At 50.2% G+C, this 129,768-nt stretch overlaps 1 protein-coding gene across 3 annotated transcripts; it reads left to right on the forward strand.

Annotated features, from left to right (window-relative positions):
* The first annotated feature begins 2,417 nt into the window (after window positions 1-2,417).
* On the forward strand, window positions 2,418-107,984 carry ITPKB (inositol-trisphosphate 3-kinase B). 3 transcript variants are annotated; one of them, XM_081486949.1, is made up of 8 exons: window positions 2,418-2,666; window positions 4,023-6,156; window positions 93,409-93,508; window positions 94,748-94,961; window positions 99,693-99,897; window positions 101,998-102,099; window positions 103,671-103,742; window positions 104,839-107,984. In XM_081486949.1, the coding sequence occupies exons 2-8, from the start codon at window positions 4,237-4,239 to the stop codon at window positions 105,052-105,054; spliced, it is 2,829 nt and encodes a 942-aa protein (XP_081343075.1). In that variant the 5' UTR covers window positions 2,418-2,666; window positions 4,023-4,236; the 3' UTR covers window positions 105,055-107,984. The 3 variants fall into 3 exon arrangements, 2 of the variants coding, with proteins under 2 accessions (XP_081343075.1, XP_081343076.1); XR_014052891.1 differs by lacking the exons at window positions 93,409-93,508; window positions 94,748-94,961; XM_081486950.1 differs by lacking the exons at window positions 93,409-93,508; window positions 94,748-94,961; window positions 99,693-99,897; ... (1 more) ...; window positions 103,671-103,742; window positions 104,839-107,984 and adding an exon at window positions 8,180-10,287.
* The last annotated feature ends 21,784 nt before the right edge of the window (window positions 107,985-129,768 follow it).

Here is a 129,768-nt window from a genome sequence, read left to right on the forward strand (position 1 = left end):
TGCTTACCACTTTGTGTTTTAATTTCTTCATATATAAAATGAGGATAATAATAGTATGTATCTCATAGGATTGTTATAAGGATTGAAATGTGTAAATATATATAATTTCCTTAAAACAGTGCCTGGATAATAATAAGTACTAAGTGCTATATAACTTTTTTTCTTTGTTCATGTAAAATCAAGGGAAGCTACTAGATTCTGCTTCAAGATGCAAGCCAACCATGCTGGCTTCCAGATACGGGTTTTGTTCCATCTTTCCCTAATCTCTGTCATCCTTAGTAACACAGTTAGAATTTCAGACTCGTAGAACTATCATTTAGTTCTACTGCCAGCCCAAGGCAGGAATTCCTTCAGCATGCCACACCTAACCAGTTGCTGGCTACGTTTTAAGCAAGAACTCTTCAGGCTCACTGAACATTCAGGAAGCCCAAATTTCTCAGTTCTAGGGAAGGCCAGTGATATCTGGTGTGTGAAGTGACAGTGAGAGTTCCCAGAGGTTGGAAAGCTAAGATTCTGTGTTCACTGTATGCATCGTTAGGTCCTCCAGCTGTTTCCACCATAACACCTGACATGGGTGTTGGCATCTCCTATGATAGAAATAAACTCCATGGAGTGGGTCTCCTGAAAACTGGCAGCTCCTGTTTCTTGCCACTAGGGAAGCGAATTAGGGACAAGGGTAGGGCCGACTTCTATGCCTTAGCAACTGCCCAAGTCCTGAGTCAACACCTGAATAAACTCTGAGATCTTTTTATTTAGCTCCGTAGGGGATGGGACCTGGAGAGGGAAAAGGCTACCCACTCCAGTATTATGGCCTGGAGAATTCCATGGACTGTATAGTCCCTGGAGTTGCAAAGAGTCAGACAGGACTGAGTGACTTTCACTTCACTTCACTTCACTTCACATAGGGGATGGGCGAGGACTCAGGCTGTCTTCTCAACATGGCACGTTAAAAAACAAGTGGACTCGGACTTCCCTGGTGGTCTAGTGGTTAAGAATCTGCCTTCCAATGCAGGTGACACAAGTTCATTCCCTGGTCTGGGAAGATTTTACATGCTCCTGGGCAACTAAACCCCTATGCCACCATTATTGAAGCTCACTTGCCCTGGAGACCACACTCTGCAACAAGAGAAGCCACTGCAATAAGAAGCCTGCACACTGCAACTGGAGAAAGCCTGCTTGCAGCCACTAAGACCCAGCACAGCAAAAAATAAATAAATCAATAAATTTAACCAAAAACAAGTAGGACTCAACATTGTCTCATTCCTGGGAATTCTTAGCTAGAAGATCTCTTGGTTTCAGATTTAAGATGAGTCTTTTCCTGATGGAGCAGCAGGCTGCTTTTGTCACTTACACAGTATTGTTACATAAACAATCAAGAGACAGGTTTGCCACAAGCAAAGTCAAAATTTCTATCTAAATTATAACTAATAGGGATATTAGGACTGATTCAGGCTTTAGTATTTTACATTTCCTGAGCCTGGCAGCCGGGTTTTTCCTCTTTCCTCTAAATGTTGTAGTTTAGGATTTATGGAATTATGCAAAATACACCAGAATTATGCAAAACAGCACCAGAGCTTAAATGGGTAATATCCCTGCCGGGTAGTATTTGCTGATGATGGGGGAAAATGTCTCTGGAAAGTGATCCAGTTGCAGGAGACTGAGCAAGGGGTCCCAGGCCTTCTTAGTTCTAGGACTATCCTTCTTAAAATAAGTTTGAGAATGAAGTGCAAAAAATATGCCAGTGTCACATTTGCTTAGTGCATTTAATAACAGAAAAATGTGCAATGCAAAGGCAATTGCACTGCAAAACCATCAACAGCTCACAGCCCAACCAGCCTTCCAAAATACAACTGTGATGCATCTAAAATCTGCAACTCTGCAACGAGGTGCCCACAAAGTACCTTCTTCGAATTTGCATATTTGTGTACAAGAACACAAACCGTTTGCGTGAGGCTTTAGCCCATTTAAAATGCTTAAAAAGGTCCTATGATTTGCTCTGCTTAAAATGCACACTCAAACTTTATTAAAAACATTTTTCAAAAAAAAAAGTTTCATAAAGCTAGCCATCAGTGAGGCTCGATATAGGGGGTGGAAAATGGATCGTATATCTTTAACCCGCAGAAGTTAAAAGGTTTTTTTGTTGTTGTTGTTAGCTAACAATGGAAACTTTTTTTTTTTAAGTGTTTCCCTCCCTCGGTCTTGCCAAGCAATAGAAAAAAAAAAAAAAGAAGAAAAGAAAAACTTGTTCCGCTGAGTTCAACCCCAGACAGGCTCACAACTTCCTTCCTGCTTTCCTCCCCCAAGCCCCCGCCTTTCTCCCTCCTCCCTCCTCCACCCCCAATCCCCTACCCCCCCGCCCCAACCTTTTTTTTTTTTAATCGCATATTGAACAAACACTGAAGTAGCCGGGAACAGACACTGACAGGGTAGTATCTCCACGGCCCAGAAGGGCGTGCAGGGCCGGCTGGCGTCGCCACTGCCCGGATCTCCCGCCCCTGCCGACCGGTTTCTCTTCTTTCCCACTCCCCCTTTTTTTGTCTTCCAAACGAAGTGAGGAAATCGTTTCTGAGCTTTTTAAAAAACTTTTGAAGTCATCTTTCACCTACGAGGTCTGCGTCCCTGGGTCATGTAGTCTGCCCAGGACCCGGGAATCTGAGAAACTGCAGGTAAGCTTGGCGACTTTTTAATGGCTCTCGCCTCCGAACCCTCTCTCCCCTCACTGTCTGCTCTGGAGCGAATCTGAGGAATCTGGGATCGGAAAAAGCGCGGAGAGGTGGGCTGGGGAGACGGGCAAGGGGAGGGCGGCGTGCAGAGGAGGGAGAGACGAGTTTTCGCTGTCTCTTCTGCTCTTCCGGACCGCTGGCTCTCCGCCGCCTCCCCCGGCGCGCTGTAGGCATCCGCGGGCTCGGGCCGCCGGGCGGCCGGCTTGGCGCCGGGCGAGGGTGCCCTGGATGCAGAGAAGCCCTGCACTCGGCCGCGCGGCCTCGGGGCTTAGAGCGGGACCCCGGGAGGTTTGCAGAGCCGGGGCTCCAGCCATGCTGCAGCAACGCATACCCATCGGTGTGGGCGCGAGTCCCGAAGCCCGCAGAGGCAGCCGCGTCCTCGGGCACGGGGTGTGTGGAGCGCGGACTCATTGTCCCCACGCGTGCGCGCGCGCGCACACACACACACACACACACACACACACACACACACACACACGCCCCTCCACTGGGGGGACGGCGGGGTGGGGGGCGGCAAGTATTGGTTCCGGTACAGGGGACGCGCAGCGCCTCGACACCGGGCGCGCGCAGACGCGCCCACACTCACAAAACACACTTGTTTGGGGACTGGCGACAAAGCCAGCGCTTAAAATGCCTCGGCTGCTGCCCTGCTGCGCGCCCAGGCCGTCGTAGGCCGAGGGACACAGCATCAAGGCCAGGGTCAGGAGGTAAATGGCAGGCAAGCAGGGGTCGCCCCAGACCCGGGCGCAGGCATTGGCCGAGGAAAGCAGGTTCACATCAGCTTTCCTCCGAGTCGGTCCCTGATGGCCAAGAGAGGGTGGAGCGAGAACATCCTGAAGCCCAAGGTGGGGGGTGGGGGTAGGGAAGAGGCGGAAAGCTGTCCCGTTATACCCCGTATAGCCAGTGTTTGCAAAGCCGAGGAGACCCCGAGACGGTGGAGAGGGTGTCCTCACTTTCAGAAAGCTCAGAATCTGCCGCGCCCCGCACATAGGATTCAAGTAGTTGTACATCGTTCCCCGTCCGTCCCGCGTGGCTCTGGAGACAACTCTTAGCGTTTGAAATTGGAAGGGACCTTCAAGCGTATCACACACAGCGCATCACATCACCACCGCGCTGGCGACCGAGGGCGCCCCCCCCCAAGGTTTGTGTCCTCGCCGTGCCGCACTGCCCCTGTAGACGTCCAGTGGCACCGGATCCCCGAAAGATTGGGGTTCCGCGGGCCGGGGCCCGTTCTAATCCCCTAGCCGTCCCCCACACCCTCCCTCTGGGGTCCTGACTTGTTTCCTTGTGTCTTCACAGCGGCGCTGTTGTTTATGGACCTCTGGGCGGGGGCTGAGCCCGCGGTCTTGCCCCCCGCCCGCCGCTCAGGCCATGCCGCCCCATCTGCGCGCGGAGCCGCTGCCGCCGGGCCTCCGGGGCTGAGCCGGGAGCCGAGAGCCGCGGGAGGAGGAGACGTCGGCGGCAGAGCCGGAACGGGAGCGGCGGCGGCGGGCAGCGCGCAGGACCCAGTACTATGGCCATGTACTGCTATGCCCTCAACAGCCTGGTGATCATGAATAGCGCCAACCAGGTGAAGAGCGGCGGCGGCCCTCGGTCCAGCAGCAATGAGACGCCCCCGCCGCCAGGGAGGGCCGTGTTGAGCCCCGGCAGCGTTTTCAGCCCCGGGAGTGGCTCCTCTTTCCTCTTCCCCCCAGCTGAGTCGTTGTCACCGGAGGACCCTGGGAGCCCCCCGGGCTGGCGGAGTGGCCGGCGCAGGCTGAATAGCGGCAGCGGCAGCGGCAGCAGCGTGGGCAGCCCGAGCTGGGCCGGTCGTCTAAGAGGGGAAGGGCAGCAGGTGGTGACCGCCGGTACCCTCTCCCCTCCCGGGCCGGAGGAGGCCAAGAGGAAGCTTCGAATCCTGCAGCGTGAGCTGCAGAACGTGCAGGTGAACCAGAAAGTGGGCATGTTCGAGGCGCACATCCAGGCGCAAAGCTCTGCCACGCAGCCGCCCCGCAGCCCGCGTATGGGCAGGGCTCGTTCGCCCTCCCCGTGCCCCTTGCGCAGCGTCAGTCAGCCCCCAGGAAGGGTCCTGGTTCAGAGCGAGGAGCGGAGGACCAAGTCCTGGGGGGAACAATGTCCGGAGACTTCCGAAGTTGAATCCGGGAGAAGAGGAGGCACGCCCAGCGTCCGCCTCTCCAAGGACAAGGAGGGAGTAGTGGCACCTTTTCTCTGCTCTGTGGCCCCGTCAGGATCAGGGTCTCAGGGTCCCAGCGCTTCGGAGAGAATGGAGAAGGCGCACCCTGCCAGACCCCACTGTGGCTCACCCACTGCTATGGAAGTTGACAAGAGGGGGCCTCCTCCGTTGGGAACTCAGAACTCCCAAGCTCCCTCGTTGGGACTGATCAGAGTGAACTTAACCGTGGACACAGAAGTGGCAGCCCGAGCCACATCCACCGTTCCACACCATCCACACGACCCTGCCCTCATTGAGCCGTCTGAGAGGGCCCGTGAACTTGGGGGTGCGTACCCCTTGGAGGCCCTGGCCAAGAGTCAAGGGCAGTCTCTTGGCAGTGAGACAAGCCCGGCCCCAGAGAGGGGCGGACCCCGCAGCGGAGAGCCCCCTGGGAAGGTGGGGAGAGGAACTCTGTCCGGTGGCATGCCGGGCTCCGGGGCGCCTGCGGCGGACGGAAGGCCAGAGGAGAGGACTGGGAACGTGCAGAGTCCGGCGGAGCTCTCTGAGGCTCCGACCTCGTTCAGGCAGGGTTCCAGAGGCTCTGAGGGGACACAGAGTGGGGCCCTAGTGGTCAGGGAGGCACCGCTGACCTCTAACAGAGTGGATGAAGGGTCCGCGACGCTGGGCTTGCTTGGGGGCAGCAGCTCAGCACAACCAGGGACCCGGGAGGTGGAGGCTGGAGTTCCCTCTGGCCGAATGCTGGAGCCTTTGCCCCGCTGGGAAGTAGCAAAAGAACTGAAAGAACCCCAGTACTTTCCTGGGGACAGGGTGGGCGTGCAGCCTGGGACCTCCAGGGTTTGGCTGGGCCCCATGGAAGAAGCCTGTCTGGCCTGGACGTGTGGCACAGCAGTGCAATCCAAGGGGAATTGGGGAGGCCAGCCACAGGGCAGAGATGCCCACCTCAGCCCAGAGCAGCTCTCCCCAGCACAGAAGGACAAGCCTTCCCTGGGAGAGGCCTGCGGCCGAAACAGCATCCCCGCCGTCATCATCACAGACATGGGTACAGATGCGGATGCCCAGGAGGACAGGGCCTTGGAGGAGGCGCAGGGAAGCCCTCGGGGCAGCCTGCCGCTGAGGAAACTGTCCTCTTCCTCTGCCTCCTCTACTGGCTTCTCATCCTCCTATGAGGACTCGGAGGAGGACATCTCCAGTGACCCTGAGCGCTGCCTGGACCCCAACTCTGCCTTCCTGCATACCCTGGACCAGCAGAAGCCCAGAGTGGTATGTCTTGCCTTGAGATTTTTCTAGAACCTGTGCTGCTTTCATGCCCGTGTGTCCCTTTTTCTTACTTTCTACTGAGTCGGGAAGACCCTGACCAGGGCCCTCGGGTAGTCACAACCTGTAATTCTCCCCAGGTGTGTTTGCTGGGGAGGTGCCTAGGCCCTGGCCCTGTGCTTTGTAGCTGGACAGCAAATTATAGTTAATTCTGTTATTATTTTCATGTACATCTTAAAACACATTTTTTAAGGTACCTCTGGTAAGTCACCACTCACTTATTGGGAAGATCATATTCATGAGTGTTCCCAAAGGCTTCCTGATTAATCTCCAGAGATAGAGAACAGAGCTGTAGCTTTTGTCTGATCAGGCGAAACAGTTTAATTCTGTGATTCATTTAGGCAGAGGGGAAACTGACAAGGACGTCAGCAAATTAACTCAGCCTGTACTAATAGGCCAGGAAAATGAGTGATGTGATTCTGTGACAGGTGCCTGAATCCTGTAGATAATGGCTGTGTCTGTTGGGTGAAGAACCACCTTGCCTCAGTAAATTGTCAGGATGTTGCAATATTTGTGGGGCCAACAAAAGTAAGATACAGTTTGCTGTATGATTTAAAATGAAAACCATGCTTTGAGGTAAGGAGACCGTTTCTTTAATGACAGAATATTACAATAGGTTGAATTGCCTGAGATAAGCACCTGAGTGATACCCCTAGGGTATGTATCTCTTCATGGACATGCTTATTGTCTGGTACAGGTACATTTCAAATACATTTCCAAGTGCATCTGTTGTGATTCAGCACACTGACATGTTGTTCTGGCTATGGCGGTAGACTGGTTTATTTCTGTACACAGTTTATCTCAGTGCTAGGCTGTTTTCACTCTTAGGAGGATCAGAGCATCATACGGAAGATGTAAGAGTTGAAGCTAGCGCTTCTGAAAAGGTCTGGACTTTCTCTAAGCTTTTCCAGAGTCTGGGGAATTTCCTAGTTCGGTGTATGAGGGGGTTCTTGTGCTACCTTGGGGGAAAGTCTGCATTTTTATTGTAGTAGGTAGTCTTCTGATTTAATCTTGAATATCACATACTATTCACTCATATGTTAAGCCACAGCAGCTGAGAACTTTATATTTCTACGCTACATTCTTTTCTAAGGTATTTTGGACTCCGAAGCATATTTCTATCACACTCCCACTGCAGAAATCACAGTCTGAATCTTAGAAGACCAAGCATTTCTTTTCATGAGACTCTGCTTTCTGCTGATGGTGGGGAGGCAAATGTATATGCAAAATGGGGTCCCCATCACCCTGGCATTTTGTGGCCAGCACAGGGCATCTGACATGGACACATCATTTAGAGGAGGGATGATCCCCCTGGAAGGGGATGGTGGTAAAGGGAAGGTGGAATATGCTTCTCACTGAAGGTATGGCCCAGATTTCTCTGCCCTCTTGTCCACAATTAAAGGCCCATGAGATGGTCCTCTGTTCCTCTCCTCCCTTTGGCTTTTTAAACCCTGGAGCATAGCCGGCACAGCCAAGTTTTTTTTCACTTGTTCTCCAACTTTCCATTTGCCCTTTCTAGTGGTGGATTAGCAGCTCCTATTGGCTGGCTCTCAAAGTATTTTGTGTGTCCTGATGTTTGAAAAGGGCTCTTGTCTGGAAGTGAGTTAAAGGGGAGATAAATAATGACAGGTGATAATTTTTTTTTTTTTCATTTGCCAGAGGGATGCCAGCTGAGAAACCAGAGGGTTGAGTAGTGTCAAGTTAGCGAACAGGTCCAGAGGTGGAAATGAGGCCTGCCGACTGTCCAGCTTTCCTCTCTCCTTTAAATAAGGTTTCAGACACCCACAGAATAGGGCCAGGGAAAAAAATCCCCCGCCAGCCCCGTTTTCTGAATCACATGAGGCTGAGGGCAAGTGGGGAGGGGTGCGTGGAGGGAGGGAAGGGTGGGTAGCCAACTGGAAATTATGGGATCCTAGGGACTTTTGAGTTTTTGGTTGAGTGATAAACTCAGTTTTCTTTTTTTGTACAGATTGTTATGGTGCAGCCTTATCAGTGACACCGCAACATCTGTTCCTTGGGTCAAAAATCACTTGATTACCAGAGATGGATAATTTGTCTACAGAGGGCCAGACAACTCAATTGACTGGGCCTTTCGGCTGGGCTGTTCAGTGTTTTACAGATAAAACATGAACTGGTGCTGTTTGAGGTTCAGTCAACACTCAGTCCTCTTCTCTGGACTGTGCTGCTTCTGTCTACACTGCTGCCCTGCACTCAGGGGCACATACATGCGCACACATACTCCCAACACGCCACTGGGACGCACAGATTGGAAACTTGAGTGTTCAGCCTGGCGTTCACACAACCAACCCCTGACTCATGCTGAGAACATTTTTTTTTTGTGCCACCCTTTCTTTCCACAGAGTTAAACCTTCTCGTGCTCTTGTGAAGGGGTGACTGTGTGTGGCGTTGTGTGTGAGGGGTGACTGTGTGTGACATGACTGCTGGTGGAGGTGTCAGCTCCGCAAAGCCTGAAGCCTGGCTGCCAGGTTAGCTCTCCTGCTGTCTGGCTTCTCTGCCTGCTCCCTGCCTGTGAGAAGCCCCAGCTTTCGGTGAAGGGGGATTCGAAGATGTCCTTGTACTTAAAAACAAAGTGAAAAGCAAGTCGTTTGGAAACACACTCTGAAACTTCTTTAGCCATTTAGATGATGCAAATTAGCAGAGGCCTTTTTACTGGACGGGTGTGTGGTGAGAACCTTCTCTGCTCATTTGCTTCCCTGGGTAGGAGCTGTAAAGACACCCTCAGAAACATGCAAAGTGCTTGAGGCCTTTCCTGGGCTTCAGGCTTCAGAGGAGCCTGACAGATAAGCTTATCTCGGAAATAGAATGTTCCAAATTTTTGCACCTGTGTGTCTGTTTATAAAGGATCAGACGCTTGAAATTTGCTCAGAAGTAGTTGTCGTACGTGCCTTGCATTCAATGGCTTAAATTCACCCATGTTCGAATTTACCCTTTTCTGAGATCTGAACAGAAGTGAATTGCCCTGAGGAAGAATGGTGTTCTCGCTTGTTCTTTAAGGCAACTAGAAATTAATCAACAGTTCTTGACTTCCTTCTGGTTAATCCATTTAAAAGTAAGTGGGCCATTGAAATGCCAGGTTTGAAGCACTAAATTAAGAAAAGCATGCTTTTTACTTTAAAAATAGGGTTTTATTGATTTATTCCAAAATCGTACTATCAGTCATGTGTACAATAACGAAAACAAAATGTTGGTCTGATTATCTAGGGGCATATAAAGAAGTATAATACAAAATCTTTGCCTTCTTGGTGCTTACTGCTTTTTCAGGGCCTTTGAAATTTTGTTTCCTTTACTTTTTTTGTGTTAACTAGTACTGTTTTTTTTTCAGGTTCAAAAAGCAAACATGGTAAAAAATTTGAACATTTTAAAATGGTTTTATGCAGTTTTTAAAAGTGTGAAATTTTTCCAATTAAAATTTAAAAGTCTTAGAGGGATCTTTGGGGGAAAAATGAATCTAGTGGTAAGTTCTTTTAAGTGGAAAATTCTGGAAGAGAATATTGAAAGCCCAGATTTATGGGGTAAAGAGTTAAGGTTGCATATGTTGTTTTCCTAAGATGGGGCACCCTTCCACCTCAGGTGTGTGACAAGGGTCTTTCTGCAAAAGGCTCAGGACCTTTCAAATCTGAGAGAACCCCAAGTCATTTATGTGAGGTTCTGACTGTTACCCTGATCTGTTTAGGGAGGAGACCAAGACTCAGAGAGGCAAAGGGACCTAAGGATTGCAGCTCTGGCTCAGATTCCTCCTTTTAAAATATGCAGTCTGCTTGAGAATGATCTCATGGGGACCTGTAAAGTTGTAACTCTGCATGACTATGTAATTCTAGAGATTGGATTCAAAACCTTCTGTATATGAAATAGGTATCAGAGTGTCTGGAAAAGTGACAAGATTTCTGTGATGTGGACCTTAGGCAGTTGAGTCTGAAACAGGGCACATTTAATTGTGTGCTTTTCTTTCAGACCCATTCATTGATCTGTTTCTCTTGTTTCTCTTACCTGGAAGAATGGTTCTTTATAATTTCACATTGAAAAAGCATCATCAAAATAAATCAGTACTATACCCAAGATTCTCGTTAATGATTAGACTGATATTAGAGGCTGTGCTGGTAGGATGCCAGCATGCTAACCTGAAAAGTGAAAAATGCATTCTGTTGTCTGAGGGCTTTGGCCTCCTCAAATATTGAAGTTTGGAAATTGAGGCTTTGCCTGTGCAGAGCCAAAACATCACTTCAAAGAACTTGTTTTATCAAAGACAAAAGTAAATTCATCCAGCTTAAACTCCTTCAAGTAAAGGTGAGACAGAGAAAAACAGAGATGGGTATTTAGGCATCACAAAAACACACCTCAAGATTTACCAGGCTTTTAGGTTTAACAACAACAACAAAACCAACATTAAAATGGACAGTTTCTGCTTTTAGAAAAATGTATTTCAGGTGTTACATAAAGCATTTTCAGAACTTTTGTTTTTAGCGCTGAGTTGCTACCGCATCCCCTTTTCTGATTTTTGTTGGCACATACCAGGTAAATGTAGTTACAGATTAGATTAATCCTCTGTAGTTTATTTATATTCCTAGGAGCATTGATAACATTGTTTAGGCTTATTTTATTTTGTGAGGTTTCAATTTAGTTATCTAAAGGTAGAATTTAAAGTAGTTAATGGAAATAATTTTATGTGTTGGTTGAACAAACTTTGTAGACTTCAGGTAATCAGAGATTCGGGATTAATCAGAGATCAGAGATTCGGGATTCGGGATGAACTCTTCTATATTGTGTTGTGGGCACGCCCTCAGCATGGAAAGGTCTATTGATTTTTTTTTTAATCTTTATTGAATTTGTTAAAATATTGCTTCTGTTTTATGTTTCATTTTTTTGACTGGAAGCCTTGTGGAATCTTAGCTCTTGGACTAGGGATCGAACCCGCATCCCCTGCACTGGAAGGCAAAGTCTTAACCACCGGACTGTCAGGGAATTCCCGTCTATGGGTTTTGTTAACAGATGAAATACTGGCATTGTAGGTTATATATGTCTTGCCCTCCGGTCCATGACAAATGTGTCTTGCAATGATTTTTTTCCTGACTAGGTGAAATTGACATTGTAAATGATTTATTTTTCATGAATCGGGGAGCTCATTGTTTACAAAATCACAGCAAACCCAACTATGAACTTGTTGGTAACATGAAAAGCCATTTAGAGTGCCAGTGGCCATTGTCTCATTGGAATATTTGGGATTTTGTGAGTCCAGTTCTCCTGAGACTGTGTGCCATTCGTGGTTGCATACTGTTAACTTAGTTAACTAAGGATTGTGGCACTATAGGTGACCTCAGCAACATAGACACACTCAGCTTTGTAGCATTCCCTCAGACCAGTGGGTCCAGTCTGCTTGACTGTGGAGGCCACTAGGGAAGCTGGAAGAATCTGCCAACCTGGTCCTATGACCCTGTAGTCAAACTCAGCTTGCTATAGTTGTGCCCTCAACTCTATCATTGTGGTCCCACCAGATACCTGGGCATTCATTTTTCCAGAGGTGAATTATTATTTTAAAGACAATTCAGGTCTCCTAGGCTAAAAGACAACATGGATATAAATGTGATCTTATTAGGAAGGTAGGCCTCTGTTCTTAGAATTTAAAAAAAATAACAAAATTTTTTTTATGACCTGCATAATTATCATAATATAAATCTGAGTCTGGGAGAGGCTTTAGAGCTCCTTTCCTACAATATCCACGTTTTATAGATGAGAAAAGTGAGGCCAGAGAGTATTCAATACAGTCATGTTTACATTTTTCTTTTCACTTATAAAACTTCATTAGTGGATAAACTCCTTACTCACCTGGGAAGATCCACCTTGGCTTTAAACATAGGACATGTTTTTAAAATGGTGGTTAATGGAATGGATGAATGCATGAATGACAGACAGTAGCTATGCTGCATTGTCTACCTGTAGAAGAACTGTTGAGTCATCTGCAAGAGGAGGGACAAAGAAAGGGGGAAAAGAACAGTGAAGGCAAGCTCATTGTTCATTCCCGAGACCTTTCTGCCACAGGAGTAGGGGTGCGTGACGGAGGTTTTGGAGAACTGGGTAAAATCCAAGAACATACGTGCCTGCAAACCCTCTGAAGAATGGGGAGAGGAGGCATGACCTTGCAGAGTAGGGGATGAGAGTTCAGGGGTGCCGTGTTTTAAAAGTGCCTTAGATGGTTCCCGAAATGTAATAGAGGCTCAGATCACGTTAGTGGAGGTGGAGTTAGGAGACATCTTGAGTAGTAATGTCTGGAAAATCCACTGGGCCTCTTGGAAGAAGTGCTTGGTAGCAGCTTAAGATTTTGTTTAGGTACTACATTCACCCGGTACAATCCTGGAAAATGATTCTGCCTCACCCAGTAAGGCTAGAATGAAATTGATTTCTCAAAACTCGGTGTTTACAGTCTACTTGTGACTTTACCAGGCTTCCCTGGTGGCTCAGACGGTAAAGTGTCTGCCTGCAATGCAGGAGACCTGGGTTCAATCCCTGGGTCGGGAGGATCCCTTGGAGAAGGAAATGGCAACCCACTCCAGTACTCTTGCCTGGAAAATTCCATGGACGGAGGAGCCTTGTAGGCTACAGTCCATGGGATGGCAAAGAGTTGGACACGATTGAGCAACTTTGCTCTCTCTGTGTGAATTCACATGCTACTGTGGGACCACAGCAGCTTCTTGTAGAGCAGTTCATAGAACAGTGAGAAGGCTGGTCTTACCTTCTGCCTCTGTCTCCTGGCGTAGTTTCCTTTGATTCAGTGATGGGGTTGGGGATCAAAGACCAGCACAGGCCTCAGGGAACAAGATCTCCCGGAGTGTTTGAGCAGAGAAGACCACTCTGATGATTCTCCTGGGAAGGCAGGGCCCTCCAGGCTTTCTCTGATGAGGAATGACATGTGATCGTCATTTCACTGGTAAGCAGGCTTTTGACTAACTTGTCTGGAGTGTTTCTAAAACAGTTTCATTAAGAATTCACTCTTAGAGATCTGATCTTTCCCCTCTGTTGAGTTTTACTTGGGCATTTTACTGACTTGATATTACTTAATGGAAACCCATTCAACAAAAGATATCTCTTCAGGCCACTAGTCAGTACTACATGTTTAATTTGCTGCAAATTTTACTTCTGTTTTGCTCCAAACCAGCTGTTAAGTTTTATAAGTAACCAAAAAGGAGGAGGTACTGACAGTAAGCAAGCAGAATGAACCTTTGCAGTTCATATTTATGTAGGATTTAAAGAGGCAGGGGGTGGAACATGGAGGGGGAGGATACATTTTTATTTTCCCATCATAGAATAAGTAGAAAAAAAACTCCTCATTTAATCGAGTGGTGACAAATATTGGACTGAAGAGATCCCACCCTCTTGAAGGTCACTATTATTCTGTTAGTCTAGCTTTTTACCTTTGTGGTAAGATTCTGGGTGGAAAGGGAAAATAAAATGATGCAGCATCTCAAACAAAGGAATTGAGATCATTTCCATTGACCTGGTGACTAAGATTAGGGTTTGCCTAACCCAGAGATGGGGCTTCCCTGGTGGCTCAGTGGTAAAGAATCTGCCTGCCAATGCAGGAGACACAGGTTCCATCCCTGGATCAGGAAGATCCCCTGGAGAAGGAAATGGCAACCCACCCCAATATTCTTGACTGGGAAATCCCATGGGCACAGGTGCCTGGTGGCTACAGTCCATGGTGTCGCAAAAGAGTCAGACTCGACTTAGCAACTAAACAACAACAACCCAGAGATGATATAAGTATTATGATTCAGGATAAGCCCTTTCCTTGGCCAAGCAGAACCTGGTCCATTTGCTCACGTTTATAAAACTGATCTTAATGCATCCAGAAGGCAGGAACGAGGTACTGTTGCTTTGGGCTTTTGAAAATGTGACAGCAGTTTTCTTTCTCTGGGTCCTCTGCTTCCTACTCCCCCCACCATCCATTTAATCAGGATGAATAAACTGATTGTACTGTTTCCCAAGAAGAAGCTGTAATACATTTTATATTAACAGCGCTTAATATTTTCATTCACTATGGGGAGTCTTCAGCGTGCCTCAGAATGGAGGGATTTGGTTCCCCGGTGACCAGCCATCCACCAGCTCACCCCACAATCTCTCTTGGTATGCTGTGAGTTTGTGGGACCCCAGCAGTTACTGGGGAGGTCCCTGCACCCCCAGGCGGTTCCCAGCCAGTGTTTTTCCAATTTCACTGACATTCTTTCCAGGCTCAGCTCAATTTGTTTTCTTCTTCTCTATGGCAATTGATGACTGAGTCGTAAAATGTATAATTCAGCAGGATCTTGTGTTAAGTGCTTCTTCCACAGTTGTGTAGGAGCTGGTGTTTGGCTAGTCCTCTGCTATGCATAGGGTGTTTCAGGTTTTCTTTTTGCAAGTTAGCTATCTGAAGAGTAGGTTTAAGAAAATACACCTCATAACTATGGGGAAAGGATACCGGCTGGGGTACAGAGAGGAACTCAGGGAGTATCACTTCTGTAATCCTTATCTAACCTGAATCTATTAGCAGGAAACTGAAAAGGCCTGTGTATGACAATGAGATAAACAGTTTAATCTGCTAACAGTGTCAAGTGGAAAATCCAACCGCAGCCAGTAGCTTAAGAAATGGCTCTTAAGAAATGGCTAGGAGGTTTTGTTGGGACAGCAGATCCTGAGACCCAGGTTGCTGAGCCAAGCACAGGAAAATGGGTCGCTGTGTGTTCAAGCTGGGAGGTTGGGAAGACACTGGTTTGAGAGACTTCCGGAAAATCCTTACAGATAGAAAAATGTGCTGACGTAGGGGACATTTTGAATGCATTATAACTGGATAGTTTAGTCTACATGAGACCATCGAAACCATTTCCTCCTCTTCACCATTGTCATCATCTTTGTCACAGCATTAAGTACTCATTAGTATTCAGCATTTAGCCAATTCCAGTGATTCAGGACACACAAGACGTTCTCTGAGAAGGTCTTGCTCCAGGAGTGCAGTGTGCTGGAAAGACTAGGACTCTCAGATTCAGTACTTGGCTTCTTTGGGTTTTGGTGACGTCATCTGTAAAATGAGTGTATCGATCATCTTCCAACCTCATGTGGTCTTTGTGAGTCTCAAATGACATTGTGTTTGTAGAGTCATTTTGAGAGTGTATGCTTCCCTGCTTAAATTTTTTTTTATGAATACTATGATGTTGCTTTTTTCCCCCAAATTTTTTCTGTATTTCTCTAGTACTCATTTGTTTATTTCGGTCATGTGTACTCTTAAGTATACTTGTTTTTTAATAAACAATGATCTATATTATTTTTTAAAGTTGACATATAGTTACCTTACAGTATCATATTACTTTCAGGTGTACAACTATGATGTTGTTTTTTAAATCTTTCCAAAAGTGGATGGATGAGGGCAAGCACTGTACCAGTGCAAGATACGCCCACGTCTGTGTTGTCGAAGGAGAAATTGCTAAGGACTATGTCAGAGACAACCTTTATGTCCATAGCAGAGCTAGTTCTGACATGGCCATGACAGTGGGGCTGGGGAGCAGGGATGAGCAGATCCTTGGAAGTGCATCCTAGTTCCACTCCAGCTGCTCAGTAGCGCCTCTTCCTGCCTGAGTGACCATCGCGGCCAGTGCACTTTATGCTGCTGTGGTTTGCTAACCCGGCGAATGTGATGGACATGAAGAATGGCTGGCGGGAGCGAGGAGCGGGCACAGAGCAGGGGTCTGATGTACCTGGAGCAGGGCTGTCAGCTCCTGAATAATTGAGAGCAGACCACAACTCCATCTGGAGTCCAGGGATGCTTAATGGGGGCATTGATTTTTCCAGTACCGTATGGTGATTTTCTCTTGTGTCCTAGGAAGTGAAAGAGAAGAATTCAGAAAAATCTTGAGTCTTTAAAGCAGACATTTCATTCTGCAGTTAGATGCTGGGCACTTCTGAAGTATGGCTAGGCCCTGGCTAGATCCCAAAACCCGTGCGCAGAGCTGGACCTCCCTTCCAGTGACTGCCCATGTTGAGAGGCGGAGGTGGCACCCTCGTGGGTGCCCAAACAACAGGCATTGGTCTACTGTCTCTGTCTGCAGTTACCTCTGCTGAGGAGAATGGCTTAATTGATGTGATCCCTGTCCTTGGGGATATGCCCTCTAAGGCGAAGTGGATGCCAACAGACATACTTGAGATTTGCGAAACGCAAGAACAAGTTGTCTAACCATTAAACAAGCACAGTCATTAAATAAGAGTTAATAAATAATGAATTGATGTTGGCATGGAAAATGCAGGAAGCTTCAGTGTGTGTCATGGAACAAGGAATAGAGGAATTGAATCTGGGCAGCAGCCACTGAAGACAGTCAAGGCCTTGAAGGCTTTGCTATCTCTGTTAGAAGTGGTCAAGCAAAGACACTATTCTGGATCCAAAGGGTCTTGGAGGTTGGAGAGGATGCACCCACCCTCTGCAAGCCTTAACGGCCTGCATCAAACGCCACACAAATCGATGCTCACAGATAAAAGATGCAATGCTTAAATGACTGTGCTGTAAATATGCTCTTGTGAGGCTATGATGGGGTCTTGGGGGACCCCTCCATCCTCACCCCAGTCGACCAGAGGGACATGGTCGGGAAAACTTGGGAGGGGCTTCTACTTAGTATCTGTGCTGTGCTTAGTTGCTCAGTCATGTCTGACTCTTGGTGATCCCATGAACTGTAGCCCGCCAGGCTTCTCTGTCCATGGGGATTCTCTAGGCAAGAATACTGGAGTGGGTTACCATGCCCTTCTCCAGGAGATCTTCCCAATCCAGGGATCGAACCCATGTCTCCTGCATTACAGGCAGATTCTTCACTGTTTGAGCTACCAGAGAAGCTTGTGTCTGAATCTTTGGAAGAGTTCTGGGGAGGCTGGCTGGGCTAGGGGCTGTGTAGACCCTTCCAGGGAGAGAGCCCTGGTGTGGAGTCAGGACAGTCCTGGGTTTGAGTCTAAGCTCTGCCACCTCCTGACTGTGTGACCCTAGGGAAATGTCTTACTTTTCTGTTCCTCAGTTTCAACATCTGTGCAGTGGGGCTGATAATACCAGCCTTAAGGTCGTGAGTCTTAAATGAGGCCATGTGTGAAGTGCATGGCACCATGTCTGGAAGTATGAAATGCTCAACAGACAGCAAGCTGGGAGGACTTAGAGGTAGCCAAGCTCTCGTTGCTAAGCATATTAAGCTGAACTTGCAATGTCCACCATTCTCTTTGTTTAGGTGAAAGTGATGATGGTACCCAAGGGAATATTGCCTGCTGGTACCCTTCTTCCCCTAGAAGGAAAAAATGGGGCCTGAGGTCTCTTGGATGCTGAGGTTAGTGGGAGGTGTAGGAAAGAAGTAAGGGGGTCTGCTGGAGAAGAGGGCTCCGGCCAGCCGCAGGTGAAGTCACACCCTCACTCGGTCCCGGAGTTTGGCAAGAACTTTACCTCTCTGAATCTCGGTTTCCTCGTCTCGCAAGTGAGGATGACCACCCTTCCTCGTGGGCGTTGGTGCAGAGGAGCTGAGATCTTGTGTCTCAAGGTCCTGACACAGAACAGGCAGGGATAGAGGCAGCCCGTCTCTGGCCCTTTGTCCCCAGCCAGGACACTTGCCTTCACGGAGTGGCCCCGGCCACCTCACCCCAAAGTGCCATTAGTGATGAAGGATGATGACAAAATAGGTGGCAGGATTTATTTTTCCAAGAAGGTTTCTCAGTTGTAGGAGAAGCCTCACTTTGTCACCAGGGCTCAAAGCTTCAAGTGTAGAAAACAATCCATTAGATCCAGCTGCTGGCCAAGAGGTGTCAGGTTACTCACCTGGGACCTGCCTCTTTTCTTTCTGTTTGGGAGGTGGAAACTGACTGAGGTCACCCAGGCAGGGGAGGCCCAGCCTTCTAGGGGTGAGGAACCCTCCATCTCTTCTCTCCCCTCCCCTAACTCCTCTGCTTTCTTGCTGCATCTTTTAGAGTCACCATCACACATAAGAGAGAGGATGGAGTGTGTGTGTGTGTGTGTGTGTGTGTGTGTGTGTGTGTGTGTAAGAAACACCACCACTTTGTCTAGCTGTGGCTCTTCCCACCAGGGAGGTCTTTGAACTTGTATGTGGTTTGATTGGCCTTCATTGCTTCCCTGTACCGTGTCTGCCTGTGGGCTGGGCACATGCTTATTAAGACAGGATCTTTCTTAGGGCTTCCCTGCCAGTCCAGTAGTGAAGACTTCGCCTTTCAGTGCAGGGGGTAAAGGTTCGACCCCTGGGGGAGCTAAGATGCCTCACAGCCAAAAAACCAAAACATAAAACAGAAACAGTATTGTAACAAATTCAATAAAGACTTAAAAAAAAAAAGAAAGAAGAGAGGATCTTTCTTAGGTGGCTCAGAGGGTAAAGAATGTGCAATGCAGGGGCCCCAGGTTCCATCCCCGGCTTGGGAAGGTCCCGTGGAGGAGGAAACGGCAACCTACTCCAGTATTCTTGCCTGGAGAATCCCATTGACAGAGGCTACAGTCCATGGTGTTGCAAACAGTTGGACACAACTGAGAGACTAACACTTGTACTTCTTTCACTTTTTCTTAGATTTAAGAGATGCTTTCTTCCGCAGCAGACCCAACAGAGGCCTTGAGGCCCAGGCTGTGTCTCTGCAGCCCACTTTGCACACCCCAAAGGAGAGTGAGCACAGGAGAGCTTGCCCAGCATTTCCCAGCCCCGCAGCTGCTTTTTGCCATTGTCCTGGCTCAGCAGACCCTGGGCCTGCTGAGCTGTTCTTGGAGCCAGGAGGGTGGAGGGTGGTGTGGTGGGAGAACACAGTCAGGTGGCCGAGCTGAGCTGGATGGCCCTGGGCACACCAGCACACTTCGGCGTTGCAGGAGGGCCTGTAGGAGCCTGTGTAGACTCTCCCAGGAGCTGGGGCTGTGTGGCCACTTGTGGGTCCCCTCCCCCAACCCACCGAGCAGCACAGACTGTTCTGGGGCCACACATCACCACCGTCTTGGGCACCCTGCCTGCCAAACATGGGCCTCTCCTCTGCTGTGCTGCCAATGTGGAAATCCCCCTTTCCTTCTTGACTATAATATGGGGCGACAGCCTGTGTTGTGATCCCTCAGGGTTCACATCTTTCCTGCCTGCCTCTGGTCCACACTCACCCTCCCACCCCCAAGTCGGCCACTTGATGTCCGGGCAGAGTTTCTAGGCCCTGAACTGTTGAGTCCTTCCCATGACTTTACTGGACCACATACCCTTCCGCAGAGATGGGTCTCAGGGCTAGCCTGTGATAACATCCCCCTGAGTCTCCTGCTCTTTGCACAATGGAGGGGCTGACGTCTGGGAGGAATGAAACCACGAAAAGAACTTGTTAGCATGTGGCAGCCTTGACCTCAGAGGCGGTCTGGATGGTGAGTGTGCTGGACAGTAACTCCCTTATTGCTCCGACCTGGAAATAAACACAGGATGGTAATTAGTTTCCATCCCAGGCTAAGGCCATATGGAGCAGTGTCTGGGACGCTGTTTACCTTGCGGTATCACACTGTACATTAAGCATCAGCCCACTCCCTCCAGGGGACCGCCTCCCACCTCACTGCGGGCTGCTGGTTCACGCCAAGAAACTGAACCAACTCTTGCAGGTCAGAGGTTCTTTCTGGCATCCTTTCTTTGGCATTCTGGACTGGCCTAGATTTTCTGGTCTGTCACCATTGGCCTCAAATACCACATCCCCAGAGGAAGGCAGTGAGTCTCACCAGGAAGATGCAGAGGAAGGGAGCTGGCCCTAAAAGTCAGTGTGGGTTAGCCTGGCGGGAAGTGCCCTGAATGTCCCAGGTGGCACATTGCTGGGGATTATTAGTCTGGGGGCTTCTGACTGTGGCTTGCAGACATGTGACGTGTGACCTTGGAAAGAAGATTTCAAGAACTTCAGAAAATAGTTCAATATGACTCCATGACCAGGTATTGTAAAAGAGAATGTAAGGTCTTTGGTGGCTCAGTGGTGAAGAAAATCTGCCTGCCAATGCAGGAGACACTGGTTCGATCCTGGTCCAAGAAGATCCCACATGTTGTGGCGCAATTAAGCCCGTGCATCACAACTACTGAGTCTGTGCCTGTGAGCCTGGGAACCACAACAACTGAAAGCCCCATACCCTAGAACCGGTGCTCTGCAACAAGAGAAGCCACTGCAATGAGAAGCCCACGCACCGCAACTCGGGAGTAGCCCCCGCTCTCCAAACTAGAGAAAAGCCCACGCACCAATGAAGACCCGGCAGAGCCAAAAATAATACATAAATAAATAAAATTCTAAAAACAAAGAATGTAAGTCCTGAATAGAAGTTTTACAAAGTCAACTGCATGAAGGATAGGATGGCGGGTACCTGGCTCAGAAATTTTTCTTTTGATATTCTGCTGCTGCTGCTGCTGCTGCTAAGTCGCTTCAGTCGTGTCTGACTCTGTGTGACCCCCATAGACGGCAGCCCACCAGGCTCCCCCGTCCCTGGGATTCTCCAGGCAAGAATACTGGAGTGGGTTGCCATTTCCTTCTCCAATGCATGAAAGTGAAAAGTGAAAAGGAAGTCGCTCAATTGTGTTTGACTCCTAGCGACACCATGGACTGCAGCCTACCAGGCTCCTCCATCCATGGGATTTTCCAGGCAAGAGTACTGGAGTGAGTTGCCATTGCCTTCTCTGCTTTTGATATTCACCGGGAGTTATGTTAACAAACATTCAACATGCACTAGTTGGTGGCACGTCTGTTACAAATGCAGTCTTAGGCTACACAGTAATGATGAAGTAACAGCGGCCGTGATTTCTGAAGTATATGTTATGTGCCAGGCATGTTCCATAAGTTACTTCATTTAATTTCTGCAAGGCGTCTGTTAGTTTCCTCCTTTTACAGTGAGCAGACTGGGGATCAGGCAGATGAGGTTGCCAGTTCCAAGGGCACAGCTGGTCAGTGGCAGGGCTGGGATTTGAACCTATCACTGTCTCCCAGGTCCCTGCTCCTTCCGTTGTGTGTTACCTGGAGAAGAGACGAAGCAGGTGGAGCTCCAGGCAGAGGGATGCTGAGCTTAGTTCCGGGCCTCGTGCTTTTGGAAGATGAGGACTAACCGTACTAAATGCAGAGGAAGATGGGTTTCCCCTATCGCTTAGTGGTAAAGAATCAGCCTGCAATGCAGGAGATGCAAGTTCAATCCCTGGGTTGGGAAGATCCCCTGGAGAAGGAAATGGCTACCCACTCCAGTATTCTTGCCTGGGAAATCCCATGGACAGAGCAGCCTGGTGGGCTATTGTCACGGAGTCGCAAAGAGTCAGACCTAGCTACCAAACATCAAAGCAGAGGAAGATGCTGGGCTGCTGAGAGGTTTGAACCACAGGCTGTGGAGACGGTGGTGGGAACTGGAGTTGCTTGCTGCCTTGGACTTATTCCACCTGTGGGGCAAGAGAGTTGTCTTCACACAGGTGCCTTGGAGTAGCGCTTTAGTCTGTTCGAGATAAGTTTTCTGTTCACAGAGGTGGAATTAAAGAGGATTCTTTTCCTTCTAATGAATAGGCTTTTGTGCAAAAACAGATGGGTCGATGGAACTGTAGCAGAAGTGAGAGCTTCTGGAGCCATCTCTCTGCCCCTGGCCTGAGGGAGGGGAAAAGTGAAGAACTCCTAACCCAAAAGGGTAATAAAAAGTGAAAAAGCTGCTCACTGCTCAGCCGGTGAACCTCTGACCATGACTGGAGGGGAGGGTATCAGGCCTTGGTTCTCGCAGCCTGGGATCTCTCCTGCCTCCTCCCATAGGAGAGAGAGGGCACTGCTGCCAGAGGGCAGGGGTCCTGCAGGTACAGAGCTCTGATCTCTAGTGTCCCGGTTCCCCAGGCCACCCAGCGCAGGTGTCACGGGCCTCTCCATTTCACAGGTTCCTGGATTGATTACACTGCACAGCCCCAGGCTTTCTGGCCCCTTTCAAACGGCACAGGTAAAAGCCTGTCTAGGGTTTATATTTCAAACATAACATTAGCACCTAAACTGGAAGTGGGTGCATCAGATTGCATCACCTGCCTACAGACTTCAGTTAAATTAGGAGACACCGGATGAGCAGAGGGAAGAAGTTTATTCCAAAGGGGCAGGTGGCCAGGAGGCCCCAGCTTTCCACAGATGATTGCCTCGGGGTTACTGACCTACAGGAAGGAACCTCTTTGTTGGTAGCCTCAGTGGGCAGAGCCAACACCAGAGGGTGTGAACTCTTGAGCGCCTTCTTGGAGAGGAGCACAGCACTGTCACCAGTGAAGGTGGCTTCTGATGAGCACTGTGTAGGGGCCACGTGGGGCGGTGAGCAGCCGCCACGGGGCAAAGGCAGTCGGGTGGAGCGAGCACCACGCTCTCAGGGGTCCCTTAGCTTGTCAGTTGGAATTCTCACCCTCAGTGTGGCTTCTGAGACGCTGAAGAAACTCTCACTTTTAGGAGGGGACATCTGGGTGGTTTCCATTATTTGGCAATTTAGATAGAGCTGATGTGAACCTTCATGTACAGGTTATTTTTGTGGCCGTAAGCTTTTCTTTCTCTGCATTGAATGTCCAGGAATGCAGTCTCTGGGGCATAGGCTATTGCCTATTTATTAAGTTCTTTAAGAAACTGCCAAACTGTTTCCCCCATGCCCTCACCCTTGTGTGTTCCTACCAGCAGTGATCCAGTTTCTCTGCATCCTCACCAGCACGTGGTGGTGTTACTATCTTTTATTCTAGCCACTCTGATAGCCATGCAGGGCTGTCTTATAGTGGCTTTGTTTTCCCCTAATGGTGGGCTGCCCAGGTGACACAGTGGTAAAGAATCTAGCTGCCAATGTAGGGGACAGGGCTTCGATCCCTGGGTCGGGAAGATCCCCTGGAGAAGGAAATGGCAACTCACTCCAGTATTCTTGCCTGGGAAATCCTGTGGATCGAGGAACCTGGCAAGCCACAGTCCATGGGGTCGCAAAAGAGTCAGACGCGACTTAGCGACCAAACAACAACAAATGGTGTTGAACATCTTTCCATGTGCTTAGTTGCCATCTGTATATCCTCTTTGCTGAAATGATCTGGCTTTGAAAGAAAATTCCACAGAGATGCTGTCAAACAGGAGTCAAAAGCCCTGGGCACTGGTCCCCCACCCTGGCGTAAGCTTCCTCTCTCAGGACTTTGGAGGGGGGTGGGGGTGGGGAGCTTGGTCATCTCTGAGGTCCCTTCCTGCCCCAACCATCTCTTGATTCCAAAAAAAGTGTGGTGACCCGGAGCAGCCGCCCCCCACAGCGGGACCGCCATGTGCAGGAGACCCAGGGCGCCCCCACCCACACACCATCACCCTCCCAGCTCTGTCTCCTCAGGATCCCACCCAGGCTGACTCAACGGGTGCTGTATTTAGGGAAAGGTGTTGTCGGGCCTGGAAATGCAAAGAAAAACAAAGGAAGAACTGCCGAGTGTCTCCCTGCCGCCTCCCTGGCCTCCTGTGGCCTCCTCTGGGAAGGCTGTGGCCCCGCAGGCCCCCCTCCCTGAGACGCTCCTTCCCTCTGTCTCTTCAGTGGCGCCTGTACTGTGTGGTTTAGTTTCGCACCACGGTCATCCTGAAGGTCCCAGATATGCTTCCCTTTTTATATTAATTAAACAAACAGAGAAAAGTGTGTGTATCATTTAAAACCGTTGAAGACAGTGGCGACCGCAGTCATTTTTCAGGGTGCCCTGAATGGCATCCTCTCACCCTCAGCTGCTTGGAAGTGTTGTTGATGTTTTGTCTTTTGCCTCCTGGGGGGTGGGGGTGGTGACAGGAAGTGGTCCTGAGTGTCGATGGGATTGCTGCCAGTTTGAGGACCCGCAGGGGTGTTTGGGCTCCCCTGGGAGGCAGGGTAGATGACTGAAGAATGCATTTATTTTTGTGTTTCTGCCTAATGATGTATACGGGACTTCGCAGCACGTGAAACAAGCATCCTTAATCTTCACGTCAGTGAGTCATAAGAAATGAAAGGACATGGTTGTTTCTCCCTTGGTCTGATGAAGTATAATGTTTGCAAAATCTCCTTTGGTGAATGTGCACAAACAATCTATCACAAAGAAGGAATTGTTTTCTACGTGGCCTTAGAGGAGTTTTGGAAAACGAACAGAGGATTTTTACATGTGTCCCTTGAGCCCAACCCAGGCAGTGAAGATAGTGGAGAAGGTGGACGGTCATAGGCTTTCCACACAGTCACCGTGGCCCATTAGAATATTCTGGCACATTTCAGCGGGTCATTTGATTGGGCCTGAGATCAAAGGTGGAGCTGAATCGCATGATGGTTTGGTCCAAAATGTTTTTCTGATTTGGTACTTTTTGAAAACCTAGGTTTATGTCTGGTTTGAAGTTGTTGAATAGAGTTAAGAAAGGGGAAAAACCCTCTTGTTACATTCCTGGTTCAAATTAAAATCTGATATTTGCCCTTGGTTTGAGGTTGAATAAATAAAAAGCATTATGGCTATTGGTGAGAAGTCCATTTTGATTCAAGTCGCTTCTTCAGATAGCATCACTGTTATAAAACTCACTTCCCATGAACTTGCATTCTTCCAGGATGGTGTGTGTGTTGATCTCATTTCTTAACTATTCCGGTTAATGAGAGTTACTATACGTGCATTAGTACTCGGCAGTGAACTAGAAGTAATAAAATACTTGGCACAAAAACCAGCAGAGGTTTTGCTAAACGCACAGACTTTGTCTTCTTGGGACCAGGTGAAGGGTTTTTATCTACTATTTGCAACTTGCTAACTTTCAGGGAAGGGTGAACTCTTAATAACTCTTTATTCATACAGCCCACAATATTTATTGTGTGCTGACTGCATCCAGGTTGTCCTGGCAGATACGGATCTGTGTATTAGTGAAGCTTAGTTCCTACCCTCTAGGAATTTTCAGTTCATTCAAGGATGCAAATGACAATACCTAACACCTATTATGCAATAATTTATTTCAGTCCTTTTTTTTTTCCTCACACTCATGACTTGTGTGATCTTAGTTCTCTGGCTGGGATCAAACCCATAGTCCCTGCAGTGGAGAAACAGAGTCTTAACCATCCGACCGCCAGGGAAGTTCTTACTATGCTTTTATCATGTTGTCGGCATTGAATGAGGAGTTAAGTGACCTGCCTAAAATCACAGTAATAGAAGAGTCGGAGTATGAATATGAATTCAGACATTCTTACCCTAGAATAGGTTTTCTCAACTTTGACACTATTGACATTTTGGGCCATATGTATATTTATATATATATATATATATATATATATATATATATATGTTTGTTTGGGGGGCTGTTCTGTGCACTGTAGGGGGTTTAACAGCATCCCTGACCAGTTGCACCTTCCCCAGGTTATGACAACCAAAAATACGTTCAGGCGTTGCCAAATGTCCCCTGAGGGGCAGATCACCTCTGGTTGAGTCACCGCTCTAGAGCTTGTCCTAGTAACCATGGCGCCATACTGCCTACCCTGGTAATAGTGTTCAGCACAGTATCTGTGTGTTTAGAATGATAAGTCCATTTGGAGTCCTGCTGGAAGCAGAGGACAGACGCCACTCCATCTGGGATTGTTGGGAACAGAAATCTCCGAGATGGTGCTGTTTGAGTTAAATTTTGGAGGAATTCACTTAGACAGAAAAGGGGGAAGGATATTTGGAGTAGAAGGGTCCCTTGCACAAAAGCATGAAACGTGAGAAAACAAATCTGACTTAAAGGATGACAGATAATTCCCTCTGGATCCTTCACTTCCCTCTGTTGCTGTTTTCTTGTCTTGGCAGCAGCTTGGTTCACAGTAGCCATATAATTTTTACTCTGAATCAAAGGTATTATATCAGTCAGGATGAGCTAGGTTTTATTGCATAACAAATAGCCCCTAAAAGAACAAAGATGTGTTTCCTGCTTATGCTGCCTACCTGACCTGGGTCAGCTGTGGGCTCTGTTCGTTGTGTTCACCCTGTGACCCAGGCTGGTGCTGCTGCCACTGTCTGGAGCACTGTTGGGCACCAGGACAGAGTGAATGCTGCTGCTGCTGCTGCTGCTAAGTCACTTCAGTCGTGTCCGACCGTGTGCAACCCCATAGACGGCAGTCCACCAGGCTCCCCCTTCCCTGGGATTCTCCAGGCAAGAACACTGGAGTGGGTTGCCATTTCCTTCTCCGATGCATGAAAGTGAAAAGTGAAAGTGAAGTCGCTCAGTCGTGTCCGACTCTTTAGCGACCCCATGGACTGCAGCCTACCAGGCTCCTCCGTCCATGGGATTTTCCAGGCAAGAGTACTGGAGTGGGGTGCCATTGCCTTCTCCGACAGAGTGAATGAGAATGTGGCGAATCCTGTCCTGGCTTGTAAAGCTTCAGCCCAGAAGTAGCACCTGCCACTTGTGTTTATATTCAATTGGCCAAGAAAGTCTCATGCCCTCACCTAACTTTAAGGGGACAGAGGACTCAATACCTACCACGTGCCCAGGAGAAGAACTGGAAATGTGCTGGAGATAGCACTCACGTCTCCTACAGATGTCAAAGGCCCACACCTGGGATGTGCGAGCATGGACACCTCATTCTCTCCCTAAGGGCCTCCTGCTTGGCTTTCAACGATGGCCTATTGCCAAAGCCGCTGTGAAATCGCCGAGCAAAAAGAGAAAATTAGACAATCAAGAGTCCAAAAAATTTTAATTCTCTGAATAAGTCAGAGAGGTCTTTGTGGGTTAGGACCAAGTCACAGACCCTCGTTTTAGAGTTAGAATGTCGAGGGGTGAGAGTGGGAGAAAGGATTCCGGTAAATACGGCCTGGATGCTGTAGATTGTTTTATGGAAGTAGGTGTAGGTGTTCAGGATGCACACAGGTAGTTATCTTCAACATTCAGGATGCTGGCTGTCTCTTCAGTAAGTAAGTAGAACAGCTTTCAAGCCTGAGCTAAGTAGAAAGATGGTCTCCTTTGTGGGCTGTTCTGAGATAGAAGGAAGCGCTGAAGGAGAGAAGAAGCCAGCGAGAGCATTTGGGATGCTTTTAGAACGTCTCCACCGGTGCCTTATAAATAACCCCAGGAGAAATTTTCCTTGTTGGAAACTCATTCAGACCGCGCCTCTGTCCTGGGCCCTGGGGTGAGGAGATAGACACAGAGACCGGCTGCTGTGGATCTAAAATGGGAAAAGACCGGAAATCTGTGGGGAGGATGCAGTCCTTGTCACCCCTAGGCAGAGGGGGCACAGAGGTCTTAGGAAAATAGAAATAAATATAGCAGTTGTTGGCCACTTCCCTTCCCAGTGAAGCGCTCTTTCCAAACCTGGTTTCCCCTGTTTCCGAGCTATTTCTCACCGTGGTGTGTGTAGGGAGCCAGGGCAAGAGAGATGGAGAGAAATGGTGGAGGTGGGGAGGTGGGGCGGGGGGACTCACAGGCATCCACTGACGGGGAGACAGGATTAGTCACAGTCTGGGAACTTGGTGGAGGGGGCCTCCAGAGACCAGAAGAGTGGAGAATAGCTAGCTAGGTCCAGAGTCTCTTCACCTCTGGGGTCTTGGTGGAGCATCTCGCTGCATGGCTGTAGGTATGCGCGTGGGGACCTGTGCCCGAGGGAGGGGTGCCACAGCAGGTGTGCAGTGGGGGAGCACTCCAACCGGCCTGTGGTTTGCTGACAGCTGCCTAACCTGGGCTGTATTAGCTTCCTCCCTTTGCTGTAGTCAGGTACCCCAGGGTGCTCCACGATGCACCAGGGCTCCCTAACATTTTTCACAGCCCCAGCCTCTCCTGTTCTTCCTCCCTCAGGGAACATCAAGGTCTGTGGTGCCCTTCCTCAGGTTATGCAGGACCAGAGGGGAACAGACAGGTGGGGCTGCTGAGCGCAGGGCCAGGGCCTGGCCAGCCCTCTCTCCTCCCAGGCCGTGCTCCCCCCACCAGGACCACTGTCCCTTCAACACCTCTTGCTCAGCTGTAAAGTGGGCACGTGGCAGACAGCTGAGCAGGAACTGTATGCAAGTGCATGGGCTCTAGGGATCTGTTCAGGCAGAGGAGGCCGGTAGCCCAGCTGCCCTCACCATCTTTCTCAGTTGCCCACTTAGTGTGGGGAGTCTTGCTCACCCATCACTCATCCTCAGACTGGCCCTGCGCCCACAATGGCCAGGAGGGCAGCGGACCAGGCTCTGTGCCCCTCCCAAGGGCCCGATCCTTCCCAGCAGGGCTCAGAGAAGGTAGGTCTGCTTCCCAGTGAGCCCTGACCACCTCTGGGGAGGTGCGAGGTGGTTAAACCTGCCCTTCCCCACTCTGAGGTCTCCGGAAGATACAGGTGCTATATATAAAACTGGGCGATTAGCTCATGCTTGCTAAGTTTCCACCCTGGCGGCTCACTGCAGCCACCGCAGGGAGATTTCCTGAAGCCCTCCTCCCAGCTCGGGGCATCCGTGGGACCCTCCCCCATCCCTCCCAGGGCAGCCCTAGTAGGGCTTGCTTGGGAGGAGGAGGAGGGAGGAGGGCAATGAAGGGCATCTAGAAAAATGACCAACCTCACACTCAAGCTCCTGCGTGGTCCCAACCTACAGTGAAGCTCCTCTTTCCTATCTTTCTTGCCTTTTAACGTGGGGCCTCGGAGCGAGGGATGGCCGTGATGGGTGAGGGGTGCTCAGTACTGGCAGCCGCCCCAGCAGGTTCAGTTCAGAACTCGAGGGGACAACGGGCAGGACTCCAGAGGGATTTCTGTTGTCACCTCCATGACAAAGGAGAGGAGGAGGCCCTGACAGGCAGGTTTCCACTGAAGCTTCGGTGACTTGAAATTCCCCTGTATAGTTTTTCTAAGTGGGTATCACTGCTGTGCTGGGGGGACCTGTCTCATTGTTTGGGACTGCCCAGCACACTACCAGTCATTTAACACCTTCTACCCCTTTGCCTGTAGTGATCCCCTTGTCCACTGTGCACCCCTCTTTCCAGACATCCACTGGGCCCAGTCATGTACTGCTGCTGGTTAGGAACCACTGAAAGGAATTATTTACTTGGGCAGCATCTCAGGAGGATATCAAATGGAGCCAGAGGATTTTAGGGGTGGTGGGGAGGAGACAGGGGTGGGGTGTTAGGCTGAGAAATGCCTTGTTACCTTGGGCCAGGTATGGGCCCAGTTTTTTTTTGAAGTGATCAAGTTTAATTTTTCATCCTGTTTATGAGCACTGGGCACCCTCTGCTAGCTGGAGGATCTTTTGTGTCTGTTTTCTTTTGTTTCATTGCATCCTCTCTTAATCTGCACTGTGACTTCAGGGCCAGCTTCTTGAGTGCACGACCAGTGCAGTCACACAGGGCCCCCTGCTCTCTTCCCAACCCTTGGGCTTAATGCTCTGCAGTCACCATCTTGAAATTCTTAATAATTCTGTCTTTTGAGTTGTGTTTTGTAAATGAAGTCCAGGGAGACTGGGACCCCTGGACTGGGGCTCCATCTGCCTCCTCTCCGCACCCCACACCCCAGCAACTGATGATGTCCCAGCGGGGGCCTGGGGGAGGGCTCAGGGAGGGCTAGGGTCTGTGCCACTGGTGGGGCGTGGCGGCCCTCCCACCCGGCTGGCAGCACCACAAAGCGATGACTCAGTGGAGTCGAGCCTCCCACTCACTCCCCATCCAGGTACCAAGTGTGTCCCACAGGGATGTTCTGATCCTGTGGATGCTCCTATCCTGGGGCAGGCCTGTGGGGTGAGGAGACCTACCTGACCTGGTGGCTGATTTGGAGGGGACCCAGCAGCCCCCCTTGAGTGGCCAGAGTCACAGGGCGAGGCCCCTGGGTTCCCTGAGGGTCTGTCCAGGCCTAGAGATGTTTAGACAGCAGAGATCGACACTATCGGGTAGAGAAAGAGAGACAGTGAAAGAGAGGAAAAAAGTTTTCTATTTTACTGCCATTCCTGGCCCTATTCCCTGCTTTTTGAATACAAGGTGCAGCTGTTTTCACTTTGTACTGGGCCTTGCAAATGATACAGCATTTTTACCTGCCATTTCTGTTTAGTTCTCCTTCCTGTTTCTGGAAAGAAAAAAGACAAGTAATTAAAAGGGATCACTGTGAATGCAGGAGATTTCATGCATTTTCTCCCTTCTGTCCTTCTGAAGTTCGTGGTCATCAGCCCCAAACTTTTCCGAAGATACCTTGTTGGCACAGCCCCTTCTACAAGAGGCAGCAAACCCGGGACAAGGAGAGAGGGGCTAGGGAAGGGAAATCTGTCATGTCGCTGAAACGTGGCTGGAGGTTTTGGTCAGACCTTCCTTAGTCTGTGAGCTGTTTCTTCACAGGCACTTACTGTGTGCCAGTTCTGGGCCAGTGCTGGCCTGGGCAGGACACTGGAGGGATACCAGACAGGAACCATAAAGCCAGGTTCCAGGAAATGAGGCTCCGCTCTCATGGGCCAGCTATATTAAGGGATCGTTTGTGAGCAGGTGTAGACGGTGTCACACCAAGCAAATTACACACACCTTGTCCTCAGCCTGGGGGATGGTGCCGTAAGACACGATCTGCTGGATGGAGACCATGCTGCCGTCGTGACCATAGATGAGGTGAGTCTATAGACAGTGGACCAGAGTCAGGGGACTCACATTCAGACAGAACAGGCTGGGGGAAACATCTCTTCTGCTTCATCAATGAAGTTCTTATGGGGGAAGTTGGAAGTCAGGAGCCACTGTACTCCCCCAAGTCCTCCACCACCTGCTGCCTAGCTGCCCACTTCCCAAGACCAAAGTGATGCCTGCCCCACCCCTGCCTTTTAAGCATCAGCTACTTCTTGTCTGTTCCTCTAACATGTGAACCAGACCTTCCTAGACTCATCAGAGACCTCATGAGGCCAGATGCCGGCCATCCTCCTGCCTCTGGGCCAGACACACTTAGGGATGCCCAGATGATGAGCAGGGGGCAGGGAGGTCATCTCCGTGTCCAGTGTGCAGGCAGAGGCCTGTGTCCTGAGTCTGGCACCTGGCAAAGCGGGGAGAATTGGAGCAGAGGCATGGAAGCCTCACATGTGGGATATACTTAGAGGGAAAAGTTACTGTTCTTTATCTGACTCAGACTTAACTGGGTGTCCTGTGCATTTCCTGGCAGCCCTACTCCAGAGGGCAGTTGTGTCACAGTCTTTGTGAAACATGTGAATCCAGAAATGAACACTGGAGTCCAGGAGGCCTCTGCCGGACCCCTCATAAGGGACCAGATGTTGGGAGCTCGGCTGCCCAGTGCTGTCATTTGCTTGCTACACCATCTGGAGTTGTCCTTAGGCCAGGGTAGGATGTCCTTAGGCTAGGTGAAAGCCTAAGTTGTCCTTAGATCTTCTGTAGGATGGAGATAGAAGAGCCACTGCCTTTTCTCCTTCCACCCTGAGCGCTCTCCAGGATGGGCTCCAGTGAGGCCTCCTGCAGAATCCACAGGGTGCAGGGCTTTGAGTGGCTGCCAGGCCTCCATCAGAAGGCTGCTCAGGCTCCCTGCCCTATCAGTGAAGATGCTCTTACTGCAGGTAACAGAAAACTGCAACTCTGCTGGCTTGAACATAAGGAAAATATATTTTGTTGCTGTTGTATAGTCGCTAAGTCATGTCCGACTCTTTTGTGACCCCGTGGTCTGTAGCCCACCAGGTTCCTCTGTCCATGGTATTTCCCAGGCAGGAATACTGGAGTGGGTTACTATTTCCTTCTTCAGGGGATCTTCCCAACCCAGAGATTGAACCTGCGTCTCCTGTATGGCGGAGAAGGCGATGGCACCCCACTCCAGTACTCTTGCCTGGAAAATCCCATGGACGGAGGAGCCTGGTAGTCTGCAGTCCATGGGGTCACTAAGAGTCGGACACGACTGAGCGACTTCACTTTCACTTTTCCCGTTCCTGCACTGAAGAAGGAAATGGCAACCCACTCCAGTATTCTTGCCTGGAGAATCCCAGGGATGGCGGAGCCTGGTGGGCTGCCGTCTATGGGGTCGCACAGAGTCGGACATGACTGAAGCGACTTAGCAGCAGCAGCAGCAGCAGCTCCTGTATGGCAGGCGGATTCTTTACCACTGATCCACATGGGAAGACTATAAGGAAAAGGTATTCTTTCACCTTAATTCATAAGCCCCAGCATAGGCAGCTGTGGCATTGGGTAATTCCTTGGAGCAGCAGAGTCACTCCTGTCCTTTGCATCAGTCTGCTGCGTCCCCAGAGCATGGTGACGCCTCTCTTCTCTGGGATGGTGGGACAGCTGCTGCAGGTTCAAGTGTCCTGTGTGGAGGGGAAAGGGGGTGATTCTTGTGTCTGAGGCATCTTTCTCAGAAGGCGCCAGCAGATATCCCCAATGTCTCACTGACCAGAATGTGTCGCCCAAGTCCGCCTCTGGTGTGAGAGGAACTTAATTAGTACGAGGTTACTCCTGGGGAGCTCCACCCAGCACACTTGCCGTTGGGTTCCCTGGCGCAGTGTAGACACCCAAACAGTACCAGGTCCCTATTTCTGTTCCCTGACTCATCCTGCCAAGGGTTTGAGGCAGTGTTGATTATCTTCTTTATTCTTTTCGATTTTTAGCATAAGCATTACAGAGAAAGAATCTAACAATAACAAGCAATTTAACTTTTTATTCTCAGTGGACTTTGATAAGCTGCCTAACTTTGTTTTACATACTTAGTAATCCGATTGTAGTAGTTTTATCTTTTGACTTTATCATTTGAATGTCATCCCACGCTTTCAGGAACGGACATGGGGGCATCTGCTTGTCATTTTAAGTGAATTTTTAAAAGAAAATTTTATAAATTTATTTATTTGACTGCACCAGGTCTTAGTTGCAGCATGTGGGATCTTTAGTTGTGGCATGTGGGATCTAGTTCCCCAACCAGGGATTCAACCCAGGCCCCTTGCATTGGGAACACGGAGTCTTAGCCACTGGACCACCAAGGAAGTCTCCTTTGTAACTGAATATGTAATAATAATAGCACCTAACTTTTATCAAGCACTTACTGTAGAACAGGCACTGTTCTAAGTGGTTTCCATGGATTATTTTACTTAATCCTCATAGCAACCCATTTTCAGGTGAGGAAACGGAGGCACAGAGTATCTAGAAAGGGACTGCAGCCCAAATCTTGAGCCTCAGCCTTGAACCACTACATAATTTACATGGTCATGCCTTTACTGTTGCTATATGTGGCAGTGAGCATTTTCTTAAAAATTACCTTTTCTCTACTCCTGTTAGTTACTAACTTGGGAAATGTTCTTCTTAGTGGCATTGTTGGTCAGAGCCCAAGAAGAACATATGACTGTGTCATTGTCCCACCTACCCTCTGGAAAAACTGAACCAATTCAAGGTCATCTGCAAGGTCTAAATGCTCTGGCTTCCCTATCACCACTGGGTTTTCTTTCTAGTCCGGTATTGTCTAATTGTCCTTTAATCTTTTTTTCCCTTAGAGTTTTAATTTGTAATTCTTTAAGTGAGACTCTACACATTTCCTTGTGATGATGGCCTTTAATTATTCATATGCAAACCGACTATCTATCCCCATTGAGCAACCATGTAATTAGACTGCAGTGTTCATGGCCCATGTTGATAGCACTTGAAGCTATTAGTTGCGTTATTACAAATATATTTCTACTCCATGATTTTCTCTGAAAAAAGAGAAAGTGTTTCATTCCAATTTATTCTAATCAATCTCTATTTACCCCCTTATGAAATTGTTCCTACTTGTCTTGGCCTGGAAATAGGGGACCACCTGGTACTTGAGGGCAGTGGTTTTTACTGATTTTCCTTATGCACCCAACCGTTGTGATGGGTCCTTAGAGGACTGAACTGTGCCTCACCCTGTGAAAACTGGGTTTTTTGAAAACCCCCTTTTGAGCTTCCAGGAAGCAGTGTGATGTAAGCTGGTGCCCGGGTGCTAGCTAGCTGGCAGCTGGCCACATCCAGCCACCCCCGGTCCCCTGGCCATCTGTGTACACCTTGGCAACCAAGTGGTGACCGACACACCCAGGCCCAGAAAGCCAGACAGAGTGGCGGCTGGAGACTTCATGGAATCCTTGTAATTAGAAAGGGAAAGAGCCTGTTAGCACATGCGGTGTCCTCCCCTCCCACGGGCCCAACCAGCTTTAGAAGGTGGCATGTAATTTGCTCTGTCACCTGGAGCACTCAGTTGAGTTTCTGACCCTTATCTCTGAAGCCCGAGAGCTGGACTAGATTGATGGTTTTTAACCCCGTTTTGGACCTTGTGTTTTGGAAAGGGGTTGAAAGAAGTGCGTCCTTTTCCTGGAAAAAGGCACATTTCACAAAGCACTATGTATGCTCTTTCAGGACATTTATAGCTAGAAGCCCATCTCCACTTCAGTCCACAGTCTGCAAGTTTAGAACCCAAAGACCTGTTGGTCTCTGAGGTCCCTTTTTAACTCCGAAAGCCCAAGTTCTAGAAAGTTTCTGGTCAAGGAACCTGGGATTGGAAGTGGGCAAAAGGGAGCCTCTAGTACTTACTTGGAGAAAGCAACTATCCAGCCCAGAGTTTTACTGTCTGTTTTTTTGGTTGGTTGGTTTTGTGTTATTTTCCAAGGTTGAGTTCAACTCTGTGATACCACGTTCTTTCCCTGTATCTTATTCTTTGAAAATTTTGTACTGTCTCCGAAACCGTTGAAATCTTTCAAGTGTATGCGGTGGAGATGAGTTCCAAATGCTTTTTGACATTCCTATCCTGGGAATGGGGAGGGGAACATCTGCCCAGATGTCCCTGGCAACTCCCAGCAGCCCTTAGCCTTGCCTGCTGACCCTTCACCTTTAAAAGACTGGGACATGAGAGAATGGGCTGGTTGCGTTAATGTTTTTGTGAACAGATGGGTCCTTGGGAGTTGGAAAAGAGGGAGGAAAATTTCTTCTGGTTGATCAGAGTGCTTTCCCAGCACCTCTCGGCTTACTTGGTTAAGAAGCTTTGCTTCAGTTCCCAGGGACTTTTCTAATTCCTCAAGTGACCTGCCTGAGAAGGAGCTGAAAGGAATGACTTGGGCCTCAAAGATCTGTTTTTAGGGGTCAGGAGAAAAGTCCCAGTATCATTTGGTATTAGCTGGAGGGAAGATGCCCATGGTCCCCAACTGAGCCTCCAGCCGTCCAGGCCAGCTCAGCCTCCTGCAATGGGGTGGAGACAGTCACAAATCCTTCTGGTGGGAGGTTAAACGTATGTGTGCATATATGTGCACACTGCTGCTTCTTAATACTTGGATTCGACCCAGGAAGTCAACAGGAGTTGGGGCAGAAGGGAGAGAATTAGAATCTTCCACCCCGATTTTATGTTTCTGGGATCTCTTCTTTCCCTCTGGCCATTGGAACGTTTCTATAAATTGGAGGGCAAGTGATAAAGGAATTAGCTGCTAAATATTTTACAGAATGAATATTTAGCCCCTAAATATGAGGATGATTTTGCTGTGTAGGACAGTGGACTGAGTGTGGGGAACCTATGGATCTGGTTCAACCATAGTACTTGATGGTTTTCTTGTTTCCTGCTTCTTCTAGAACTCATCTCTGAACATTTAGCACCTCTAACCAAGCAGGAGCAATGCAGTGATTCTTCTAAAAAGCATACCAACAATTTTGCCAGTAGTTCTCCCTCCCAGTTCTCAATTTTGAGAAGTTTTTTCACAGTGTAAAGGAGCCTACAACTAAGAAAATTCAGTCCAGCTCAAGAATTCAGAAGTTGAAGTTGTGTGAAGTCACAGGTTTTCCTGTATCAGCTGTGGAGGCAAAAGCCTCTTATTCCTAGACTGGGCACTGCATTGTTGAACTTCTGTTACTTACTGTTTAAGTAGCCAGTGATCCCTGAAAAAAGCCTGGCTGTAAAGTTGCCAAAATGATGCACTGCTTTGTTTCCAGCCTCTGTAAACTCTTTCCCCACAGTCATTTTTATCTCCAGCGCTTTTGTCTAGGTCTTTCTATTTGTTTCCCTAGAATGAGAGAACGTTGCATTCCCCAGGAAGAGTTTTCAATGTTGTCTGCCCCTTCAATTCTTCATAATGACCCAGGAAAGAAACTAGATGGGTCTTTTCTTCCCTACAGTCGCATACATTTTCATCAGCACACACAAGCTTTATACAGGGAATTCTCACAACTTTGATCAGTTGTATTTGTTTTGGGGGGGGTTGGCTAGCCTAGATTATATAGCAATTTTTAAAAAGATAAGTTGTCTTATTACTTTCTTAGTCATGTACAATTACACTGGGGATCTAATTTCATAAGTTAATAATTTGTAACATATTTTATAGCATGCTAAATAGACTTTTCTTAAGTGCTTGTACTGTTAATGTTTATCTACTCTAAATTCTGAGTTTAGCAGCCTCTGTTTTTCATACTCCAAAGTGTACTGAATTCAGCCTAAGACTGAATTATTTAAAGTTCTCTGGGCTGTGAACAAATAGTATTAGGGCCTGACCCTCTCAGTGTTTGAGGTCTTGGGAAGCTTAAGCCTGCTGGGTTTGGATGCAGAACTGGTCAGTATCTTTCACAAGGTGTCGGAGGAGTTGGACACACTGTTTTCTGAAGAAATGAAGGTTTTTGTTTACTTGTGGCATTTTTTTGAGTATCAGTCTTACACAGAGTTAACTAACAGTGACACCAAAAGTTGCTGCTCCTGGGGTAAGAGGGATGGGGGAAGGCATAGTCACTCAGTCGTGTCCGACTCTTTGTGACCCCATGGACTGTAGCCGAGTGTAGTCAGTGAAATTCTCCAGGGAGAATACTGGAGTAGGTTGCCATTTCCTTCTCCAGGGGATCTTCCTGACCCAGGGATTGAACCGGAGTCTCCTGCATTGCAAGCAGACTGTTTACCAACTGAGCCACCAGGGAAGACATAAGAGCTGATAATTTCGGGAAATCAGTCTAAGCTGAATTCAACATACTTGGCGGTATGAAAATTAGAGGCTGCTCAACTAATGAGTGGTATAAATATCAACAGAACAAATACTCCAGAAAAACCCGTTTAGGGTGCCATAAAATATCAATCACAAGTTATTGCTAACTCAGTAAATTAGGTCAGCACACCTAGACTGTCCCTTCCGTTTCTCACAAAATCCCTACCCAAGAGCTATTGTACCCATTTTACAAGTGCGGAAACTGAGACTTCTGTAAGTTCTCGAAAAGACCGCGGAGCTGGCAAAGAGCGGCGCAGGGATTCCTTCCGAAACCGTGCAGTGGAGGCCCCCAGGTCTTTGCCACCACCGAGGAAGCAAGCAAACGAGCAGAATAGCATCTCCGCCTCCCTTCACCCCGCCGCGTGCAGTAGCGCGGGCCCGCCCCTGCCATCACGTGACCACCACGGGCGCGCGCCCCGCCGCCGAGCATGCCGGGAGGCGGAGACCCCTCCCCGGCCGCGGGCTTCCGCGCGTGGGCGGCGGGCGGGGCGCCCGGGAGGAGCCCGCGCTGGGGGTTTGGGGCTGGGAGCCCGGAGCAACCGCGAGGCGGCGAACCCCTCCGAGAGCCGGCCCTCCCCAGACCTCTCTGGCGGAGCGAACCCGAACGGAGGCCGGAAGGCCCGCCGCTCTGTCGGTTAATTGTAAACAACTCGAGTGGGAAATGAAGTCAGGCTGGGTCTCCTGGGTCCCCGGTGCAGGCTTCGTTGCTTTCAGGGGCGGCTGAGCCCTAAACACCCAGGGGTACTGACCCTTGCTTTTTCTCATGCTTAGGCGATGGGACTTTAGAGTGGAATCTCATTTTTCTAGCAATATCTGCATCCCTTTCCCCTTCACCTACTCAGACATTCCCATTTTTCTTCATAATCACTTTCTCCTACTTAAACATACACACTTAGCCCTTGGCAAGCGAAGTGGAATCTTGGGTCCTTGTCAGACCTCAATGTTTAAGCTGCTAAAACACAGGGCATATTTGGTTTAGATATTTTACTGTAGTGAAAATAAACCACCTCCTGCAGTTACACCAGCTCAGATTTTTTCCTCGATAGGGTCAGTGTAGATTATCTACCGGAGGAAAAAATGTTTAATTAGAAAGGAATGAAATTATTCTAACTCCTGGTTCCTTGATATTGTGGGGAGCTAGGGCACGGAACGGTTCTATAGATCAGTACAAAACATACCAGGGACTAAAGAAAGCCCTTTGAAATGTTGGTTCCTGGTGATGAACCGCCTTTAAATTCGCTTTCTTGCTATTAGCACACGAACGAACGGAGGTTCCCTGGTTCTGGGTTTCCTGGTTCTTACTCCACTCTAGACTTAAGACTTGAGTTTTAGACGGAAGAAGTAGGGAAGTGCCGAGTTCATGAAACCGCGTTACCACCTGTCCAGTAAAGAGACAGTGAGGAGTTGTTCCATGGGTTTCTTAGGGCCAAATGATTTGACTTAAATCTACACTCTTACCCTGCAAGTGTAGTCGGCTCAGTCCATCTCTCCCTAGGCGTGGTGCCTGCTGTGTCCTGCCTTTTTAACAGAGATACAGTGAGGCCCTAGGAAGAACATAGGCAGCCCAGCAGGTTAGTAATTCTTTCTTGGTGCTTCATTGTGTTGAGATCAAGGGGGAGTCTCAAGTTGATATTTCTGTTGGGGAAACAGTTGCCCTGCTTGACAAATAGCTGGTGAATTTTTTTTTTTTTTGGTCTCTTTCTTTTCTCTGATATTTTCTCCGGTCTTAGGCAAGCATTTCCTGCCTTTTCTGATCCTCTCAGTGTGTGTGTGTGTGCACGGGTGTTAGAGGAGGAAGGAGGAGGAAGCTTTCTGATAAGGGAGCAATTGGTGAGCAGGAAATGGCTATTTGGTACTGGTTGTTCTGCAGAAATAGGGATGTTTATGGTGCTGATGCTGTGTGAGGTCAGTGAGAAGCATTTAGTGCATAAGGAAGGAGGAGGCTTCCCATCTCAAGCAGCTGGGTTAGTGAGTGTCTCTAACGTGTGCTCATTTCAGGCCTGGTGAACAGTGGGAGGACTCACCACCCTTCTTACTCCCTGCCATGCTGACAGTTCACTGAGCAAGTCTCCATGTGTCTGCCGCACCTAAGAGATGAGGTCCTTAGAGAAAATGGGGAAGGTCAGGTTTTTGAAGTAGGGCATTGTTAAAAGATGTTAGAACCCTCAGAGCCTTACAGGAATTCTCCTTTGGGGATTGTACTCTCTGTTCTGTAGAAATGATACTTCTTCCAAAAGCAGGAAGTTCCTGGCTGATATAGCAGGGAGCCTCGCCTGCAGCTCCCACCAATCCTGTGTGGCTGGCTTCTGATCAGAGTGCCAAGAGCATTTGAAGTTCTTGGAAGTGTGTTCACACGAAGACTCGAACGTGCCGTGAGCAGTACTCTGTGCAGTTGGAATTCCAGAGTCAAAGGGAAAGCAGCAGATGATGACAAACAGGTCCAGAGAAGGACACAGGCTTTTACAAGATAGTGAATTTCTTCTGAAGTCTGCAGCATTTCTTTTTGTATTCTTATCCTCTCTTATTTGACTGCTGTTTGGGTTTCTGCTGCCGTCTTGCTCTGTGCTGAGCAGGTGGTAGTCAGCAGTCAGGTAGTGTAGTCTGTGGCTCTGGAGTCAGAGACTGAGTTTCAATCCCAGCTGGCGAATTACTAGTATCATCTTAGGCAAGATAGTTATTGTCTGTCAAAATACTTCCTGCATAAAGTTTATGTGGGGACTGAGTGATATAAATCCCCATGATGCATACGTGGTAAATGGTACTAATTGTTTTTGTTTCACACTGATGAGGCCATGCTGGGTGCTGTGAAGAATATCTGAGTAAGGACTGCTCTCAGAAAGTTGTCAGTAAAGATGCTGGTAGTTAACTCTTGTGGGCTTAATATACGTCAGGCGTTGTTCTCGGTGCTTTCAATATCCTAGCTTATTTAACCCTCATAATGAGCCTGTGAGGTCAGGCTGTTAATATATCTATTTTGGAGATGATGAAACTGAGACACAGGTTAAGTAACGTCTCAAGTGTCAGGGAAAGTTCTAGTATGTGAACATAGGCAGCCTGGCTCTGGAGTCTGGGGTCAGAACTGTTCTGCTCTCCCCCGCCTCTGAGTGCAGACTGCAGACTAGGGAATCAGTGTTGTCAGCAGCCAGTGGGTGCCTGGTGGTGCTGAGACCCTCAGAGGTCATCCCCCAGGCGTCCCGCCCTTGCACCTTTGCTTTCTCTGTCACACAGCTGCTGTGACTAGAAGGCTGCTTATTCAGCCTTCCTATTGAGCAAACGGCCCACTGAATACTCCCCTTTGGGCTGAGACCTTTCCCTCTCTCTTGGCCATTGATAGGTCTTTATTATCAGTGTGTTAGAAAGTCAAGGCTGCTCTTTATGGGAGATGGCAGTGGGACGGGGGGAGTGGAGGCCACAGGGCCATGGAGAGTTCAAGGAACCCCAGAAAGACTTAAGGCATTGTTCCTTGCCCATCAGCTCCTCCCTGGGTCCTCCCCAGCAGTATGCTTGAGTTTCCAGATGATGTTGGTTTTATACTAGTTTTCCAGCTCTTTCTTGAGCTGCCAGGCTCAGCCTTCTTCATTTTAAGCAAGTAAGTGCAGCAGTTTGGAGAGGGCACCAGCCTGCGCCATGACCAGAGTAACAGAGCTGGTGTAGCTGCAGTGCTCTTCCTGGAGCCCGGTGGCAGGCCTGCGAGTTCTGAGTCAGCAGGACTGGAGGAGAGGCCAGGTGCAGGGCTGGGCTCCAGCTCCGTGGCCTGACGAGGAGAGGGTTGCCCCATCGGGGTGCAGCCTTCCAGAACCTTCTGCAGATGATGCCTCTCTTCTTCGTGATGCCCTGATCTTGGCCAGGGGCTCCCTGGCTTTGGGATCAGCCACTTGCAGGAGGAGTGTGTCTTTTCCATTTGTCTCCAGCTGCTGGAGTGACAGAGTTATGACCCATTCAAACATGAGTGAACCATACCTGTCCCCCGGCCTCTGTCTTTCCAGGTGTAGTTTAGGTGGGCCCTGCTCTGAGTCTGGGGAGAGGCAAAATGAAACGAGAAGGCGCGCACTCTCCAGCCTTATGATTCTGAAAAGCTCTCCTCCTCTCATTAGCTCAGAGCATCCGTGTCTCGGTTAAGAGAGGTTTCTCATCACCTATAGGCTCAGCATTCCTAGCCCTGCCCCTCTGCCCTGAGGTCAGCCATGTTCAGTCCAGAAATGAGCTGTAACTGCCACATTAGAGGCCTTAACAACTCAATGACCTTTCTCGTCTTGCATATCAACAGAGATTTCCTGAACATCTACCCTGTTTTCCAGGCACCATGCTAGGTGCTGCAGAAACAGAAATTCAACACAACTTCTGCCCTTAGGAAACGGTCCATTGTGGGTCCTCTTGGCCCTTGACAGTCATACCCATGACATTTAGGGAACAGAAAATGAGATTTGATATGGTTGGGCAGACAAACCCCAAGCTGCCTTTCAGCCTGTGGTGCCATCCTGCCATGGGGCAGTGCCCCTGCCTCCCATCTGTCTGGAGAGGGCAGCGTGACACATGTGTCTGGGTCTGGTGGCCGTGACCGGCGCTGCCCCAGGAGGCTATTTGATGCTTTCTGGGGCCCTTTACATGCAGATGTAAAGGCACCTGTGTGGCTGGCTGTTCTTGCTTGTTCTAACAGGACCCTTCCCTGGAACGATCTCTGAGACGATGATGGTTCAGCCTTCATGTACAAGGAAAGGCACTTCTCAGGGATAATGTGTAGCAGAGGACTGGACACATCACCACAGTCTGCGGTCCTGTTAGAGTTCAGTTTTGGCAATTACATTTTCCCCTTGAGGGCTTGGCTTGGGAAAGGCAGGCTTGGGAGCTTGTCGCCCCTCAGGCCTGCACTCACCTTTGTGAGGTCTCCCAGGAGACACCACCAACCCTAGCTAAGGGTCCTGGCCTGGGGCATGGCTGGGGCCCAGGGTGCCAGGAGAGGACAGAGAACCATGGTCTTGCAGGGGCAGCCCTCACTTGGAGAGCTCAGGGTTCTGTGCAGAGATGCCAAGAGCTCTGTCTCTTTCTCTCACTGCCCAGAGCGGGGTGCCAGTGTAGTCACCCGCCTCCAGTCCCCACGGTCATGCCAAGGAGTGAGTGAGTGCGGGGAACCACACGCAGACCCTCCTCACGAGAGATACGCTGCACTTCAGTGCTTCCTCAGTGTGGAAGCGGCGCAACGTCATTTGCAGGCAACCAGAGCGAAGGGAACCCCCACCCGAGGTCCACCCAGTGAGGGTGCCCAGAAGAGGAACCAGCGCCCTCGCTGGCCCGTGCCAGGGCTCCATCTGCCGCACTCACTTGTCTCTAAGGCAGGGATTCTATTCCTTGTGTTTGCTGTACCGTGTGTTTGTGAACTTTTCAGATTTGCTTATTTGTGAAGACAGGGGAAAGAAACTTAACCTCTGTTGAATATTTGCTGAACACCGCACGGTGCCCTTAAATGCGTCCTGCCTTCCTCATGCCCCATGATGATTATTTCTGCCATCTCTCAGCCAAGGAAACAGATGCAGAAAGGTTAACCACCTGGTGATGGGCACATCTCTTTAATCAGTGGATCTCTTCCTGGACCTCCAGCTGGTAGTTGACGCTTGCCCATGTTTTCTACTTCAGTGAACTATGTGGCAGTATTCTCAGATAATGACACCTCCAGATCCAAGTGAACCAGTTTGTTTAGTGGTTTCTGGTATGATTTGTTCCCAAGAAGGCCAGGTGAATGAACGTCAGGGTGTGTCCTCTTTTTAATTAAGGACGCTCTCTCTGTCCTTATGTAGGAGGTTGGTATCCCTAAGGGTGATCTGTGGTGGGCGTGTTTCCTGGGAGTGGGGACCGGTTGTGCTGAGCCTCCTACAGTCCCTGCGAGGGTGGCGGGGGTACTCAAGCCTGAAGGGGAGTCTGGGACCATGTCACTTCTGCAGTGTCTCAGCTCTAAAATTCTGTGACTTTAGTAAGTGTGATGAAGCACCTAGAAATTATGCAGAGCCCTCGCTGGATATCAAGGCGCATGGCATGTTGTTTTTCTCATTGCTAATACCAACAGTGACTTTTTTGAAGAAAATCAGTCACCTTAGTGGGCACTTTGTCTCTGAAGGGATCCTAAGAAGTAGGAGCAGCTAATGCTCCAACAAGAAGACAATGTCCTCAGGAAACGGAGGAGAAAGTGCAGGGCCCGGCCCGCCCCCGTTTCGTCTCTTAGCCGTGGCCTCGTCACAGGTGGGAGCTGGCATTCGGGGCTGGAGAATAAGGTTACTCTCTACCTGCCAGGGGTATCTATTACATCTCTAGCTACAGGGAGCACTTTCTGTGTGCCAGCTTAGTTCTCATTTAATCCCAGAGCAAAGCTATTATCCCCATTTCACAGATATGGAAACGAAGACTTAGAGAGAGGCTAGTAATTGGTAAAGCCGGGATTTTAACCAAGTGTGTTGAATTCCAGAGACTCCCAGGTAGGGGCATTATGAGTGGGTAGTGGGTGAAGCTGGGTGTCCCGGGTGAGGGGCCAGGCAGAGGCTGGGGGACAAGGGAAAATGATGAAAGTGGGAATGACATTGGAGGGCTGAGGAGGAGGCCTGGGGGACACGCTCCACCTTATTCTCTTTTCTTCCTGGTCCTAGACTTAGGGGCCGCCGTCAGCCCCTCCCTCTCCTCACCCTCACCCTCCTGCGATGCCCCCACCTCAGCGGTTCACTATGGTGGTGCTGGCCTCATCATGGTTTCTCTGTGCCCCGCCTCCTCTTCTCCCAGCCCTTTCCCCCACCTTTCCCCCCTCTTCCTTCTTGCCATCATAACTGCTGTGAAACCAGCACCCACCTCACTATATAGGGAGTATCTTCAACACCAAAATGTAGAACCTCCATTTTCTTTTATTATTTGTTTTGGCCTAGCATTTTGCTCAAGATAATTCTGACTCCTGATTTCTGTGTTTTATCATACTCACTATCCATCCCAGCTTTTTGAGAGGGTAAGAAGGAGAAGACCTACAGATATTTTTGTCCATCACAACTTTAAGGGAGGAGGTGCCACTGCTATTGTGTGGGTAGAGGTCAGGGATGCTGCGCGACACTCTGCAGTGCACAGCAAAGCCAAGAATTACTCCATCGGAGCCGTGAATGTGGCAGAGGTGGAGAAACCCTGGTGGCTGAGTCTGAGCTTCAGCTGCACAATTAACGTCATGATCCCAGGCTCCCTCCTTGGGTGGGGGGTGGGGGGCTCAAATGAGATAAAATATGTGAAAGTACTTGATGAAACTGTCAAGTGCAATATAGGTGTCCAGTTCATTCATTTATCGATTATGATTGAGGCTGCTCCAGACCAGGTAGTCCTGCTGTATTCACCAGTTAAAGAAGTCATTGATCAAAAGGTTGCCTGGGACTTCCCTGGTGGTCCAGTCATTAAGAACCTGCTGCCATTGCAGGGGACACGTGTTTGATACCTGGTCTGGGAGGATCCCACATGTCGCAGAGCAACTAAGCCCGCGTGCCGCAACTACTGAGTCCAAGCTCCTGGAGCCAGTGCTCTGCAATGTATAGTAGCCCCAGCTCGCTGCAACTGGAGAAAGTCGGTGTGCAGCAATGGACACCCGACACAGCCAAAAATAAATAATAAGTAAATAAAAATTAAAAAAAGAAAAGGTTGCCTAGGATTCGATTTAGGAAAGAACCCTCCGGGGACTTAACAGAAGCGTTCCTTGAGATTAAATTTCTGCTGTCAGTAGTTCCCGGGATATAATTCAAACAGCTTCAGAACTAATTACCCACTGTCTAATACAGATTTTATTTCTCTGTTTTTTCATGCAACTTGATGAGACATAAACTCATTCTCTGTAGCATTCTTTCTGATTTTGTAGCCTGTATCCAAAGAAGAGATGAGAGTGGTTTGCTGAGATATTTTTTCTTGCTGAACCCATTAGACTGGTAGTGATGTCTACTTTTCTCTTGTAAATGCTTACAACTCACTTGTTCTATAAACCAGCCCTATGTTTGCCAATTGGAAGTTTCCAGAATCCAGTTTGGCAGAACAGTAGGCAAATATTGACCTGTCTTTAGTCCTCTGACCCTTCTCCTGTTCTCTGTGCTGTCTTAAAGGTTACTAGCAAAGGTTCTGTGAACACGTAGTTGAGTTCTTTGAGGCTGTCCCTGAAGACAAGGATAGTCAGCAATGTGTGTTGGGATATCCCCCGTGACTGGGGCCCTTGGATAACTTGAATTCTCTTAAAAGCACCAGTATGAGGCTTTGTGGGGAAATTGGAGTTATCCAGGAAACAGGAATAAGGTACAGATAAGCCCGCTGATGTAGACCTTCCATCTGACCCATGGTGTCAGAATGTGAGGCCTGCCTCCTATGAACCACAGTGGTTTTAGAACTACAGAGCATGACCTCCTTGGGGATTGGTATAGATGGTCGCAACCAACATGTTTTAATGAATATAGTCGAATAGAGACATCAGAAAAGCATCACACAAAGCAATGGTAAGTATGTTTTGCGGAACGTCCGTTTTCAAGGGTGTGTGTGTTTTGCGAAACGTCTGTTTTCTGGTTTGTGTGTGTCTGTGTGTGTGTATGTGAGGGATGTATTGGGGCATGCTGTAAATTTGATTGCCCCAAAAGGATCACAATGAAAAGTTTGGCCAAGCAGCAGGCAGTGGTCTCTAGACCCACATAGGAAGTGGTGCTAAAGTCTAGAAATTAAATTCTGAAACCATGACTCTTAGACAGGAGTTTCCCTGATTTCTTTGTGTAAGGAGATTCTCAGCATTGCTTGATGGTTGTTTGGTTTAGACCAGTGAGGAAGAGACAGGAGAGGAGGAAGAGGGTGATAGAGGGGCCTGACTCCATCGAGAAGCCCAAGGCATTCCTAGCTCAGTGTCTTCTGTGCTCTTCTGCTCTTAGGCTCGTGGGCCTCCCCGTCCTCAATAGGAACTTGAGTTCTGCTTCTAGAAAAGGAAGGCTCTGCACTGTCTGCTCCTAGCAGTTGACTGGAGGATTTATTGGAACAGTTGCCTTGAAGGGCTCTTTGGTCTCCAGATTAAAGAAGCAGACTGGATCAAAATGCCTGCTTTGTACCGTGACCAGTGAGCTCTGTTCTACTCGAGTCTGAAGCAGTTCCACGGTCAGGAGACTAAAGCCATGGACTTAGGGCCAGATGTTGAGAGTGTATTGTCTGCTGGTTATTGGTACGTGTGAGGAGAAGAAGAGAAGGAGAAATGAGAGACAGCGTTTGCATTGGCAAAAGTGTTTCTACAGAGTAGTGTCACTGGGTGTGCTGGTCTTTTTCTTTCTTTCTTTCCATTTTTTAAGAAGTTGGCACCTTCCTCAAACCTGAGTATTTATATTCTGGGCATTAACAGTTTTGCAGATGAAGGCTGTCTCTAGAATGCTGCACGCCCTCCAGCTCTTTTTCTGGGGAATGAGCTAGGTGCTGGTGTGACGTGACTTTTCCTTACAGTGGTGGCTCAGAATTAGCCACCATGGCCCAGACCCCCAGGGTCTCTGGAGGCCAAGTTCAGCCTCTGGGGGCGGGTAGGGTGAAGATCAGCCCTGGGATTCCAAGACTGCAATAGGGAGGTGGTTTCTTTAGAAGCTTACCCCTTGAAAAATAATTTCCACTTTCCTATTTATTTAAAGAGGCTTTTGGACTTGTGTTTATAAAATCTCTTCCCGCCATTTCATGTGACTTGGGACACAGCAGCTGTGATGATGTTCTTTTTACCCAAATGGAAAGTTGGACTGGGCTGGGACCTACAGAAAACTTGGGAAAGCAGAGCAGCCAGTCAAGTGAGATTTAAAAAAAATAAAATAAAATGTCATTCTGAAAGGCAGCCGAGCGTAATGGAAAGAGTGTAAACCCTAGAGTCAGATGACTTGGAATTGAGTTCTAGCTCTGCTCCTTGGGCAGACTGCAGAATTTCTTGCCTTTCATGCACTGGAGAAGGAAATGGCAACCCACTCCAGTATTCTTGCCTGGAGAATCCCAGGGACGGCGGAGCCTGGTGGGCTGCCGTCTATGGGATCGCACAGAGTCGGACACGACTGAAGCGACTTAGCAGCAGCAGCAGCAATGGCTCATGAAAAATAAAGGCCTAGCCCCTTGCACATAGTAGGCTCTTGATAAATACTGATTCCATCCCAGGACTTTTATCCTCGTTTTTCCAGAGCGGTTATGTTTTACTATTGGCCCGTCATAGGTCACCCATTTGGGCTCCAGTTGGTACCTGGGAGCCCAGGACAAAGAGTGCCCACTCTGGACTTGGGTGGGTTCTGGTTAGGCCTCCTGGGACCCACTGAAACCTGCCTTCAGGATTAGAGCTGGTACAACCTAGTGCTGCTCCCAGAGCCCTTCCGTGTTTATTTTTCATTTGGGGGTCATTTAAAATTGAACCCATCATGTACAAAGACTCGATGGGGAGAGATGGAAGCAACACAGAAGGACCATTTGGAAGCAGAGCGCACAGCTGCTGTGGTGACAGGACAGGCTGCTGGGCATTACGGCATTATTATTTATTAGGGAAAGTTGAACTTGGTCGGAGAACAAAGTTTTCCTTAACACATCAGTCTTAATACCAGAAGTCTCATTTCATTGTTCCCGTGTTGAAATTATTTGCTGTGCTCTCTACTGGGCCAAATATACAAGCCAAAGTACTGCTTTGCAAATTGGGAAGGGGTGTATGTCTGCTAATTTTCGGTCCTCCCTTTCCTCCTGTTGATTCAGGCTTGGGCTAAGGCATTTATATATATTTGGGGGATTTTTCTGGGGCTGATTTTAGAATGTCTGATGACTGTACAGTCACATTTGGCCACCACTGATCTCCTGCTGCTGTTACTGGAAGCCTTATGGCCTGAGGTTGGGAAGAGAATAGAAGAAACTGATCTTATGAACAGTTTATAACTGTATAAATAGCTATATAGTTATATACTATATATAGACACATATACACACATTATATATTCTTTTTATTATGGGTTATTGTAAGAAATTGAATATAGTTCCCTGTACTATACAGTAGGTCCTTGTTGGTTTCTAGTCTATATATAATAGTTTGTATCTATTAATCTCAGACTCCTACTAATTTATCCCTCCCCCACTGCCTTTCCCCTGTGGTAACCATAAATTTGTTTTCCACGTCAGTGAGTCTACTTCTGTTTTGTAAATAAGTCCACTTGTATCATGTTTTAGATTCCATGTTTAAGTGATATCATATATTTGTCTTTCTCTGACTTCACTTATTGTGATAATCTCTAGGTCCATCCATGTTGCTGCAAATGGCATTATTTCATTCTTTTTATGGCTGAGTAATGCTGCTGCTGCTGCTGCTGCTAAGTCGCTTCAGTCGTGTCCGACTCTGCGACCCCATAGACGGCAGCCCACCAATCTCCACCGTCCCTGGGATTCTCCAGGCAAGAATACTGGAGTGGGTTGCCATTTCCTTCTCCAGTGCATGAAAGGGAAAAGTGAAAGTGAAGTGGCTCAGTCGTGTCCGACTCTTAGTGACCCCATGGACTGTAGCCTACCAGGCTCCTCCATCCATGGGATTTTCCAGGCAAGAGTATTGGAGTGGGGTGCCATTGCCTTCTCCGGGCTGAGTAATAGTCCATTGTATATATGCACCATACCTTTATCCATTCATATGTCAATAGACATTTAGGTTGCTTCCATGCCTTGGCTATTGTAAATAGTGCTGCTGTGAACATTGGTATGCATGTATCTTTTTGATTTAGAGTTTTCCCTGGATATAGGCCCAGGAGTGGGATTGCTAGATCATATGATAACTCTATTTTTAGTTTTTTGAGGCACCTCCATACTGTTTTTCAGAGTAACTACGTCAGTTTACATTCCCACCAAAAGTGTAGGAGGGTTCTCTCTTCTCCACATCCTCTTCAGCATGAAATTTACCATCTTAACCGTTTTAAAGTATGCATTTCTGTGGCATTAACTACATTCACATTGCTATGTAACCAATACCAGAACCATCCATATTCAGAACTTCTTCATCTTCCCAAACTCAAACTCTGTTCCCGTTAAATACTAACTCCCCATCTTCCCTCCAAGCCCCTGGCAACCACCATTCCACTTTCTGTCTCTATGAATTGGACCACTCTAGATCCCTCACATCAGTGGAGTCATGTGACCAGCTTACTTCACTTAGCATAATGTCTTCAAGGTTCTTCCATGTTTCAGAATTTTCTTCCTGTTTAGGGCTGAATAATATTCCATTGTACGTGTAGAGTACATTTCATTCATGCATTCATCCATTGATGGACACTTGGGTGGTTTCCACTTTTGGGCTATTGTAAGATACTAGTTTTGATGTGCTGGGATGAAAGTCTGCTTTCCCTACCTCCTTGTGAGGTTGACAAGTTGCATGGACAGTACTCTGTGAGTGAGACATGTCTGGATGTGTTTGGTAGTCTGTCTGTCTATGTTTACGTAAATAGTTAGAAGATAAACATCCTGGCTCAGTGGTAAAGAATCTGCCTGCAATGCAGGAGACTTAGGTTCGATCCCTGGGTCAGGAAGATCCCATGGAGAAGCAAATGGCAACCCACTCCAGTATTCTTGCCTGGGAAATCCCATGGACAGAGGAACCTGGTGGACTACAGTCCATGGGGTTGCAAAGAGTCAGACTCAACTTAGCAACTAAACAACAACACGTCCTATTTTATATCTTGAAAAACTCTCCCTGCCCACCTGACTTGTCTAAGACCCTTTATGAAAGGGTAAACAGTAGATACGTGCGAGGCCAGCTCCTGACGCAAGAGGAGACATACATGACAAGCTCCTCCCTCGGGTCCTGGGTGCCCAGATCAAGTTTCCCTGCTCTGAGCAGTCTCTCCCGACCTGCCGCATCACACTTTGCTTCCTTTACTTTCTAGTGCATGCGTGCTCAGTTGTGTCCGACTCTGTGCGACTCCATGGACTGTAGCCCACAAGGCTCCTCTGTCCATGGAATTTTCCAGGCAAGAATACTGGAGTGGGTTGCCATTTCTTAGCCTAGGAGATCTTCCTGACCCAGGGATCGAACCTGCGTCTCTTACGTCTACCTGCACTGGCAGGTTGGTTCTTTACCACTAGCGCCACCTGGGAAGCCTGGTGTACTAGGATGGCCTGTATACTAGGGTGCTGCAGGGGTGGGAAATCCTAGCTGGGAGCCTGGCAGCCTGGGGCCAGCACCAGTCCTGCAGTTCCTGGGTTGTGTGACATTGGCTAAATCACTGAACCTCGCTCGTCTCAGTCTTTGCATTTAAGAAGACTTTTTTTTTTTTTTTCTGGTGTGCGTATTAAAGGCAACATATCAGAAGCTGTTAGCACAGAACCTGGCTTATGGTATACAGTCTCCAAAAAATCTTTGTTCCCTTTCTCCTCCCTTTTCCACCAGGTAGTGTGCACCTGGCTAGGACAGGCGTTGTTTTACTTACCTGTTTGGCCTCGGGGCCTAAACAGTACAGAGCTCACAGCAGTGGTGGCTAGTTCAGTGCCTACTAACATTATGCTGGACTATATGCAAAACAAAGGCTCTGCTACAACCAGGCTTTCCAAAAGTGTTATGAATAAACACAGCACCAGTGGAATGAGGGCAGGGCCTCCTAAGGAGAACACTTTGAAGAAATATTATTTGGATGGGTAGGTTCTGGCCAGATTAAAAACCAAAAACCTGGTATTGGTCTTGTTACTTTTTTGGTCGTCGCCTCCTTGTCTGTGTGTAGAGCACTTCTCAAAGATTATTAGTTGGGATTTTAAAAATAGGCCAGTTGTCAGATGTCTTGGCAAGAAAACATATCCCAATAGCTTTAGGTATTTTCATAAAGCTAAACATCTCTCCTTGGAGAGAGCTGTTTTGATGAAAAGTCACTAAATACTCTGAGGAGGTCAGAGAACAAATTCAACCCCTCCCCAGCTAGTGGCGTGGAATCTGAAGGTCAGTCAAGCTGGGAGGGTTTGTGTGTTGGAGGTGGGGACGGGTGGATTGGTGATGGGAACAGAAGGGGTTGTGATCATTCTTTCCAGACCACCACCCTCACCCCCACCCCACCCCCACTAAGGGCGTCTGTCTTTGGTTTGACCAATCCATCATACCAGCCTCCAGGAACAGTTTGGGGCTTGGGCAGAGAGGAGGATGCAAGGGTTGTTAGTGGGGTTCCAGGAGCCAGGTAGAAAGCAGAGAAGAAAGTTCTAGCATAAAAGCTCTGTCCTGCACTGGACAGGCTGCTCCCACTCATGGGAATGTTGCACTAGCTCTGAGATCTGGTGTCTCTTGAGTTGTCTGCTCATGGCAATGATCCTCGTTAGCATCAGCAGCATCTCTGCCATCAGGGTTCCCTTCCTCCTTTCTCCTCGTGGCCTTCATGTAATGCCAAATGTAGCAGGATGGGGTGGCTCTTCTCTTTCTCTTAGGGGAGACCCTAAACAGATGGGACCATCCTGCAGTCACGGGGGTTTGCATGCTGGGTCTCCCTCCGGGAGCAGCTCTGCACTGCACAGCTGCTGCTGCTGCTGCTGAGTCACTTCAGTCGTGTCCGACTCTGTGTGACCCCATAGACAGCAGCCCAACAGGCTCCCCCGTCCCTGAGATTCTCCAGGCAAGAACACTGAAGTGGGTTGCCATACCTGTCCCCTATAGGACTGATTAAGGGGGCGCTCTTCTTTTCTCTCCCTGGTAGCTCAGACGGTAAAGAATTTGTGTGGAATGCAGTAGACTCAGGTTCCATACCTGGGTCGGGAAGATCTCCTGGAGAAGGAAATGGCAACCCACTCCAGTATTCTTGCCTGGAGAATCCCATGGGCAGAGGTGCCTGGTGGGCTGCAGTCCATGGAGGTCACAAAGAATCAGACGTCAGACATGACTGGGTGACTAACGCACTAACACTTCTTTTCTGAGACCTCAGGGCTGTAAGGATCTTCTTTATAGTGATATCACTAGTCCGATTCGTCATTTCAGAGGGACTCAGAATTGGTGCTACCATTTAATGGGTTAAGCCCAGTTTGTTTGTTTTTTTCCTTGTTTTGGATTTGGGGTGGGTTAGTGTATAAGCCTCCACTTTTCCTCATCCTCAGGGAAATTTATGGAGGTTGGTGCTTTCTCCTGTTTCTTGTTTAGAAAAAAGGGTGGGGGAGGTGGTTGTTGCAGACTGGTTTGGTTACAGACCCTTGACTGGTCCTTGTTCTCGGGAGCAGCTCTTCCCTCTCCCTAGATGCCCAGGGGAGCTGGTGAGCTCCTCAGAGAGGTGGGGGGATGGTGTCTTTTGAGCTCAGCCTCCGTTGCCTCACTGAGGGCCATGTGTAAGGGGCCCTGGAAGCTGAGGAGCGATCCCAGAGCTGTGCAGGCCCCCGCTGGCCTCTGCTCGCTGTCTACTCCAGGCTGAGCCGCAGGAAGCCCTGTCTCTGGGTGAGTGGAGCTACCAGGGCAAGACTTCAGGGATCTCGTCGGTTTCACTGGCTTCACATCAGCAAGTTCAGGAGCAGGCTTTGTGTCAGTGCTCGCTCACATTCCTTTTCAGTCCGGGAAGCTGTTTCCTGGCCTGACCCCTGAGCTGGAGAACAAAAACTAGGGAGCTGTGACGGACACAGGCCACGGCAGGTGGCAGCAGCTGAGACCCTCACGTGACCCCCTTTTCAGCCCACTTTTGGTAGCTTGGTGTGGGCAGTGGGTGAGGTTTTTGTTTCCATCCCAGGATGGGAGCTGTAGACTCTTGACTGGGAAAGAGCTCTCTTCACAGATAATTTATGGCCCTGTATCTCATGGTCTATTTGGCGGCGTTCCTGTTTCCTGTTCCTCTGCACTGTTTCTGCCTTCTCCTCTTAACCAGAGTTTGCATTAATCCACCCTGAACTTAGTTCAGTCCATGTGTAAATTACACTATAGGAAGATTCCTTATAGGAAGTTTCCTTTTTAAGGTATTCCTTCTTACTCACTGACTGTAGAACTGGAAATGCAAGGCAGCAGATGACTTGAGCCGCATCAGTGAAGCAGGAGTTTGTCCAGGGCCACAGCACTCCCTGGGTGCACCCAGTCTGGCGAGCCCTCCGGGGGCGTTTGTTGTTACACAGTCTGATCCTGCCGACCAGCACCTTTCTTCTCCATACATGTCCTTCTGCACCTCTGCTCTGCTTCAGCCCCTCCCATCACCATAAACCAGCCACAAGCGGCCCCCTGGGTACAGTGGCCAGTTCGTACTTGCCATACAGAACAGCCCTTAGGAAGACTGGATGTACACCCAAACCCTTTGAGTGCCCTTTTCCAACATCGTATGTAGTTAATACTATATTTCAGAAAGAAATCATAGGTAGGCAGGAGGGATGTTTAACACTTGGTTGGTCTGTATTGGGTGAAGGGCGCTCACAGCTCAGGCTAGAGGAGACTGGGCTCTCTCAGAGACTGGGGAAGGGCTGGGTGTAAGGAAACTTGAATGGGCTGATCTTTTTTAATTTCTCCCAATTTTCCCAAAGCCTGGGGCTTCTTTGGTGGCTCAGATGGTAAAGAATCTGCCTGGAATGCAGGGGACCCAGATGGATTCAATCTCTGGGTTGGGAAGATTCCCTGGAGAAGAAAATGGCTCCCCCCTCCAGTATTCTTGCCATGGACTGAGGAGCCTGGTGAGCTATAGTCCATGGGGTCGTGAAGAGTCAGAGAAGGCTGAGCAACTAACACTTTCACTCTTCACTTATCCCAAAACACAAGGTGGATCCCCAGCTCTGGACTGCAAAATGCTGGCGAGGATCTGAGTCCAGTAATGCTATCCCTGGGAAGCTGAGGGAATTTTTCCATGTCCATTAGTAACTAAACACGACCTCTTTTTCCATCAGTACCAAGCATGACCAGAGGTGAAATTAGATCCAGTGGGTGGCTAAAGAATTAGAGATATTCTCCAGCCACTGGAGGCTCACTGCTCGTCTAAGGGCAGATGCTTCTGTGACCTGCCCCCCTGCTCACCCACCTCCACTGCCTCATTACAGCAGACAAAACCGGTTCAAAAGCCTGCTGACCCACATGGCTTTCCCATGGGTTCTCCTGAAGTTCCCTGTGGGCATGGGCCTTATCTGCCATTGCTGGAGGAGCTCTTTGCTTTTTGGTGGCAGCTGGTCCTGTTCATCAGGGGTGGATATCTTTATCCTCCCCCGACTCTTTGCCCAGCTGCCACAGAGATGTCATCAGCTCCCATGTTGCTCTACGTTTACCTGCTCAGGGAAAGTCTCTTCCTAAAGACTGCCCGTCAATCCCCTGCCCTTCTGGCACCCAGAAGAAGCCACTTCACTTCCCCAGGTCTAGAGCTTTATAATCAAGAAAGGGGATTTTTTCCCCCTCTACAGTGTGTTTGGACTTTTCATTAGTTCATTTTATAAACACTGAACTAAACACCTGTTACATGCTAAACATTCCAGCTGAGTGAGGCCCTGGGGGAACTGGAGATGTAGCTGGTCTCAGGTCCAATCAGATCAGGAGCTTGGGAGCGGCAGGGCAGGGCTGTGGGGCATGCTGGGAAACTTCCAGCCCAGAGCCATCCCCGAAGGCTCCCTGGACGTGGTGACCGTGGAGCCACGTCTTCAGTGGTGAGCTGGAAATCAGTGCCTGCACAAGGGAGGGAGGTCGGATTCCATGTCGAAAGATCCACCAGCCAAGAAAGTTGAGAGAATGTGGCAGGACTGGGAAATGGTGAGTGAGTGAGTATCCCGGGACTGGGGGGCAGGGGTGGGGAACAGCTGGAGGGTCTGTACTGCTGTACCAGGTGTACACAATACTGAGCTGCTTAGGAGTTGCATTTTGACTGGCTGCACTCTCAGGAGATTAAGATATCCTGTGGGTGATAAGAGAACATGTCAAGTTTGGGGAACATCATCAATATATCTGAGTGCCACTCTGTGTTGTTCCTGTAGAAGACTGTTTCCTCGTGGTACATGGGAACTTCACCTTGGCGTCGATGGACCAGGAATCAGTCTGATTCTGAGTTCTGTATTCTCTTGCCCCGGGAATGCTGACCCGTGGGCATGAGCGGCAGAGGGCAGGAGGCAGGTGCCAGGATGGAGGGGCCAGCTCATGGCCTCTGACCCCACCTGTGTGTCCTTCTGGACAAGTCGTTATGGCCCCTGTGCCTTGGTTTTCTTCTCTGAGGATGTGAATGACTGCCTTCTTTCTGGATTCTCCCTGAACGTGTTCATTTGCAGCCCTGTACTGGCCCTCCCAAGGGCTTACACCGGCTTCCTCCATTGTGGAAAGAGCTTTCTGCCCCAGGAGGAGGGCTCTTAGAGACCCCAGTTCTAGGCCAAGGATGATTTCAGGTTTGTGTGGACTGTGCCTATGGGTCTCCCTTTATGGTTTAGGAAAAAAAAGATGCTACTTTTTTTCTACTCTCGCCCCCTCATTGACAGACTCTGTGAATACAAATGTAGGCATTCCACACAGGGTTTCAAGAAAGCTTGGCTTCCTGGCTGGTGCGCATCTCCTGGAAGCCTCGTGCCAGGAGGGTGTGTTGGAGAGGAGCTGGTAATAGACCAGCAGAAATTTCTCCTGCCCTGAGTTCTTTGGGGGCAAGTCTGCTGTTCTCCCTCATTTCCTTCTGCTAATGCTTGTGCTGGTTCCATTTCTTCCCCCTTGGTTTTGTTCCTAATAGCCCAAAGTCCATACTTGATGCTAAGGGTGAGAGTTCCATTGATGAGACTTGGGTGCTGTACAGGAGCTATTTTCTACTAGTTCAGATTCATTTACTCTTTGTATTGGACATTTCCCTGAGACCCGGAAAACCAGATGGTTTGTCAATACAGAGCACTCCTTGGGGAATTAGCAGGATATCTGTGCCTTCTGCAGCTGGAACTTAACATTTCCCGCTTTGGGCCAGCAACTAATAAAGTCTCTTTGCAAAATACCTTGCACTATCCTCATTTCCTTAGTTTTTTTGTCCCTTTTTTTTTTATTCTTTGACCGTGCCGCACGGCATATGCTCTTAGTTTCCCAACCAGGGATTGACTGTGCCCCCTGCATTGGAAGTGCAGAGTCTTAACCACTGGACAGCTCGGGAAGTCCCTCATTTCCTTAATTTTTTAAAATGAAGTTTGGTAAGATTAAAGCTCTGTTCTGGGGACATAGACCTTGTAAGGGGCTTGGAGGTTGTTTTTTTTAGTCCTCCTTTAATCTGGCCGTGCATTGGTAACCTTGCCATATCTCAGATGAGGATAGGAGAGAGGGAATGACGTGTTGCTTAAACTTAAAATTTCGGAATTGAAAATCAAACCAGCTACATCTCCTCACCCTCCTGTCCCTGCTATTTCACAATTGACTTAATACTGCACAGCAAGTGGGAGGGCTTTTGAAATGGGTAGGGGCAAGGGGACATAGCATGGCGGAGAGAAATGGGTTCTCAGTACACGGACATGGATTCAAGTCCTGGTTCTGCCCCTGATAAGTTCTGTGAACTTGAGCAAATCATGGGATCTGCTGAGCTTCTACTTTCTTATTGGTGAATGGGAGTAATTTAGTCCCTGCATCTCCTGCGTCCCACGGCTGTTTTGAGCATCATAGGATATAATATGTGCAAAAAGCCCCATCAACTCTGTGGATGGGGAGGAGGGAGAGGAGAGGAAAGGAGAAATAATTATGTTGGAAGCAGGATCTTTTATGCTGGGCTGCTCAGAGCATGAATTGGCAACTGTTGTTCCAGAGTTGGGATTCCCCTTTGTCTCTGCCTTGGGACACCTGACACAGATTCCCAAGCTCTGTCTCCTCCACCCAGGTGTGCACAGAACAGGGGACAGGTTGCAGTGGTTTGGCCGCCCCCTGGGACCTGGCTTTCCTCAGAGCATCATGGTATCATAGCCTAAAGTAGGAGGGAGGGAGGAGGTGTGGGTCCTTGGGCAGACACACCTGTTCTGGGCAGAGCTGCCATGCATGGGTGACATAACTGAGGGTGACATAATCCAGTCTGATGGCCACCCACTTTGGGAGGTACAGCTGTAGCCAGATGCTTTTGGACTCTCTCCCTAAGTTGCCACCTCCCTTTAAGGCTGAACTTGGAAGTGAAAAGGAGACTGGATGTGGGCAACCAAAGTGGGAGGTGTCCTGGAGGCTTGGAAGATTGGTCCTGCCTGTCTCCCAAGCCACTTTCAGCTTCATGGGGCTCCTCCCCCAAGAAGTATGACTCTCACTCACTCAAGAGGGCCCCTCTGAAGGGTACTGTCTGCCCACCACATCCCTTCTCTTCATGTCAACCGCGAGTTAATCCCAGGTGGTTTGTTAACAGTCACAGGCATCACCAACTGAGGACCTAGTATGTGCCAGGCAATGTCCTAGTACAGCTAGTTCTTAACACAGTCCTGTGAGGGAGGTATTATTATCACTCCCATTTTACAGACCAGGAAACTAAGGCTCAGAACCATGAAGTGGCTTGGCCTAGGTCACACAGTGGGCCAAAGGCTGGAGTTAGGGTTCAGATTTCTGCTTGTTTGGCTCCAAAACCTACCCTCTACACACCTTCACTGCTGGTCAGCAGAAGTCCTCAAGAACCCTGAGTGGCTTGCTTCATAAATGTTACTTCATTTTCCCAGCTCTTTGGGGCCACTGGGACCAAACACTAGCCCCAAAGGCTGCACATTGGAAATGTGGGAGCATTAACCAATCCTGATGCCAAACCACAGTCCGAACCAAGTAAGTCAGCATCTCTGGGAGGGGGACCCAGGCAACAATGGTTGCAAAGCTCCCAGGTGATGTTGTACAGCCAAGGATAAGGAACGTTGCACTTGTCCACCAGGCCTCGAGCTGGTGGTGCTCCTTTGAGTAATCGAGGTGAAAGGTGACTGGAATCCTTCAGGAGGCTGAGAAATTCTTCAGCCCTTTAGGTGACCCACCTCCATGGCGGCTCCACTCTTTCTAGATAGCTCTGCCACTGCCTTTTTATTTAATGGTGTCAGTCAGCCTATAAACTTTCTGGAACTCCCAGCAGCATCTGGAGCTCCCAGCTTGGGCATCTCAAGACAGATGCAGGAGTGCAGGTATTTGTTTTGAAGGGGGAGGTACAGTATTGTCCAGGAGAGCTGTGTCCTGCAGGGCTGCCAGTAGACCTGCATTCCTCCCTTTTTCAGCACTCAGGTTGAGGCATGTAAATGTCATTGCAGGTGGGAAAGGGTAAGCACAGATCCAAATCTGTACAATGCAAAGATATGCAAATTGGGTTTTAAAATAAAAGACTAATTTTTAAATCAGATCTTCTGCTTTGATGTAGGTGTTCCAGGCAATTGAAGGAAGGCAAGCTGACATCTAGCAGACCTAGGTTAGATCTTGACTCTGGATTTATCAAAATTTCTGCACTTACCCACTCTGTGCCCTTGACATGGTGGCTGATAAGACTGAGGGAACAGACACAGTCCCTCTCGCACAGTGCCAGGCACAGAGCGCACACCCAACACATGAATTCTTTCCCTTTCCTTCTCTGCCCCATGGTAAAGATGAGGAGGTTCACTATTCTACAATAGTAAACCTGCTGGTCAACCCGATGGTAAGTGAAGTAAGACCCCTCAAGAGCAGAAGGGCTGGTCTAGACAGGATCCACAGGCTGGGAAGAAAGGTGCCAACAGCCCACCACCTGGTGTTCGATCTTGTCTCAAGACCACCAGGTCTGACTTGGTAAAAGAAAGCAGATGGTTAATTTTCTCACCAAGGTGCTCAGCTGAAAGGCCACCAGAAGTGGCACTAATAATTTTGCCATCCCTGGTGAATTTTGGTTTCAGAGGACAGTGCCTCTCAAAGGCACCGTCAGGCACAATGACGTCACCTCACAGGCTGACCATTTCCTGTGTGGGGACTTTCTCTCATCATATGAAGAAACACTCACACCTAGCTTATCCACAAGGTATGTGTGTGCAGTGGGGTGGCTTATGGTCTTGCATTTACCCAGCATGAGGTGGAACATTCTTCTCTGTTTATCGCAGGGACAGGCTAGCTATCTTGTGTCCAGTGGGCTTCGAGGCAAGAGGGCAGCAATAAATCCCTGTGCTGAGAGAAGACACTTAAAATGTATCCGGACAACAGAGCATTCCTGGCTTAGTGCCCTTGCTCTGACTTTTCTTTAGTTTGAGTTGCATCCCAACTCAGCTGAAAAGCCTGGGCCCCCCTTTGTGCCTCCTCCGCAAATTTTGAGACTTGGCTTTCCTTTTCAATAAAAATCGTCGATAACTTAGTACAATTGATCACGGTGAAGTCACCTGTCCAGTAACTCTCGTCCACCCGCTGTTCTTAGGCAAGGACCCTGACACATTCAGCCTTATCTCCTTAGAGGAGGAATTTCTGTTCCTCCTGTCGGTACTCAGCTGCCCTCGGGATTTCCTGCCTTCCGCCTAGCGGCCAAAAGGGATTGAGAACCTCGTTGCTGCCTTTCAAACCGCAAAGGAATGAGAATTAAATTTGCAGCAGCCGGGGCTCTTTCAGGGTCACACTGTTTCGGGCGGCTAGTTGCACTCCTGCCCCGCCCCGCCCCGCCCCGCCCTCTCGCGCTCCGCCCCGCCCCGCCCTCTCGCGCTCCGCCGGGGCCTCCGTTGCCGCGGCTCCAAAAGGTAGGGGCGGAGCCGCGCTCACGTGGTTGTTCCGAGGCCTAGAGGCCCCGCCCTCTGACTTCTGGGTTAAATTTCAGCCCCTCTGCTAGATCTAGGGAGACCGAGGAGTTGACCAGTACCTCTGAGACCTGTTTTAGGCTTGGAGGTGGTCTCTGTAGGCAGGTTAGAAGCGCAGACGTGGGGCCAGGGTGTCCATAACAATAGGAAAACAGATTTTGGGGGACTTTTCGCATTTCCCTTTCTCCCAGGCCTGGCATCACTTGAATTCTCCGATTTCTGACGGCCGCTTAACGCTGGTGAAGAGGGGGATTTCTTAAGTCAGGTTCTTTCTTAACCCTGTCTCCGGCACTTAGTAACGTAAAACGTTATACATCTATTGTAGATAAATGGATAAATCCAGAAAACTATAAAGAAATAAAAACCACCTATACTCATCGTGCTAGACACTTTAAAGCGTTTTTTGAAAAATTGCTTTCATACTGTCAAAATACAGTTTAAAGTATATGCTTCGGCTTACTCTGGTAAGGTAGAAAATTTCCATTCTCTTATCTGCTTTCTCCCTTGAAAACCACTTTAAAAGGAAAGCAGAATATTAACGCAGATCAGTAACCACATTTCAGCTTTTTTTGAGAGTATCCCAAGACCACGGAATTTCAGAGCCAGCTGTTATTTTTGAGTTTATGTGGTGAATTCTTCTGTTTTATGGACTGAGGCTCAGAAGTGACATGACTTGGCTTGGGGTTGCCAAATTAGCTCCCCAGACTCTTAAGAGCACAGAATAGGGCAACTCATTTTCAGGTTGGAGATTTAAAAAAGAAAGGCTGAGAAGGGTAGAGGGGAGGTAGGCAGTCACATTAGAAAGGGACAGTTTTCTTTGGAATTTTGATCCATTCTATTTTTTTTTTTAACAAATGGAGCTAAAGTGACATATTCTAAAACTATTGATAGACATTATCCCTCCATGGAAGAAAACAAGGAGACAGATACATAGGCAGAAGGTGCTGTCTTAGAGACGTACGCGTTTCTTTGGGATACATGGACCAATCTATGAAGAAGTCAGTCCCAATCGCCTCTAGCCTAAGACTTTTTTAAAAAATTATTTTAATTGGAGGATAATTACTTTACAACATTGCGATGGTTTTTGCCATATATCAGTATGAATCAACCATAGCTACACATGTGTCTCCTCCCTCCTGAAATCCCCTCCTCCTCACCCCATCCCTCCAGGTTGTCACAGAGCACTGGGTGTGGGTGCCCTGCTTCATGCATCAAACTGGCACTGATTATCTATTTTGCATATGGTAATATATATGTTCCAGTGCTGTTCTCTCAGATCATCCCACCCTCTCCTCCTCCCACAGAGTCTGAAAGTCTTTTCTGTAAGTCTTGACAATGCCTTCTGCTGGGCAGCTGCCATTCTTCCTTCCTCCATTATTAGTACCTCCACCAGGACTGCTCCTCAGCAACTGCCCTGGGGCCTGCCCCGTTACTCCTGCTGGGAGTGTTAATTGACAACTCCTCATCACTTCCTGGGAGGCCTGCTCTTCACACGGGAAACCTCTTTCCTGACGGCAGCCTAGAGTAAGCCTATTGTGAGTAGGGTTGTCAAGACCATGTGAAAACCTGACCAAAGCCCAAAGTTGCTCTTTTTGGAACAAATAATTCACTCTTTTTCTCTCTGACTGGGTCTGTAATGATAATACAAGTGAACACCTAAGAGACAGGAAGGAAGGGGGCAAGGCACAAGGATTAAAAAGAATGACACAACCATTAAGAAGAACAGGATACCACAAAAACTGGTTAGAACCTCCTAGGCCCAAGATGGTGGAAGATTCGCTTTCCAGTGGACCTTGAGCCTCATTATACGCTCACTGTAGTACATTAGCATATGCTAAATGACTTGCTAGAATATTCCTCCCACTCATGAGCCTGTGAAATTACCCAGCCCATAAAAACTTAGCACCCCCACACATCAGGGCCTTTTAAGACAGACCTGACAGCATTCTGTCTATGGAATGTGTTTCTCCCAGTGCCTTTTGAGAGTCCCGGACCCAGTATCCTGGGGCTACAGCTCTTGCTTTCTGTGATGGCCCATTCTCTCTCTATGGAGTAGGTATCTCACTAAATAAGACTGTTTTCTCTTTACTGTGGTTCACTCTTAAATTTTTTCCTGCACAAAGCAAAAGAGACTGCACTTGGGGTCCCATGCCGAGGACTCACATGAGGCCTGGGATGTGACCATCGTCTCGTGTCTTGTTTTTCCCTACAACACCTAGAGAGTGTTTAATGCTATCTCACCGTGTCCCAAGCTCGTTTCACAGATAAAGCAATGGATGAGGCACAGACAAGCTTACCTGAAGTCATAGAGCTAGTGAATGGCAGAGCCAGAGTTCACATAACTGGCTCCAGAGGTGGTATTTCTAACCACTAGACTAAGCGAATTGATTTCCTTTATGGGCTCAGCCCTTTCCCCAAGGGGCAGTATGCTAGAAGAGGTCTCAGCCAGCTACACAGGGATTTTCTTTTCTTCTTTCCTGAGCCAGACTCTGGGATCTTTTGAACACTAGGTTAGAAGCCTTTGTTCCTATACCCTTTCCTAAGTTTATGTGGCAGCCAGTTTTATTTTGTGTCATTTTGTTTTCCATAGGATGTTTTTTGTCATGTTTAAGAACTAATTTGTCACTGAGTAACTTTTGTAAAACTCTTCATACCAATCATGTCAGAAAAATAATCTTAGTTAGCTTCCGTGTCCTAGTTTGGGTTTGGACAAGTGCAAATGTGTGACCAGAGAGGGCGTATTATGAGATTGGACAGATCTGTTTAAATAAAAATCCTACCAGTGACCAGCAACATATCTTTTTTAAAAATTCCTTCGTTTGATGTTTTTCAAACTGTTTAAGTAATGCTTATACAAGCTTGATATGGCATATGAAATAAGTGAAATACCCGTACAGGCAGAATAGTTCAAGATGCAGAGAAGTGAAGTTGGTCATCTCCTCCTTCAGCTCTGTCCCTGTTAATCAGTGTTAGATACTTTCTTCTACTGGACAGTTTACTTGGCCTCTCCAAGCTTGTTTTCTTGTCAGTAATACAAGGATGATGCCCCACTTTGTGAAGGACTGAGCATAATTTATGTAGAAGGTTCTCTTTAAATGGTAGTTGTTTGCGGAACCTAAAAGAATGATACAAAGGGAACTTATTTACAAAACAGAAATAGACTGGCAGACATAGAAAACAAATTTATGATTACCCCAGGGGAAAACAGGCTTCCCTGGTGTCACAGACAGTAAAGAATCTGCCTGCAATGAAGGAGACCTAGGTTCGACCCCTGGGTTGGAAAGATCCCCTGGAGAAGGAAATGGAAACCCACACCAGTATTCTTACCTGGAGAATTCTATGGACAGAGGAGTCTGGTGGTCTACAGTCCACAGGATTGTAAAGAGTTGGACACGACTGAGCGACTAACACACATTGAAAAGTGGGGTGGAAGTGAGGGTCAGGGGGATAAATTAGGAGTTTGGGATTAGCAGATACACACTACTATATATAAAATAGATAGCAAGGACCTATTGTATAGCTCAGGGAACTATAATCAATATCTTGTAATAACCTATAATGGAAAAGAGTGTGAAAAGGAAATTATATATGTGTGTGTGTGTGTGTATAACTGAATCACTTTGCTGTGCACCTGAAACATTGTAAGTCAACCATATTTCAATGACATAAGCAAATAAAATGCTAGTTATTATGTGTTGGGAACATATGTCCATTCGGGCTGCCACCGCCGCTGCCACTAAGTCGCTTCAGCCGTGTCCGACTCTGTGCGACCCCAGAGACGGCAGCTCACCAGGCTCCCCCGTCCCTGGGATTCTCCAGGCAAGAACACTGGAGTGGGTTGCCATTTCCTTCTCCAGTATTCGGGCTGCAGTAAGTTGCATTTTTGCCATGGAAAGAAGGGTTTATCAACTTTCCCGCTCACTCAGTTTCTCCAGTCTCCTCTGTCTTGCAGCCTGTGGCACAGCCCAGAGCTCAAGAGTGGGCAGCTGCTGCTGGGAACCCCTAGCCAGGCCCAGAAGGCAGGTGGAGCTCTCTTCCCCAACCACGAGCAGTAGTCAGAGAGAGTCTGGGTCTGAGTTCCAGGCCTTCTGATCCTGGGGCTGGGCTTGTGTGAGATTCAAATGAAGTTAGAGAACTGAAGAGGAAGGAGAGACTGCCTTAACCACCCCCCTCCCTCCCCCTCAAACCTCAGACAGCTCCCTGTGCTTCTCTCCTGCACATGCGCCTCTTCCTGCCTTCTCCACCTGGGTGCACAGGTCTCTCCCCAGCCAGGTGGCGTCTTGCCTGGGTGCTAATAACACACAGGAGTAAATCTGCCCGGCAGTGCATTCAGGAGACTGTCCCAGCTCTGCTCTTTAACCGTGATCCTGGCAAACAGGCAGGGCTGGCTTGATAAATAGCCCTTGTGAACAGAATAAGCCTTTGTGTGTCCTAGAAAGTCCTGACATCCCTCCCTGAGGGCAGCACCCTCCTGGAAGGGTGATGGGGATGCCTTTGGCCTGAAAATCTTAGGGAACCTGGTTTCCAAGAGCCCTAGACTTCCAGGCCATCTGGGGGCTGGGAAGGGACACTGCAAGATGGCTACTCTTGATAGATCTACCTAAAAGGCAACATGATATGTTTATGTTAGTCCTTTTCGAGGCTCTAGAGCAGAAATCAGAGTGAAAGAAGAAAAGTAAAAGATCTACAGTTTTCCTATTAAAAAAAATAAGAATCCCCAAAGCCTACCTACCCAATGCAGTAGATAGTTCTTGTAACTTGCTTGTATAAACTTCTTTAGAAATTGTTTCAGCACCCCTCTGGGCAGCTACCTTAAATTCTTTTTAAATTTCAAGGTAGGATATCCGTCTATTAATGGATTAAATGAAACACTTCCAGACTTGGGGGTTATTCTCCAGACACTTTTGCTAGATACCTTGCACTTGGATGATGTTTTGTGGTTTGCAAAGCACTTTCACATCTGTTTTCTCACTTAGTTGTCACAATAACCTTGGGAACCAGGCAGGGCATGTCTTGTTATTATCCTTGTTTCACAGATGAGGAAGCCATGGTTTTGGAAGTTTGAGTGGCCTGCTCAAGGTCACATGGGGTTGGAGAGGGCCCTAGAGCTCAGACTTCTCTTAATTGGCCTGCTTCCCACTGAGATGAAATAGCAGGATGGTTCCTGGAACCCAAGATCTGGGGTGTGGAGGGATGGAGTTAGGGGAGATGTTCTTAGACTAAATTAACTCACAGTTCTTCTTTATGGACTTGCTAGTTGTGGCTTTTTTCTTGCTTCATTAGAATTTGCAGGTAAGCCAAGATGGCTGACTTTGTGTCAGACCGCGCACAGTGGTATGAATTAGCATGGGCGTGTCCATGATTCTCCTTTCTGCATTGCTTTACACATCAAAATTGCCCAGCAGGTAATCATGAGTTAAAAGACAGTACACAAAAGGCATCAGGCAGCAGCCAGATGTTCATTTTAATAAATGGAAAATATGACTCAGAACTGGGGCCACTCTGACCCTCCAGGCAGGCAAATTAGCCCTTGAGGGTAAAGGCTTTGTCTTTGGATCGATTGTAGAGGATGTGGGAGCAGGGGCCCAGAGTCAGGTAGTTTTGTTTATTTCTCCCCACTTCTTCTGTTTGGTCTTGCTTAGATTCCTCTGGCCAGACTTTACAGAATATTCTACCAAAATTCTGCAGAACTGTGGGCAATAATAATAAACAAGGCTCAGAAGGATGAGTTGGGGAAGTACTCAAGTGGAAATGTAGCTGAAGGGATAAACTGGAGGAGCCAGAGTTCAGCGCTCAAGAAAGCTTTGTAAGGACTTGACTCTTGTTGATGGTAACAGCCTGCATTGGCATAGCAGTTTGGAGTGTCCTGAGAACCTTCACCTTTATGACTTATTCCATATCACTCTCACAACCAAAGATGTGAGCAGAGCAGTTAATAATATCCCCATTTTATAGAGGAAGTAGAAACCGAGAAGCAGGAAGGTTGAGTAATTTGCTCAAGGTTCCACAGCTAGTAAATGGCAGAGCTGGGCCCAGAGCCCAGGTTGTCCGACCCTTGCACAGTTGAGTATTCTTTCCAGTCCACCATCCAGCCTTCTTCCTCCTCTTCCTCCCCTCAGCTGCCCAGGGGCTCCTGACCATCTGTCTGCTTAGAGGTAAGGGAAGCAATAGTGAGAAGTTTTCCAGTGCTGAGATGTTTCTGGAAAAGAGTGGACCTGTATCTGGATCCTGATCTATGCTTTTGGGGGGTAATGGGGCTGAGCCTCAGACACTCTGCTCTGGAGAGTGCTGTGCAAGCATTTCCAAGTGTGGCCGGGCTTCTTGCACACTGCTAGTGGAAAGTAGTAAGAGTTCCATTTTCCTGTTTCAAGCGAGCGTTTCCCCCTTGGGGTTATAGTAACCACTTCCTCCTCAGCACCCAGTGGAACGTGGTAAACACCAGTTACAGCAAAGTATTCCCTTCTGAGAGCAGGGTTCCTTTTTTTCCTCTTGTCTTGAATTACACACAGGGTCTGAAGGATAGGTCTCCTTCCCCTCTGATATAGGGCTTGGGGAGTACAGAAAACCCACACGCAGGTCAACTGCAGGTCTCCCGAGGTGCTTTGTCATCCTGCTTCATTTTGGAGGAAACTGGGTTGGCGTTCCACTTAGTAGAGATATGGAGCCGTTAATTATCAGGAGTTGCGGGGAGCACCCTGCCTCAGGTTGCTAGGAATGAAAAGGAACAGACCCTGCAGGGGTTTTTTTGAAGGTGTTCAGGGGAGCAGAGCAGGACTTGGTGGTTAGGTAATGATGAAAAGGGAGCAAATAGGGATTCTAAAGAAATGAAAAGACTGTGGGGGGGAGGATATAAGGAAAGGATCAGTAAAGAATGAGTAAGATGTTTGAAGAGGGACTGTTGATTTTAGATATTTTAAAACTACTTTAATACTTAAAAAAATATATTTATAATTGCTGGTTTGCCATACACTTGGTACAAGAACTTCTGAATCCACCCCAGTCCTTCATAGAGCCTTGAAGACCATGGAATCCCACCCCCAGAAAATGCTTGTGATGTAGAGCTGATCACGCCGACTTGGGAGGGTGGCAGCTGAGGTAGAGCGGCATGTGGGTGAGCTTGAGGCATGTGTGAACTATAAAACCTCCTGACTCTGTCCTCCAGTTATGCAGTGACTGAGCCAAAGAAGGGGAAAAAGTAAAACCACTCTTTGTGAATTTGTGCTTAATCTTTATGCATTATTAAACAGAACAATAAAAGAGCAGGTCTCTGAGCCTATCTGGAAGAGAGATCTTGGAAGAACAAGCGGGAGCTTCCTGCAACACTGGCGAGTTTGCAGGACAATCCAGATATAGAAACTTAAATTGCACACAGGCTTGTAACATTTCCCATTTTGTGCAAATAGATAAAAAAAAGCCGAAAGGCCAAGAAATAGAAATATATGACATACATCTCATGTATATGATGTGCATTATGTATCAGTCTATGCTGTGCTATATTCTGTACTCTATAGGCGCCAAAGATCTATCAGAATTTCCATACATCTTGAGAATTTAGAAGGATCCCTTGATAGGTAAGAGTTGAGACTCCGGCTACAAGTTGGGAGTGGCTGGAGTCACAGTTCCTGTGACTGTGTTTAGACTGCCGAGGTCTCTGTGTTGGTCTTCTTCATGTCATCCCTACTCCTCAGCAAGACTGAAGGTGTTTTCACAATTGCTCCAGTGCTTCCCTTTTTTAAAACAGGAATATCTAGAAGAACATTCTTGCCATACACTTGGCACAATTTAAAGCACGTTCTCCATGTTCTCCACTTGTCAGAAGCAGGTTTCTAGTTAGGAAAGACAGTGTCCTGAGGGTAGTGGGTATTTGTAATCACTGGAATTGGGGGACAGAAACCGAGTGCAAGCTCTGTCCCTCGGACTGTCTTCCTGTTTGTCTGCCTGAGTTCATACCTCTCATTAGGAGCTGCAGTCTGGAGCGAGATATCTATACCCCCTCATCAAACCTGAAATTCCTTTCACCTCCCACAGAGGCACACCCAGGGCAGCACTCCTCACCAGCCCACAGACAGGTTCTTATCTCTGGTCCAAAATTCCTTCCTGTTTCCATGTTGTCAGAATCCCAAAGCCTTTGCAAGCACCTTCTGTGAACAGGGATCTCGCCTCCAGGCTGGAGTGGGCATGTGAAAGAGTCTTGTTCTCACACCCAAAGATAAAACTGTCATGGTCCAAAGCAGAGAGCTGTTGGGTGTTTGTTTTTTAATCATCTTCCTCTCTTACCTGGATGATCACACAACCTCAAAACTGATCTCTCTTCTCTGCCCTGCTTTCTCTTCCCCAGGTCTGCTCTTCACACAGGCTGAATGAGATCTTCACAACCCAAAGCTGATCACAACGCTCCTCTCCCAGAACCCCCACTGCCTTCCCATATCTCTCAAGTAGAAGCCAAGATCGTCAAGGCAGGTTGAGGAGCGCTGCCCTAGTGGATCTGGTTTCTTTTCCCATCCCCCGTTGCTAGTTCCATTCGGCCTCTTGTAGCTCTTGCTGACCTTTGATCCCGACCAGCACACTGTGTCTCAGGCCCCTAAACTTGGCTGCTCTCTTGACCTTGGCCAGGACCAGGCCGTGTGCAGGGCTCAGCTCCTCACTTCCTGCAGGAAGGCCTTCCCTGAGCGCCAGGCGCAGATAGCAAACCCTCCCCCTGCCCTGAGCCACACCCTTTCCTCTGCCTCCCTTTATCTTTCTTCAAAACACTCACTGCCATCCGATGTACCCGGTATTTATTTATATGATGTACCATTTATATATTTATGCCTTTTTCCACTGAGAAGGGAGGGGCTTTGCTGTGTTCACAGCTGTGGCCGCTGTGCCTAGGACACAGCATGTGGCAGATACTCTATAAATATTTGTCCACAGGCCAGCAGAGAAATGAACCCCCCAGCAGCAGCATTTATTGAGCTCTTGATTGGGCACCATGTTTGTAGCAAGGGATACAAAGATGACTCTCGTGGTCCTGCTTGCAGCATCTTGATCTCTTCTCTGTGGGAGGGTGTCACACATAACTCTGTCCCTCACTACTGTTCCTACCTGCACTTTCTGAGTATTGGAAAGGCCACTCACCCTGTTATTCTAGCTGTTATCCTCTTCTAATGTTCCTGGGCTTCCAAAGTCCATGGGGCCCCATTCAGGGAACAGTGTCCAGTCTGGACCTTGAGGAGCCTACCCAGAGGGGAAGGAAGGCTGCTTCTCCCTCAGATGAAGGGGTATCTTGTAGGCGGCTGTGTTCTTGGATCAAATGTGAGGAGAAGCACTGAAGGTGCTGGAGGAGATAGAACAGCAGGGTATGCATGTCGCCTGTTGTGTGTGTGTGTGTGTGTGTGTATGTGTGATCTGGGCTTCCCAAGTGGTGCTAATGGTAAAGAACCTGCCTGCCAATGCAGGAGACATGAGACGCGGGTTTGATCCCTGGGTTGGGAAGATCCCCTGGAGAAGGGCATGGCAACCCACTCTAGTATTCTTGTCTGGAGAATCCTATGGACAGAGGAAGCCTGGTGGGCTGCAGTCCATGGGGTTGCAAAGAGTCAGACACGACTTAGCTTGCTTGTGATCTGTACATTTTTAAAATTGTAAAAGCCTACTAACTGTATCACAGACATTTTAGAAATAAAGTAAAAGAAGCTATAACCCTACTGTCATCATAACCCTAAAATTTTAACTAAGTCTATTGATTTGTTGATTATTAATTAATTGGTTAATTTATATTCCATCTTCTTTTTTGAAAGTGTATTTATTTAGCTGCATCAGGTCTTAGTTGGGGCTTGCCTTGGGGGCAACTTAGCATGTTGCTTAGCTGCCCCAAGGTATATGGGATCTTAGTTCCCTGCCCAGGCCCCAAAGTATAAGGATCTTAGTTCCCTGCCCAGGGATCGAACCAGTGTCCCCTGCACGGCAAGGTGGATTCTTAACCACTGGACCGACAGGCGAGTCCCTGTATTTCATCTTAATTCGAAGAGGTTTGAGGATGCTTACAAGCTTATATGTAGTACAATAGAATATAATAAATAACTAAGAAATCAGAACAAAGGCTTAAATAGGAAGTCAATATAAACTTAATATGCAGACATGCATATTAATGTAACTATTCATATAAATTCGTGTATTTCCTCCTGGCCTTTTAATTATGCACATTCTTCATAGACTATTCTGCTTGCCCCCCTGCCACCACTTAACACTATACCAAATTTTCCATGTTTCCTTCTAACTGTTATTGTTCAACATGGAATGATGAATCCCAAGGACGTACCCTTAATTTATTTAATCATTCCTCTATTGTTAGATCTTGGGTTATTTTCAATGCTATTGTTAAATAAACAATGGCCTAATTAACATCTTTGTGCTTGTAAGTTTTTCCATATTTTAGAGTATTTCCTTAAGTAGATTTCCAGAGGTAAAATAACTAATGAAAACTTCAGACATTTTTATGGCCTTTAAAACATATCTGTGAACTGATTTCCATCAAGGTCCTATACACTTGGGGTGTCTCCAGCAGCCTTCCACTGTGCACTGCTCCTCACAAGCACTTGTATTGATTATTTCTCTGTTTTTTGCTAACTTAATGGGGAAATCTTACATTGTTTTTTTCATTATGTGTTGGTTGAATTTATGTTGCCAAGTTATCTATTGGCATCCTAGAGGTTTTTTTCACCTGTTTCTGTGAGTTCTTTATGTACAAAATGTGTTAACCCTTCCATCATACTGTATTCTGTAAAATATTATTTCCATTTTGACTTTTACTTACATTTGGGGGTTGCTTTGCTCTTAATACTTGGAAGTCTTACATTTGGGATAGTCAAAGCTCTGTTAATTTCCTTTGTCATTTCTACGCGTTTCCCTAGAGACTATAGTCCAAGTTCATTAGCCCGGCAGTCCAGGTCTTAGTGATCTTGGCTTGGTTCTCCTCTCCCAAAGCCTCACCTTCACCTTGTCCTCCTGAAACCGTCTTGCCAGGAAGTTGAACCGATGGCATATCTAGCATATTTGGCATCTGGCATGGATTTTTTTTTTAAACACTCTTCTGTATGACAAAGTTATTTTCAGTGATAATAAAGAAATACATAATAAAAATGGCCAGGAAAGATTCGCAGACAATAAAACTTTTCTACTATTGAATTTTGTATATATAATCATGACAGTCAATAAAAACTGTGTGTGGTGGTGGTGGTGGTGGGTCGGGGAGTAGAGGCAGAGATTAGTAGTGGATTTAATACTTGTTAAAGACTAATACATCCTTTGGGAAAAAGGGAAAATTTGCACTTACATATTGGTCTGTAGCTGTAATGACTAATAACATTATAGCTTCTATTTCTGTTGCTGTTGTTGTTTAGTTGCTAAGTTGTGTCCAACTCTTTTGTGACCCCATGGACTGTAGTCCGCCAGGGTCCTCTGTCTCTGATATTTCCCGGGCAAGAACACTGGAGTGGGTTGCCATTTCCTTCTTCAGGGGATCTTCCCGACCCAGGGATTGAACACTCCATCTCCTGCACTGGCGGGTGGATCCTTTACCACTGAGCCACCGGGGAAGTCTTCTATTTCTGAGGCTTGCATAAATTTGTGAGACCTCATAAAAACTGACCTCCTTTGCATATTCATGTTAGGTAGACAGAGCCAGATTTCTCCATCTTCTTCGCTTGTAGTTGGTTGTAGAGAACTTTTTATTCATTTTAATTTTGAAAGTTTTTTCAATTGAAATGTCAGATATACAAGTAGAAAAAAATCTTAAACATAAAGGTATGTTTGGCAGAAATTCACCAATTTCCCATTTCACAGTAAATCCAGAAACTGTAACACTGTCCTTATTTGTCTTTCTTTGGGGTTGATTGTATGTCTCTGCTATTGAAAAAATTTAAACATTAAAAAAAAAAAGACCACTTTTAACAGAATGACAGGATGCAAGTAGCCCAGGTTCTATTTCTTTGTCTTTTTCCTGTGCTACCATCATTGATTTCTGAGCTGTTCTTGGCATTCAAGAACCAGTAGTTCCACAGGACTTGGGAACACAAACTGTGTCCCACATTGAGCGGGAATGATTCTGAATCCTGTGAACTTGCCCTTGGAGTGTGTGTTGAGGCTGAATATGTAACTAAGAGCTCTCTGATTTAACTTCTGTGTGCGTTAGTTGCTCTGTCGTGCTTGACTCTTTGTGACCCTCTGGATTGTAACCTGCCAGGCTCCTCTGTCCATGGGATTCTCCAGGCAAGAATACTGGAGTGGGTTGCCATTCCCTTCTCCAGGGGATCTTCCCGACCCAGGGATTGAACCTGGGTCTCCTGCACTGCAGGCAGATTCCTTACCATCTGAGTCAACAGGGAAGCCAACTTCTGTGTAGAATACAATAAATTTATTAAAGGATAAGTAATGGGCTTCCCTGGTGGCTCAGGCAGTAAAAAATCTGCCTGCAGTGCAGGAGACCCAGGTTCGATCCCCTGGGTCAGGACGATCCCCTGGAGAAGGGAATGGCTACCCACTCCAGTATTCTTGGAGCTTGCTCGGTGGCTCAGAGGGTAAAGGATAAGTGATAAATCTGTGAATTTGAAGCTTACATATGTTATTAAAAATGAAACAGTGCGTGCTCAATTGTTTAGAGTTAGATAAGAGGCTTGGAGGAATTAGACAAAATGTTAGGTTAGGACTATGTTCAATCAGAATTGCCAGCTTGTGGTGATAATAAAAAGCTGATCAGTTTTATTATTGTTGTAAATTCCCAGCAGACCGTTAACCCTCTTAATTGCTTGCCTCTGAGGCAAACTGCCCCCCTTCGACTGGGCTTGGTGCTGAGCTAAGCTGCTTGCTGTTCTGTATGTGCTTTTATTTCTCTTTTGCTTATGTTTTTCCCAGGGCTGAAATCTTACCTGAAACACACACAGCCTCTCTGCACCATCCTCATCTTCCAGGATGTAGCTTAAATGCCACCTTTCCTGTAGAGCTTCCTTAATGTATTTCCCCTGATTCCCAACTAAGCTAACTTCTATAGCCCTTATCTGCACCTCTGTAAAATCGCCAACATTCTACCCTCTAGTGTAGTTTTTTATCCCCCCGTAAAGGACTCAGCACTGAACCTAGGACATAGTATAAGGGTTGGTATACCTTGCTGAATTGGAATGGGTACAAACTGTCCTGGGTGGTAGAGGGCAAAACGAGGAGGAACAGGCAGGAGGGATCACAGGATTTTGGATTTCACAGGCAGGGGAGGTGAGTGGAGGCTGTTTTTGTTGGGACAGGGCCAAGGAGAGAGCAGAGCTGGACTGTTTGCTCTCAGTCAGGATAGAAGCTTCTGGAGAGGACAGCCGACAAAGGGAGGTAGCACACTTGTGGAACCAGCTTTGGCCTAGGTTTGTAGAAACCTGGATTCTTCTGTGTTGAGCTTGTGATCTGGGCAGGTCCCTTCCCTCCGGGCATTCTCTGCAGTGAGGGACCTACACAGAGTGGCCTGAACTCTAGACGCTTCTTGCTCCATTGTTCATAAGGTGAACTTTAGGTGCCTTTAGAGGCTCCTAAAGGGTTTAGGGTTCACACCGGTGCCTTTAGGGGCTCCGCCTTCCTTTGGTGTTCAAGTCCCTGGCCAGCCGTGCCCTGGTTCTGTGGGAGGAAGCCAACCCCTTCTGGAAGTTGTGTGCAACCTGGACCAGCCTCTGATGGGGATGGGAGAGGCCAGGGAGCCCGCTCAGGGTGACCTGCCTGGGTCCTGGGTCTGGGGTGCTACCTGAGGGGCTGGCCCTGGCGGCGGGACCTCATGAAGGCCTCAGAGGCTGCTGCCTCTGGTTCTTGACTTCTGAGTGTGTGTGAGGCTCCTCCTCCTGCTTCAGGAATCACAGCTTTCAGCCAGACTCCACAGTGAGGACTGGGGCTTCTGGAAGAGTCCCCCTCTTGCCTTCTCAAGCAGCCTCTGAGTCTAGGAGGGTACTAGCCCTTTAATGTAACGGGCACTGATTGCTTCTTGACTCTGGGAAAGTCATGCACTAGGGCCTAGGGTTTCAGCTGTTCACTGACCTCATGGATCGCTCACTGTAGTTTGAGTGAAACCCATGGTACAACCAGATGATTTGACTGTACTCTAAAGGGAGCTGCAAATGAATGTGCAGGGTGTGGAGGAGCAGTTCTCCAGGGAAGGAAGCGATGAGCTTCTTCATGTGTTGGGGATGTGGCGTCTGGGGAAAGGCAGAGAGGAGGTGATAAGTGAGCAGGGTTTGAGAGAATGGAGACCAGCTTTCTGGGCAAGTTAGGAGGGTGGCTCTCCAGCCAGAGGGAACAGCATGAAAGGCTCAGAAGCATGAAGCCACATGATGTGTCTCGGCGGAAAGGTCAGATTTTCTTCTTCAGCACAGGGGGTGAAGGGGCATGGCCGGGCCAGAGCTCTCAAGAGCCCCTCTGAAGGAGTTTGGTCTCTGTTCTGAAGACTTTGGGGAAGCTGTTGAGGGTTTAAAGCAGGCAGGGATCTGCTGAAATTGGCGTGATGAGCTTTACATTGTAGAAAGAGGTACAGAGGGGGAACTGGAGGAAGGCACACCTAGAGAAAGGGAAGGTCGTCTAATCCAGATAAAATGGGAGGAGCACAGGGTGGTGCAGATAAGGATGGGAGAGCTGTCAGGGAGATAAAATCAGGGGCCTTGGACCATCTGCTGAATGTCCTGGAAACACCAGGCCAGAGTCTCCTTAGCTCCCCTGAGGGAAGATCCCCAGGTCTCCCCCATAGTTTGTGATTCTCATTAGTTCCTGTCTGGCCTGCTGAACGGGTGTCAGGTCAGGACTCTGCCCAAAGCCCCTTAAGCCCCCAGCCACCAGGAAACCAGTTAGGTATGTGGGCAAACAGTGGGACTTCTGCTTTCTTGATGCTCTCTGAAGGAGCTGGTTGTCTTGGGAGCATTGAGCAATTGGGCTCTGGCCTCTGAGAGCCTCTGGCTTTGGCGGAGTCGCCCTGATTGGGTGGCTTGGTCACCTCAGCATCCCCAGCCCTCAGCCATAGACGTACTGGCCACAGGATCCCATCCGGTGGTCCCTGCTCTTCTCGTTTCACAGCTGCTCTCTCCCCAGCCTTCCTTACAGATAGCCTGTACCTCATGCATCGCCTTCGGGAGGACTGCTGGGTGGACATGAGACCAAGGCATTTATCACTCACTGCTGCTGCTGCTGCTGCTAAGTCACTTCAGTCGTGTCCGATTCTGTGCGACCCCATAGACGGCAGCCCACCAGGCTCCCCCGTCCCTGGGATTCTCCAGGCAAGAGTACTGGAGTGGGTCGCCATTTCCTTCTCCAATGCATGAAAGTGAAAAGTGAAAGTGAAGTCGCTCAGTCGTGTCTGACTCTTCACGACTCCATGGACTGCAGCCCACCAGGCTCCTCCGTCCATGGGATTTTCCAGGCAAGAGTACTGGAGTGGGGTGCCATTGCCTTCTCACCTCTCCTTATCCAGGAGAAGCTCCTTGGTGGCTGGCCCTCTACCATCCAGTTTATCATTTTATTCTCATTTTCACCAGGTTTAGGGGAAGAGAGAGAGGTTGGGCAGGAGCTTTGGTCTACACCTAAAAATGCAGCTGGCACTGCCCTGTGAAATACTCAGAGGCCATAGGACCCTCTGGTTTCTCTTAGCATTCTTTTTTTAAAATTTTTGTCAGAGTATCTATGTCTGTGTTAGTTGCTGAGTCATGTCTGACTTTTTGTGACCCAATGGACTGTAGCCCGCCAGGCTCCTCTGTCCATGGATTCTTCAGGCAAGAATACTAGAGTGGATAGCCATTCCCTTCTCCAGGGGATCTTTCCAACCCAGGGTTTGAACCCAGATCTCCTGCATTGCAGGTGGATTCTTTACCATCTGAGCCACCAGAGAAGCCCATACTTAATCGGAATGTAGTTGCTTTCATTTCAGTTCATTCGCTCAGTTGTGTCTGACTCTTTGTGACCCCACAGACTGCAGCACTCCAAGCTTCCCTGTCCATCACCAATTCTTGGAGCTTACTCAAACTCAAGTCCGTTGAGTCAGTGATGCCATCCAACCATCTCATCCTCTGTCGTCCCCTTCTCCTCCCGCCTTCAATCTTTCCTAGCATCAGCGCCTTTTCCAATGAGTCAGTTCTTCGCATCAGGTGGCCAAAGTATTGGAGTTTCAGCTTCAGCATCAGCCCTTCCAATGAATATTCAGGACTGAATTCCTTTAGGATTGACTGGTTGGATCTCCTTGCAGTCCAAGGGACTCTCGAGAGTCTTCTCTAGCACCACAGTTCAAAAGCTTTACAAAATTGTATTGGTTTCTACTGTACAACAAAGTGAATCAGCTATACATATATCCATCCCCACTTTTTTGAATTCCCCTAGCATTTTGAGTGTTAAGTTTTGTGGCTAAGACATTAAGCTTCTCCTGACCCACGATGATGATGCCATGGTGAGCGTCTGCTCCCCAAGGCTGGGCCACAACTGGCGATCCCAAGTGCCGGGCACCCCTAGTTCTAAATTCTGCTCTGATTTGAAGCCCATCTGAGCCTGTTCTGTTCAGCCATGACCCAGTGATGTCGCACCTCTCTGGTGAGGAGGCTGGGCCTGGTTGTGTGGCTCAGAAGTCCTGGGTTCTACTTCAGCTTCCCTAAGTAACCACTGAGCCACTTCTTGCCTCCCTCTCCCTGGATACTAATCTAATCAGAGAGGGCACATTTCTTTAAGTGTTTTATTTTATCCTTTATACCTAAATGGCCATGTCTCACCTTGCCTGTGGGGTGGGCAGGTGTTCAAAGTATTCCCCTTGTTCTCCCACATCATCCTCCCTACAGTCCAAGAGTCAGGGTCGTGCTGTGCACCGTCTGCAAATGGAGAAATAGAAACTCAGGAGAGTAGGTAACTTGACTATGTTACATGGCATGAGTAATCCTCTTACAACCAGTTGAGGTCCTGAGGCATCCTTGGAGGCTCATCCTCTTTGTCTGTCATCCAGAAACTCAGCTTGAATGCTGTTGGAGGCCAGGCAGGTAATGCAGGTGAACACCCGGTGACAGGTGACAGAAGGTCCATCTCAAGGCATGACGTTTAGCTCCAGCCCACAGATGGTCATTACCCCAAATGGGGGTGGGGGGCATGGTGTGAAGCACAGTATTTCAAAGAAAGCTGGAAATCTGGATGTTTGCGTGAAATGTCCTGATTTTTAAATGTTGGCAACTAGTTTCAAACAAAACAAATTGTTGGCAAAGAAAGCGAGTCTGCTGGCCACTGGCTGGAAGCTCGGTCCTGCGTCCTCCGGCTGCTCATGGCTTTCCTCTGAGTCTGGTTTGGGGCTGAGGGGGAACTCCGCTGCCTGACTTCCCCAGCCAAGGGTTTGGGAAGTTGGGGAGGAGGAAACCATCCCAGGAGCTGCCGGTCCATCCGCACCCTGCTGGCCAAGCACCCTGTAAATAGCTCATCCGCTTGCATTCCCAGGGCAAATACTTTCCATTTTCCTCTTGGGTCACCATGAATTCTGGGGTTCTCTGGCAGTTTATTGCCTCGCTTCCTTTTCCAAAGATTGAAATGACGGCGGCTTGAAAATATTTTCTCCATTTGGGTTTTTCCTTGGTGACCTCACTCGGAGACAGATGTGCCCTAATAATAGCATCGAAAGTCGAGGGGGATAGATGAGCCAGCTGGTTCTGTTCCCTAGAAGTTATGTTACAGTTCCCAAATGTGGGCTGTCCCCAGGGACCTGTGGTGGAGGTGGAGCCTGTGACAGGGCTCGGGTCACCATAAGACTCGGAGTGCCCCCCTCTCTGGGACAGAGTCCCTGCGGCTGTGTTTACCCTGGAGGGAAGCTCTCGCGCCTAGTCTGGGCTCCCAGCTCAGCTGCTGGGCTCCCGGCACATGGCAGGTGGAAGGTGCAAAGGAGGTTTGCACTTGGCATGGATTGGCAGACAAAGCACTTTCTCAACTCCTGCCTTTTCCCTGTGCCCAGAGGCTTGGAACTTGGCGAGACCTAAGCCCAGTCTGTCTGGAGCAGCCAGTCTTCCAAGGGTCTCTCTGGTTGCTTTGGCTCAGGCCCGCTGGCTGGAAGGACCCTCGGTCGTTAAGCCTGTTCCTCAGCTTCTGCCATCTGAGAATACGTTTTCCAGACAACCCACTTGCGTCTCTCAATAACGTTTCACTTCCCCCGACTTAGTTGGAAGGGGCTGGAAACACGTCTAAGGGAATCAGAAGCATTCCGTAAGCCGTGGGCAAGAGGGGGGACTTTTGTAGGTCAAGCTTTGAGGTAGATGGTGGGGTGTCCCTTATATAGAAAACCCTTCACCATCCATACGCAGGTGCTGATGCTGTGTTGTGGGTTAGCTCCTCTGTACATCTGAGGGAGAAGCTAGGAGAGACTGTGGCAGAAGCTGACTTTCAGTTCAGTTTAGTCGCTCAGTCGTGTTCGACTCTTTGGGACCCCGTGGACTCCAGCATTTAGGTTTCCCTGTCCATCACCAACTGCCTGTGTCCTCACACAGGAGATCCCCAAGGCGGTGTTAGGATCCGTTCCCTGTGTAACTTAATTATCCCAAGAGCTTCTGTAAAGTACTTCAGTGTGAGATAAACATTAATGCATTGTAGCCTAAAGCATTAAAGTGAAGGAAACGGTCGTGGGGTGTGTGGGAGACCCCCCTGCAGTTGGGCATGCGGGCTGCCAGGGATGGGAGTTGGGGCAGGAGCCCCAGGTCTGTCTCCCGATTGGGATCTGAGCCTGGCTGAACCCCTTGGCCCCCCGGGGCTGCTCAGGGAATGAGAGGTGCCCTGGGAGGCTCCTGCTGTGCAGTAAAGTGCTAAGTAAGCACTCAGGGCCCCAATTGACAGAGAGGCATGGGGACGGGCGATGAGTCAATCTGTTTATGAAAATCACACATACCGACAGACGTCAGGATGACCTGGGGGACAGCTGCACTCTGATAGCTGACAAGTCTTGCTCATACTTGGGGGTTCACTGGTGTGTCGTTCTGGCAACCCATTTCCTGTGCCTCCAGCAGTCTGCACGTGAACAGATGCATGACCGCCTCACTGAGACAGGCCTCTACCCAGAACAGCCCTGGTCGGGAGAGGGAGGCTGGGTGACTCAGAGCTCTGCCTCAGCTCTGGTGGGCAGGGCCGCCACAGTTGGGTTCCGAGCCTCTGCAAGCCCGCCTTCCTATTTGCTGAACGCCGTTCAGCCACAGGCAAATCAGTGTCATCTGTCAGAAACATGAATTGCACCCGTGTGTCTTGCTTGGAAATATTTTCTAAATATAGCGAAATACTTGATACTGCACATGATTTGTTCTCATGTGGTATTCACGCTCTTCCTGAAAAGTTTCCTTGTTAGAAATGCCTTCGGTGGGAGTTCCCCCAAAATCTGACTTTGGAGTCAGTCTAGAGTATCGCCTTTTTACCAACGCCCTTACAAGTGCTTTCTGGGGTCTCAGAAACTACTTAAGCGGTAGTTTTTAATTTGTGAATGTTCTTCCGTAGAGAAGAAAACTTTTATCAAGCTAAAGAGTGAGGAGTTCTTGTCTCTTCTATTAATACTGTGTACACAGTAGGATCCTCAGGTTCTTAAGTTTATAACCAGAAGATTTCAGTCTCAGAGCATCTTTGAGAAAATACAGGGAATCTCTGAGCTGCTAACACAGGAGAAGCTTGTTTCCATAAGCAGCGCTGTTGTGCTTGTGAGCACTGGAGGGAGAGAAGAGGACATTCTCTATTCTTCCACATTTTGCAGAAAACTTCCTTTCAGATTCCTGGCCTTTTAAATGTCATCTTCTAGAAAGGAGAAGGGGCTTCCCAGGTGGCGCTAGTAGTAAAGAATCCGCCTGCCAGTGCAGAAGACGTAAGAGACTTGGGTTCGATCCCTGGATTGGGAAGATCCCCTGGAGGAGGGCATGGCAATCCACTTCAGTATTTTTGCCTGGAGAAATCCCATGGACAGCCTGGTAGGCTACAGTCCACAGGGTCACACAGAGTAGGACATGACTGAAGCGACTTAGCATGCAGAAAGGAGAAAGGGGCAACAGAGGATGAGATGGTTAGATGGCATCACTGACTCAATGGACATGAATCTGAGCAAACTCTGGGAGATAGTGAAGGACAGGGAAGCCTGGCGTGCTTTAGTCCATGGGTTGCAAAGAGTCGAACATGACTTAGCGACTGAACAACAACAGCAAAGCATGGAGTGAAGAAGTCTGTTTCCACATGGGCCACCTGTCAGAGCTGCCTGGGGCCTGTTGCCTGGGAACAGGCAGAGTGACTTCTTTCACATCTTGGGTCCCTGGGGGAGGACTGGGGTGGTGGGAGAGTGGGTTAGCAGTAAACAGAGGAACTGCTGGTGGCTGCTGGGCAAGGCTGCCTATCATACCTGTCCTAGAAGGGCTCCTAGGAGTTCTAGACTTCCAGGAAGTCTCTGCTTAAGGAAAGAATCGACCTGTTCCTGGGGACCCACTGCCTGCTGTCTGTGGCCTTCACCCTCTGCACTTCCTCTTGGAAAGGTGGCCTCTGAAGGCCGGGGCTGGGGTAGAGGAGGTGATCAGACCCTGCTGAGCCAGTGCAGAACCCCCTTCTGTGTGCTTCATCCCATGGAACGGCTCCTGTCCTCCGGAGGCTTACAGACCAGACTGGACACATGAGAGGTTTGCAGTACTCACCTCTACTGAGGGCTTCTTCTGTAGCAAGAGCTGCTTAGAGACACTTTAATCCTGAAAATAACCCTGCCAGGTAGGTGGTATTCCCATTTTACAAATAAGGAAGAAACTGAAGCTCAGAAAGGTTTCGTAACTTGCCTAATACCACCAGCCAGCCATAGCAGGATCTAAACCTGGGTTTATCCGGCTATAATGGTACATGTTACAGATGACCAATGAGGCAGCCTAGCAAAGAGATGGACAGCTTGGACCCTGAAGCCAGACTGCCTGGGTTCAGATCCTAGCTTTGCCAATTACCATTTGTAATTGGACAAGTTGCAGTCTTGGGCAAGTTGCTTAATCTCTCTGTTTCTCAGTTTCCCCATCTGTAAAATGGGCTAATGAAATGACCTAGGTGACAGGTTGAGATACTCATATTATGTATACATAATACTTACAAAGCAATTAGCATTGTGTCTAGCTGTAGTAAACACTCGAGCATGCATGTTTGCATGCTCAGTCATATCCGACTCTGCAACCCCGTGGACTGTAGCCCACCAGCCTCCTCTGTCCATGGGATTTTCTGGGGAAGAGTACTAGAGTGGGTTGCCATTTCCTCCTCCAGGGGATCTTCTCCACCCAGGAATCGAGCTAGCATCTCCTGTGTCTCCCGCATTGGCAGGAGGATTCTTTTACCACTGAGCCACCTGGGAAGCCTAAACACTAGAGACATACCACGTATTTATGTGTGCTCTTGGCTCCACCCCACTGCCTGCCCAACCTTATATCCCAGAAGCTGAGAAGGAGGGACTGGGCTGAAGGAGGTGTGTTGGAGCTGTGGTTGTCCTGACCGGTCCCTGTGAGGAAGTGGCTCTGGGAGGGGCACTGGGGGTGCTCAGCCTTCAGTGCCAATTGTCTGTTGACCAGTAAAGACCTCAGTAAATTTCCACCCTCTGCAACTTGGCCTTGTTTTTTGCATTTTAACCAAAGTAAAAATAAAATCTCTGGGGAGGGGTGGACGTGGCGGCGGGAGGGAAGGGACCTGGTGTGTATTGCGGGGCGGCCCCCACCATCTGGGCAGGGCCCCGGGTGCCCTTTCCCAGAGGAAAGGCTGAACCTTTCTGTCCTGTGAGCTTTGTCCATTAGGAAGTCAGCTGCTAGAAGCTGCTGCCCTCACCCCCAGGGCTCTTCCCTGGCCCCCTGGCCACTCCCTGTTTCCTGCAATTGTTGGCTCCCCCCAGCCTCTGCTCCTGTGGTCCCAGCAGGCTCCTGGTGGGAGAGGTGGGCTAGGCCCCTGCACACCAAAGCATTTCCTATGCTTTCAGCTGCTTCCCCCGTCTTGCCTCTTTCCTGTAGCTCTCCATTATTTTTAGTTCTTAAGAGGATGAAGTCCAGGAGGAAGGAGGAGCCAAGCCCATGACCTTCTCCATCAGAGATGGGGCATTTGCCGGGGCTGCCTGGTAGGGAGTGTTCAGAGCATTTCCATTTTGGGTGAAGCATACCTCCATTCCTGGGTAACAAAAGAAAAAAAAAAGGCTGGTTTGGCAAGATTGTGAGCCCCTTGATTGCCAGCTCCTGTAAAATTAGGAAGAGGGGAGGAAGGTGGATCTGGAAGAATTATTGGTAGAAGTGCTTTCTTCACAAACCAGAGTGAAAGAACATCCTCCAGACCCTCATGCGTGCATGTGAAAAGGCCCCTGGGGCTGGGTCCACTATGCTGGAGCCTGGTGGTGTGTAGTGAACCCCAGGCAGATTGGACAGGAAATCCCCACAAGTATGCCCCCTGGATGTCTCTGGAAAGATCCAAGCTCAAGCACGTTAGTGTAAAGAGGTAGGAGCTGGTTTAGTTCTGTTTCAGCTCCTATGGGACTTCCCCGGTGGCTCAGTGGTAACGAATCTGCCTGCAGTTCAGGAGATGCAGGTTCGATCCCTGGGTCAGGAAGATCCCTTGGAGGAGGGCACTGCAAGCCACTCCTGTATTCTTGCCTGAGTATCCCATGGACAAAGGAGCCTGGCGGGCTGCAGTCCATAGGGTTGCAAAGAATCGGACACAACTGAAGCGACTTAGCATGCATGCATGTAGTTTCTAGGAGGTGGGATATAGCAGGGCCTCAGCCCTTGCCATGTGGCTGGGTCTGTAAACTTTTCTCATCAGTCACATGGCTGGTTGTATTGTACTCCACTCTGTCCAGCCTAGGGAGCATCTAGCAGTATGAGGACACACTCCCAGTTCTCCAGAAGTGTACCCTCTGATGGGAGACACAGTACGGCCCACAAGAATCCCGAAGCTCTCAAAACCTATCCTGCTAGGGAGACGGTTCCTGGAAGGTGTGTGGCTGGTCTGAGAAGCTTTATGGAGAAGATAGGGCTGGCTCAGAGATTCTAGCACCGTTGGCTGGAGCCAGAGGTCGAATGTGGATCAAGGAAAGGAGGACAGAGAGCTTTGCAGGCAGACCACCTGCATGAGCGAGGACCTGGGGGTGGAGCAGTCGTGGGATGAGAAGATGGCCCTGGGGAATCAGAGAGGGCGGCGAAGAGCGTGAATGTGGGCAAGGAGGGTGCACAGGTGTCTGGGGCAGCCACGTGTGGCTCTGGGGCCTTGATCCTGCCTGCAGGTGTTCAGGGAGCGCTCGGTGGGACCTGCCCTGGCCAGATGGGCCTGGGCAGCCTTGTCGGGCAGGGACTCTGGGTGATGGTCAAGGAGGGAGAGTGGCCATGAGGGAGGACCCCTGTGTGCCACACCAGGTGCTACCCTTGTCCCCAAAACTGGGCTTCCTGTTGCAACAAGACAAAGGCCGTTTGCTCAGGAGAGAATAGCTGGGCCACTGCTCAGGGTTTTCCTGGCTTTGGCCAGAATGTGCCACTAGGAATTGACCAACTGAGGTGGACATCCCTCAGGGAGGGCCAGGCCGAGCTGCACACTCCCGTCAGGAGCTCTGGGTCCTGAGCAGGTCCTGCCCTCCAGACCTGGAGCAGAGCAGCCCTCGAATCCGACCAGGAGTGGAGAGGACAGAGCACTCCCCCTGAGAACACGGAGCCAGAGCCCGCCTTTCCGGCTCGCGGGAGCCAAGGGGTCTGGGCCTGCTGGGGCTGGTGAGGGCCGGCTGTTCTCATTCTCCTGCCCTAGAGCAGTTGTTGGTTCTGGGGGAGGCACTCCACCCACCCCACCCCTCAGGGTGATTCTCACCCTCTGCTGTGGGTTTTTTGCAGGACAGGTGAGGAAACAGCGTGCCGGGCATAGACTCTGTGAAAGGTGTTCTGAACCACCCAGCTTGTGGGAACATCATGTAGGGGCAGGAGGGAGGGGTACAGATTAAAGTCAACACTACTCGGATCTTTCTCAAAAAGTGTTTTTGCATTTGGCTTTTAGGGGAGTTTTCTTGTTTGTTAAAGGAGGAAGACGGTTAGTCTTCAAATCCAGATCCTTATTTTTAGCCGGAGCTACCTGCCCTGCCAAGTCCTTGGGCTTCATTTTTCCGATCCTTGGTGTCTAGGTTTTGAAAGGCCTTCCCTCCTCCCCTCCAGGCTCCTGGCTCCCTTTGGCAGGGGCAGATTTCGCTTTTGGCCCCAGCCAGGATTCTAACCAGGGATTCGGGACAGAGCTGTTGAGCCAGGGGCCCCTACCTGCCTGGGCCTGCACCCAGCTGCCGTCACTGGCGGACTCTGCCAGGGCGAATACAATGAACAAAGTTGGCTGGCCTCAGCTCTGCCGCCTGGGAGAAGCACAGGCTTTTCCCCAGCGGAGGAAAGAATGATCACTAGGGAAACCCAAGCTGCTTTTTTAGAAAGACCAAAAGAAGAAAAGAAAGAAGAAAAAAGCATTTTTTCCAAACATGGACAACTCAATGCCTTTTGCTCAGAATTCTGCAAGAGCAGAACAAAGGCACTGACACAGAATGAACCTCCCGGGGCAGGGGCGTCTTCACCCACTTTCAGTGCTTTGTCACTGTGCCTTCCCGCAGTGTGTGTCAGGGAGGCTGTTCTGGGAACAGCTTGGAAAGGAGGGCAAGGCAGGTCTTTATTCAGACCTGCTCCATCTGAAAGGTCACTCTTCTGACAAAGCACTTGCTGTTTATCCGAGACTATTTTTTAACTGGAGGAGAGACGATGGGGACCCAGTTATCCTGTTGGCTGAAACAAAGCAAGATCCTTGGAGCACACCAGGAAGCTGTGTGACCTTGGGCAAATTACTTAACCCCTCTGAACATATTTCACCATTTGCAGAATGGAGATAACTGGATGCATGTAGTGAGTGAGGATTACATGAAATATTAGCATGGTACCTAGTGACATGTTAGGCATTTAATAGGTGATTTCTCTGCCTCTTTTCTCAGACAAGCCAGGTTATCATCACTAACCAACACACATATGCACAGGCATACTTGCATGCACACATGTGCAGCAAGGCAAAGGATTGTGGCAGTATTGCTTTGTAGAGTCATGGGGTACAGAGACAATTTCCCTTTTCTGATATTTTAGAGATTTCCCTTCATCTCTTTCACTCAGGAAAAAAAAAAGGATACTCTTTATAATTATCTGAAAATAAAAATTAGCCAGGTGATCTACTTAAATAAAAAGGGAAGTGCTGGAGGAAAGAGTAGAATATTGAGGGAACAACTCAGGTGGGAAAGGGGTTAAGAAGAGTGTGTAAACCCCAGTATGAAATGAAATCTGTTCAGCAGTCTCACTGTTTATTATTTTCTTCACTGGAGCTTAGCAGAGTTACACATGTGTGAAATAGGGTTCTTTGGGAAGCTCTTCTTTCTCTCTTTAGCAATGTTACTGACTTTCTGAACCAGAAACTGGTGTCAAGATACCTGGGCGCTGGCCACCTCTTGCTCTCTCTGAGTCATGGAGCTCGGAGGCCCTGGCAGATGCCCTGCGGGTTCCTAGCTATCTCAAACATGCAAAGGGAAGCGTTGTAAGCAGTTAATCACACAATTAGCTCATCTTCTTGCCACCAGCAATGATTGACCCTCTAGAAGTGCCCAGTGGATTTTTTGCCAGTCTCTTATGCCTCGGAGGAGAAAACCATTCAATTTTTTTAAAAAAGGAAAGAGAAAAAAGCTTGTACACAGAAGTACAAACAAGGTGAACATCTAAGGTTCACCTGTTTGATGACAGTATTCAGAGCACCCATGTATATGTGTTAGCACTTCATCAGTTCTCTCTCTAACCTGGTGGGGTGGCCAGTGGGAGGTTATCATGCCCAGTTTACGGATGAGAACACTGAGGCGGGAGAGGTTTGAAGACTTGCTCACAGCTGCAGCTGGGAAGTGGCAGAGCAAGGGATCATTTTAGCTCCAAAACCTAGGTCGTGTGTCTCCTGGAGACAAAATCCAGTGTTGTGGCCTGCCTCAGAGGCAGAGAACTTTGGACAGACTGGAGGTGGAGGGGGAGAGTACAGAGAATTTGAGGGGCGGAAACAGCGGCAGGCCTGGCAGGGCCAGCGGGACGGGAAACTACAGGAAGGCTGGCTGCTGTGGATGAAGTGGGGTTGTGAGGAGCTGTCTTCAAGAGGCCTGCTTGTCTGAGACAGTCCAGGCTCCGCTGGAGCTGTCAGGAGGGGAGCAGAGCCCACAGCGGCCTGCAACTTCATCTTGCTTTGAGCGGCTTTGACCAGGTTCCTGATGGGTGACGTTGGATGTGGTCGCCCTCCTCCTGAGCCATGGGGGACCTCTTGCAGCTGCAGGCCTAGCTAATGGTGGTGGCCTCTCCGGGGACCCTCTTAGCAATCACTGGCTGAGTATCTGGTGGGGCCAGGTGCACGGGCTCCTGGGTCTCTGGAGGGTTACACTCAGCCAGAGGAGAAGTGGGGAGCAGGTGTGCCCAGGGCACCTTGGGAGCACCCCACTTAAACAGAAGAAGGGCTTCTGGGGAAAAGGGTCTCTGAGCTGCCTAGGGGTTAGCGGAGTCCTTTGCCTCTGCACCCATGCTTGTGAAAAATCCCTGGTGGCTGAAAGTGTTGAGGGCAGGCGGGGAGGGATTTATGGAGCCAGGAGTTGCCTGCAGAATCTCATAGTCCTGAGAGAAGGTGTGTTTGTGTATGTGTATGCTTAGTGGCTCAGTCGTATCTGACTCTTTGTGACCCTGTGACTGTAGCCCACCGGGCTCCTCTGTCTGTGGGATTCTCCAGGTAACTGGAGTGGGTTGCCATTCCCGTCTCCAGGGGATCTTCTCAACCCAGGGATCGAATCCAGGTCTCCTGCATTGCAGGCAGATTCTTTACCCTCTGAGCCACCAGCAAAACCCGAAGCTGTGTTTAGTAACCTGCAGATACCTCCGTGTGTGAGTGGGCGAGGGGCATCAGCCCTGGAAACCTCCTACTACGTGTGAGGCAGTCCTCTAGCAAAGGGGCATCTGCTCCCCCAGGTCACTACCCCTTTTTCCTCCACCCACCCCAACTTCTGTGGAGAGACACAGTGTTGATTTGGAACACCACAGGTGGTGGCTCAAAAGGAGACAGGAAGCGGACCCCAGAGGGCAGTGTGGGCTGATCTGAGGAGAAGATGGTGTTGACCCTGGGCAGCCCGCCCTCCTGTAGCAGGGGCTGGACTGGTACTCAGCTCCGATGCCACTGCCGGGCCCACTTTCCACTCAGTGGATGAGAAAGAGGTCACAAGCAAGGGGAGAGCAAGGCCAGGCCCTGAGGAATGTGCAGAGGGTAAATGAGGGGGGAGCTGAGGACATCATTCCCCTTCTGTGAATTTTGGGGCATACTGCTGGGAGCCCCCCAAGGAGAACCTTAGGCACCTTCAATCTCCAGCCCTCCCCTCCTAGCAGTCTGTGGTCATCGGCAGAGAGGGAGCAGATCAGGAGCCAGAAGGCCTTGCAAGCCCCAAGTCACCTGCTGCCACCTAACAACAGGGCTGTTTTCCACCCCCAGGAGGCAGGGCTGGCTTCCCCGGGGAGTGAGAGCATGCAGTCCCTGAAGGCCCTCAAAGGGGCCCCACACTTGGTGCATGCTCTGCCTCCCCATCCTGATATTCTTAACAAGTTCTGGACCTGGGGCCCGAATTTTACTTTGTACTAGGCCCTGTGTATCATGCAGCTGATCCTGACGGCAGCTTAAGCATCCTGTGGGTAGGGTGGCCAGAGGCCCCCTCATCCCCTAGCCTTGGCTCTGGGTCCCTGCTTTCCCGCCTTTCACGCAGTCCTTTCTGCGTGTTTGATGGCCTGGCTTTGAGGTCATCCCATTTAGCCCTTTTATTTGTCTTACGGCAATGTTCCATGCAGAGGCGGATAACTGGGGGAACCAGCTGGAGGGCGGCGTTTGCCCAGGAGCCATGAGCCTCCCTGGGAAGCTTGGAATCTGGTTAAGATAAACACAGAATCAGAGACGCTGCCCCGGCTTCCTCCCTGGGGTCCCCGCAGCCCCACCGGCCAGTGGATCATTTCTGCGCTGGGCTCTCAAAGGCTCCGGGTGATTTGAGTACAGGCCAGAGTGGGGATGAGGAGCTGCTTTCCTGGCCAGGGCTCCCCTGGGCACTCTGAAGGCTCCGCATGCTGGGTGGAGGGGTCGCCTATAGGGAGTAAACTCAACATCTGCCCTGAGGCCTGGAATCTTTGGGCAAAGATGTGGAGGGAAAAGTGAGACAGAATGTGTTAGGCCCCGAGCCTTCCAAAGGCACCTAGTGACTGGAGAGGGCTCGGCGTGTGTTTGCCAGGTTCTGAAACTCCCTTTCCCGGTGACTTCTGTCACCTCAAGCTTGAAGAGGGTTGGGGTTTTGTTGTTGGTGTTTTTTTTTTTTTTTTTTTTTTGCGCTGCAAATCCCTCTCCACATTCTCTGAATATTTGAGTTCCTGTCAAGTCAGGTATGAAAGGAGGGAACCGGCCAGAGCAGTGTCAGAGCACCACACATCTCTTGAGCCTTAAAGGACCAGCATTTGCCCGCTGGGGCTGGCTGTTTTCTGATCCTTCTGAACTTCTCTGAGTGCATTAGGGTTCTGCACCTTTTCCTGTGCAGCCAGAGTAGAGAACAAGACCCCACCTCTCACGGAGCAAGGTCAGGGCTGTAGCAAACATCAGCAGAAGGCCCTCCTGCCCTGCACGCAGGTAAGAAAACAGAGCAAAACCCAGACCAGCGCTTATGTAGCCCAGGCGTGCAGGCAGTCATCTAGGGATTTGTGGAGCCAGGCTGTCCAAGCCTGCGAAAAGCCTTACTTCCGGTCTGCAGTTGACTTACATCCAGCACAGAATCAAGGTGAGAGACGTGCGCCTCCCCCCGCCGCTTGACAGGCCATCAGCTTTGTGGGGCTTGCTTTCCCCTTGGAATGCCGCCCAAGAACATCCCAAGTACAGAATCCCAGCCACAGTCTAGAAACGATTAGCTGGCCTGATCTGACTCATGGGCGAGCGCCGTGTCACCTGGTGGCTAAGCTGGAAGTGGCCCCTGCCCAGCTCCGGAATGAGACCTGTCCGGGGTTTTGGTGGCCGGTCGTGGAGCATCTCCCAAAGACTCTGGGCCCCTCTGCTGAAGAAGCAGCCTGAACACCCCCTCCCCCTGAGCAGCCTCATGCCCTGGCTGCCCAGGGGAACCGCCCTGAAGAAATCTTGTCCTTCCTGCCCAGTTTTCTGTCCCCTTCACCTCATCCAGCATGCTCTGGGCTGGAAGGGGCCCAGCTTGTGGATAGACAACCACTGTTGGTGAATTGGTGTGAGGTTCCCAGGGTGAACTGGCACCTGCGGGCTGGGAGGAGAGTGGAATGACTGGGAAACAATTCAACCAGTAGGATTCTTCATCTTCCAGAGGAAAGACTCCTGTCTACCATGGGGTTGTCTGAAGATGAGAAATGAGGCCATAAAGTGCCCAGTCCAGCTCCTGTCACATAGTGAGAGCCCATAAGCGATGAGTCAGGAGTGCGCACACCAGGCCCAGTGCTGGGGGAGGCTGGCTCCCATCCTGTTGCACGGCTAGGGCAATGAGCCCTCCTGGTGAGATGACAGACGATGCCAGCTTCCAGGCAGTTTCTGAGAGCCGTCCCCTTTGCTCTGTCATGCTCAGCAGACTGGAGGGGAACACCCCAGCTTATCCATTTAGTTAAGCTGGTTCCAGATGCCCGTGTGAGTCAGGAATACATCAGAGCTGAACTTGCCTGAGTCAGCTAGCTGACTTCTCAGATTGACATACGAGGACTCTGCCGCCCAGAGAGGTCAGGGGGCATGTAGGCAGGTGGAGCTTTGGGGGCGTTCCAGGGAGGGTCAGCAGAGGGTGTCCAGATAGCCCTGGTGACTGGGAGGTGATGGAGGACCGGAGCCAGGGAGATCAGCAGGCAGCCAGTGCTGCCCTGGAGGAGGGACCAGGCACCCTCGGCCACACCACCTTCAAGGCCTGTGAGGGCTGCCTGTGTGTCTGACAAAGCTGGGCTCAAGAAACTCAAGACCTGGGGCTGTGGTCTGATTCCAGTGACTGACGCTCTTGAGGGTCTCCCAGGAGAGAAAAGATGATCACCTCCTCGAGATGGAATTCTTCCAGATTGTTGGGCTGTTCTCCTGTCTTGCTGGCCTCCTGTCTTGGGTTGGGGGAGAGGCCTGGCCTCCACTTCTGAGGACTGTGGCTTCCTCCAGCGACGGACTCGGAGGGAGACTGCTAGCCCCCGCCTGCCTTCTGGAACTGGCTGCCTGGGACATGGCTTCTACCTGGAGCAGGTGGTTCCTGGATGGGTGCTGGGGTCTCCGGCATCATCGTAGAGGAACCGATTCTCTGCAACCTCCCACCTTTCTGTTTCTCTCCGCTCCAATGGGCTGTGGGTGGGGGGAGCATGATCACCCTGCAGCCTCCTTTCCTGGGCCTGGACTGGGATCTGCTTTTCTGTTTAACGTTTGGCAGCGACCTTAGGCACAGCCTGGGTGCTGCTATTTAAAACCACAGGAAAATCCCCTGTGTGCTGCTGCCAGAACAGTTGAGAAATCCCCTGGTGTGCACACCCGGCCCAGTGGAATATTCCACCTTGGAAGGGGCGGGCTCTCTGGCCTTGGCCACGTGGGGCCCATTTTCACGTTGTAGAATTGCTTCCTTGTGGAGGAGGTGTGGGAAAAGGGAAGCTACCCAGAAAAGGCCCCGTTTACTCAGAGCTCAGCCATGCTGGGAGGCTCTTGGGTCCCATAAGCATTCAGAGGACCCCTGCCCTGGAGCACCCTTCTCCTTTTTGGACCCCTGGACCTAAAGGTTTCACAGCTCAGATGCCCCTGCTGGGCCGGAGCCTGGCTTTTCTCAGCCAGCATCAGTTCCCTCCTGCCCGCTGTACCTCAGGCCCACTGCCCAGTATGTCCTGGTGGGGCCCCAAAGAGCTGCATCCCAACTGGGTGGGTCTGGCCCAGCCCCAGCTCCATGGCCTTTCTTCTTTAGTAAACTTACCTCCAGACTGACTATTCCTGGGGTGACTTCAAGGACACTCTTCCTTGAACTCAGACCACTAAGATACTTCCACAAACACCCCTGTGCCTGTGAGCTCCTAATAGCTTTACCTCCCGGGATCAAAGGAAGCTCTGTGTTATTCCCATTTTACAGATAAGCTAATAGGGCCTCAGGAAGGGTCCAGAACATGTCCCAGGTCAGTGAGGACTGGATGGAGCCAGGACTCAGGCCCAGGGCAGCCTGTCTCCCCCACACCACACACCCCTGAGTCCAACCATCTCGGCCCGGCATTCAGGGCCGGTCTCACCTACTCACCCTTAACCACTGCTTCCAACTCTCGTTCCTAGCACACATGGCCCAGCTACTCTAAAGCCCAGTCCTGGGCCTCTGTTCCCATAGGCCCCTGCTGCCTGCGGGAGTCTTCTGCTCCCTCGCGTCTGCCCCCAGACCACCTCTGGGGGTCAGCCTCTGTCACAGCCTTCCTTCCCAGCAGGCCTCAGTCTTTGCATCACCCCACATCCAGCCCCCACCCCGGCAGCCAACACTCCTCCCTGGGTCCTCTGCTGTCACTACATCTGCAAGTCTCATGTGAGATGACATGCTGCAGTGGAGTGATCGGGGCTTCTCGTCTTCCTCTGAGGGGCCCTTGATCTTGGGATGTGAGAGGGGTCGTTTTTCAGAGACCTAGAGTGTCCATAGGACTAAAGAGTATGGGGGACCAACTGTCCATCCCTCCCTAGACAGATGAAAAAACTGAGGCCCCAAGAGGGTTCGTGAAGAAGGGCAATGTGGGGGGATTTCCCTGGTGGTCCAGTGGTTAAGAACCCAACTCTCAGTGTGAGAGACGCAGGTTCGATCCCTGGTCAGGGAACTAAGATCCCACATGCCATGGACCAACTAAGCCTGCAAGCCCCAAAAAGAAAAAAGGTCAGTGCGGGTTTAGTTGACCCCTTATGGGTGAGTGGTGTGGGATGGGGTCAGCTCAGCCCTGGATGGAGAACACTCTACCTTCCCCCACCTCCCACCTGGCTCTGAACCTGTCAGACCCTCGTCCCCTCTGAGCTCTGTTGCAGGAGTATGACCAGAAGATGGTGACCACTTGCACTTTTCTTATGGACCCGTCTAAACATCTTTCCCCCTGGGTCGAACAGACCATCACTTGATTGGTCATCTCATGTAACTAGATTTTCCCACTGCTGCCCTCATGCATTGTCTGCCCTGAGTATTTATGCAGCCTTCTGGGTGCTTAGATAAGAAACACTGGCTTTCCTTAGCCTTCTTTGGTGATCTCCATCAGAAGGAACTAGGAAAAACACCCTTGTCGATGAGGCCAGCCCTTTGTCATGTGGCCTGGGAGAACACTGCCCTCACTTAAAGATAGAGTAGGTCTTGACGGTAGAGCGAGGGTTTCTGGGATGGGGTAAACATTGCCAGGTTCACGTAGGGAAGAATTTTTCTCCTTAAACAGATTTTAACTTGAAAACTTGATGACAGAAGTAGTTGAGTCTCACCACAGAGAAAAAAACAAAGGAGACCAATTTAACCTTGATTTAACCTTGGGGAGTCCTTCAGCATCCTCTGGGTGGCTGCTGGCAGACAGTGCAGGACAGGGAAGGAAGAGCTGCCTCTCCGGGGTGCCCTGTCCAGGCAGGACCCCCTCTTCTGCAGAATTCCCAGCTTCCCCTTCCCAGCACAGAGTCTTGGGGGTTTACTGTCTGTGGTTTTGCTGGTTCAGGGATCCGCTTCTCAGGTACTTGAAATGCTTCTCAGTTCACTTCTCATCACCCACTGCAGGGGCTCGAGTCTGGGAACACTTGATCTTCATGTCTACAACCCATTCTTATTAAAATTCACTTAGGGATATTTTTATACAGGGAAATGTTTATTGCTGGAGATAAAAAGGATTTTTTTAAAAAGTGGTCATTTAGGTGAGGGTTTAAATGCTGCTGTGTTACTTACTTGTGAGGCTGGGGTTCTGCAAATTGAAACGACAATGATTACCATGCTTGCTGAGAAAATAAAATAAGGTGCTCAATAAAGGTTAGTTCTCTTTTCTGCCCAAGGAGCCCCTCCTATACACACACACACACACAGTTTTTATTTAAGAAACGTCCTAAGAAGGAGAAGTACAGTGGAGAGGGAGTCTCACGGGCTTGCTCACCCCTGTGTGCACCAAGGCCTTGGTGGCACTGCTGTCCCTGGGGAATTCCCTTTAAAGTCTCCTTGCACCTCTCACAGGCGAGAGCTGCCTCTGCTGCCACCGCCTGTGCCAGTGCAGAGTGAGATGGCACGCTGCCGCGGGGCGGCCACGGCCCTCTGGTCTTCCCCTTATGAGCCCTTGCTGTTGGGATGAGAGAGGTCATTTTCCAGAGTCCTAGAGTCTCCACCGATCCAAAGAGCATGGGGATCAACTAAACCCTCCCTAGACAGATGAAGAAACTGAAGCCCCGAGAGGGGCATGAAGAAGGGCAGTATTGGTTTAGTTGTCCCCTGATAGGGGAGTGGCATGGGAAGGGGTCAGCCCTGGATAGAGAACCTCTGCCCTCCCTGTCCTCTGTTCTCAGAGTGCACTGGAGCCTGTCCCCTTGATTTGGGGTGTTTTGCTCAGCCCGTTTGTGCAAGGGGCAAAGCCCCCTAGATATATGCCACCTAGATGTTGGAGGTGAGGTCCTCAGAGCTGCCTGCTTTGGGGTGTGGCACTCACCTCTAGTCCTGTGGCTAGAGCTTACCTGGCTTTGAATTCATCCTAACCGGAAAGTAGTAGTTCTGCTTCTAACGTAGAGTTTTTCGTTTGCTTGTTTCTAGAGCAAATCATGGAGGAAAATAAAAAACATGGTGCACTGGTCTCCCTTTGTCATGTCCTTCAAGAAGAAGTACCCCTGGATCCAGCTGGCAGGACACGCAGGTAGCTGCAGCTCTCCCGGGATGTCTGGCTCTCTGGGGAGGCGTGCAGCACGTGTTGGGGGCGGCCCTGGATATTCCAGGAGTTCAAGGTTCCGAACAGAGATGCTCTCCAAGAGAAGGGCCCTAACACTGCCTTGAAAATGCACATGATAGTCGCCCTCTCCATAGTCTGCATCACCCCTTCACAGATCACACACCTCTCCCTTCAGTCTCTGTCTCTTTCAATCTCTTTCTCTCAATCTTTCATTTTAACTCAATAAAACAAAGCTATCCGTCTTTTTAGCTCGCCTGCCATTTGTCACCTTGGACAAAGAGACAAAGCTAAGGGCTTCCCCGAGCGCCTGTTGTATGCTCACCTCACCATGCTCCTCGGGGTAACAGCACAAATGCAGATACAGTGTCTGCCCCAGGGAAGACTCATAGCTGGTGGGAGAGATGGGCAGGTCACTCCACGAGTTTTAGACGGTGTGGAGTGCTGGCTACAGTGGCCAGGCCCTGGGCTAGCCGTGAGGTCTCCAGGTGGCCCACAGTGACGGGGGAGGAAGTCTAGAGCTGTCTAGCCCACTAGCCGTGGCCCTTTGTCATGCATCATCCTTTGTAATGATGATCCGTCTATTATCAGGGGGGTTTTCAGTGGGCTGCCTGTGGACTTCAGGGCAGCACAAGGTCTGACATTTTTTTATATCCTCAACCACGTTGGCCTAGCTCAAGGCAGGCCAATGGACATCCTTTCTCAATACTTGCCTGGGGGTGTGGCTCAGAAGTGTGGACTCCCCATTTCTCTGCAGGTCTCCCTGTCCCGGCACTAAGTCCCACCCTATCAGGGTTTCTCCACTGAGAGTGGAGACACCTTCGTGGCTGGGAAGGGTTGATGGTGGGGTGGGGGGTAGAAATCACATAGAGGGGAGTGTATAGGTCCTGCCCAGAACCTCTACTAGCCTTGCTCACCCTCCAGGCGTGAGCACTGCTCTGCTTCCAACTTCAGAGGAGGAGCCTGGGGTCTGGAAAGTCGGGGAACCAGCGCAGAGTTGCCGTCTGGGTGTGGGGGGGACTGGGACTTGCCCCCACTCCCTTTAAAGGGCTCGGTCCACCAGCGGGAACCTGGGCACACCCAGAGCCCTGTGCTTACCCAACCCCCTAGCATCACCTGTGATGGAGGGGCGTGTGTGCCAGTGGGGGAGGTCAGGGCGGGGAGGGCCTGGGCCGGAGACCCAGGGCCTCCTCCCACCTTGCTCCGCAGGGAGCTTCAAGGCGGCTGCCAACGGTAGGATCCTGAAGAAGCACTGCGAGTCGGAGCAGCGCTGTCTGGACAGGCTGATGGCCGACGTGCTGAGGCCCTTCGTGCCTGCCTACCACGGGGACGTGGTCAAGGACGGGGAGCGCTACAACCAGATGGACGACCTGCTGGCTGACTTCGACTCGCCGTGCGTGATGGACTGCAAGATGGGCGTCAGGTGAGCCAGGCTTCTGGGACGGGGCCCGCCCGCTCCTCGGCACCCAGCTGGCCGGGCAGAAGATACTGGGCACGTTGGCACTCAGGGATCCCAGGAGGCGGGGGCTTTCTGGGCTGTCCCTGAGGCCTCGTGTGTGCGAGGACAAGCCAGGGGTCTGGGTGGACCCCTCCCCGGTCACCTTGCATATGTGCGGAGGGGACAGGGAGGCTGGTTCTGCCCAGGACGACCCCTTTCCTTCTCCAGTGAGGCAGGGACCGAGGGGACCTGGAGGAGTGCAGAGCCTCCCCATGGAGAGGGCTGCCCATTTGGTCAGGAGGGATTGCTGCAGCGAGCAAGGGGGCGGCTTCCTGTTACATGGGTTATGAGGGGGTGGCTGGAGTTGAGGCTCTTCTTAACACATTCTCCCGCCCCTGCCCCCTGCCACCTGCCTCCATGCTGGTGAGTGGGAAGAAGGAAGTGGTCAGTAGATCGTATTGATGTGCCAAAATACTCGAGCCTGTCATAAGGGAGCAATGGAGAAGGGAGTCCAGGAGCACGAGAGGCCCTGACAACAGGCACCAGCTTGCTGCCTTCTGGACTGGGGCTGGTGGTGGCTCCAGCCTGGCAGCTGCATGTTCCCGGGTCAGGGGCAGGACACATGGCCACATGGGTACGTGGGTGGCCTGTGTGTGGAATTGGGTCCCCCCACCGCACCCCACCCCAGACTCTGCCCAGACAGGACCCAGGAGGGAAGGAGACAGGAGGAGTGGGCTGGAGGAGACAGGGTGGCGAGCAGAGCCCAGAGGGCCTGAGACCTGGCCGCCTGCCCTGCTTTGCTGGTAGGGTTTTCTCATCTCTCAGACTCTTACCATCTCATCTCAGGAGTCACAGTGTGGCTCCTTCTCCCCAGCACGGCAGCGGGTGGGGAAGTCCCTGCAGGCCTCAGAGAGCCGCCCAGCTGCAGGTGCCGAGAGGAGGCGGCCAGACGCTGGCTCCTCCATCCAGCCTGCTGCTCGCTGGGGAGACCAGGCTCCCAGCCGCAGAGCTCACAGCTGGAGCCTGTGTTTGCTTTGGATGGTTTAAGCAGTTTTATTTCTTAAAAGAGGAGATTGAGAAAGAGGAGGGTGTGTGAGAGTGTGTGTGCATGCGTGCGTGCGTGCAGAAGAGAAGCAGGCAAGCCGGTCAGTTTTCTTTCCCTCTTCATTCCTCCTGGGAGTTGTGTCATAAAATCAGACGCTGCCGGCTGGCCCACGCTGTCCCCTTGGCATTGCCCTGAGGGCGGGGACAAAGGGGTGGGTAAGTATAGATTCCAGTCTTTGCTCTGGCACTGTCCCCAGCCTCCTAGCCTTCTCCTCCCTCCATCCAGGGGTCTCACCATCTCCAGTCTACCAGGGAGGAGACAGAATGTCCCTCCAGCGACCACTTGGCCACTGCTCTTCTCCAGAGTCTTAATTTCTGTGCCTGGAAGGCACTCGCGTGATGTACTAGGAAGCACCCTCTCAAGGGGAGACACATAAAAATTCTGATGGCTGTACAGTCAGACCATGGCCAAGAAGAGTACACCCCGTGGGAAGAACGTGTGGCCAGTCAGTCCCGAAAGGCTGCCGGTGTGCCCATCTGTTCCCTGGCAGGCTGTGGGGGACAGGAGCCCTCCCTCTCACCAGGGCTGCCCCCTCCCCCTGCCACCTGGAGCCTCTGACCCATTGCACCCAGGGCTCTTGGGAGCCGCCAGCAGGGCTGGGATACAGTTAGCTCAGTCCTGGGCAGAGCTTGGAGACTGAGGGTGTGGGCGAGTGAGGGCCCGTGTGGAGGGAAAAGAATAGGTCTCCCCAAAACCAGTCCCTTCCAGCCCCACCTTCCCTGTCTCACGGGTCCTGAGCGTGGAGGGCCCTTCTGTGCTCCAAGTGTTGGGGACTTCTTACAGCCATCCTGGCAGATGGGCCTCAGGCCAGTCTGGGGCGGGAGGCCTTTGCCACCAGAGGCTAAGGGACTCGCCAGGGCCACGCAGCCAGACAGACACACCGTCCACCTCTGCAACAGGCCTCTGACTGCCAGTCTAGCCTTGGCTGCAGCTTGGCCCTTTCCAAGGGCTCTGTGGTTGTCAGATGGAGGAGGCCAGAGCCGGGGCCACCACAGACCCTGCATCCCAAGCAGGAGGGGTTCAGACTCATCACAGACTTGTCACTGTGGTGGAAGGACCGGTCAGCAGACTGAGCCTCAGCCACGGTGGGGCCTGAGGAAAGGGTGATGGAGACAACTGTGGTGTCCTAATGAGGGGCGTTCTTGGGACCCCGGTTCCACAAGGACATCGGCCCGCTTTGCTCTAGGGAGTTTTCTTCGATTTAACCTATAACTCTGTCTGGAGAATCAGGAGTGTCTTCCTGACTTTCAAGCCAGGGGCTGGCAGGCAGAGACCGAGCTGCCTGTAGCACCTCTGCCCTTGTGGAAGCAGGTTGGAGAGGGTGGTGGGAATGGGTGGCTTTGGTGTGTCACCTGTTGGCTCCCCATGGGCCGGCTGCCTTCCTGAGAGGAGCCCTCCCTCTGCTTCATCTTGTGGCTTCGCCCCTTGGCCTCTGCTCCTCCACATGACACAGAGGCATGACCTTCCTGCAGGGGTGGGTGAGGTGGGCTGGGCCAGTGTCAGGACACCCTCGGTGGACCCCTGACCCCACCACCCGGCTCGTGACCCTTGTGGGCATTTGCCCAGCTCCTTCCTCCCTGGAAGCTGAGCAACTCTGCCCAGACTGAGCTGCGCGGGCCCCTTTTTGGAGAAAGCCCCGTGTGGAAAGGGATTCGACATTGAGGCTTGCTGCCTGTTTAAGGAGCTACTGAGAAACCTTTGCAGAAGTGCATCCACCCACCTGCCCTGCAGGCCGCTGCAGGGCACTCAGGGGCATTGGGATGGCAGCCCCTTCCACACCACACATACAAATACACACGGGCCAGCATGACACAAATCCATGCAGAAGCCTCCTGCCCACAACCTCTGCCCTGAAGCTCTCATCATCACTAACCTGGCTGTGTACACGGTAGTGTTTATGTGCATGGCGTACATATAGTGGTGTGTGCATGCATGTGTGTGTGTGTAGAGGGCACAACCAAGGCAGGCCACCTCCTTATGATCTTCATCATTCCCTGTGCCATGCTGTGCTTAGTCACTCAGTCATGTCCAACTGTTTGTGACCCCATGGACTGTAGCCCTCCAGGCTCCTCTGTCCATGGGATTCTCCAGGCAAGAATTCTAGAGTGGGTTGCCATGCCCTCCTCCAGGGGATCTTCCCACCCCAGGGATCAAACTCAGGTCTCCCACATTGCAGTGGATTCTTTACTATCTGAGCCGCCAGGGAAGTCCAAGGATACTAGAGTGAGTAGCCTATCCCTTCTCCAGAGAAACTTCCCAACCCAAGAATCAAACTGGGCTCTCCTGCATTGCAGGCAGATTCTTTACCAGCTGAGCTACCCAGGAAGCCCTCATCACTCCCTGAAAAGTCCTGAATGACCAGGTCCAAGTTCACACCCAAAGATTTGCTTTTTTCTTGTTAAGAGTTGGTCCAGTGGTTCTGGAAACTTTTAATAGGTTTAGATATGACTAGTGTGTTCTGGGTCCTGCACTGGCAGGTTGGAGGTGTGGTGGGTGGCAGTGGAGCAAAGCCCTCGGGGACAGATGGCGAGTGGAGGCCAGGCTGGTTACAGGCCACCATGTGGGCAATGCCCACCCACACTGGCTCGGGGAGAAAATGTCCCTCTACTCAACTGACGCTGCAGATTTCTGTTTCAGGAATGGTCACAGACAGCAGCTGAGCTCATTGTGGGGGCTGACGGGGAGTTTGAAATAGGAGCAGGAAGGAGGGTGGGCGTCTGATGTGCAGCAAAGGGGTTGACTCACCCCGTTGGCCCTGGGGGTCAGGAAGGCTGCCTGGGGCCAGGAATTCAGTGCCAGGCTGCCCGGAGTCTGTACCATCCCCACTTCTGTTACGTCTGCTGGTTTCTAGGGAACCCCTGCCAGTTGGGCCTGCAGGCTTCCCCCCAGCCCCACCCCTGACACCTGTGCAGAGGGCACAGCGGTGAACAGCTTGCTTGACTGCATCTTCTCGAGGTCTGGTGTCCGAGGGGCAGGAAGAGCCCAGCACGTCTCTTCCGTAGCAAAAGGAGCCCTGAGGCTCCCCTCTCCTCCCTGCCGTCTTGGCTTCTCCCTCCAGCACTGTGGCTCCTTCAGAGACCTCCTTCTGGCCTGGCCTTTTTACTCAAGAAGGTGGTCCCTCTTCAGAGAGAGCCCTCAGGCTGCAGGAGCACCAGGGAGATGGTCAGGGTGGAGGGACAGAACATGCTCCAGACCCACACAGGTGCTGGCTTCCGAAGCCCTCGCTTCTTGGGAGGGTCCCAGGCAGCCACGGGGGGTGGGGAAGCTGGACCCTGAATGGACCTGCCCTCAGCCCCCTCCCCACCCTCACCCCAGCTGGATGAAACGAGTTCCCAAGCTGCCCTGTCTCCTCCTTCCCTGCTGGTCCTGTGAGCTTCCCCGGGAAGGAAGAGCTCCTTGGGCTTTGTCAGGCTTTCCCAGTGGTCTCGGAATGAAGTTTCCCCCTTTAGGCAAGGCTGCCCTGTCTCCATCAAGAGCCAGGCCCAGCCCAACCCAATGTGTGCCTGCCCTGGGTGAGCCTGGCTTGGCCAAGCTGACTGCAGCTCTCGGGCAGGGTGCCAGTGGGCCTCGGTCCAGCCAGCAGCCCTCATGTGGCCTCCCTTCCCTTGTAGGACCTACCTGGAGGAGGAGCTCACCAAGGCCCGGAAGAAGCCCAGCCTCCGGAAGGACATGTACCAGAAGATGATTGAGGTGGACCCAGACGCCCCAACCGAGGAGGAGAAAGCCCAGCGGGCTGTGACCAAGCCGCGGTACATGCAGTGGAGGGAAACCATCAGCTCCACAGCCACCCTCGGGTTCAGGATCGAGGGCATCAAGGTGAGGACGGCCAGGTGGGGCCTGAAGCTGCCTGAGCCACCAGCTCCTGGATGGGGAAGGATTGGGTCCTTGGATTCCACCAACATTCACCCCAGGGGTCCTTCAGAGGCTGTAAGATTCCTCCCAGTCTAGACCCAGGGCATGGCCAGCCAGCCCCAGGGACAGACATTTGGGGAAATTGGCCTACTCCTTGATCTGAGTCCAGGTGGGATGGCCATGGAGGGGGCTGGGGCCTTGCAGCAGGGGTACCTTCTAACCCTGCCCAGCAGTAAGCTCTCTGCCAATGACCCTGCCTTCAGTCCAGACCATGCCTGGCACTGAGTGCCCACCCAGGAGGGCCCAGCCTGGATGCCAGGGCTGGGAGCTGGCTCATTCTGCCCAGGGTCCCAAAATGAGGACTTAAAGTGAGATGCAGTCAAGGGAGGGAGCCTGCTAGTTGCTTTGACATCTGAGTCATCTGCCCAGGCGGGCAGGACTAGGTACTGCTCTGTCCGGGTCACCAAACACCTCTGGGGAGCCTGCACCGAGGCCACCCCCTAACTTCCGGGCCACCTCATTCTCCTTTCTTTGCCTTTCACTCATTTGAGTAGGGCCTGAGAATGCTCTCCCCAGAGCCAGGCTCCCAGACGCCGCCCTTGCTGTTGGATCTGGGCGTCGGCTCACACGTGCGTTTCGCCCCAAGCAGCATGGTGTGAGGTGCTGGCCCCTCAGTCTCAGGCAGCCATCCCTGTCAGTGGAGGACAGTCCCTGAGCATTCTTGGGTTTCTCTTCTCTGTCCATTCTTGGCTCGTGTTGGCCGGCCCTTGCCCAGAGTAGGGCATGACACCCGAGCGAGAGAAGCTGGGGCAGCCTCCTTGCAGATGGCATTGGGTAGAAGTTTCTGCTGGGCAGTGGCCCCTGGGACAGCTGCTTTACGAGCTGAGAAAGCCACTTGCCCCTCCCCTGTCTTCTGAAATCAGCTTTTGCTGTTTTTTACATCCAGTGTTGTTATGTGCACATCCTCTTCCTCTCAGCGCTCCTTTTCATTTCTGGATCTGTCTGAGGCAGTCTGCTTTCCCCTTCACCTCTCTCTCCATCTCAAGCTGGATCTTCTGGTCTCTGTCTGTTGTCCAGCTGTGTGGGAGCAGCCCACAGCCCGTCTTCTCGGGCTCTGAGAGAAGCCAGCTGCCTTCACCAGCTCTCCACCAGCCTCTCCGCTCCCGTAGTCCAGGAAAGGCCCCCAGCAGAGACCCTCTGTGGGGTGGGGAAGGCCCAGCCCACAGCTTTCTCCCTCTGCCCAGGGTCCTGCCCGTTCTTGCAGAGGCAGCCACAGTGCCTTAAGCTCAGCTCCTGGGGTCCACAGACCCATGTCTGGGGACTCCTAGGGGAGCTATCCTTTCTCACCCTTTGATCTTAAAGAACAGATTTCCTCATAGAGGTGCTAATTAAGCCTCACGTGTTGCCTGGTCTGCCTGGAACAGACGTAACCGGGCTCAGGAAACGGACCCATTTTGTGTGCTGGGCAGGGCTGGGAGCTGGGTGGGCTGTTAAACCTCGGCTTTCAGGGAACCTAAGTCAGAGACCCTAAGTCAGAGACCTGTAATCACAAAGGGAACCTGAACATGGGGCAAGGGCTCTCCTGTGGGGAGCAAGGGCGTCCCTGGGCAGCAGGGACCTTCCAGCACCCCAGTTCCACAGTGCCGGCACCCCGGGCCTCTAGTGGCAGTGGAGGCTCATGCAGCTCCCTCAGAACCCCGCTGCTCCCACTCAGGACCCTCAGGATGGGCAGCTCTCACAGCCTTGCTCTCCCATCTTGGCCCAAGCGCCCCCCCATGCCTCCAGGCCTTCTTAATGCTCTTCCTCTGCCTGAGACACTGGTGCCACCCGCTCCTTCTCCTCAGCCAGGGCCCAGGTAAGGCACTCTTCTGCTGTGCTGTCCGATTAACCGCCCTGTGCCTGGTCAGTCCGGCGCCTGCCTCCTGGTGCTGCACACGGGCAGCTCACTGCCTGGGGGTCAGTTTGGGGCTCCTGGCTCTGAAGCATGGAGTGGCGGAATGAGTGCAATGCCCATCTGTGGGATGTCTGCTGAACCCCCTCCTGGGTGGGCGTTGTTCTCCCCAGAAAGAAGATGGCTCTGTGAACCGGGACTTCAAGAAGACCAAAACGAGGGAGCAGGTGATTGAGGCCTTCAAAGAATTCACTAAAGGAAACCCAAACGTCCTGGTGAGTCGGGTCCCCCCCCTGCAAAGGGGCTGGGCCCTCTCTGGGGGTTCTTGCCCAGCCCAAGACTGAGCTGTGGTACCCATGCAGAAAACCCTGGCCCCAAACTTCCGCTTGGAAGGTGGAGAGGGAGATGGTGTGGTTGTCAGCCTGTCGGCGGGTGAACACACACTCGTTTTTCCCCTTCGCCAGAAACTCAGCTCCCCAAAACGTCTCCATCCTTTCAGAGCAGTCCTTTCCAACACTGTATTCCTCTAGCCTCTCCGCCCCCGCCGACCCCCACCTACTGCCTGCCAAGTATTACGCCAAGTGCTCGCCAAACCCTCACAGCAGCTGCCTGCAGCAGCTCGGCATCCTTGTCCCCATATTACAGATGAGGAGACTGAGTGGTCAAGGGCACACAGCTAGGAAAGCGGGGGAGCTGGGGCTCACACCCAGTGGGCCGGCAGCCTGCTGGTCCCTGCACTTCTAGGCGTGGCCGGCCCTCCACCAGGCTGAGACAGAGTGAGGGAAGTGTGCGGGGGTATAGGGGGTGAGATATCACATTACCCTCCCCAGCAAGAACTGACGGGCTCTCTGAGCCTGGAGGTGTGGGTGGCAGAAGTTCGTGACAGATGACTTCATTTGCTGTAGGCAGGCTGGACAGATGCTCTGAGCACTGGGATCATGTGGTGTAGGGCGTGTTGAGCCCCTACACCCCAAGGACAGGGCACCCTGTGACAATCAGGGACTTGACTACACCAGGGAGGTGGGCCCTGGAGCCCTCTTGAGAGGCACCTTCTCTTGCATGGGCTCCCCAGGACTGCTGAGCAGAAGGGCTGGACCCAGACAGCCCTTCTCCAAGGAGACTCAGCACCAGCTGGTACTGGGTAGTCTCCCTCCCTCCTTTTCCAGCCTAGAGACTTTGGCCCATGGTAAGAGCTGAGGCTTCAGTCCTAGGACAGGTGCCCCAGCTCAGCAGAGCCACTACAGAGTGCACGGTGCCCGCGCCCGGACAAGAGGGGTTTATTCCTGGCGCTGAGCTCCAGGCTGGTGCTGCTGCACTGGCATCGAGGGGACCCTTTGTGCTTGTGTGCGACGGGCTTCCCTCCTTGCAGGCCCCCCGGAGGGTGGACATCCCAGGGCCATCACAGCTCTGCGGAGAAGCCACTGGCAGAGAGATTTGTGGCTTTGGCTGTTTTATGCTGTTCTTTTCAAAAGTTCAGGGCACTTAAGTTTGTGTCAGGAAGTTCGCACCATGGCAACCAGGCTCTCTGGGGGCTGCCTCCACACTGCTAGCATTCCAGAATAGACTTAACCCCTGTGCGAGGGGCTCCTGGAACTGACTCCCCTCTACCCCAGCACCTCCTGTCACGAAGCAGTGTGGAGTAGAGGGAGCGTGGGACCAGGGCCCCAGCTGCCCTGTCTTCACGGGGCCTCAGTTCCTTCATTTCTAGATGAGGAGGTTGAAATAATCAGAGTGTGAGGACCCTCTCATGCTGACAGTCCGCAACTCTTAACGGGCTAAATGACACCACCTCACCACCACCACCCCCCCGATACATTTAAAAATCTGGGCATCTTTCTGTTCCCAGATTGCCTACCGGGACCGGCTGAAGGACATCCGGGCCACCCTGGAAATCTCTCCCTTCTTCAAGTGCCACGAGGTAGGTGTCAGGCTCTGTCTGGTGGGCCATGACCTCGGGACCTCGCCTGAGTTGTGGGCCTGCCCCCTACGCTAGCAGACCTGCTCCCAAAGCCTGAGGGGTGTCCTTAGGCTGACTGCAGCTGGGTCAGGCCCCTCACTCCACACAGGAACCACACTGCAGCCATCTGCCAGGCTCCCTGGGATGACCACAGGGGCTGTGAGCTGTGGTCCTGTCGCCCTCTCCTCCCTCTCCCTCCCGACCACGGGGGCTCCTCCGTTCTGAGTGGCTGTGGCAGGACTTGTGTTTCCCACACCCGAGGATCTCGGAGCTGCTGAAGTAGCCAGGTAGCCCTCCATCACCACCCCGAGATCTTCAGGAAGGGCAGGCAGGTCTCGGGGTACCACTCTGGAGCAGGGCTCCTGCCTTCCTCTGCGGGCAGAGGGCAGCACACAGGGAGCCTGAGAGAGAGAGGATTCGGGGATTGACAGCAGTACCCGGCGGAGAAGGCAGTGGCAACCCACTCCAGTACTCTTGCCTGGAAAATCCCATGGACGGAGGGTAGGCTGCAGTCCATGGGGTCGCTAAGAGTCGGACACAACTGAGCGTCCTTGCTTTCACTTTTCACTTTCATGCATTGGAGAAGGAAATGGCAACCCACTCCAGTGTTCTTGCCTAGAGAATCCCAGGGACGGGGGAGCCTGGAGGGCTGCCATCTATGGGGTTGCACAGAGTCAGACACGACTGAAGCGACTTAGCAGCAGCACCCGGAGGGGTTCATAAGACCCTGACTTGCTGGGGAGCCCAGGCCCACATGCAAGCATACACACACACACGCATAGGGTCTACCTTCCTGGACACTCCTCCCTGGCTCTGTTCACACTGTGGGTGGTCTTGTTCTGGATCCCATGTGCTCTGCCCCGGGCATGGCCACTCTCCCGGGCTCTGCTGCCCAGGAGAGAAGGGGGGAATGGAGCCGTGGGCTCTAGGCCTCACCTGAGTGCAGCTCTGCCCACTTCACACTGAGGTCTCCAGCTTTCCCAAGCCTGGTCTGCAGCAGGGTGAGGTCAGGGTGGGGCCTGGCCCTTCCCGGCCTCATCTCCCTGCTCCCCTCCAGGTCATCGGCAGCTCCCTCCTATTCATCCACGACAAGAAGGAACAGGCCAAGGTGTGGATGATCGACTTTGGGAAAACCACACCCTTGCCTGAGGGCCAGACCCTGCAGCACGACGTCCCATGGCAGGAAGGGAACCGGGAGGATGGCTACCTCTCGGGCCTGAACAACCTCATCGACATCCTGACGGAAATGTGCCCAGGTGCCCCGCTCGCCTGAGGCCACCCTCCGCCTCGCCTCACCACCGCCCTGGCCTCTTCTCCCCATTGCTTTCCTTCTCCTTCTCAATTTTTCCTTCACTCCCTCCCTGGGTGCAAGCTCCAGAACTGACCCTCCTGATTGATCGGCACTACAAGACACTTGGTAGAAGAGACAAGATTGTCTAGTTACTTCCTAATTGAAGGGCCTGGAGCTGGGGTTTCCACTTTCTTTGTCAGTAGGATCTCCTACTAGCAGAGAAATGCCCAAACCCAGGCTTGGGAGACCAGTAGGGTTTAGAGCTGGAGGGAGGCTCAAGAAGCCATGGGGTTCCTGGCTCCAGAGGGGATCCTAACAGAAGAGCACCCCAGCCTCTGGGCAGGTTACCTGTGGGGGCCTTCTGCCCCCTGGTGGCTGGTGCCAGTGATGGCACTGTTAGGTGTAACTGGCTTTTGCCTTACCCTTTGGGGATGGTCTGACTGTTGCTCTGGACGTGGGGGTCTGCTGCCAGGCTTTCTGGTATTTGGGGCACAAAACCACTGGGAACATAATGCCGGCCGAGAATAAAAGACGCTCTGCTTATCAGCCGAGGGACTCCCAGAAATGCCCTGGTGGCCTTTGTAGGTCTGCCAAAGCAGGGACCCCTCCCATTGGATATTGAAACACCCCAACACTGGGATAGACCCAGGATCCAAAAGTCCCAGATCCAACTTGACTGTGCTCTCTGATATTGACCTTCCTGGGAGCACACAGGCAGGAGCTGTGTTCTTCCTTCTGTGGTCTTGGCATGAATTCAGGGGGACACTCTGCAAACCTGAGCTTTCAGAGATGTCCCGTGACACCCAGGGCCTCCCACCTGTGCCTCCCACTCCCTTCCTTACTTTGAGAGGTCCTGAGGGCTGGATGGCAGCGGGCCAGGGCCCAGGCAGCCCCAAGGGAAGAAAGAACCTGCAGAGGACAGTCCTGTCCTCTCACCTCCCCACTTCCTAGTGCCAGCTGGTCCCCCTGATGCACACCCAGGGCTCTCGTGAAACCCAGGGTGCCCAGCAGTTAGGGGGCAGAGCCTCGGGCCAGTGCTGAGCACGGAGGAAGCAGGACATTGGCTCACTGGCATCATTTCCCCCCAGAAAGAGCAGCCTGGAGGGCTTAGACTCATTTCCCAAATGTGGTGTGGGCAGCTTCCAGAATATGTGGAAGGTGCCAGGCATCTCTTCTGGGGTTTCTAGGTTGCTTGAAGATTCATGGGGAACCACTTATAAGCCTTATTTTAGTTGTAAAGCAAGTAGGTCTGTATTATTGAGAAGGATATAAATCTCGCATGACTTTTAAAGAACAAAACTCCAGCTCTGTGGCCATTTGGTGCTGTGCCCCAGGTGCTCACCTGTGCTGCAGGAGGTTGGACCCGTTGCTCTGCAGGGAGACGCTCCAGGGACACGTGGAGTGGATGTGTCCCCAGGTGTGTGTGCCTGGAGGACCAATCCACAGGGAGGGCTTCCTGGGCTGCCCCCTGTCACCCTAGGGTCTCTGGGGGAACTGTCAACTTGCCCACGTGACTTACGTTTCCCTTTTCATCCTGGGTGAGTGACAGTTGGTGGGGGTGGAGGGTGGGACACGTGAGGATGTGTAAGTACAGATTTTAAAAAAGGAAATCACTTTTCAGTTTCCTGGCTCTTGTTCAAAACAGCAGTGAGCTCCAGTGTGGGCTGACTTGCTAAAGGTCACACCCCCGCCCGGCTGAGCACTAGAGAGCTCGTGACACCACGTGACCCTAGAAGGCAGAAGGGACCCCGGGAGTCTGTGCTGCAACTGTCTCGGGGCGGGGTTTTGGGACATCATGTTTTGGGACATCATGAATTCATATATAAAGCCCCACTAGGGGCTGGCCGAGTTACCCTCATTCTATCTATGAAAAAAAGTTTGTTAAAGCAAAATAATGCTATGAACAAAAATTACAGGGGACCAGCTTAACCGACTGAAGAGAACAAACTTTCCAAGCACTTTAAGCAGACTCCAGTTGTTTGCAAACAATGTGCTAATATACAAGTGATTTGTTCATTAAAGGTGCCCCAGAGGGCCTCCTCTTGGCAATTCTTTGCTTTGGGTTACAAGTATATATGTGAATGGTAGAAAGTGGTGTCTCTGTGGGGTTATTCTATTACTTAGGGGTTTGAGGGTTTTGTATTTCCCATGCTTGTTCTTCTGCACACCTCCTCTCTCGCCCCCCATTCTCCCTGCTGTCCGCCACTCCTCCGTTGTCCAAGCAGGATGGATGGATCCTGGAATGGGATTCAGGCAGTCTGGAAACCTCCCCCAGCCAGCCCGGTCCAGGCGGGGACCCCCTGGGTCCTGGCCCTGCAGGTGTCAGGAGGGAGGGACGAGGTGTGCATATCTGCACACAAGTGGGTGGCCCTGGTGTTCAGCACTGCTCAGCAGTGGAGGGGGGTTCTCAACTGCTTGTCCCAAATGTGCTTTTAGTGTCATGTAAGAGGTTTTTAAGTTATATTTATTTTGTGGGTTTTTCAATTGCACAAAACACTAAGTCTGAGAGGCTGGATGCTGTTTCTCCTTTAAAGCTCTACCTTCTTTCTGAACGTCTTTTTCCACCCAGTGAAAAGAGCCCGGATGTAGCCTTGGCCACTGTCCCTCTCCCCTCCCCGCTCCCCATGGACTCTTTCCACCGTTAGCTGTATTTAGCTTTGAGTTTCTCTGCGTCTGGTCAACCCCCGTGTGTATATAACCCAGGCCCTTGCTTGGGAAGAAGCGAGGTGCTCACCCCCTGCCAGTGCCTTTTTATGGAGAAGAAGACTCCCCCGGGTGTTCTCCTTCCCTCTGCACCCCTCTCCTCGCCACACCTTTGGAGAAAACTGAGCTGTTACAGACCCCCGCACCGTGCCTGTCAAACAGACTTTACACGCTCTGTACCTTCCTGAATAAAGGCCCTGGAGACCATGGTGCTGCGTGCCAGCTGTGTGTGCTGTGCTTCCCACCGCATGTCCTGGAGGGGTGTCTGGGGGCGGGGGCAAGGGTATCTTTGTAAGCTGGAGGATCCAGAGGGGCTATGACAACTCCCAGGTGGGGGGGGTCAGATTGGGTAATATTTTAATCGGCAAAGGATTTTAAACACTTCAAAACTCTTTTCTACTCTTCCCATGAAATCTTCACATAGTAGCTCAGGGACGAAGCCACAGTCTGCTCCCCCTCGGAGCTGGCAGAGCTGCCAGCAGCCTGTGCTTATGCAGCCTGGCTCTGGGTGCTCACGTCTCCAGTCCCCTTGGATCCTGGTATCGGCTCCATGAGTAAAACTGTATAGTCTACCAGTGGGGAAACTGAGGCTTAGAACAAACACCTTGTCCTGGGTAATAAGTGGGAAGCAGGGATTCAGATCCAGAATTTGCCTGTTTTCAAAACCAGTTCTGTCTTCCTCCCTCCCTGGGAGGACATCTGGAGGGCAGAGAGGTTGTCTTATCTTTGCCATGCATCCCAGGCACTGAGCACCAAGCCTGGCACATAATAGCCGCCCAGCGAGGGTTTGGTGGGCTAATGAATGGCCGTGTGGCTGGGTTGGCCGAGGAAGACCACTGAGAGCAGGAGCCCCGGCAGCACATCAAGGATTCGCCATGCCCTTCCCTTCAGGCTTCTCCCAGCTCTGGATTGCTGGCAGCTTCATTTGCAGAACCCAGCATTCTGTATCCAGGGGGCTGGTTCATCCTTATCATCTTGAAAAATTATAGGACAAAAGCACAAAAAAGCCACAGTGCCTTTGCACCTTCTGTCCCTCCTGGCTGGACTGCTCTCCCCAGGTTATCCCGTGGTAACTGTGTGCATTCTCACACCTGAATCTCATTCCTGTCCATGCCCCACACTGGCTCCATGGGCTCCAACCAGGTTCATCCCAACTGCTTCCTGCCCTTCCTTCCCTGTCAGCCCAGAGCCCTGGGAGGTGCCCAGGCCTGTGCCTGTGTAACCCTGAAGTCTGGGGAATTTAACACCCCCCTCCCCATGGCACAAACATTTCCCCAGTGGGAGACAAGAACAGGTCACTAGGTCCCTGCACCTTCACCACACACCCACCTGCCTGATGGATGCAGCTCCCCAAAGGTCCTATCAGATCAGACTAGCAGCTGGTCTTCATTCTGACAAAGAAGCTTCATTGGAGGAAACTGAGCTGTTACAGGCCCCCACACCGTGCCTGTCAAACAGACTTGACACGCTCTGTACCTTCCTGAATAAAGGCCCTGGATACCATGGTGCTGCGTGCCATCTGTGAGTACTGTGCTTCCCACCGCATGTCCTGGAGGGGTGTCTGGGGGCAGGGGCAAGGGTATCTTTGTAAGTTGGAGGATCCAGTGGGGCTTCATTCTGACAAAGCAGCAGGAAACAAGCCTCCTTCTCAGGCTTTGCTCCCTGGGGAACCTCAGCAGGGATACTGTCCTTTAGCTCTTGGCTCCCATGTTACCTCCTTGGAAAAGTCTCTGAACCCCTGGCTAAAGCAAGCGTACCCCAGCCGCACTCATCTCCCACATGCTGTTCAGTGTTCCAGACCATCTACAGGACTTGAGGTCTGTCTCCATTCCGAGAGCAGAGACTTGAACTTTTAACTACAGTTTTCCACGTTTTGCAGCGCCAGACACAGGGCAGGTGCTCGGGCAATGTTGATGGGGCCCCTGAGCACCCCCAGTAACCATGCCTGTCGGGCACACAGATGCCCCTTCTTAGGCAGGAGCAGAGCTGCTCCCAACTGGCATGGATTGCCTGGCCTCCATCCTCTCCTGCCTTCTTGTCTGTGCCTTTGTCAGCCATCCATTCTCAGTGTCTTTCTCTAAATCTTGCCGTTGCCAATAGTTGACTAGTAGAGGCACTCATGGAGAATACTCCAGTATTCTTGCCTGGGAAGTCCCATGGACAGAGGAGCCTGGCTGGCTCTAGTCCATGGGGTCGCAAAGAGTCCGACACAACTAAGAGACTAAAGAGCAACGAAGGGCCTCAACAAGTACTTTCTGGGATGGATGAGTGTCACTCCCTCTCCTCACCATCATTACCTCTACCCCAACCAGGGCTTTGTGATCACTCCCAACCCATGTGCAGCTCCTGTGGCCATGAAACCCTGGCCTCTTGTGTCCGCTTGGTTTCCCTGCTCAGCCTCCTATGTCTACTGCATAGACTGATGGAAACGTCACTACAACCCACCATCTCTACACTCTGCTTGGGACCTGGGCCACCCACTCGACCGGGGCTCCTCTCCAGCTCTGCAGTCTGGGGACCAGGAGCATCCAGGCCTTCTCAGCTTCCTCACTCCTCATCCTGCTAACCTGGAGTGGACCCTACATGTCCCCTAGAGGCTTGGGCCACAGAGAAAGGACCAGACCCCAGGCCGTGGGGACACTCTTAGCAGAGCATGGGTACCACCAGGGCACATGTGCCCCTGGATGGGGAATAGCCATCCTCTGGCTCAGTTAATGGGATCTTGGGTCTTTCTGCCTGCTTCAGACAAACTTCAGTGGCCAAGGTGGCCCGCCAAACCCTGCCTGCCCTGGGGAGGGAGAGTTAGCACGTGAACCAGTGGAGCTCAGGGACCCTGCTGCCCACAGGCCACACACTTTGTAGGTGGAGACAGGATTGGGTGGGCAGGGGGAGTCACTCCAGTGTGGCTCCACTGCCTCAGAAGGGTTTGACCTCGGCAGAGCAGGTAAGTGCAGACCCTTCCAGAACTAAGTCAGCTCACGTACCTTGGCCAATCACAGGGGCCTGCCCCTGCTCACCTTCCACCCACACACCTCTCCACCAGAACAAAGCGGGAGAGACTTGGGCACAGACATGGCCAGGTGGATAAGCCGACATCACCACCCCACCCTGAGGTTCTGCTTCCTACAGGTGACTGACTGTCGGGGACCTGTGTGGTAGGGAACTGGAAGGTCAGTTACCCTGCCATTTCCCAGAACCCCTTGTGGTACCAGCTGCCTTGGCTGGCTTCCCTGAAACACGGACGCCAAGGTAAAGGCTGATGCGCTAACACTTCATTGGGAAGAGCACTCCCTGGGGGCAAAGGTGAGGGGTGGGGTAATCGAGGCAGGGATGGGGGCAACGTGAACAGGAGGGAAGCTTACAGAGGCCTTCACGCTAGGGTCAGGGGTTGATCCTACGGAGCAGAGAGGACTGGACATTCCCACTGGTTATCTGTGTGCATCTCTGGGGTGACACTCCAGCTCCTTCAACAACCTGAGCACAGGTGCCTGTGCTGGGTCAGCACTGGATGGGAGTGAGGGGGCAGGGGGACAATGTGGCTCCTGGATTGTGGGGGGCAACACAGAACTTTGCTGGGTTGCTCCAGTTTCTGGGGTACTGTGGGAGCTAAGTCTGGTGAGGAGCTCTTTTTTCCATAAACACCAGCAGGGCAGCTCCCATCTGACAGTCCTCTCTTCTGCCTCTTGCATTTCCCTGGCTGAGGGACTTACCCCCACGCCCACCTGGGCAGGAAGCTGGACACATCAGACCGCCCTGCAGGTGTGCCAGGTCTGGGGAGGTGAGAGAGGTTGAAAAGAACAGAGCTCTCCGAGAGTCTACAGACGGCCAGCTGGAGAATTTTCGGCTGTCTGGACAACATGAAGGCTGTCTCTGCCCCAGGAGTCAGCAGGAAACCTCCTTGAGATAGTATGAGGCCCAGCGGTTAGGGGAAGTCCTTGGGGGGTGTGGGCAGAAGATACAGGGAACCCCCTACCTGCCCCCTAAGCAGATGTGGCCTGTTTAGCCAAGGGACCTCTCTTCCCACAGCTGACAAGGCCCTGAGTTCTCCCCAAGAATGTCACTTAAATCAGGGGAGTCATGAGGCTTAACACAGTGGTTTTTCACCTTTTGAGGATCATGGATGCCTGAGATAATCTACAGCAGTAGTCCCTAACCTTTATGGCACCAGGGACCAGTTTTCGTGGAAGACAGTTTTTCCAGGGACTGGGGTGGGGAATTGGACTGGGGGTGGGATTGGACTGGGGAGTGGGGATTGGACTGGGGTGGATGGGACTGGGGTGGGATTGGACTGGGGAGTGGGGATTGGACTGGGGTGGATTGGACTGGGGTGGGATTGGACTGAGGGGAATTGGACTGGGGGTGGGATTGGACTGGGTGAGGGATTGCACTGGGGGAGGATTGGACTGAGGGTGGGATTGGACGGGGGGGGGATTGGACTGGGGGGCGATTGGACTGGGGGGCGATTGGACTTAGGGGGATGTTTCAGGATGATTCAAGTGCATTGCATTTATTGTGCACTTTAATCTTATGCTGCCACTGATCTGACAGGAGGTAAGGGTCTATGGCCCAGAGGTTGGGGACCCCTGATCTAAGGGAGCTATGAACCCTCTTCTCAGAAAAATATCCATAAGCATACGCACAGACAAACTTATATATGAATGCAGGGACTTCTAGACATGCCACAAAGCCCCTTGAAAAATTCCCAGATAGTATATGGGCCCTGGCTTAAGAACTCTTGGAGTGTAATTGCCCTTCCCAACAATACATTATGGACATGTGCCCCACTCCTCCCCTCACAGCAAGGACATCTCTGTGCATGGGAGACTTGCCTGGCCTCTGCACCCCCTCCATCCTCTCCCTTCACATGCAACCTTCTAAACAGGCGCCATCTTAGAACTGCAGCCCATCTGTCTTTAAGTAGAGCTTTATGGAAAACAGCCATGCCCGTTCCTTCATGTACTGCATACGGCTGCTTTCGTACTAAACAGCAGAGCTGAGTAGTTGCCAGAGAATGAACAGCTGCAAAACCTAAAATATTTACTATCTGGTCCTTCACCAAAATGTCCTCCAACCCCTGCAGTAACCGCTGATGAAAAATTGCTACCTGTCAGGCACCATATCAGGTGACTTAAGGCTACATAAAAACTTATAAAAACTTCACAAAATGGGCTTTGTTAATCCCATTTTGTACACAAGAGGCACAGAGAGGGTGAATAACTTACCTAAGGTCATGCAGCTGAATCAGTCTTTGAACCAAAGCTCTAGATCTTTCCATGACCCTACATGACCGAGCCTCCCAAGCAGCCACGTTTGTCCCCCACACTGGCTGCATCACAGGATTGCTGGGATGGCTTGTTGTCAAGCCATAAGTCCTGGTTTCGGTGACTATAAACCTGACCAGGCCCTGGGGATGTTCATCCTAAGCATGGCTTCTCCTAAGGGGTGGGTGCAGAGCCCCCAAGACCAAGAGGCTGCACCTGGTCTGCAGCCAGCCCTGGGGGGTTGGGGGGGGAACCTTGGATCAGGAGCTGTCTGATGAGGCACTGTTTGTTCTAGACTCTGAGTGACCCTTCAGGGAAGTGCAGCCTACACAGTACCATGACACCACTGCTCACCCCACCCCACCCCAGCAGCCTGTGCAGAGCCAAGCGCATGTACTGGCTCAGGGGGGCCTTTCCACAGGAAAACAGAAAATGCATGCTAACTTTTGAAAACACCAGGAAACCGCTCATGTGTCATTCTTCTCTCTTTACTGTGATGGTGTTGGCCCGCTCCTGGTTTCAGCGTGACACACGGAGATGACAAATTCAGCAGAGAAGTCAGGGAGGGAGTGGGAAGTGCTGAGTGAAAAGAGGGCTTTCACACTTTAGCAAAAGGTGAGGACTTGAGGTTATCTTTTTCTAATGAGGAAGTAACTAGTTTGATATAATGCTAACAACAATAATAACATAAGAAACGGAAGGGCTTCCCTGGGTAGGTGCCTGTCTCAAAACATAACCCAAAGCCATACACTGGGCAGCTTCAACAACAGGAGTTTATCCAAGTTCTAGAAGTCCCGGATGAAGGTCTGGTGGGGACTGGTTTCTGGGGTGAGCTCTCTTCCTGTCCTGCAGACAGCTGCCTTCTCTCTGTGTCCTCATCCAAGCAGCGGGTGGAGAGGAGTCAGCTCTTGTGTCTCTTCCCCGTCTTCTAAGGGCACCAACCCTATCTGATGAGGTCCCCACCATGATGACCTCACATAACCTTTATCAGCTCCTCACAGGCCCCATTTCCAAATACAGTCACATCGGGGGTTAGGGCTTCAGCATATAAACGGGATGGGGTGGGGGTGCTGTGAGAGGGGATGTGGGGGGTAGGAACACACAAACATTCAATCCATAACAGAGCCCCTGTGCTACCTAACATCTGGGTCTATTTCCAACTCCACCTTCCAGTCCCGAACCTTCCAAACTCATGAATGAATAAAGCAGTTTGAGGGGTAGGGACGGGTCATGCAACGCTAATTTCTGTGGTTTGCAATGTGGCAACATGTATTTGGGTTATTTTAAAAATAGTTTCTGCAAATCATGGACAGGCAGTATCTTACTGAGACAATTTGCTGTTGACAGCAGCCCTGTTTTATTTCAATGGGAGAAAATGCCCAAGTTTAGTCATGCTTTAGAGAACACGTGCTAGAGTGAAATCAAGACTGCAGCCTACAGAGGCTGCTGAAGTAGACAGCAGTCAGAGGAGGGTGCCCCCTTCTGGACAGACATGTGCATTACAATGTACAGGAAGAAACGGGAGATGATGGAAGATGGGTGGAGAGTTCACTTAAACTACAGGTCTGGGAACCCAGCTGCTCAGTGAGCCTCCTTCCTCTACTGTCCTCCAGGAATGCCCTGGGGAAGAGAAAGTTCCCTTCCTTTCATGGCTTCTTCCAGCCTTAGTTCAGTTCAGTTGCTCAGTCGTGTTCAACTCTTTGCGACCCCATGGACTGCAGCACACCAGGCTTCCCCATCCCTCACCAACTCCCGGAGCTTACTCAAACTCATGTCCATTGAGTCGGTGGTGCCATCCAACCATCTCATCTTCTGTCGTCCCCTTCTCCTCCTGCTTTCAATCTTTCCCAGCATCAGGGTCTTTTCCAATGAGTCAGTTCTTTGCATCAGGTGGCCAAAGTATTGGAGTTTCAGCTTCAGCATCATTCCTTCCAATGAATGTTCAGGACTGATTCCCTTTAAGATGGACTGGTTGGATCTCCTTGCAGTCAAAGGGATTCTCAAGAGTCTTCTCCAACACCACAGTTCAAAAACATCAATTCTTTGGCGCTCAGCTTTCTTTGTGGTCCAACTCTCACATCCATACATGACTACTGGAAAAACCATAGCTTTGCCTAGATGGACTTTTGTTGGCAAAGTAATGTCTCTGCTTTTTAATATGCTGTCTAGATTGGTCATAGCTTTTCTTCCAAGGAGCAAACGTCTTTTAATTTCATGGCTGCAGTCACCATCTGCAGTGATTTTGGAACCCCCCAAAATAAAGTCTCTCACTGTTTTCATCATTCTTCCAGCCTAGTTGTGTCTTTAACTAATGTGGACACAGTGGCCGTGGCAGTGTTGAAGGAATCACCAGTGGCCATTACGGAGGGTTTGCTGGGGCTGGTTGGGGGGCATGATGGTGAGCATGGTATATACATTACCTCACTTAATCCCTGCAACACCCAGCTGAAGGAGGTACTATTAGTATTATTACCCATATTGTCTGAATTAGAAAACTGAGGCTTAAGAGAAGTTAGATTATTTGACCAAGATTATATGGCAAGAAAATACCAGAGCCAGGTGTAAAGCGAGGCATGGAAGTGGGCAGGTCAGCAGGCACGTGCAATGCAGTGTGAAGACGGCCGTGCAGGGGTACACATGGGTCTCTACAGGCACACAGAAGAGGGTACCTGCTCCAGGAGAGGGGCAAGAAGGCCACAGGAGAGAGGCTTTGCAGAGGAGGCGCCACCCAGGGTCGGTTGACAGACCTAGTAGGAATTATCCAGAAGGCTTGGGGGCAGATAGAGGGAATAGAACCTGCAGAGCCCCAGAGGCACACAGGAGGACGCGGGTCAGCTGTCACTCCAGGGGCAGGAGCAGAGGGTCTGTATGGAGCCCGGGATGGGGGCGGGGGGAACACGTGGGGATGGGATGGGGAGAAGGGCAGGGTCTAGGCCCATGTCTAGTGCGGTGTATGGACTTTCTCCCACCAACCAGCGGTTTTTATGCCAGAACATGATGAGATCGCATTTGTAGTGCTAGATGGCTCTGGCTGCCTGTGCCTTGGGGGTGAGTGGAGGGGACAGACAAGGTGAGGGAACTCATTAGGAGGTTAGGATAAGCCAGAGGGTCCTGAAAAGAGGTGGAGACCATGGACTGAAGAAATGTGGGAGGCGTAGTGTGGGTGCCCATCCACACATGGCTGTGGGAGGGCTGGGCCTGGGTGCCCAAGGGTGACCAGCTGATAGACTGGGGCAGGGGAAAAGCCAGGGGAAAGGCAGGAGGAAAAGCAGGATTGGGGGTGGGCGAGGAGGGGAGATGGTGAGTTTAGTTTGGATGACTTGAGGTGGAGGTACCTGGGTGACATAACCAGGTGGTGCCGTCTGCCGGCAGCTGGGCACGTGGGCCTGGAGTTCAAGAGAAGGCCTGGGTGGGGAACAGGCTTCTGGAGTCATGGGAATAGACCGTGGGCTTCCCCAGGGAGGCTGGAGGGAGGAGAATGTTCACAATGTCATGGTAAGTGACAAAAGCAGAATTCAGAATTTTATGTGCAATTTGGCCCGAGTTTTAGAGTTAAAAGGAAAAACCTCAGATTATTCACAGTGCTTTTTTTGAGTGATGGGATCACGAGTGTTTTGTATTTCCTTCCTTACAGTTTTCAGTTTAATCAAAAATTTCCCAGCAGACATAATTTGCTTTCATAATCAGAAATACGTACGTGTGTATGTATTTTGGGGTCGCAAAGAATTGGACTCGACTTAGCGAATGAACAACAATGTGTTTTGTTTTTAGTCACTACCTCTGAAACCAAAACGTCCGCAACCCTCCCGGCAGGGGCGGGTGTCCCCTTCTGAGCCCCGGAGCCCTGCTCTTTGGGTGCTTATCACACACTGTTGTATTTGTTCACCTGTGGGAGAGTCTGAGTCCTCGTCATCCTAGGGTCTTCAGCTCCAGCCCAGAGCCTGGCACATAGAGGCAGCATGAGAAATCTTGCATGAATGGAAAAGGAAACTTAGAAGGCCTACCACAAAGCATGTACCCCGACGGCTGGACAAGACCAGGGGCCCCCAGGAGCCCTGAAAGTGTCTGCAGGATCTTAGGCTAGGCAGGGGACAGGAACCTGCTATTCATGGAGCTCTCAATCCTTGGCAAAATCTGTTTATAAAGAAAAAAATCTAACTATTTGTAAATGCTCATAAAATGCTAATATTAATTATAAGGATCAGCAATGAATAATATATTAGTTCATAAATGAACTCATGAAAAGCAATGCTACTTTTATAGAGGACAATTTGGCAGTAAATAGTCTCAACTTTTTAAAGCACATATCCTCTGACTGAGCAAAACTGTCCAGGTATTTATTTACAGATACCATAGCCCATCTGTCCAATGACACTGGCAAAGGAAAATTCAATCCAGGACAGCCAAAGATTGCAAAAGCCTTCCATGTCATTGTGGGGCCAGGCTAAACGAACCCTTTCCAATGCAGCTGTTAAATATGACGCAAATGAATCTACCTATGAAACAGAAACAGACTCACAGACACATAGAACGGACTTGTGATTACCATGGAAATGGGGGTGGGTTGAAGGGGAGTGAACTGGGAATTTGGGATTAGTAGATGCAAACTATCATGTTTAAAATGGATAAACAACAAGGTCCTACTGTACAGCACAGGGAACTATATTTAATATCCTCTGGTAAACCAGAATGGAAAAACATTTTAAAAAGAGTGTGCATATATATACACACTCACCTCAGTCGTGTCTGACTCTTCGAATCCCTGTGGACTGCAGCCCACTCATCTCCTCTGTCCATGGGATACTCCAGGCAAGAATACTGGAGTGGGTTGCCAGGCCCTCCTCCAGGGGATCTTCCTCATTTAGGGATAGAACCTGCATCTCTTATGTCTCCTGAATTGATAGTCAGGTTCTTTACTACTAGCACCACCTGGGAAACCAGATATATATATGTATATATCTGAATCATTTTTCTGTACAGCAGAAATTAACACAACATTGTAAATCAACTATACTTCAATTAAAAATAGACAAAAAGGAATAGACGCAAAGCAATAGGACACGAGAGAGTTCAGAAAGAGATCTATACACGTTACAAATTCTTTTTCAACAAAAAATGCAAAAGTAACTCCATGAAGAAGGGACAGTGTTTTCAACAAAAGGTGCTGGAACAATTGGACATCCATATACAAAATAAACTGAACTTTGACTCAAATTTTGCATCACATACAAAAATTAACTCATGTAAACGGAACTCAAGTAAAACCTAAAATTATAAAACTTCTAGAAGAAAATATGGGATACTAGGCTTAGGCAGAGATTTTCTTAGATATGTCACCATAAAAGAAAAATATGATAAATTGGACTTCACTAAAATTTAAAGCTTCTGCTCTTTTAACAACTTTGTTAAGAAAATGAAAAAACAAGCCACAAATTGAGAAAAAATATTTGCAAAATACATATCTGACAAAGGATGCAACCAGTATATCCAAACATATTTTTTAAATTGTGGTAAAAAAAAAAGCCACATAACATGAAATCTACCCTCTTAACAAAATTTTAAATGTTACATTATACTGTTGTTAACTCTATGCACATTGTGTACAACAAACTCTAGAATCTTTTCATCTTGCATGACTGAATCTCTATATTCACTAAACAATTCCCCATTTCCTTCTCCGCGCAGCCCTTTGTAACCACCGTTCTATGCTCTGCTTCTGTGAGTCTGACTACTTTAGATACCACGTGTAAGTGGGATCAGGCAATATTTGTCAGTCTATGACTGGCTTATTTTACTTAGCAAAATGTATTCAAGTTTCATTTATGTTACAGCACATGACAGGATTTCCTACTTTTTCAGACTGAATACTATTCCATTGCACGTATATTCCATGTTTTCTTTGTCCATTCATCCACAGATAGACATCAGAAACTCTTGAAACTCACCAGTAAGAAAACAACCTTCCACCAAATGGGCAAAACATCTGAACAGACATCTCACAAAATAAGACAGGGAATAAGCACATAAAAGATACTCAACATCATTAGTCATAAGGAAAATGCAAATTAAAACCACAGTGAGCTGCTACTACTCACCTATTAGAATGATAGGCTTAAAAAAAAACTGTGATAGCAAGTGCTGGTGAGGACACAGAGCAAGGGGGACTCTGACTCACTGCTGAAGAGAATAACATGGTAACTCTAGAAAACAGTGTGACAAATTCATATGAAATTAAACATATGCTTATTGTACAGTCCAACAATTCCACAATCCTAGGTATTTACCCACAAGAAATGAATATTTTATGTTTACATAAAAATATTCTCAAATGTGTATAACAGCTTTATTCATTATTCTGAAAACTCTGCATATCTGCTTCAGTTTGTGAATACGTGAAAAATGTGGTTATCCTTACAGTGGTATACTACTCAGCAGTGAACAGGAACAAAGTACTGGTGCAGACAACAACATGGATAAATCAGAAGTGCATTATGCTGGGACTGCCCTGGCAGTTTAGTGGCTAAGGCTTTGCTTTCCAATGCAGGGGATGTGGATTTGACCTCTGGTTGGGGAGCTAAGATCCTACATGCCTTGGGATGAAAAAGCCAAAATATTAAAAAACAAACAAAAAAAACCCAGAAGCAATATTGTAACCAATTCAATACTTAAAAAAAAAAAAAAAGAAATGCATTATGCTAAGTGAAAGCAACCATGATTCTAGTTATAATTATATATGAACTTCCCAGGTGGCCCTAGTGGTAAAGAACACATCTGGCAATGCAGGAGACATGAGAGATGTGAGTTCAGTCCCTGGTTTGGGAAGATCCCCTGGAGAAGGGCATGGCGACCCACTCCAGTATTCTTGCCTGGAGAATCCTCATGGAGAGAGGAGCCTGGAGACTACAGCCCTTGGGGTCACAAAGAGTCAGACATGGCAAGGGACTTAGCAGGCACACATAACTCTCCTGATATAACATCCTGGAAATGTAAAAACTGTACAGCTGTATGTGTTTGACAAACTGTACATAGGCTTGTATATAGAATATATTTGCTATAAAGGGTGAATTATGTAAGTTATTTCTCAAAAAACCTGAATGAAAAATTAATTGATCTCCCTTATGAATAAAAAACACCTGAAACATAAATGAATCACCCAGTGTGGCACACAGCATCACTGTTGGTGTCTTGGACTAACTCCTTCTACTTATCTTTTTTGTGCCTGCTCTACATCAGCTCTGTTCTAGGCATCGTGCACATGTTACTTCATTTATCCTTAGACACAGTTATTAATTACAGAAACCCAATTCTGTGAGGCTACCTCATGTTTCTGTGAAGGTATTTTATAGATGTGTTTAAAGTCCATCATCAGTTAACTTTAAATTAAGGAAGACTATCCTCAACAATCTGGGTGTGTGCTAAGTTGCCTCAGTCGTATCTGACTCTGTCACCCCATGGACTGTCGCCCGCCAGCCTCTTCTGTCCCTGGGGATTCTCCAGGCAAGAATACCGGAGTGGGTCGCCATGTGCTCCTTCAGGGATAACCTGGGTGGGCCAGTTTCCATCAGTTGACAGGCCGGAGGAGCAGGACTGAGACTTCCAGGGAAGAAACGTCAGCTGTGCCTGGTACTTTCTGCTCGTGCCCAAGAGTTCCAGCCTGCCCTTCCTGGTGGCCTGCCCCGAAATTATGGGATTTGCCACAATTGCCCGAACCAATCCCTTGCTACCTATGTGTCCCACTGGTTCTGCCTCTCTGGTTGGTATGCCTGAAAGATGCACCAATACTCAAGAGATGTCACAGACAGGCATCGGCTTACCCAGCGAGTTAGTAGCTCATGGGTCCTGCTCTTTCCCACTGCGTTACCCCAATCAGAGACAGGAGAGAAGAACATTTGGGGGTTTGTTTTGTTTTGTATATGCCTTCTACTTTTATTTATTTAAATGAATTACATTTAAATTGTTACAATACTACACAATTCTGTAGTTGAGAATTGGGCATATCTGTCTGCAATGAATGCCTGAATACGTCAATTTCCCCCCCTCAAGCTCCTTTTCTAGATTTGACATTAGAATTATCTTGGAGCCAGTAAGGTGGTACTAGCATTTCTCTGCTGTGAAGTTGAGATAATTTGATTCAGGGAGTTTAGTCCCAGATTTCTCACCTCACTCACACTTAAACTGGTCTTCTCTTTCAGATTATTAGAAAGGAACATTTTGACTTGCTTCTCAGTTTCAAAAAGAAAGGAATAGGATCCTGGATGTTCCCTTCCTCCCTCCTACCTTATTTCCTCTGCAAAATCCCTGGCCGTGAATTCTCTCTCTGGGGCCCCTTCTTTATTCTAAGCTTCTTCCTCCCTTCTCCCCACCCGGTGTCTGGTCCCCCTACACTAGATTGACTAGAGCCCCTTCTCTGGTGAAACAACCAAGGGCTTTCCTGCAGCAGGGCCTTCCAGAGACGACCTGGAGTCCTCCTGACCATCATCCCCCTCCTCCACTGTCGCTTTTTTCTCACCTGCCTCTGGCAGGTGACAGTGGCTGTAGAAGAGGCTTCTTCTCTTGACCAATTCACTTAGGAGAGAACAAAGTGTAGTTTCCAGAAGTGGCAGGTCTGAAAGTTTTAGCATCTGCAGGCTCAGGCCCCTCAGAACTGGGGGTGTTGGGGTGTGTGTAGGGTCTTAGACCTGCACCTGCTTTGAACTGGGGTTGCAATCACTTAGGAAGGGAGGCCAAAGTGGGTGCCAGGGACTCATTATTTCATGGGTGTATCTAAATCTGTGCTGGGCAGCGAGATGAGTTGTAAGGACAGAGCTGTGGGTACCCAATCCATACACCCACCCCCCCCAACACACACACACATAGGGTCATCAACAATCAAAGGACATTTAAAAGAAATAATTTTATTTATTTGTTTTTGGGGGTCTGTGCAGGGTTTTCCTTGCTTCTTGGGCTTTTCTCTAGTTGCAGCGAGCGGGGGCTACTCTCTAGTTTCAGTGTGCAGAATTCTCACTGCAGTGACTTCTCTTGTTGCAGAGCCCAGGCTCTAGGACATGCAGACTTCAGTAGTTATGGCACACGGGCTCAGGGGTTGTGGCTCCTGGGCTCCAGAGCACAGGCTCAATAGTTGTGGCACACAGGCTTAGATGCTCCGGGGTATGTGGGATCTTCTTGGGTCAGGGATCAAAATCCTGTCTCTTGCATTGGCAGGAGAATTCTTTACCACTGAGCCACCAGGGAAGCCCAAAACACATTTTTGAGGGACTAGGATTTCTTATTTAAAACATGGGCATGTCCAGAAATCCAGGTCATATGGGTGATGGTTGAAAGGACCAAAGGCATACACTATGCAGAAGAGAAGAGAAGGGGAGATAGAGACAAGAGAGACACCCTCAGATGACTGAGGGGCTGCCTGTCTCTTCCAAGAGGGAGAGGACCTCCTGTATCCCATCTCATCCTCATTCTTTAGTTCTGCGGGGACCACTGGGACTGATGGGGAGAAGTTACAGGGAAGAAGGTTATGACTCAACCAACTCTTTCCATCCCACAGAGGAACAAGCTAGTGAGTCCCTGGTCATTAGAGGGGATTTTACATAAAAGGGACTTTACATAAAAGTCCCTTGACCAATCATCTGGCAGATGGGAAGCAGGAATTCTTTGAAAAGGTAGGGGATTGGGTACCATGACCTCCAAACTCCCTCCCAACTCTAAGATTTTATGAAGAGCCACTTGACATTCATGGTTTTCAACTAGCAAATATGCTTTTATGTTACCTGCCTTATACTGAAAAAGATACATTTAAAGGCTCAAGTTTTCTACATCCTGCAAAACCAACTAGCTGCCTGGGTTCTGAGGAGGATGTGATAATGGAGTGACTGACAGGAAGTGAATCTGGAAAGCAATCTGGGGAGGTGAATTTTGAATAGTATGGTCTTTTTTTTTAAATTTTATTTATTTGATTTTTTGGTTGTGCTGGGCCTTCATTACTTTCATCGGGCTTTCTCCAGTTGTAGTGCGCAGGGGATACTCTTCGTTGCGGTGCGCAGGCTTCTCATTGGAATGTCTTCTCTTGTTGTGGAGCACAGGCTCTAGGCGAGTGAGCTTCAGTAATTGCAGCATGCAGGCTAAGTGGTTGTGGCTCACGGGCTTAGCTGCTCTGAGGCATGTGGAATCTTCCCGGACCAGGGATCGAACCCGTGTCCCTTGCATTGGCAGGCAGGTTCTTATCCACTGTGCCACCAGGGAAGACTGAATGGGATGCTCTTGACTTTCACCACTCAAACCACACTACTGTCAGTAGAGAATTAGATCATTCCAACTGGGTGCTCAGGGCAGGCCTCCTCCTCGGGGCAGGCCAGACCAATTCCCAGGCTGAGACCGCGAGGCCAAGGCAGCAGGTGAGCCCAGTGATCTTCTTTTGTGGTCCTTGGCACACACAGCACTCCCCACCTGTGCAAAGTGTGACTCCCTTAGAAGTTCCCAGATTCGCCTCCAGGTGACCTGGGGCCTCACGACTCAGGGCTGGCGTATGGCCACAACAAACAATGCCTCTTGGGTCTCACGACAAAGAGAGAACAGAGCCTGTAGGTTAATGCTTTCTCGGAAGTTGAGAGACATTTTGGAAATCCTTGTCAGGCCACCATCGCTTGCTGACACTTGGCTGTTGACTTTCTTCCATATGTTCGCTGTCTTTCTGTCTCGATTCTTTCCCATCCAAATGAAATTCTTTGAGCCCCTAGGCCTGTTGGTTTGTTCTTATTTTCATGGCTAATATCCAGCACTTCAGATGGGCAGGAAGCCAATGGACACAAACTTTGCTTCTGTACTGGGTTCTGAGAGGATTTTTGGCACAGAATATTTCCCTTTTTAGGTAGAAGGTGGGAGGTGGGAAGAGGGGGCCAATATGCAGGTGTGCTTCATGTCAATTAGCAACTTGCTGCTTCTAATTCCACCTTCCCCGTGCAATGAAATTTCCCTGGAACAGGGCCAGAGATGGCATGCGGGAAATAAAAATATTATTGGAACTGGTGCTATTTGGGGGAGAGTGTCATGTCTGAGAAACCTAGTTCCCTCTGTGAAGTGACTTGGGCCACTGGCTTTGCATTGTGGAGAATTTAGTGGGGCTGGATGGCAGGACACTAGCTGAGGGTCTACAATTGCAGAGAATTCCCAAAGACTTTGGAAAACTAACCTCTGTGCTCAGTTTTCACAAGGGCTAATAAGGAGGAACTTAGACCTAAGTCCTGAGCCTTCAGCCTCTTAACTGACCTCTTGCTAACTAGATAGCAACTCCCAGCATGCTTTTGGTGCCTTGTCACGTGCTCAAAGGCCCTGTACCCACCCAGAGGGTCCACACTTACAATCTTTTCTAGGTGGGAAGAGAAAGGGGTTTTTTGCACGTATGTTAACCTTTTCTGGAACTTTTCATTTTTATTTGTTGATTGATTGATCGATGAGTGATTCGGCAGCACCTCAATTTCTGCAGGATCTTAGTTCTCTGACCAGCGCTTGAACCTGAATCCTGGTAGTAAAAGCACCAAGCCCTAACCATTGGACCACCAGGGAATTCCCTGGAACTTTTCATTGAAATGAAAAAGTTTTCATTAAAATCATGTGTATATATACACCTACATTTTTTTTCTTCTAAAGACCGTTCTCCGTCACTGTTGAGATAAGGCAGGGTCAGGGGCTGGGAGGACGGGGCTGGAAGAGATGAAAACCTAAAACACGAAAGAGCTAGACGCATCACTTGTCGCAAGTAGGAAGCAACCACATGTGTGCTCAGGCCTGGCGTGGGCTCACGTGTGTCTGTGAACGTGTGACGTACATAAGGATTTTGTCTGTGTGTGACACGTTGTAGAAGCTCAGTAGATGGTAGCTCTTCATGGGTGGGAAGATCAGTGAGGACAGGATGAGTCACACGAAGCTTTGGGAACAAATATTTACTTAGGGTTTTTTTCTTGTTAGAGAACCTCTACTTGAACCAGTTTATGGAAAGGAAGAAAGGAAAAATGCAAGGAGTGGGGGAGAGGAAGGGGGAGGAGCTCACGCTCCTCCTCATCTGTGAGGAGCTCACAGATGGCTCCCGCACTTAAACTGTCCTGTGGGCAGGGCTGCTGCTGCCTGGGGGGTGATGGAGGTGACACCCTCCCTCCTCTCATCTCTGCTCTTTCCCGTGTCGCCGGTGTCTTGCTTCATCCTCATGACTCCATGTTGGAGGAGAGGGTGGGGGACCTTGGCTATTGGTTGCTTTGGGCTGACAAACCACCGCCTGAAGACCAAAGAGGGAAAAAAGCTTCCCGTACTCTAGTTAGGAAGATCTCAGGGGGATTCCCCAGCGGTCCAGTGGTTAGAACTCGGCACTTTCACTGCCGAGGGCCCCGTGCAGGAAGGACCCGGATCTCTGCGGGTTAGTCCACCGTAGCCTGTCCTGCAGGTTAGGGACAGGCTATGGGCCTGTCTGGGGTGGGGTGGATTTTGTGAGTGAACGTCTTTCCCAGAATCCCATGGGCAAGCGGGGGAGGACCTGGCCCCTGGGAAGGGTGGGTGGACAGCAGAGCAAACAAGATCCCAGTCTTGCATCCTCACTGCGATGGATGCGGTTCCTGCGCTGGGCCCTGAGAGCCAGGGAGGATTTGAACAGAGAGGAGAGGAGGGCTGCCCTCCACTCAGGGAGAGGGAGCAGGCTGCAGACTCTAGGGGCACCGCCACGCCCAAAGCCACAGCACTGATCTCTTCGCAATAAAATCTATATGTCACCACCTCAGCTCCTTCCAAAGATTCTGGACATGTGTCAAGTTTCCCCAGAAACTTGAAACCATCAGCAGAGGTGAATGCTCTTTCCCCTGACCGCTGGGTTCCTCTCCTGGTCTGGAACCTCAGGAGATGGAGACAGCTTCTAAGTGTTTGGAAAGTGCTTATTTCCTCCACTGACAACATTCCTAGTTTTAAAAGTTTCTTTGCTTTCTAGAGTCTTTTTTTTTTTTCTAACATAGCTATTTTTGACGAAAGTATAAATATCCACCAGGCTGACTGGAGAGACAGCTGCCGGCTCCTGCTCTCAGCACAGCCCCCACCCCCATTACCCTCAACAGAGCCAGCCAGAACCCATCAGGGGGCCTGGACTCAGATTTGTGGTTGGAGGGGGCACTACTCCAGAGCCCATTCAGGTTTCCAGGCTTTCCACAAGGACACTCAGAGCCACAAGGCCACAGGAGCGGCTGCACAGCTGTGCCCTGGAGGAACCAGGAAGTGGGTGGACACCAGAAGCGCCGAAGGTGTCCTGAGCCCAGGACAAGGGGCTACCCTGAAAGAGTACCCCACTCACATGGCCAGACATTGCTCTGTCTCCTTTCTTGGCGGGAAGGTCCCGCTTCTCCTCCTCCTACCAGCCAAGTGACCATTTCAGTAATTCCCAATTTATGTTGCTGTGTGAGAAGGTCTCAGTGACCCAGCTGGCAGCCATCCTCCAGCACCTCAGGCCAGTGGCCAGCTGGGGACTGAGAGAGAGGAGCCGTGCCTTTAGGACACACCTTCCTGCTCAAGAAGCTGCCCAGGCCTGCTGCTTTCTACCCTCCCTCCCTCCACTCCACTCTTCTTTCCCATAAACTGATTTAAGTGGAGTCCCTCTTACTGGTAATAACAAATCTTAGCCAAGTCCTTGCTCCCAGGACACTCTGCCCTAGGTTTCTGCTCCCTTCCGGCTCCATAGGCCACGCATCTTCGGAATAGATCTGAAACCCAGTCTACAAACCCAGCCAAGGCCCTCCCACCCCACCCCGCCTCCCGTCCCCAGAGCATCTTCCCACATCCCCTGCTGGGACTGACCACAGCAACCACAAATCTGTCTCAGAGCCAGTGGTCTGGGAGTGAGGAGATTTCTGGGGAGCGGTTGCCTTTGTGTTTGTCACAGCCCCTTCCCTCTGGGTCTGAAGAGGACTGTCTCTGTGGGAGCCCCCTTTCCTCACCCTCCAGGAGAAGCGCTGGAGGCTTCAAGCAAGTCACCCCTCCTGAACATGAGCAGATGGGGGCTGGAAGGGGAGAGGAGATCTCTCGGTGCCCCTGAGGGTTCTTTCCTGTGATGCAGCAGGGCTGAGGGTGCCACTAGCTTCATCTCCACTGCACCTTCCCGCCAGCCAGTCTGAAGCCGGGATCCTCTGCAGGAAGAAGTCTCTGGCCAAGAGCATTCCTGGCATAAGTTGAGCACAGCAAGTACCGGAAGATGCACATGGTCAAGAAATGCTCCCTGGGCGTGGTCTGGGTGACCGTGATGTATCTTGGGTCATTATGTTGCCTTGGGCTTTGCATCCTGGTTTTAGCAGTGACTAAAGTCAACCCTTGGACTTCCCAGGTGGCTCAGTGGTAGAGAATCTGCCTGCCAATGAAGAAGACATGGGTTTGATCCTTGGGTCAAGAAGATTCTCCTGGAGAAGGAAATAATAACCTGCTCCAGTACCCTTACCTGAGAAATCCCATGGACAGAAGAGCCTGGCGGGCTACAGTCCAAGGGGTTGCAAAGACATGACTTAGCGACTAAACAACAACAAACAAAAGTCAACCCTTAGGCTCAGATGCCATTTCTGGGGCCTTGAAGGGTCCCTGAGGTTGAGCCTGACATCTCCCTGCAAGGTTGTACTTTGTGGCAGATTCACTTTTTTGGGGCAACAGCAGCACCAAGGCCCTGAGATGGCAGCATTTCTCAGTAGACACACAAGAATAGCCCCAGCCAGTGGACCAGGACCAGGTTGGCGACCCCTGGGGTCCTGGAGTGATGTGAGGAAACGGCGAGAGGCAAGGCCTTGCCTTTGGCTGTGAGTACTGGGGTGACACCTGGGGACTCGCCTCCCATGGCCCCCAGGACTGAATGCAGCACTACAGACGCAGGCTCTCTCTGGACCCCAGCCTGCTGCTCCTGAGGCATGTGAAATCAGATGGTCTGTTCCATCATCCACACTCAGTGCTCCTGAATGTCGAACCACCTGTCGTATGCCTCCCTGGGCACCAGGGAGACTCTGGAGCCTTCTTAATTCCAAGCATGACTTCTTCATTTAACGTTATTAGATTTCATCTTGTTATATGGCCTCTGCCTGCCAAGAGCTTTTTGAATTCTGATTTGTCTAATAGATTTAGTTCCCTTCATCCACAAATTTGATAAGCTCTCTAGGTCTTCATCCAATTATTACAGAGAACATAGGCAGAGCCACCAGCCATGCCCTGAAATTCCCTCCAAGGTAAGTAACATCAGTTCAACCAGTCCCTTGCTGCAGCTCAACAGCGAGTTGTAAGTTCTCCTAACCACTCCTACTCTGCTTCGCGTTTACATAGGAGACTTGGCCAAATGAGTATGCCACACACACGTCCCTCATCAACCTGTCTCCAATCAAGAGAAGGAAATGAGTTTCATCTGTGCCCTTATTCTTGGTGAACCCAGTCTGGGTCCCATGCTCAGTTTAACTCGCCAACTTGCGGTTACAAAGGGATCAGATTACCAAACATGTGGGCCTTTGAGAAGTAACTTGCCCAAGCCTCCCAGGAGAAGGGGTTGAGGAAGAAGTCTGAAGGAAGGCAAGACCCACCTTGGAGAAGGGCAACCTTCACAGCAGGAAGGATGCCAGCAGCAAACACTGCGGAGGGAATGGGAGGGAGGCACTCAAGGGCCAGAGATCTGTCCAGTTATGAGCTCGAGAGGATACAGGCAGGTGAGAAGCCATCAGAAAGGTCACATGAATGTTTATTACATAGAAAATAAGGAAAGGAAGAAAAGGTTTCCAAAGCCATAGTTCTGGGATTTAAAAAAAAACACAAACTTGGAATGTCAAAGAGATGCCATGCTTTCTATATTTATAATAGGAATATATAAATATGTACATGGAGATATGTACACAAGTTTTTATTGTCATACATGGTATTTTTCAATACATGTACAGTAATGGTGCTTGAAGGACGCATTTAAAGCCGGGAGAAGGCTGGAGAAATTGGAACCCTCCTCAGTGAGCGCCTAGAGGGCGCTGTGGAAACTCAGCCAGGTCAGGCAGGTCCACCAAGGTGGGCGTGGGGAAGGTGGGCAGGGTTATAAGGATATAGGGGAGCTAAGTTGCAGGCAGGGCTGGGCCCCAGGCTGCAAGCTTTGGGCCAAGGTAAGTCTGGAAACTTTCCTAGGTCTGTGACATTAAAGCTTTCTTCCTCTCTCAGAAGGGAGGAAGGCTGCAGTCATTGCAGTGGGCTGGAAAATATAGGAGTACTGGATCCCAGGGGAAGTCTGTGGTGGTGGGATGGGCTCCCAGTGGCCTGGGCAGAAGTGAGACAAGAAAGCCCTGGGTGATCAGAGAGTGGGTCTTGCTGGAGAACAATAGAAATGTATGGTGACTTATCTAACATAAAGAAGAGAGACCCAAACAAAGCCAGTCATGGTATCAGAAATTATAAATCAAATACAACACTTATTCATATATGAATTCTGCCGAGACACACAGAACCAGGCTTTTTTCTATGTATGTTGTTTTTTTTAAAATGGTACCATGTACAACAATATGGAGCTTAGCCTGTGTAGGGGGCCAACCACGTGCTCCCACAGGGTGTCCAGGCTACTTACAACCACCAACACCCTCTCCCTGCTTGGAACAGGGGTCAAGTGCTAACCCAGAAAGTGGGGGCACATGTGACCTCTATCCCCCTTCTCTTCTTACTGGTTCCTGTACCCGGGCAGCTGGCGGAGGGGAGGTGGGAACAGAAAAGGACCTTA

Source organism: Giraffa tippelskirchi, chromosome 5, assembly GCF_054371585.1.
Source record: "Giraffa tippelskirchi isolate mGirTip1 chromosome 5, T2T-mGirTip1v1.2.pri, whole genome shotgun sequence".
NCBI lineage: Eukaryota > Metazoa > Chordata > Mammalia > Artiodactyla > Giraffidae > Giraffa > Giraffa tippelskirchi.

Bases quoted from the DNA above. Each gene is read 5' to 3' on its own strand.
- ITPKB (XM_081486949.1), top strand. From the start codon at position 4,237: ATGGCCATGTACTGCTATGCCCTCAACAGCCTGGTGATCATGAATAGC. The intron at 6,157-93,408 runs GTATGTCTTGCC...GCTTGTTTCTAG, and splicing joins ACCAGCAGAAGCCCAGAGTG to AGCAAATCATGGAGGAAAAT. The intron at 93,509-94,747 runs GTAGCTGCAGCT...CTTGCTCCGCAG, and splicing joins CCAGCTGGCAGGACACGCAG to GGAGCTTCAAGGCGGCTGCC.